The 144,179-nt window shown below is 46.5% G+C and overlaps 1 protein-coding gene across 6 annotated transcripts; it reads left to right on the top strand.

Moving 5' to 3' along the window:
- Positions 1 to 54,178: 54,178 nt before the first annotated feature.
- TCOF1 (treacle ribosome biogenesis factor 1) lies at positions 54,179 to 141,256 on the top strand. 6 transcript variants are annotated; one of them, XM_069763570.1, is made up of 28 exons: positions 54,179 to 54,350; positions 56,275 to 56,327; positions 57,103 to 57,200; positions 60,118 to 60,176; positions 62,130 to 62,316; positions 71,941 to 72,011; positions 73,442 to 73,582; positions 73,856 to 74,032; positions 84,682 to 84,879; positions 86,637 to 86,786; positions 87,752 to 87,898; positions 88,888 to 89,034; positions 94,798 to 94,935; positions 95,040 to 95,189; positions 95,311 to 95,457; positions 97,464 to 97,619; positions 109,237 to 109,374; positions 109,685 to 109,834; positions 109,917 to 110,180; positions 110,607 to 110,759; positions 115,324 to 115,518; positions 118,176 to 118,245; positions 124,900 to 124,955; positions 125,896 to 126,058; positions 126,798 to 127,199; positions 131,708 to 131,820; positions 132,074 to 132,116; positions 140,096 to 141,256. In XM_069763570.1, exons 1-27 carry the CDS (start codon positions 54,249 to 54,251, stop codon positions 132,095 to 132,097), a joined length of 3,849 nt encoding a protein of 1,282 aa, XP_069619671.1. In that variant the 5' UTR covers positions 54,179 to 54,248; the 3' UTR covers positions 132,098 to 132,116; positions 140,096 to 141,256. The 6 variants fall into 6 exon arrangements, with proteins under 6 accessions (XP_069619671.1, XP_069619674.1, XP_069619673.1 ...); XM_069763573.1 differs by having other exon boundaries at positions 54,185 to 54,350; positions 60,115 to 60,176; positions 95,311 to 95,448; positions 97,467 to 97,619; XM_069763572.1 differs by having other exon boundaries at positions 54,185 to 54,350; positions 60,115 to 60,176; positions 95,311 to 95,448.
- The last annotated feature ends 2,923 nt before the right edge of the window (positions 141,257 to 144,179 follow it).

Here is a 144,179-nt window from a genome sequence, read left to right as displayed (position 1 = left end):
TACTCCAAAGATGTTTATGGTCGTTGTCCTACTGTAGAGTAGATATGTCCCTGGTGGTATTGCATGATGGATAAATATCTGGCAGCATTTCTTAGCATTGAGGACTCCATTAATCCTGACCAACCCCGTTTGCTGATATACAGCCCCCAAACTTGCAAGAACCCTCAATCCAGAATTGATGCTATTTTGTCAGCAAAGGGCGATCGCGCCAAATATTGATTTCCCTTTTATTCCTACACTTTGCTTTTTTTTTTCATTCATAAAAATAAACTTTTAAAGCTTCTACTTTTTAAAGCATTGTTACTGTGCAGCATTTTTTTCCCATCCCAGCCTAAAACTTAAGCACAGTGTTGCATACACACATATAATATATGGCGTCTACGCACTGATAACAGGCTCTATAAAGGCGCCCAGGGACAAAAAGAGATTAAAGGACTTTATGTACTTCTTGGAACTGGACTGATGATTTTCCAGAAGACAATAAATCAATTCTTCTGTTGAATTTTTCCATCGAGGTTTTGGCACATGGTAGACAGGCTTTATTAATGCCCGCATCCCTGCAGGAATCTGACTACATTGAAAATTCTTGGAGAGCATCATCTTGACAATCACTTCCTCCTACGACTTGAGAAGTTCACGGAACGTCGTCTTTATTTTTAGACAAAGCCACAAGGAATAATATGTCTTATTGTATGATGTAGAGTATAACGCAGTAATCTCCACTCCAGCTCCTGAGAAACTACCGCTCCCAGCATGCTCTGAAAATCCCAGAATTGAAGTTGTAGTCTGTACAAAAGCAGGAGACCCAAAAATTGGAAACGATTTTGAAATGTCTATGTGGTTACAGTAGTGGTAATGGTTCCTTTAAGGCAAAACCAAAATTGTAAGTAAGATTTAAAGAGGTTGTCCATCTATAGGGTTTTTTTTTAATTATTTGGGGAGAATAATCTGTAATCGGATGTTATTAAAAATTGTGCATCGTTTGCCTTTATGGTCTTTGTGTTTCACTGTAGCTGCAGAATGAGTTAACAGAGGAACCGTCAGTGAGATTGCACATTTTTTCGTCTGTCCTTTGATGAGCTTAGCTGATTTATAAGCACACACATCAAAGTTGAACTTGCAGGAAAATAAAAAGCTTGTAAGAGTCAATAAGTGTAAAATATTTCATGAAATCCAATAACAAAAATGATTTTTTTTAGTTCCATATACATAAAAGTGAAAAAAAAGTCTTCAAAAATTGACAACCTGATTTTAAAAAAATGTTTGTAGTTGAAATAAAAAAAAAAAAGATTTTCATTATACAATACATAAAATTCATTACTTATGAAAAAAATAGAACTTCCCTATACTTACCATTTAAAAGGAATCTGTCACGGGGTTTTTCTCGCTTAATCTGAGAGCAGTATAATGTTGAGACAAAGGACCTGATTACAGTGATATGTCACTTACTGGGCTGCTTAATGCAGTTTTGATAAACCACAGTTTTAGCATCAGGAGATTATTACTATAGGACTAGAAAATGTGCTGCCATGTAGTCCTCCATATTCATAAGATTTGTATAACCCCGCCCACATCACTGATTGGCAGCTTTCTGCCTATGCACAGTGTAAAAATCTGAAATCTGCCAATCAATGGTGTGGGCGGGGCTGTGCAGAGCTGAGCATTCAGAGAACTGGTAGATCTGCAATAGATAAAACTGGGATTTTATCAAAGCTGCAGAAAACAACCCAGTAAGTGACACATCTCTGGAATCAAGGTCTCTGCCCTTACATCCTGTTGCTCTCATATTGGGTAGCAAAAATGGGGACAGATTCCCTTTAAGGACACTGAAGGAGACTCCATTTTCACGATGGAATTGCAAATTCTATCAGACTTGTCGAGAAGTTGCAAACATCGCTATTCTGCTGACAATGAAGAGCACCGTGGCGGAAGCAGTCGGCCACATAAACCCAAGTCAATAGGGTCCATCAGACGATCATGGATTTTTGGCGCTGTGTCATGGCTTCGATTTTAAATGAAGCTCACGTGACAAATGTGAACATAACTTTATCATCTATTTTTTTAAATGTACAAACTATAAGAAAAATGTACATTTTAACAATCTATTACATATAATATCATAACATTAATTTTCTGTAGAATAAGTTTATGCATCTTCTTGCTATACCAAATTTTACAGGAGGACAGAAATAAACAGTAATGGCACCAGTAGGCAATACCATTCCAAATTCTGACCCTGCTTAAAGGAGCTGCCCGGCCTAAGGCTAGAAATCAGAGGTCAGTCTATGTGACTGCAGACTTGTGAGTCCTCACATCGTGCACACTGTGCGCTGTGAGCATTCTCCAGTGTTGGCAATGGAAGCGGATGGCCATCTGACCACAATTATGCGATTTGATGATTACTTCCGGCCACATTCCGACTAGACTTGCATTGAGAGAGTCTGGACACAGACTAGTCGGCACATGACCGCATGTATACAAATCATATACTTGTGACAAGAGGTCACTGTTGCTTCTTGGATAGACTCTATTGTAGACCTGATTGTGTTTTTTAATACTAGGTGCGAGCTGTCAGAAGGAGGACGGATGTGAGGGAGATCCGCTGCCATCCTTATAGCTCAGAGTTCGTGGTATTCCAGAAATTGTCCAAAGTACTTGAAAAGCGTGTACCTGTTCCCGTAATGTCTGTTAGAAAGACAAAATTCCTTGGGGGGACAACTGCGGTTGGATGCAGAGCTGGATTCCCCCCAACCATCTATCTTAATGTTGAGAGCCTCTTGGTAATCTACCGGGATAATCCAAGCGTCGTGTGACCATCCTCTCCTCGGCCTCCCAGCTAACAGCCGAACGGACGATCAGCCAGCCTCCTCAGTGACTAGGTTACGGTCGATCCTGAGCTCAGGCCCTACCGCAATGATCTTAGTGGGAGTGTGCACGTAGACTTAGAAATGGAGTTTTGCGCCAAACATAAATTCTCAGGCAGAGATATTGTTTGCTACCAGAAGTGTAATGAAGTCTAATGAAGTGTTGCTCACAGCATTAGAGACAGTTACTGTATATACATTTACTCTTAAGAAAACTCTCCCCTTGGAGATGCAGCGGTGGGTGGGAGGAAAGAGTGGCTTACAGAATTGTTAAGTTTGTGAACTGTTGTGCTGCACAGACTGTATTTGATAGAACTGTTTGTGAACTGTTGTGCTGCACAGACTGTATTTGATAGAACAGTTTGTGAACTGTTGTGCAGCACAGGGGTTCTAGTCAACACTGATTAGGTGCATGTGAAACTTTACTGTGTTTTCCTTTGTGTTTCCAGAGAAACTCAGATTCTGTTATCAGTAAAACAATAGTTCCTCGACGAATTGTCCAGTCCTGCTCTTTGTCCACAGCCTGCTGTATCCTGGGGAGACCACCCCCTGCAGAAGCAATTAATTTAGCAGAATAATTGACTCAATTTGCTCACTTGTTGTAATGATATCCTGGGTTCAATAGATTAAAAAAAATAAGTAAATTAAGAAATATATTTACATTTATTATGGATTTCCACTACAGATGAGTCACAGACATCATTTTGGGTTGTCTGCTGATATATTGGTATTAAAAAGCTTAAAGAAAATCTGTCAGCAAGATCAACTTCCCTAAACTGCATATGTGGGCATGCAGGTCTATTAATGTAAATCTATCTATCTTTACATCTTTTATCTGTTCCTGCATTCTTGAGTAATTTGCTTTTTATTCCACAAAAAAATGAGGTATTATGTGATCTTTGCTAAATCTTTATGAAAGTCTTTGGCAGTCAAGCAGGCATTCTGATTTGGCTCTGTAGCAAAGCTACGAGCAGCTCTCACTGAAATTTTGCTTGGTCTTCCAGACCTTATCTTGACCTCCACTGTTTCTGGTAACTGTCATTTCTTCATTGCATTTCAAACTGAGGAAAGGGCAACTTGAAAAATGCTTTGCTATCTTCTTATAGCATTCTCCAGCTTTGTGGGCCTCAACCATTTTCATTTTCAGAGTGATAGGCAGCTGCTTACAAGAACCAATGGCTGCTGTTTTTGGCACAAGGTTAGAGAAGGCTTTTTTTTTAAAGCTGGGAAATTTGCATCACCTGGCCTTTCCTAATGATGGTGAACAAGCCATAACCCTAACAGGTTGATTAAGGTCTGAAACCTTTGTCAAATGTTTTTTGTAATTTTTGAAATGAAAAAAGAAAAAATTATATATATATATATATATATATATATATATATATATATATATACATATAGATTGCCTAAAATACAACAGAACTGTGCAATATTTAACTTTAGGCCTTTTAGAGATCATTTCATTTTCAACTTGCTTAACTGTTCCCCAAGGGTGCCCAGACGTTTACATGCCACTGTATATCAGCAGGCAGGCCAAAATGATGTCTGTGCCTGATCATCTGTTGTAGAAGTCCATACTAAATTGGTGGAGAAAGAACCTAGAGAGGCAGAGACTCAGGAAGTGCTCTGTCATGCCCAGAGCACTTAATACATCTCACGGCTCTGTTGTTGAGTGTCTCGGGACCAGGGTATCTTTCCCCGTCTCGAACACTAGGGGCACCTAGCTCGCCCTGCTCCCCGGATTACTTCTGATGGAGAAGATGCCAGGGCCATGCACTTTGCCTTAGCTCCAGAATCCGCCCTCAGTCTGTACTCTTCCCCCACCCAGGGAAGAGGGGAGTATTAGTGTACTGTAATACACCAATCAGGCTAACAAGGTAATACGAACAGGAGTAATGAAAAATACCAATTCTACACATATAACATAGGAATGCACCAAGGGAGTGGAGGATGGGGTTAAACCAAACTAGGAGAAGAAAGGGAATTATCACATACTCAAAACCTAGCAACCATCACAGATAAATCCACCAAATACTTTCTCCTACAATAACTAACAACAACCTCCAGCCATGCAGCATAAGCTACCTCTGACAATGAGTGCTAGCCAGGACCCAAATTATATAGGAGATGGGAGTGGCTAACAGTGAACAGCTGAGAGCCATAATGCAGGAAAGCTTCCAGGAGCTCTCAACTGAGCAGATTAAGCCCCGCAATGCAAAAAGAAACCTGCACCATTAAATATGAAGGTGAAGTGCTTCTAATCAGTGCAGCAGTAGGAGAAATCAGATGCTGCGGTCTTCTGGCTCCTCTATGTCTTGGCAAACCAGTGACAAGACCTCATTTTCATATATATCAAAACACTAATGCCTTGAGAATGCAGCAACAGATAGAAGAAATAAAGGTATCAGTGGATTTAGCTTTGAATGATCTGCATGCTCACATATACTGTTTTGGGAAAGGGGTTGATCTCACTGACAGATTTCCATGTATCACAAAACACCGCTTCTGGAAAAAAAACAAAGCCCCAACTAATTTTTGGCCAAGGTCCTACACCAAATTTGTTCTGGCCCTGCCTGAATATTTCACTTGAACTAATAATTTTCATTTTTAAAACTTACCTTATTTTTGAGTGACTCTTGCCACTCAAATTTATAACGAGCCAAGGCTTTAATTACAGGGATGCATGTTCTGATGTTGCTGCAGGTTTGCAGAACTTCATAAATCTGAATATGCAGAAACCAATATAAACTCCAACAAGCTGTTCCTTAGTATTGCTGTTGGCCTGATTCACCGAATAGCACATCCAAGTATTTTAATAAGGAAATGCTTACATAGCTAGCTCAGAGCAAGGGCTTCTTGGCAAAGTCTCCATCTTTTTCCCTTTGGAGTCTAATTAATATTTTACCTGATACGTTCAGCTGTCAAAATGTGCAATGCAGATGAAAAAGAGTTTGTAAAAGAAAATAAACAAACCAAATTAGCGTTGATAGTCGTTCCTCCTGGGAGCCTTATAAAAGGATCGGTCACAAACATCTGTAGAACTTCACCATGAGCTTCCAATGCCGGGTTCATGAAAGTACACATCCTGCTATCTCAAGGAGGTATTCTCGACTACAAAAATATTGAAAATCCAATGCTCTGTTTGGGTAAGGTCACAAAAATATAGTCTTAAAAGATTTCCAATTATACGACCACCCATTACAAAAACATTGAATGCGAAAATACCCATGTTGGATAGTTCCCAACGGCTTTGAAGACGCTTTCACAAGTAAATAAGGAAAAGGGTTTTTGAGAAATGTTGAGTCGGGTCAGAGTCGGTCTCGGAGTAAATATTAGGAGCGTTTCTAATAAAAGGTGAATTGTGCATTAGATAAACTCTGGGTACATTGGGGGAGAATTAGTAATTGTGGCCAATATTTAGGCAGAGTAAACCTTGGCTAGACAGCCTGGAATTGTGTCCAATTGATCAGTCATTCATTCCGGATGATACACTTGGTGTATCTCCATACACTTTTGCCTTTACACCACCTCTAGGTTGGCTTACATTTGGAGTCTAAATTGACTCATTTTAGGTCCACACTTTTTAATAGCTAAGCCATACTCCTCGGACAAAGCCTTACCCGTACTGGGACATCATATACTGGCATTATTTACTGCCTCCGTGACTTTAATGCAGGCTCAGTAGCTGAGTCTGCATATCTGCCTTCAGATGATGGCTGTCATGATCCCAATGGCAGGGGATCACTAAAGGACAAGCACAGATACAAACAAGCTCTAGGGCGATGGAACCTGAGCTGACCGCGACCCTGAACCTAACACACAAATAAAAGTAGCCGGGGAACGTGCCTACGATGATCCTAGACGTCTCGCTCCAGCCGAAGATCTAACTTCCCCTATTAGAAGAAACACAGACCTCTCTTGCCTCCAGAGAAATCCCCCACAGAAATAGCAGCCCCCCACATATAATGACGGTGAAATGAGAGGAAAGCACATACGCAGTATGAAAACAGTTTCAGCAAAATGAGGCCCGCTAAAGCTAGATAGCAGAGGATACAAAAGTGAACTGCGCGGTCAGCGAAAAACCCTTCAAAAAACCATCCTGAAATTACTTGAACTCATGTGCCAACTCATGGTACATGAGGAGCAATTTCAGCCCACTAGAGCAACCAGCAGCAAGAATCACATATCTGCAGGCTGGACTAAAAACCAAATAAAGCAAAACACCAAAACAGGAAAATCCAAACTTAGCTTGACCAGAAGGTTCTAGGAGCAGGGAGCAGAGGTAACAAGACACACTGGATACATTGATAACCGGCGAGGAAATGCCAGCAAAGCCAGGTTAAATAGGAAACTCCCATATGCTGATGGAACAGGTGGAACCCAGAAACCCAGGAAAGACAAGTCACCCAGTACCATCAGCAACCACCAGAGGGAGCCCAAAAACAGAACTCACAACAGTACCCCCCCCTTGAGGAGGGGTCACCGAACCCTCACGAGAACCACCAGGGCGACCAGGATGAGCCCTATGAAAAGCGCGAACCAAATCATCAGCATGAACATCCGAGGCAACCACCCAAGAATTATCCTCCTGACCATAACCCTTCCACTTGACCAAATACTGGAGTTTCCGTCTGGAAACACGAGAATCCAAGATCTTCTCCACAACATACTCCAATTCTCCCTCCACCAGCACTGGAGCAGGAGGCTCAAGCGAAGGAACAACAGGTACCTCATACTTCCGCAACAACGACCGATGAAACACATTATGAATAGCAAACGATGCCGGGAGATCCAAACGAAACGACACAGGGTTAAGAATTTCCAAGATCCTATAGGGACCGATGAACCGAGGCTTGAACTTAGGAGAAGAGACCTTCATAGGAACAAAACGAGAAGACAACCACACCAAGTCACCAACAAGAAGTCGAGGACCCACGCGGCGACGGCGATTAGCAAACTGCTGAGCCTTCTCCTGGGACAACTTCAAATTGTCCACCACATGACTCCAAATCCGATGCAACCTATCCACCACCATGTCCACTCCAGGACAATCAGAAGGTTCCACCTGACCAGAGGAAAAACGAGGATGAAACCCCGAATTACAAAAGAAAGGAGAAACCAAGGTAGCAGAACTAGCCCGATTATTAAGGGCAAACTCGGCCAGCGGCAAAAAGGTAACCCAGTCATCCTGATCAGCAGAAACAAAACACCTTAAATAAGTTTCCAAGGTCTGATTAGTTCGTTCAGTCTGGCCATTCGTCTGAGGATGGAATGCAGACGAAAAGGACAAATCAATGCCCATCTTAGCACAGAACGTCCGCCAAAATCTAGACACAAACTGGGATCCCCTGTCAGAAACGATGTTCTCAGGAATCCCATGCAAACGAACCACATTCTGAAAAAATAGAGGGACCAACTCAGAGGAGGAAGGCAACTTAGGCAAGGGTACCAGATGAACCATTTTAGAAAAGCGATCACACACAACCCAGATGACGGACATTTTTTGAGAGACAGGGAGATCTGAAATAAAGTCCATGGAAATGTGCGTCCAAGGCCTCTTCGGGATAGGCAAAGGTGACAACAATCCACTGGCCCGAGAACAGCAAGGCTTAGCCCGAGCACAAACCTCACAAGACTGCACAAAAGAACGCACATCCCTCGACAAGGAAGGCCACCAAAAAGACCTGGCCACCAAGTCTCTAGTACCAAATATTCCAGGATGACCTGCCAACGCAGAAGAATGGACCTCGGAGATGACTCTACTCGTCCAATTATCCGGAACAAACAGTCTCTCAGGCGGACAACGATCAGGTTTACCCGCCTGAAACTCCTGCAAAGCACGTCGCAAGTCTGGGGAGACAGTAGAAAAAATCACCCCATCCCTAAGGATACCAGAGGGCTCAGAATTTCCAAGGGAGTCAGGCACAAAACTCCTAGAAAGAGCATCCGCCTTCACATTCTTTGAACCTGGCAGGTATGAAACCACAAAATTGAAACGAGAGAAAAACAGTGACCAACGAGCCTGTCTAGGATTCAGACGCCTGGCAGACTCAAGGTAAATCAAATTTTTGTGATCAGTCAAGACCACCACACGATGTCTAGCACCCTCTAGCCAATGACGCCACTCCTCAAATGCCCACTTCATGGCCAAAAGTTCCCGATTACCAACATCATAATTCCGCTCAGCCGGCGAAAACTTTCTAGAAAAAAACGCGCATGGCTTCATCACTGAGCCATCGGAGCTTCTCTGTGACAAAACCGCCCCCGCTCCAATCTCGGAAGCATCAACCTCAACCTGAAAAGGGAGCGAAACATCAGGCTGACGCAACACAGGAGCAGAAGAAAACCGGCGCTTAAGTTCCTGAAAGGCCTCCACAGCCGCAGGAGACCAATTAGCAACATCAGCACCCTTCTTAGTCAAATCCGTCAAAGGCTTAACAACACTAGAAAAATTAGTTATAAAACGACGATAGAAATTAGCAAAGCCCAAGAACTTCTGTAGACTCTTAAGAGATGTAGGCTGCGTCCAGTCACAAATAGCCTGAACCTTGACGGGATCCATCTCAATAGTAGAAGGGGAAAAAATATACCCCAAGAAAGAAATCTTCTGGACTCCAAAGAGACACTTTGAGCCTTTTACAAACAAGGAATTGGCCCGCAGGACCTGAAACACCTTCCTGACCTGCTGAACATGAGACTCCCAGTCATCAGAAAAAACCAAAATATCATCCAAATACACAATCATAAATTTATCCAGATATTCACGGAAAATATCGTGCATAAAGGACTGGAAGACTGAAGGAGCATTAGAAAGTCCAAAAGGCATTACCAAATACTCAAAATGGCCCTCAGGCGTATTAAATGCGGTTTTCCACTCATCACCTTGCTTTATTCGTATAAGATTATACGCACCCCGAAGATCAATCTTAGTGAACCATTTAGCCCCCTTAATGCGAGCAAACAAATCAGTCAACAATGGCAAAGGATACTGATATTTTACGGTAATCTTATTCAAAAGACGATAATCTATACAAGGCCTCAAGGAACCATCTTTTTTGGCCATGAAAAAAAAACCTGCTCCCAAAGGGGACAAAGATGGACGGATATGTCCCTTTTCCAAGGACTCCTTAACATAATCCCGCATAGCAGTATGCTCTGGCACTGACAGATTGAACAAACGACCTTTAGGAAATTTACTGCCTGGAATTAAATTTATAGCACAATCGCAATCCCTGTGAGGAGGAAGCGAACTGAGCTTAGGCTCCTCAAAAACATCCCGATAGTCAGACAAAAACACAGGAATCTCAGAAGGAGTAGATGAAGCGATAGAAATTGGAGGTGCATCATCATGAACCCCCTGACAACCCCAGCTTAACACAGACATTGATTTCCAGTCAAGGACTGGATTATGAGTTTGTAACCATGGCAGACCAAGTACTAGGACATCATGCAAATTATACAGTACCAGGAAGCGAATCACCTCCTGATGAACGGGAGTCATACGCATGGTCACTTGTGTCCAGTACTGAGGTTTATTCATAGCCAAAGGTGTAGAGTCAATTCCCTTCAAAGGAATAGGGACTTCCAGAGGCTCCAGACTAAACCCACAGCGATTGGCAAATGACCAATCCATAAGACTCAGGGCAGCGCCTGAATCCACATAGGCATCGACGGAAATAGATGATAATGAACAAATCAGAGTCACAGACAGAATGAACTTAGACTGTAGAGTACTAATGGCAACAGACTTATCAACCTTTTTTGTGCGTTTAGAGCATGCTGATATAACATGAGCTGAATCACCACAATAAAAGCACAACCCTTTTTTCCGCCTATACTTTTGCCGTTCACTTCTGGACTGAATTCTATCACATTGCATTATCTCAGGTGACGGTTCAGACGACACCGCCAAATGATGCACAGGTTTGCGCTCCCGTAAACGCCGATCAATCTGAACAGCCATAGTCATAGACTCATTCAGACCAGCAGGCGCAGGGAACCCCACCATAACATCTTTAATGGCCTCAGAAAGGCCATCTCTAAACTTTGCAGCCAGAGTGCACTCATTCCACTGAGTAAGTACCGACCACTTCCGAAATTTTTGACAATAAATTTCTGCTTCATCTTGCCCCTGAGAGAGGGCCAACAAAGCTTTTTCAGCCTGAATCTCTTGGTTAGGTTCCTCATAGAGCAAACCCAATGCCAGAAAAAACGCATCCGCATTAAGCAACGCAGGGTCCCCTGGTGCCAATGCAAATGCCCAATCCTGAGGGTCACCCCGCAGGAAAGATATAATTATCTTGACTTGCTGAGCAGGGTCTCCAGAGGAGCGAGATTTCAAAGAAAGAAACAACTTGCAATTGTTCCTAAAATTCAGAAAACGAGATCTATCTCCAGAAAAAAACTCTGGGACAGGAATTCTAGGTTCAGACATAGGAGCATGTACAACAAAATCCTGTATATTTTGAACCTTAGTGGCAAGATTATTCAGGCTGGAAGCCAAACTCTGGACGTCCATGATAAACAGCTGGGATCAAAGCCATTCAAAGATTAAGAGGAGGAGGAAGTAGCCAAGCTGCAATAAGGCTAGGCAGCAAACTCTGAGGGAAAGAGAAAGAAAAAAAAAAAAAAACTTCCTCAGACTACTTATCCTCCTACTTCAGCCAATACAATTAACACTTTGTGGGCCGGTTATACTGTCATGATCCCAATGGCAGGGGATCACTAAAGGACAAGCACAGATACAAACAAGCTCTAGGGCGATGGAACCTGAGCTGACCGCGACCCTGAACCTAACACACAAATAAAAGTAGCCGGGGAACGTGCCTACGATGATCCTAGACGTCTCGCTCCAGCCGAAGATCTAACTTCCCCTATTAGAAGAAACACAGACCTCTCTTGCCTCCAGAGAAATCCCCCACAGAAATAGCAGCCCCCCACATATAATGACGGTGAAATGAGAGGAAAGCACATACGCAGTATGAAAACAGTTTCAGCAAAATGAGGCCCGCTAAAGCTAGATAGCAGAGGATACAAAAGTGAACTGCGCGGTCAGCGAAAAACCCTTCAAAAAACCATCCTGAAATTACTTGAACTCATGTGCCAACTCATGGTACATGAGGAGCAATTTCAGCCCACTAGAGCAACCAGCAGCAAGAATCACATATCTGCAGGCTGGACTAAAAACCAAATAAAGCAAAACACCAAAACAGGAAAATCCAAACTTAGCTTGACCAGAAGGTTCTAGGAGCAGGGAGCAGAGGTAACAAGACACACTGGATACATTGATAACCGGCGAGGAAATGCCAGCAAAGCCAGGTTAAATAGGAAACTCCCATATGCTGATGGAACAGGTGGAACCCAGAAACCCAGGAAAGACAAGTCACCCAGTACCATCAGCAACCACCAGAGGGAGCCCAAAAACAGAACTCACAACAGATGGCTGACTTATTCAATACCGCTGTCAATCTGTGTCCGTGGCATATACAGTGTTCTGGCAGGGGGCACACCATTCTAATCACCCATTAGGGCGCCTGTGACCCGATCACGGGACGCAGATGGGCTGCCATGATGGCTGGGGGCAGGTACGGACTGGGGCTGAAATTCAGCCCTGGCATTTGAAATCACACAGGCCCATGTTGTCTCCGTCCCCATAAACCAGATGGGATGTATTACTAATATTACCCTGGATGGAGGAAAGGGAGATTTTCTACAAGACCAATATTTCTAGTGATACCCGTGGCCTACTGGGGTAAGTGACGGAGTCAGCAACTTTCTGCTCCATCACAACTCTTAACAGTATGAGTGTCTTGAGAACACCTATTCTGTTAACAACATAGCAGACAAGGCAGCCCACAACCAGACAGGCCCTTCTGGCATTTGCCAGATGGCCAGTCCGGCCCTGGCTGGGGGTCTGCTTAATGCATCCATGTCTGTCAAAGTCAGCCTGTAGCTGGTGATCATAGGAGACCATGATATTTGCAATGCTGTGGTAGAAGCGATTAGACAACTGAAGTTTAAAGTCCCCTAAGGGGACTTACAAATACAATAAAAAATAGAAAAAAAAATCATTTCAAAAATATACAGTAAAAGTTCAAATCACCCACCCTGTTCTCCCATTAAAAATTCTGAAATAAAAAAAAATTAAAAACCACACATTTTTGGTATCAATGTGTTTGAAACAGTCAAATCTATCATAATATAGCACAAATCAATTTGACTGGTAAATGGCGTAACGAGAACAAAAATCAAAACGTCAGAATTGCGATTTTGCAGAGATATGATAAGAGTCGAATAAAACATCATATAAACATTGTATCTATCCCAAAATATTATTAATGAAAACATCAGCTCAGGGCGCAGAAAACAAGCCCTCAGGGTATGTGCACACGTCAGGATTATTTCCTGACAAAATCCTGAGAATTCTGCCAGAAATCCGCATCTTTTTTCGCGCGGATTTCTCGCGGAATTTGCGCAGATTTTGCGCGGAATTTTTGCGTTTTTTTTTTTTTTTCCTGAATGACCTTTTTGATAGCAAATCCGCAAAAAATCCGGAAAAAGAATGAGCATGTCCGGATTTTTTGCGGGATGCGTTTTTTTTTTGCGGAAAAAAACGCTAACATCTGCACAAAAAATGCGGAATGCATTCTAAATGATAGGATGCATAATGTTAGCATTTTTTTACCGGATTTATAGCGTTTTTATGGCGAAAATCCGCAAAAAAAAACGCTAAAAATCCTGACGTGTGCACATACCCTCAAACAGCCTTATATCCAGAAAAATTAAAAATAGTACAGCTCTCAGGATATAGCAAAAATTTGTATTTATTTTTTTATTTTTACAAAATTTTTTCACCGCTTAAGTAAAACAAAAACTATGAGTGTTTGGTATCACCGATCTCACAATAAACTGGAGAATAATTTTTCCAGGTTTTTTTACCATTAAATGAATGGTATTAGTAAAAAAAAAAAAAAAACAGAATTGCGCTTTTTTCCCTATTTTGTTGCAGTTTTTCTTTTTTCCCAATTTCCAGTACAAAAGTCCAACTCATTCCACAAAAAGACAAGCCCAGACACGGCTATTTTGGCAGAAAAATTTAAAAAGTTATGGCTCTTGGAATAAGGGGAGGAAAAAACAAAAGCGCAAAAACTGAAAATTGCCCGGTCGGGAAGGGGTTAAAGAGTAACCATCATTTACAGGTAAAATTTGTAAAATATGTATTCAGTGGAGCCAGACTTTCACATTGCTGAGATAGGAGAAGATAGTTGGTGCGTATAAGATTCTATGGAGAGGAGAGCAGGGAAGGAAGGGCTAGGGGTAGACATTGTGCAGAAAGCTCTTCTGAATCCATAGTTATACTTTAACTTTTTTTTTACTATAGATTTACAGTGAAACTGTCACTTCTGGAAAACGTGCTTCATAGAATGTCTGCGTCTGCTTCTAGCTCCTCCCTGCTCCGTAGAATCTTATAAGCACCAACTGTCATCTCCTATCTCAGTAATGTGAGAATCTGTCTTCACTGAATACAGAGTTTACAGCTTTTACACTTGAATTGAGATTGAAAAATCATTCCTGGAGGAAAAAAGGCACATTTCTTTGATAAGATATATTGCAAAGTTGCCTATTTTCATATGAAATATTGATTTAAAATATGAATATTAAAATGACACTTACGTTATAAATCCAGCTCTATAATGTTCCAAACTTTGGTGCATTTTTCCCAAAAGCCCAGGTGTACTGAGAATACTAAGTTTGTATATTATTATTTTCTGATATACAGTATGTAACCATTAGAGATGATCAAAAATTGTGCGCTACCCTTGTCCGGCCTCTACTCTATTACACCGTGCCAGCCACACTAGGGCAGTGTGAATTTCCTATACCAGCACTCCTATGCCGGTGTCCTGTGTGACCACTAGGCCCTGAAGATGTCATGACAGCACGGCACAATGCACATCGCGACATCACTTGAGGTCTAGTGTGTGTCTTGACCGCTCGTGACATTATGACATCAGCAATCGCTCGAGGAGTCCATGATGCAGTCAGAGATGGCTGAGGAAGTCTGCATTGCCTTGGTCTTGCTGTCGCAGTGTACCGAAGTAAAGGCCAAACTAGGGTAGTGTGAATCTCTTTGCTCATTTCTTGGAGCCATTATAGGAAAATAATTTGTCTCTTTCTCTGGTGTGTCTACTCTAGTAAATACTTGTATGAAAGAAAACAATTGTCCTACATCTTCTCTTAGAATTTTGTGTTGTATGGTTACTTTTTATTCCTCCTGGAAATGTATAAATATATTCTCACTGTCAGTTGGGTTTGTTGTTTTGTCAATTCTCACGGTCAATTGGGCACGTCGGGGGCACACCGTATTGATAAGAGGAATAGTAATGCCCAGTTCGATGTTCTCAACACAAGGATGGCAAGAAGAACAAATAAATCAATTTGGGTGCAAATCAAGTCAGACATGTACTCGAAGCAAGGCTCAACAAGCTACGACTTGCCTACTTTGGACACATCATATCAAGAGAGCAATCACTGGAGAAGGACATCATGGTCGGAAGAATAGAAAGAACAAGATGAAGAGGAAGGCCAGCATCCCGATGGCGAAGAGGAAGACCAGCAACCCGACGGCGAAAAGACCAGCAACCCGATGGCGAAGAGGAAGACCAGCAACCCAATGATGAAGAGGAAGACCAGAAACCCGATGGCGAAGAGGAAGACCAGCCACCCAATGACGAAGAGGTAGACCAGAAACCCGATGGCGAAGAGGAAGACCAGCAACCCGATGGTGAAGAGGAAGACCAGCAACCCGATGGCGAAGAGGAAAACCAGCAACCCGATTGCGAAGAGGAAGACCAGCAACCCAATGGCAAAGAGGAAGACCAGCAATCCGATGGCGAAGAGGAAGACCAGCAACCCGATGGTGAAGACGAAGACCAGCAATTCGATGGCGAAGAAGAAGACCAGCAATCCGATGGCAAAGAGGAAGACCGGCAAACCGGCAAACCGATGGCGAAGAGGAAGACCAGCAAGCCAATGGCGAAGAGGAAGACCAGCAATCCGATGGCGAAGAGGAAGACCAGCAATCCGATGGCGAAGAGGAAGACCAGCAACCCGATGGCTTGATACAATCAAGATAACGGTGGAGAAGACCCTTGTGAACCTATCTAGGTTTCTACAAGATAGAGCTTCCTAGCGCGTTCATCCGTCAAGTCACCATGGCTTGTGATCAAGCCGAAGGACATAAAAAAAGGGGTCCAATTGTCATCACATTGTTTTTATAGCGTTTTATAGCGTAAAGAAGAAATAGAGGAAATGTGCAATGCAGAAATAAAATTTATACTGTAGATTAAGAGGGTGAACATTAGCACCTCCTAATGGATGCATTTCTTTAATGTAAATATGTATTTATTTTATTTATTTTACTCACTTACAAAGCGCCATTATATTATTATGCTTTGTGCTTTGGACCTGGATGAGGACATTTGTATTTTATATATTGTACGTACTGTATTTGATGTCTATACCACTTTAACAACTATGATTGGGCATTGTGCATACACTCCAGAAAGAATGGAGTAAGCTATATTCTATATGCAATAGCTTCTAGAGAATGGGAAGGGAAAAAAATAGTTCCCTGGGTTTACTTAAGCTGGGTTCACACATGACACCATACTAAGACAGCCTGGCAACTAAGAGAGCAGTAATTCCATGTTGGAAAAATCGAAAGAAAGAAATTCAACTTACCGCAACAAGTTAACGTAGGCTCACAATGAGAACAGAAAATTCAGCTTCACAGTCTGGTCTCAAGCTAAGGGCTCGTTCAGACAAATGTATTTTACATCCATGTGTTGTCCGCATGCAAAACGGGTAGCGTATGGACCAATGCAAGTTGGTGGAGTAGTTCACATGACAATTTTTACTCACCAACTGATCGACCACATGTAAAGAAAAAAAATCACCATGCACTACTTAGTTTCCATTTTTTTAATCAGAGTTGCCTCTTAGGCTACTTTCACACATCAGGTTTTCAGTGTCAGGCTAAATCCGGCGAATGTTGGAAAAACTGGATCCGGCACAGATTGTGAAAAACTGATGTGACGGATCTGTTTTTTTTACGGATCCGGCTAGCATATCTAGATTATTAGATTAAAAAAAAATTTGGAGCAAGCTCAGTTTAAAAAACCAGATCAGGCCACCGGATCCACCTTTTTCCGGATCCGGCACCTTCCGGCTCCCATAGGCTTCCATTCCAGCAAACAGCCGGAAGCGCCTGGACGTTTTTTCAAGAAACTGGAAGCGCATATTTGCCGGATCCGGCGAAAATTGGACAAAATGCAATGTCATCCGGTGCAATCCGGCACTAATACAAGTCTATGGGAAAAAAAAACCTGATCCGGCGGCAACATTTGCCTGATCCAGTTTTTTTGAAAATTAGCCAGATTTAGCCTGACACTGAAAACCTGATGTGTGAAAGGTGCCTTAATGGGTGTGTTAGACAGAAGCCATACAGACACCATCCATGTGCCATACAGACACCATCCATGTGCCATACAGACACCACCCATGTGCCATACAGACACCATCCATGTGCCATACAGACACCATCCATGTGTCATACAGACACCATCCATGTGCCATACAGACACCATCCATGTGCCATACAGACACCATCCATGTGCCATACAGACACCATCCATGTGCCATACAGACACCATCCATGTGCCATACAGACACCATCCATGTGCCATACAGACACCATCCATGTGCCATACAGACACCATCCATGTGCCATACAGACACCATCCATGTGCCATACAGACACCACCCATGTGCCATACAGACACCATCCATGTGCCATACAGACACCACCCATGTGCCATACAGACACCATCCATGTGCCATACAGACACCATCCATGTGCCATACAGACACCATCCATGTGCCATACAGACACCATCCATGTGCCATACAGACACCATCCATGTGCCATACAGACACCATCCATGTGCCATACAGACACCATCCATGTGCCATACAGACACCATCCATGTGCCATACAGACACCATCCATGTGCCATACAGACACCACCCATGTGCCATACAGACACCATCCATGTGCCATACAGACACCATCCATGTGCCATACAGACACCATCCATGTGCCATACAGACACCATCCATGTGCCATACAGACACCATCCATGTGCCATACAGACACCACCCATGTGCCATACAGACACCATCCATGTGCCATACAGACACCATCCATGTGCCATACAGACACCATCCATGTGTCATACAGACACCATCCATGTGCCATACAGACACCATCCATGTGCCATACAGACACCATCCATGTGCCATACAGACACCATCCATGTGCCATACAGACACCATCCATGTGCCATACAGACACCACCCATGTGCCATACAGACACCATCCATGTGCCATACAGACACCATCCATGTGCCATACAGACACCATCCATGTGCCATACAGACACCACCCATGTGCCATACAGACACCATCCATGTGCCATACAGACACCATCCATGTGTCATACAGACACCATCCATGTGCCATACAGACACCATCCACGTGCCATACAGACACCACCCATGTGCCATACAGACACCATCCATGTGCCATACAGACACCATCCATGTGTCATACAGACACCATCCATGTGCCATACAGACACCATCCATGTGCCATACAGACACCATCCATGTGCCATACAGATACCATCCATGTGCCATACAGACACCAACCATGTGCCATAGAGGTACATCTGTGATGTTTTTCCTGATGAAGGGGTTTGTGAACTCCGAAACGCGTTGAATAAATCCACATCCTATATGACATACGTCCGGACTTTCACTTATTCAGCAGCGCAGAGTGAATCCAAGTCTACCCATTTTTTTCTCCTTTGGTTGGTCCACATTGGAACCTGTGGATCTGCTCCAGCGAATACTATCATAAGCCATAAACTGGCTCTATCTGGTGAGTACAATCCTATTGTGTCTAACCATCTGAGTCTCGGATAAGAGCCTATTTTGCGCTATTTCTCCAACAATATTTATTGGATGTTTGATATAATGTAATGTGTTGGTAGTGTACAACATGTGATACTGTAGTGTAGGAGAAGCGTAGGGTAAGACATAGTATAGGGCTTAGCATGTAAGCTAGATAGTATAGGATAGGATAGCGGCTCGGTCATGATTGCCCCCTGTGGTCACTTTACGTTTGGCATAGTCGGCAGGTTCCATCCAAGCATCAAGAAAACTTGACAGATGCGGGAAAGGATCTGGTGAAAATCAAGATGGCGACTGCAGGTAGACCCAAGATGGCTGACGGTGGAGTGCAAAACAATGGAAGCTTTGCCCGTTGTGGACATTGGCATAGCAAAAGAGCGCAAAAGTTCCTCCGACCTGGAAAGTGGCTTGTCTGGAGAGGCTGGCCTATGGTGACCAGTGCCTGACCCTAATGGACGCAGTGGAGGAAAAAGAACCTTGCCCTTTTTTTTTAGCAAACCATGGGAGAGCTGGCTGAGATTCCCAAGAAATTGGTAGGTGAGCTGCAAGTAACCCCACCCCTGAACAGGCGGAACAATAAAAAGGCACACCCTCGGTTGAGCGGGCCCGTGTCATTGTTGGTGCGCTAGGCAAAGAGCAAAGAAGTCACAATGGAGTGATACTGGTTTCCTATTGAACGTAACAGCCAGTTCTATGGTTTGGAACTCCGTGGAGGCCCCAGACTTATGGAATGGAAGCAGAGAGTGGCGCGGATGGAGAAAGAACGCCAGCCGGGTGGACTGAGAGCAGCGGCGATCCCTGAGGTGGAGGCTCCAACCAAGGTCTCGTCAAAGGCTAAGGAACCCGACCCGAAAGTGGAGGCAGCGAATCAATAAGGCCAATGCCCTGTGTCAGGGCGGAGCGAGTCAGAGCGTCAGTGGCAGCCTTTCTGTTGAGTACACCTCAGCTCCTTAAAGAGGTACCAGCTCAGGAAATAGCCCCTACCACCCTTCCACCGATATATGTGGAGGAGATTGTAGCCCCATACCCTAAGGAGGGCCGATGGGTAGCCAAAGTAATCGAGCGGAAGAAAAGAAGGGAAAAATGGGCCCAGTTGGAGTGCCCCAGAGGTGGTGAGGTCAGTGAACAGATGACCTGCATTCACATCCAATACTTCAGCCCCCAGCGGACATGCGGGTTTATTCAAGAGGTCAGGACCGACTATTGTGTTTACGCCAATGCCGGATCCCTGTGACTCACCAAGTGTGGGACCACGGGCACTTCATCAAAGAGGACGGACCGCGGGGGTGGTTTGCTGTAGCAGTGACCCAGATTCCAGAAGAAGATCCTCAGGCAGTGTGGCCAGAAAAGTTGACCCCCAGGCACCTGCTGAACCGCAGCACGAGCTACCTCGCCTCGTTTTTCTTATCTTTCAGGATACATCGGGGGCTTATCTACAGCATTACAGAATGCATTACAGAATGCTGTAGATAAGCCCCTGATGCCGGTGGCCGCAGCTCATACTCTAATTTTGGGGTGACGGATTCCCTTTAATAATCTGCTGTATCCCAATCCCTTGTTGACTCTTTGATATTGCACTATAGTTACCCAACCTTTTCTGTGGTAAGTAAATAAATAGTTTTGGTTCAAGTTAACACGGCGTCGTGATCTTCGGCACCATTGCATCCGCGCGCCTGTTTACAACTATTCTAACCAATCATTGATATCAGCGGTCACATATTCAGAGCTGCTGGTCCGGTGGTCCACACTGGTCCTATAGCGATGACAATGTGTCTATTTTCACTTCAACTATTGGGACCTAATGAGTCACATATTCAGAGACGCTGTTTTCATCGTCCCCACTGATCCTATCGCAATGATTTTACCATTTTTCACTTGACCACTGTAGCCAATCATCGGCCTCAGCGGTCACATATTGCCAGTGGCTGCTTCTCCTGTGAATAGCTGCAGATCGTAAAGGGTTAGAGAAGCCTGACACAAATATTATTTTTCATACATTGAAACAGCTGGAAAATGATTCCGTAAAATAAAACTTTATGATTCTAATAAGACCTGACCAATCCCTCAGGTGTCCCAACGTCTATGTGCAATGTTTTATGGTTGATTAAAATATCAGAGATTTCAAGTTTTATAGAAAAACGTGAATCTCAAAGACCTAAATATGAGGTGCCACCTAGTGGCCAAACATGGATATTCATGCAAAAACATTCGGAGTAAGGCCCTAAATTACAAAGGCTTCGGAAAGTAAAGTATTGACTGAGAGAGTGGGGGACAGACATTTTTGTGGAATTTTTTTATTGTAGAAATATCACAAGGCTTTTGGGCTCAGACTTAACTAGCTGAAACCACACCATGTAACGGCAGCCAATGGTGTTTAGACTTTGGGTTATATGTATAGTACCTTAGATTTGGGATATTCCCATTTTTGGTATTTCCTCTCTCTGACTGTTGTGAATTCTGTGGTCAAGCTCCCTCCTGTGGTCATGAGTGGTACTTCGGCTGGTTCTGTCTATGAGCTTCCTCTGGTGGATGTGAGTGGGGCTGCGGCTTCTGAGTTTCCTTCCTCAGGTGACGAGGTTAAGTCGTTAGGTGCTGCTCTATTTAACTCCACCTAGTTCTTTGTTCCTGGCCTCCAGTCAATGTTCCAGTATTGGTCTTGCTCTCTCCTGGATCGTTCTTGTGGCCTGTCTGCCCTGCATAAGCTAAGTTTTGCTTGTGTTACTTTTTGTTTGCTATATTTTCTGTCCAGCTTGCTATATTGGTTTTTCTTGCTTGCTGGAAGCTCTGAGACGCAGAGGGAGCACCTCCGTACCGTTAGTCAGTGCGGAGGGTCTTTTTGCCCCCTCTGCGTGGTTGTTTATAGGTTTTTGTGCTGACCGCAAAGCTATCTTTCCTATCCTCGGTCTATTCAGTAAGTCGGGCCTCACTTTGCTAAAATCTATTTCATCTCTGTGTTTGTATTTTCATCTTACTCACAGTCATTATATGTGGGGGGCTGCCTTTTCCTTTGGGGAATTTCTCTGAGGCAAGGTAGGCTTATTTTTCTATCTTCAGGGCTAGCTAGTTTCTCAGGCTGTGCCGAGGCGCCTAGGTTTTGGTCAGGAGCGCTCCACGGCTACCTTTAGTGTGGTATGATAGGATTAGGGATTGCGGTCAGCAGAGTTCCCACGTCTCAGAGCTCGTCCTATGTTAGTAACTATCAGGTCACTTTGTGTGCTCTTAACCACTAGGTCCATTGTGGTTCTTAATCACCTGTTCACAACACTGACCTCATTAATGCTCTTAGCTGAATGGGTGCAGCCAACTCATTGGCCCCATTCCCCATTTAAATGTCCGATTTTCTTGCACAAGTGCTCCCTGGTTTTCTCGGTTAGCACTCGTACCTGTGATAATCTATGGGACCATGCACATATCCGTGATTTTTCGAGGACCAAGTCCTGGCTGCGGCTGATCCCAAACGTCCTCTCCATGTTTGATTAGTCCAAAGGCGGGGACGGTGACGCTAGCGCTGATTGAGCGGCAGGCACCACATGTCACACCACCGCACAAGAGCCCCGCGGAGAACGACTGTCGACACCGCGGGAATGGCGCCAGCACCGGAGGTGAGTATAGGCTTTATTATTTTATGGGGGCCAAACATTTTGATCATGAGGTGTTGTCCCAGTAGTGGACATCAGGCATCAGGAAACCCTTCAGATTTTGTGACAAATTTGTACTGAAAAAACACAGTAAAAACGCAACGTAAAAACAACATACTCAAAAGGATCATGTATCATTATCACTTTATATATTTCTGCATAGGATCATTATAAGTGATCATTAACTTTTGTACAGGCTTAAAGAATCTTACAATTCCCATTCCAGTGCCAGTAAAATTCTCTTTGTGTGCTTAGAAACTGAAACATGCACCAAAATATTCATCTAGTGTAAAACATAAAATAAAAAAACAAAAACGAGGGGGAGGAGGGAGATGGAGCTTCAGCTTCTTCTGCGATACACCATGAGGAGGAGGAGGTGTGCAGTAGAAAGAGCAATTTCTTTGGCTCGGTGCACACAGCATGGCTTTTATTTCACATCTGGAGTAAAACAAAAGTACCGTATATACTCTTTATAAGCTGACCGGAGTATAAGCAGAAGCACCTAATTTTGCCACAAAAAACTGGGAAAACTTATTGACTCGAGTATAACCCTAGGGTGCGAAATGCAGCAGCTACTGGTAAATTTCAAAAATAAAAATAGATACCAATAAAAGAAAAATTAATTGAGATATCAGTAGGTTAAGTCTTTTTGAATATCCATATTGAATCAGGAGCCTCATATAATGCTCCATACAGTTCATGATGGGCCTCATAAGATGCTCAATATTAAAATATGCCTCATATAATGCTGTACAAATGTTCAGTATGACCCCATAAGATACTCCATATTAAAATATGCCCCTTAAAATGCTGCATAAAAGGTTAATGATGGCTTCATAAGATCCTCCATAAAATAACATGCCCCATATAATGCTGCATAAAAGTTTAATGATGGCCCCATAAGATGCTCCATAGAATAATATGCCCCATATAATGCTCCATAAAAGTGGATGGCCCCATAAGGTACTCAATAGAATAATATGCTCCATATCCTGCTCCATAAAGGTTGATGGCCCCATAAGATGCTCCATAGAATAATATAACCCCATATGCTGCTCCATAAAGGTTGATGATGGCCCCATGAGATGCTCCATAGAATAATATAACCCCATATGCTGCTGCTGCGATAAAAAAAAATACAAACTCACCTCTCGTCGCTGGGAGCCAGGTACCGGTGTCGCCGCTGGCTCAGGTCCCCGGCACATGCAATATTCACCTGTCCCTGTTCCACCACCGCACACCGATGTGTGTTCCGGGTCTCTGCAGTGACTGTTTAGGCAAAGGGTGCGCACTAACCACGTCATCGCGCCCTCTGACCTGAACGTCACAGCCAGAGGACGCGGTAGATGGAGCCTGGCGGTGGAACAGGGACAGGTGAATATCTCATGGCTCACCCTCCCCCGTCATACTCACCCTCCCGGCACGGTCTCTGCCAGTCCCAGTTTCTCCGATGGTCTCCAGCGTGCGCCAGCAGCTTGTTCCTGTGTTCAAAGGTCACATGGTGCCGCTCATTAATGTAATGAATATGTGCTCCAAGCCTATGGGAGTAGAGTCGCGTCCATATTCATTACTTTAATGGCGCCGAGACCACCTGAGAAGCAGGAACGTGCAGAGACCGTGCCGGGAGGGTATGATGTGACAGCCGCCACTCCCCCTCCCCCACCGACCCCCTGGGACAATGATTCGAGTATAAGCCAAGAGGGGCACTTTCAGACTAAGAACATGGGCTGAAAATCTCGGCTTATACTCGAGTATATACAGTATATATTCAGAAACCAGCAAAGAAGATAAACTTACCTGTAGCTTCAGGTGACAGAAATAACACCGTTTCTGGCCATTACATGACTTGGATGCAGCATTATTCACCAGTCTTCCCTTCCGCAGCCTCTATCTGTATTCATCTGTAATTGGGCAGGGAATAGCTTCCATGATGTTTCTCACATAGGGCCAGTTCGGTACGGTATAACAATACTATTTATTCTTTTATAGTAAAAGTTAAAGTAATCTCCTCGCAGGGAGTTAATAGACAGTAGCAAAGTGCTATTGGAACAACGAGGATTAAATGAAATAAGCAAAAACGAGTGCGACAGTCTAAGTTTCAAACAACACTTATCGCAGCTCCTGGTGGGGTCCTTATCCACAGTCCGATGGGGGTAGCAGTATCGGCAACGGCCAGTGTAGGGTCCTCAGATGGGGTCCAAAGTTAATAATCCATCTTCTGGCGGCAGCCGCCAGTCTCCAGTTTTACCCACTGAGCCCCTAGTCCATAAGCCCGCACAATAAAAGCAGGAAAAGCTGCAGAAGTCTCTGAACCCACTGTGGGGTGATGCGTACAGGCCAGCAAAAGAAACCGCACTTCAATGTCCTATAACCGGCCCACGATTCTGTGCACGCGCCCGATCTTATGTTTAGCCGGGCGTATAGCGCTTCCCAGAATCCCTGTCCCGCTGGCGTTACCCTGAGGTGTCGGCTGCCATACGTCGCAGCGCCAGGGCTCGGGTGCAAAGCGCGCTTCTCACTCTGCTGTGCTCTCCCTGACGGCGGGAAACTGACCTCTTGCTTCGTGTGAAATTGGAGCGCCCCCAGTAGGGCAATGGGGTACTCGGAGCTGGGTCCTTCGGTTCTCAAGGGGGATGTCACGGTGGCTGACCCGGTCCGTGGTCCTAGGGACGTCCGTTAATAAAGGGGGGGGAGGTCTTTAAAGGGATAATGTTCATGACGCCACCTGTGGTATTCGGTCAGGGTGACCGACGCTGCTTAGGGGTCCTCTGGGGTGATGTTATGGCAGCTAGAAGGTGTACCTTCCCACAGGTGAAGTATGTCCCCCGGGCTTCCCAGTGTGTGGATGGTGGATGGTGTGAGGCGCAGTGAAGAACGAGGACACAAGGTTGCAGTCTCTTAATCTTTACTGAGGGCTTCAGTGTCCACAGTCCAGAGCACCGGATCACAGGGCACGCAGAGTCCGGCCAGTCTGAAGGCAAATCCAGAGTCCCCTTATCCAGGTGGAATTCAGTAGCCTTTCTCTAGCGCCTGAGTGTTGTAGTACCTCCCTGCTGTGCGTCTCGGTAAGGTCCTCACAACTGTTGTGGATGTTATGTCTTTCTCTCTCTCTGTCCCCCTGATGGTAAGTGTTGTGAGTTCTGTTTTTGGGCTCCCTCTGGTGGTTACTGATGGTACTGGGTGACTTGTGTTCTCTGCGGTCTCTGGTGTCCACCTGTTCCATCAGGTTATGGGTGTTTCCTATTTAACCTGGCTTTTTTGTCATTTCCTCGCCGGCTATCAATGTAATCAGCGTGTCTTTTTACCTCTGCTCCCTGCGTCTGTTATCTTCAGGACAAGCTAAGTTTTGATTTTCCTGTTCCACGTTTTGCTTACTTTTTGTCTTAGTCCAGCTTGCAGTTATGTGATTCCTTGTTGCTGGTTGCTCTAGTGGGCTGAAATTACTCCTCATGTTCCATGAGTTGGCACATGAGTTCAAGTAATTTCACGATGGTTTTTTGAAGGGTTTTTCGCTGACCGCGCAGTTCACTTTTGTATCCTCTGCTATCTAGCTTTAGCGGGCCTCATTTTTGCTGATTCTATTTTCATAACTTCGTATGTGCTTTCCTCTCATTTCACCGTTATTACATGTGGGGGGCTGCTATTTCTGTGGGGTGTTTCTCTGGAGGCAAGTGAGGTCTGTGTTTCTTCTTATAGGGGAAGTTAATCCTTCGGCTGGCGCGAGACGTCTAGGAATCATCGTAGGCACGTTCCCCGGCTACTGCTAGTTGTGTGTTTAGGTTCAGGATCGCGGTCAGCTCAGGTTTCATCACCCTAGAGCTTGTTTTGTTTTTGTGCTTGTCCTTTTGTGATCCCCTGCCATTGGGATCATGACAGTATAGCCGGCCCGAAAAAATTGGTCATCGTTTTGGCTGAAGTAGGAGGAAAAGTAGTCTGAGGAAGTTTTTTTTTTTTTTTCCCCTCCTCAGTGTTTGCTGCCTAGCCTTAATTGCAGCTTGACTGCTTCTTTCCTCCTCTTAATCCTTGAATGGCTCTGACCTCAGCTGTTTATCATGGACGTCCAGAGTTGGGCTTCCAGCCTGAATAATCTTGCTGCTAAGGTTCAAAATATACAAGATTTTGTTGTACATACGCCTATGTCTGAACCTAGAATTCCTGTCCCAGAGTTTTTTTCTGGAGATAGATCTAGTTTTCTGAATTTTAGGAACAATTGCAAGTTGTTTCTTTCCTTGAAATCTCGCTCCTCTGGAGACCCTGCTCAGCAGGTCAAGATTGTTATATCTTTCCTGCGGGGTGACCCTCAGAATTGGGCATTTGCATTGGCACCAGGGGATCCTGCGTTGCTCAATGTGGATGCGTTTTTTCTGGCATTGGGTTTGCTCTATGAGGAACCTAACCTAGAGATTCAGGCTGAAAAAGCTTTATTGGCTCTCTCTCAGGGGCAAGATGAAGCAGAAATATATTGTCAGAAATTTCGGAAATGGTCGGTGCTTACTCAGTGGAATGAGTGCGCTCTGGCTGCAAAATTCAGAGATGGCCTTTCTGAGGCCATTAAAGATGTTATGGTGGGGTTCCCGGCGCCTACAGGTCTGAATGAGTCCATGACTATGGCTATTCAGATTGATCGGCGTTTACGGGAGCGCAAACCTGTGCACCATTTGGCGGTGTCTTCTGAACAGGCACCTGAGATAATGCAATGTGATAGAATTCAGTCCAGAAGTGAACGGCAAAATTATAGGCGGAAAAATGGATTGTGTTTTTATTGTGGTGATTCAGCTCATGTTATATCAGCATGCTCTAAACGCACAAAAAAGGTTGATAAGTCTATTGCCATTGGTACTTTACAGTCTAAGTTCATTCTGTCTGTGACGCTGATTTGTTCATTATCATCCATTTCCGTCGATGCCTATGTGGATTCAGGCGCTGCCCTGAGTCTTATGGATTGGTCATTTGCCAATCGCTGTGGGTTTAGTCTGGAACCTCTGGAAGTTCCTATTCCTTTGGAAGGAATTGACTCTACACCTTTGGCTATGAATAAACCTCAGTACTGGACACAAGTGACCATGCGTATGACTCCCGTTCATCAGGAGGTGATTCGCTTCCTGGTACTGTATAATTTACATGATGTCTTAGTGCTTGGTCTGCCATAGTTACAAACTCATAACCCAGTCCTGGACTGGAAAACAATGTCTGTGTTAAGCTGGGGATGTCAGGGGGTTCATGATGATGCACCTCCGATTTCTATCGCTTCATCTACTCCTTCTGAGGTTCCGGTATTTTTGTCTGATTATCGGGAGGTTTTTGAGGAGCCTAAGCTCAGTTCGCTTCCTCCTCACAGGGATTGCGATTGTGCTATAGATTTGATTCCTGGCAGTAAATTCCCTAAAGGTCGTTTGTTCAATCTGTCAGTGCCAGAGCATACTGCTATGCGGGATTATGTTAAGGAGTCCTTGGAAAAGGGACATATCCGTCCATCTTCGTCCCCTTTGGGAGCAGGTTTTTTTTTTGTGGCCAAAAAAGATGGTTCCTTGAGGCCTTGCATAGATTATCGTCTTTTGAATAAGATTACAGTCAAATATCAGTATCCTTTGCCATTGTTGACTGATTTGTTCGCTCGCATTAAGGGGGCTAAATGGTTCACTAAGATTGATCTTCGGGGTGCGTATAATCTTGTGCGGATAAGGCAGGGTGATGAGTGGAAAACCGCATTTAATACGCCTGAGGGCCATTTCGAGTATTTGGTGATGCCTTTTGGACTTTCTAATGCTCCTTCTGTCTTCCAGTCTTTTATGCACGATATTTTCCGTGAATATCTGGATAAATTTATTATCGTGTATTTGGATGATGTTTTGGTTTTTTCTGATGACTGGGAGACTCATGTTCAGCAGGTCAGGAAGGTGTTTCAGGTCCTGCGGGCCAATTCTTTGTTTGTAAAGGGTTCTAAATGTCTCTTTGGAGTCCAGAAGATTTCTTTTTTGGGGTATATTTTTTCCCCTTCTACTATTGAGATGGATCCCGTCAAGGTTCAGGCTATTTGTGACTGGACGCAGCCTACATCTCTTAAGAGTCTACAGAAGTTCTTGGGCTTTGCTAATTTTTATCGTCGCTTCATAACTAATTTTTCTAGTGTTGTTAAGCCTTTGACGGATTTGACTAAAAAGGGTGCTGATGTTACTGATTGGTCTCCTGCGGCTGTGGAGGCCTTTCAGGAACTTAAGCGCCGGTTTTCTTCTGCTCCTGTGTTGCGTCAGCCAGATACGTCGCTTCCTTTTCAGGTTGAGGTTGATGCTTCCGAGATCGGAGCGGGGGCGGTTTTGTCACAGAGAAGCTCCGATGGCTCAGTGATGAAGCCATGTGCGTTCTTTTCTAGAAAATTTTCGCCCGCTGAACGGAATTATGATGTTGGTAATCGGGAGCTTTTGGCCATGAAGTGGGCATTTGAGGAGTGGCGTCATTGGCTTGAGGGTGCTAGACATCGTGTGGTGGTCTTGACTGATCACAAAAATCTGATGTACCTTGAGTCTGCCAAGCGTCTGAATCCTAGACAGGCTCGTTGGTCACTGTTTTTCTCCCGTTTCAATTTTGTGGTTTCATACCTGCCAGGTTCAAAGAATGTGAAGGCGGATGCTCTTTCTAGGAGTTTTGTGCCTGACTCCCCTGGAAATTCTGAGCCCACTGGTATCCTTAGGGATGGAGTGATTTTGTCGGCTGTCTCCCCAGACTTGCGACGTGCTTTGCAGGAGTTTCAGGCGGATAAACCTGATCGTTGTCCGCCGGAAAGAATGTTTGTTCCGGATAATTGGACCAGTAGAGTCATCTCCGAGGTCCATTCTTCTGTGTTGGCAGGTCATCCTGGAATATTTGGTACTAGAGACTTGGTGGCCAGGTCTTTTTGGTGGCCTTCCTTGTCGAGGGATGTGCGTTCTTTCGTGCAGTCTTGTGGAGTTCGGGCTAAGCCTTGCTGTTCTCGGGCCAGTGGATTGTTGTTACCTTTGCCTATCCCGAAGAGGCCTTGGACGCACATTTCCATGGACTTTATTTCGGATCTCCCTGTCTCTCAAAAAATGTCCGTCATATGGGTTGTGTGTGACCGCTTTTCTAAGATGGTTCATCTGGTACCCTTGCCTAAGTTACCTTCCTCCTCTGAGTTGGTCCCTCTGTTTTTTCAAAACGTGGTCCGTTTGCATGGCATTCCGGAGAACATCGTTTCTGACAGGGGATCCCAGTTTGTGTCTAGATTTTGGCGGACGTTCTGTGCTAAGATGGGCATTGATTTGTCCTTTTCGTCTGCATTCCATCCCCAGACGAATGGCCAGACGGAACAAACTAATCAGACTTTAGAAACTTATTTAAGGTGTTTTGTTTCTGCTGATCAAGATAACTGGGTTTCCTTTTTGCCGCTTGCCGAGTTTGCCCTTAATAATCGGGCTAGTTCTGCTACCTTGGTTTCTCCTTTCTTTTGTAATTCGGGGTTTCATCCTCGTTTTTCCTCTGGTCAGGTGGAGCCTTCTGATTGTCCTGGAGTGGACATGGTGGTGGATAGGTTGCATCGGATTTGGAGTCATGTGGTGGACAATTTGAAGTTGTCCCAGGAGAGGGCTCAGCAGTTTGCTAATCGCCGTCGCCGCGTGGGTCCTCGATTTCTTGTTGGGGACTTGGTGTGGTTGTCTTCTCGTTTTGTTCCTATGAAGGTCTCTTCTCCTAAGTTCAAGCCTCGGTTCATCGGTCCCTATAGGATCTTGGAAATTCTTAACCCTGTGTCGTTTCGTTTGGATCTCCCGGCATCGTTTGCTATTCATAATGTGTTCCATCGGTCGTTGTTGCGGAAGTATGAGGTACCTGTCGTTCCTTCGCTTGAGCCTCCTGCTCCGGTGCTGGTGGAGGGTGAATTGGAGTATGTTGTGGAGAAGATCTTGGATTCTCGTGTTTCCAGACGGAAACTCCAGTATTTGGTCAAGTGGAAGGGTTATGGTCAGGAGGATAATTCTTGGGTGATTGCCTCTGATGTTCATGCTGCCGATTTGGTCCGTGCTTTTCATAGGGCTCATCCTGGTCGCCCTGGTGGTTCTCGTGAGGGTTCGGTGACCCCTCCTCAAGGGGGGGGTACTGTTGTGAGTTCTGTTTTTGGGCTCCCTCTGGTGGTTACTGATGGTACTGGGTGACTTGTGTTCTCTGCGGTCTCTGGTGTCCACCTGTTCCATCAGGTTATGGGTGTTTCCTATTTAACCTGGCTTTTTTGTCATTTCCTCGCCGGCTATCAATGTAATCAGCGTGTCTTTTTACCTTTGCTCCCTGCGTCTGTTATCTTCAGGACAAGCTAAGTTTTGATTTTCCTGTTCCACGTTTTGCTTACTTTTTGTCTTAGTCCAGCTTGCAGTTATGTGATTCCTTGCTGCTGGTTGCTCTAGTGGGCTGAAATTACTCCTCATGTTCCATGAGTTGGCACATGAGTTCAAGTAATTTCAGGATGGTTTTTTGAAGGGTTTTTCGCTGACCGCGCAGTTCACTTTTGTATCCTCTGCTATCTAGCTTTAGCGGGCCTCATTTTTGCTGATTCTATTTTCATAACTTCGTATGTGCTTTCCTCTCATTTCACCGTTATTACATGTGGGGGGCTGCTATTTCTGTGGGGTGTTTCTCTGGAGGCAAGTGAGGTCTGTGTTTCTTCTTATAGGGGAAGTTAATCCTTCGGCTGGCGCGAGACGTCTAGGAATCATCGTAGGCACGTTCCCCGGCTACTGCTAGTTGTGTGTTTAGGTTCAGGATCGCGGTCAGGTCAGGTTCCATCACCCTAGAGCTTGTTTTGTTTTTGTGCTTGTCCTTTTGTGATCCCCTGCCATTGGGATCATGACAGGTAAGGATAGGACAAACCCGTATGACTGGTGGCCTGAGGCTTTTTACAGGGACTCTAGCACGCCCCAGCCCCCACAAGTTGCCACCATGCCTCCTCGGTATAGGTCGGGCAGGTAACGTGGAATTTTCTGTCCTGCCAGTCTCTGAAGCAAGGCTTGGAGATGATTGCTCCCTTGGTATTCTGGCTACCGGATTCTGTGCCTCAGAAGGAAGCAGCCTGCTCCTGGTTAGTCTCCCTCTGATATTCCTCTCCTGTGCTCTGCTTTCCTGCACACTCTCTGCAATATGTTCTCTTCCCAGGAGCTGTAGCACTTCATGCCACAGAGCTCCTCTTCCTCTGTCTTCCTGACAGGAACTGAACTCTGAACCTCTTTTCCCTCCAGATCAGCATGTTTTATAGGGGAGTTCACCTAAAACAGGCTTAGAGCTCCCCCTTCTGGTCTGGGGTGTGAACGTGTTGCATGCATTGTGTTTACCTGGTAAAGAGATCTCCTTTATTGCCTTCAGACATAACATCACTCCCCCTGGTGGAAGAATGACATTACTGCAACGACCAGGACTCTGGGGCGCTGCACTTTTTCTCTGTATCCGGCTTAAACACACACCCTTTTCCCGGGTCATGTGACCTGTTCGGTCCCCTATTCCTTCCCCCGGGCAACATGGGAAGCAGCCTCGACAGTTCCGGACCCAGCTCAGCACAGGTACCCACAGCCCGGTCTTCCTCCTCACACGCAGCAACCCCCACCAGGGGGCAATAGCATGGAGAAGGGACAGTACTCATTCACAGGTGGACCAGCGGAACAGCCACACGTTCGCCACAGGAGGGCAGGAGAAGAGTCGGACAAGCCGGGTCTGTATCGGGCGGTCAACGCAGTAACAAAGGGAAGAGACGGTACACAGCGTCAGGAGCAAGCCAGAGAAGTCATAGCCGGTCAGAAGCCGGAGCAACAAAACATGAGACAACAAGACGGGTCAGAATCCAAGCCAAGTCAAGCACCAGGGAGACAACGCATGGAGGGTAAGTACTAAGTCGGGGTGGGATTCCAGGTGAGGACGGACACAGGGATACAGCACAGGGTAGAGGATGAATCAGAGTTGAAAGGGGTCAGCAGCTCTAGCCGAAGGCAGAAACTATAACTGACAAAGCCCAGCGGCGGGGAAAAATAGCCGAACAGATACCAAAGAGAGGCAGAGAAAGTTAACCCACGTATGACCAGGCTGGGAAGAGATAACAGATAGCAAAACCTTACCTGGATCATGACAGTACCCTCCTCCAAATGGGGGGGCCACTGGACCCCCAAGTTTCCCTGGATAACGGGCGTGAAAAGCCCGAACCAAGCGATCTGCATGGACCAAACGCGCCGGAACCAATGACCGGTCCTTTGGACCGTAACCCTTCCAATTAATCAAGTATTGGAATGAACACGGAGCATACGAGAATCCACAACCCTTTCAACTTCATATTCAGTCTGACCATCTACCAAAACAGGCAGCGGCTGAGACTGAGGTTCAACGGAGGAAGACACCAATGGTTTCAACAGAGCCTTATGGAACAAAATGGGGATCCGCAACGTCGGAGGCAGGCGCACGGAAAGGCCACCGGTTTGACCACCTCTAAAATCTCATAAGGGCCAATAAACTTAGGACCCAACTTAGCCGAAGGGACCTTCAACCTTATATTCTTGGTAGATAACCATACCTTATCTCCTACCCGGAATGCCGGCCCCAACGACCGACGTTTATCCACAAAAAACTTATATTTGCCTTGAGCCTCCCCAATGTTCCTCTGGACCTCCCTCCAAACCTCCCCCAACCGCTGAATGGCCAAATCAGCCCCTGGACACCATGAATCCAGCCGGGAAAGCTCATCAAAATGAGGGTGTAAACCATAATTCCAAAAGGATGGAGAGGTGCCAGTGGACTGATTGATACGATTATTAAATGCAAATTCTGTCATGGGCAACGAAGAGCACCAATCATCCTGCCGAGACGTGGCAAGACACCGCAAAATTGGTCTGATTGGTCCTCTCCGTCTGACCACTGGTCTTAGAATGGTAGGCAGAGGAGAAGGTCAGACTAATCCCCAGCCTTTTACAAAAAGCTCTCCAGAACCTGAACACAAATTGCACCAACCTATCAGACACCACTCTCATAGGCACACCATGCAATCGCACCACATGCTCAACAAACAGCCTGGATAAAGTCTCAGCATTATGCAAACCCGCCAAAGGTACAAAATGCGCCTGTTTGCTAAATCTGTCCACCACCACCCAAACCACAGTTTCCCATTAGAAGGGGGAAGATCGGTGATAAAATCCATGGACAGATGATTCCAAGGTCTATCCGGAATTGGCAGTGGAACCAATTCCCCGGCCGGTTATGAGAGTTTTTAGCAGGAGCATACGTACTACAGGAAGAAACAAACACTGCCACATCAGAATCCAACGAGGACCACCAAAACAGTCTAGCAATGGCTCTACAAGTGTTCGAGGCTCCCTGTCAGAGGTAGCTAGAGAAGGAAGAGTAGAGAGAAAGGAGCTTCAGAAGCAAGAAGGGGTCCTAGGGGCACGGGTAGTGAGCAATCCATCCGTGGGGCCCGCATCCACATTGACCATCGCCAGGTGAAGGGACCAGGTCGCAGTGGGGAACCGGCCCCCAAGACTAGTGGAGAACTACAAGGCTCAGCAAGCCATCTGAAGGCTGTGGTATCTGTATGTGCCACAGCCACACACATTCGCTGAAAAGGCAGCCAAATAGGACCCAGGAAACTAGAGTGACACCGCCAGACAAGATCTGGGGCTGCTGGTTTGGGACACTGTGTGTGAAGGCGTAGGGCAGGAGAGGTGAGAACCAGTGCAGGGAGACGGAAGAAAGGAACATAAGAGAGGAGTCATGGAGAAGTGTACCCCAAATCATCTGTGTGTTAGCTGGACTACAGACCAGAAGACCACAGTACACGGCTGGAGACAGTAATCTGCAGGACTTTGAGTAAAGCGTTGAAAACTGCACTCAGCTGTGTCCTCTGAATTATTCCTGTGCCACTTGCCCTGCACTACATCTACCACAACCACCATCATAATTAACACCTATATCTGCCCTGGGGACTAGCTCTACCTATGGAGAGCTGTACCAACTCTGCTGCATCACCATCTGCCCCAGAGGACCTGAACTGCAGCGTCGGCCACCATCTCATTGCCGAATACCACGGGTGGCGTCACAAACAATTCCCTTCTCCCATAAACTTTATTCCGCTTTTATCATCATTTTCATTGGACGCCCAGGGCCACGGAGCGGGTCTCCGCTGCTGTGACACATCCCTTTAAGAACTGGCCCGGTACCGAGTATCCCCACGGCCCTGGCGGGCGCTCCACTCCCAACCGATATTGGATCGGTACAAAAAGCTTATTATCCGGCACAGATGGAGGAGCCAGAGATTGGGCTTCTCAAATATCCCACTCCAATACCGAGGAAACCCCAGCCACAACCACGCCGTGCCGAAGAATGGAGGAAGGAGGTTCAGGGGGTGATATGGGGTCCAAGCTCTGAGATAAGGCATCCGCCTTGACATTCTTGGAGCCAGACCTAAAAGTGATGGAAAACTGAAACTGTGAAAAAAAAAAGCAACGAACTCGCTTGTCACGGTGTCAAACATTTGGCAGATTTCAAGATGGGGGACATTATTATAGGAAGGGAACCAGGATGTGAGACATTATTACATAATGGTGGACATTATATTAGGAAGGGGACCAGGAAAGGGCACATTGTTAATAGTATTACTAGAAGGGGCCCATTTCAGAGGACATGTTACCAAGAAGGAGCCCAGGTTGAGGAACATTATGCCTGGAAGGGGCCCAGGATGAGGAACATCATACCAGTTAGGGTCACAGGATGAATTACATAATACCAGTAAGGGGTCTAGATGGTGGACATCATTATATGAAAAGGCTCAGGATGAGGGACATTATAAAAAAAGAGCCCAGGATGGGAAGGATTATTACAAGAGGCCCAGGATGTGGAGCATTATTACATGAAGGGGCCCAAGATGGGGGATATAATTATAGGAATGGACCTGGGATGGGAGACATTAATAAATAATGGGGGACATTATACTAGGAAGGGGCCCAGGATGGGGGACATTATTACAGTATTGGTGGCAGGACAGAGGACATTATTACAGGAAGGGTCCAACGATGGGGAACATGATTACAGGATGGGGCCAGGACAGAGGACATTATTACAGGAAGATAGATGGAAGCACAATGGATGCAGGTAGGTCTGTTGTGACCATTTTAATCTGTTAGACACTGGATTTGTTGCAGTCATATAAATAGGAGCCATGCCTACTCTGAGCATAGCCTTCATTGCACTCAGTAAAACCACTATTCCCTGTGTGCCCAATATTTAGTGTGTGCCCAATATTTAGCAGTATCATTACAGTAATGCAGCTACAAGTTGACTGTAATCTCTTCATAACCCTAGAAATACACACTGCTCATATTGTGAATAATTCCATTTTTATAACGTACCTCGCCAAACTGAACAAAAAAAATGCTGGCCAACAAAAAAATGTACTGCCCAAGATAGCAGAGAATGTGTGACTGCTTTCTATGGCTCCTACTACAATCTGCACAGTCATGGCAGCTTATAAATAGAGGATCTCTGAAGGACAGTGAGCGAGTGTGGCCGGAATATAAACTCTATATAAATGCCGGATTGCACAAATAAATAAAATGAAGTTTAAAATAAAATGACTGAGTGCAAGCAATAAGAATGTTTATTATAGGGCAGTAATTCTCAGGGGTGTATTATTGCAATACTTGGCAGCGCGGGCGGTGTATCAAAACGTAGCGGTCATTAGAGGTAGAGCACAGCGGAATCAGCCAAATATGGAAGATGTTTTGGGAAAACACTATCTATTAATTACCTCTAAATAAGTGAAATTATAAAGTTACCCTTGGACATAAAGTGAACCTTTCAGAAGACATTTGCTCAGTAAACTACAGACAGTGTCAGGTCGGCGCCGTTATACTGATTACAATGATACCTGTTGATGAAATCCGTCTTGTGGTTGTTGTTTAATCTGTATTTGCAGCTTTCAGTTGTGGGCGGGGCTGTAGGTGGGGCTTTATGTGATGCTCTGCTTACATATTCATCCTTATAGGCTAATGACAGGTCACTAATCGTTCAGTGACCTGCCCCTATTTTACATAAGGCTTCTTTTACACTTACTATGGTTTTGTGTCCCGTTTTTGCAGCCCTAATAGATTTCGCAATAATTCCATGGAGCGCCGTACGTCGTACGTGCGCGAAAAAATATCGAGCTCGCTCGATACTTTTCACGGCTTACAGACACGGCCCCCATTAAAAATCAATGGGGCCGCAAAAACAACGGAAGTTTATTTTTGCGGTGCACCCTGACTTTCGGTTTTGCGGAATGCCGTTGTTTTTTTGCAATACTTTTGCTTTTTAGTATTGGAAACCCGAAAAACGGCGACCAATAACAGGCTGCAAAAAAACACGGTAAGTGTAAAAGAAGCCTTATGCATATCATATTGTGGGGTTACAAAAAAAATATAACTTCAGCAAAATGGCAGCAACAGATGCAGCTGCTCAAGCACCACCGTCGGTGTCTCCTGCAAAATGGCACTGGCGGCGGCACATGTGCTGTAGCGTCTATCACTTGCCAATAGTTGCTACTGTGCAAGTGCCGCTGTCATTTTGCTGCAGCACATTTTTTTTTCCTTCAACAAAATGGCGCCGCCGGCAGCGCTTGCGCAGTAGCGTCTATCACCAAGTGATAGAGGCTACTGCACATGCTCCGCCGGCACCATTTTGCTGAAGTTACATTTTTTTAAGCAACAACCACAGGATGGATTTCTTCATCCCAGGAATCATTTTAATCAGTATAACGGCGCCAACCTGAGACAGTGTTGTAGTTTACTGAGCACAATCCTGCTGACAGGTTTGCTTTAATACTTTTTACAATCATTGCTTCTTTTTCTCACTTATTTTTTTATTTTATTCTATTCTTTACAACACTGTAATGTATTTTTGAAGTTAGTGACATCTTTTTTTTTAAATTCATATGCCAAAACACATTTTCAAATCCACGTTCCCATCAGCACGGTACGTATGGTATATAATTATTTTTGTAAGATAAAAGCTTGCAAATCATTGTGGATCTGAGAAGCTAAAAGGGTTGTCAAATCATCTTTCCTCAGGAGCGCACTACTCCCCTGCCTCTTGGCTTCCTGCTTGCCAGTAAACGGTGCGCCGCTGAAGATTGACAGTTTTGACTAGCGGCATAGTCACTATGGTGGTCCAAACTGAGCTTTGTCCCATGCTGGTGGCAGAACCATTTTTGCCTCTGCGGCATTGGAGAAGTACAGGGGGACTCAGGCTGGTAAGATCCAGAATAAAGCATGCAACATGCTCTCCGTGCCTAAAAACTGTCACTTCTGAGACTTTGTCGAACTTAAAGGGAACCTGTGACCTGAATTTGGCGAGACCGGTTTTCGGTCATATGGGCGGAGTTTTCAGGTGTTTGATTCACCCTTTCCTTACCCGCTGGCTGCATGCTGGCCGCAATATTGGATTGAAGTTCATTCTCTGTCCTCCGCAGTACACGCCTGCGCAAGCAACTTGCCTTGCGCAGGCGTGTACTACGGAGGACTGAGAATGAACTTCAATCCAATATTGCGGCCAGCATGCAGCCAGCGGGTAAGGAAAGGGTGAATCAAACACCTGAAGACTCCGCCCATATGACCGTAAACCGGTCCCGCCAAATTCAGGTGACAGGTTCCCTTTAAAGGGAACCTGTCGAGTGAAAAAAAACCCCAACATATTAACCTGCAGATATGGGGTTAATCTACAGGTTAACAGAGTTCTGAACCTGCCCAGCGCTTGCACTGAGAGCCCTGCTGCCGGAAGGAAATGAACTTTATTCCCCCTGGCAGCAGGGCTGGCGTCAGCACCCGGCCCACCCGGGCAGTGCCGGGGCCCTAAGCAGGCAGGGGGCCCACTCGCCGTCGGGGACACTGGCATGCTATAGTGCCAGCCCCCACGAGTGGACCCCCCACCTGCTCCGGGCCCCGGCACTTGCGATACTCACCTCTCCCTGTTATAACGCTGCAGCGTCTTCCGCCCTCTGACAGTGACGTACAGGTCAGAGGGCGCGATGACGTCACCAGTATGTGCCCTCTGCCTGAGCAGTCGCAGCACAGAGAGCAGGAAGACGCTGAGGAGTCCAGAGCAGCGACAAGCAACGAGAGGTGAGTATTTCATTTTTTTTTTATATTTGGAGCAATATATGGGGACCATCAGAAGGGGCTCATATATGGAGCATTATATGGGGCTAATTCTATATGGAGTATCTTATGGGGTCAATAATATAGGGAGCATCTTAAGAAGCCAATTCTATAGGGAGCATTATATGGGGCCAATTTAATATGGAGCATCTTATGGGGCCAATTCAATATAGAGCAGTACATGGGGCTAATTACATATGGAGCAGTACATGGGACCAATAATATATGAAGCATCTTATGGGACTAATTATATATGGAGCATTTTATATGGTCAATTATATATGGAGCATTATATGGGGTCCATTATACATGGAGCATCTTATGGGGCCAATTATTTTTGGAGCATTATAAGGGACCCATTCTGTAAGGAGTATTATATGGGGCCCATTCTGTATGGAGCATTATGTGGGGCCCATTCTGTATGGAGCATCATATGGGGCCGATTCTGTATGGAGCAATATATGGGACTCAGTATACTGTATGGGGCCGATCATATACTGTATGGAGCATTATATGAGGCCCATTATATATGGAGCAATAGATGGGGCCCATCATATACTGTATGGAGAATTATATGTGGTCAATTCAGTATGGAACAATATATGCGGCTCATTCTGTATGGAGCACTCTGTGGTGCCCATTATACTGTATGGAGCATTATATGAGGCTCATAATTCTGTATGGAGCATAATATTGGGCTCATTATTCTGTTTGGAGCAATATATGGGGCTCATTATTCTGTATAGAGGACTATGTGGTACCAATTATACTGTATGGAGCACTATATGGGGCCATTTTATTGAACAGGGCAATATATGAGGCTCATTATTCTGTATAGAGCACTATACTATCCGGTTTCTAAGCTAATGTAGAATTCACAATAGATATCACTCATGTAATGTAAGAATTAAGTGAAATCTTGGGCATTGTACTATTCCTATATTTCTCTGCCGTATCCGTATATTATGAATTGTGGTATGTGTTAAAGGGGCCCACCGGGGCTCTTTCGCCAAGGGCCTATGAAAACCTGGAGCCGGCCCTGCCTGGCAGCATTCTGTATTGAGTCATAGGGGCAGCGCATTTTCAGTCTTCTCTCTGTATAGTGAACGGCATCTGTAATTGCGCCCCCAGCACTGACTGACAACAGGATCATCATTAGGGCCAGCTGTCAGTCAGTGCCGGGTTCATGGTTACAGCTGCCGCTCAAGATGTATCGAGTGGTGGCTGAAACCACACAGGCACTGCCCCTATGACTGAATGCAGAATGCTGCCGGGGGAAATAAAGTTAATTTCCTCCCGGCAGTGAGGTTCTACGATCAGGTGTCGGACAGGTTTGTAACGCTATTAACCTGCATATTGACCCCATATCTGCAGGTTAATAATAATTTTTCATATGACAGGTTCCCTTTATGGAACCGTATAAAAAATTGTTCTTACTATCAGAGAACCACTTTGCAGATGCAGTAAATGGATGGCCCATTAAAGAAATTGTCATGGACTCAACATATTGATGAGCAATCCACGGTATAAGTCATGACTTTCAGATAATATAAGATCACTGAGGTCCGAAGCCCGACACCCCCCACCAATTAGCTGATATCTGGTCTGGAAGTGGTCAGCAATCTCTGGCGCTCCCATTAAGAATGTATGGCTTCGTAGCGCACATGATCAATCTTCTCTCCATTCAGGCAGGGCTCTTCAGAACCTTGGTTCTCAAGATCGGTGGGGGCCATGGCAGTCGGATTCTCAGTGATCGTAATGTTATCCATTCAGCCAGGGCTCTTCATAACCTTGATTCTCGAGATCGTTGGGGGCCATGGCAGTCAGACCCTCAATGATCGGAATGTTATCCATTCAGCCAGGGCTCTCGAGAGCCCTGATTCTTGAGATCGGTGGGCGCCATGGCAGTCGGATTCTCAGTGATCGTAATGTTATCCATTCAGCGAGGACTCTTCACAGCCTTGATTCTCGAGATTGTTGGGGGCCATGGCAGTCAGACCCTCAATGATCGGAATGTTATCCATTCAGCCAGGGCTCTCCAGAGCCCTGATTCTTGAGATCGGTGAGCGCCATGGCAGTTGGACCCTCAGCGATCCCCTATCCCAAAGATAGGAGATAACTTTAAAACTTGAGAACACCTCTTTAAATAAAAAACAGCCCCGAAGTGGTTATAGATGCTTTTTAAGTGCCTTCCACACCCTTCCTTGGGTCTGTCTTACACAGGGTCTCTCCACCAAGAAGCGAAGAGGATGTAGACCCCATTAAGGGTGGTTGTCCTCTCCTCTGTAGCCCCATTGGATGCCTCGTTGTTATGTACACCCCATGTATAAACTTTGGTGCTGTCCATTTCGGACCCGCTGTACTCAGCCTCGTGCTTATCACCAAGTGCCATTTGTTCTTGTACTTAAAATAAAAAATCAATATCAGTCTGTGCAATTTTTTTCAGATAATTGGATGTGGGTGGGAGGAAAAAAACATTGAAAGCGTTAAAAATCAAACCTCACACCGTGCACATTGAGCGGCCCATTAACAATCAACACATTGCTCTTTGTGTACGGGAAATTCGTTGCGAGACTTTTCTCATTTTGTCACCAAAATCAATGCCGGCTGCCTGAGCGACGTCTCGCTCTGAAAATCCTCTACACTGGGTGTTCTAATCCCAATAATCCATACTCAGACGGGAGCTTTTTTTTGGGCTTTACAAAAACTAATTCCTGTAATTTGCTCATGAGTCAGGATTAATGACAAGAAAACCGACAGGTGAAAGGTTAATAGAACGAGCGTAATGGGGGCACGATTTTATTTTTTTTCTAAAATAATTACCAAAAAAGACTTTGGTCTGCAGGTGAACCGACACGTCATCTTTTGATGGCTCGGCGCTGGCAAGACGTCTGTACCTGCATTGATTGCTCCCGGGCACTCGGCAGCCCAGGTAGGTAGTTTTTGTGTTTTTTTTGCGCCATGGATATTTTTAACTTGCTTGAATAAAGTTCGGCTTAATAGGAAACTAAAGTAGCATTTAAGCTTTTGTGTAAGGTGCCTTCATTCCCAATCAACGGCAAGTCGTCCCGCCCATTCCATGTCAGGAAAAAAAAGGTTTGAATTTTAGGATAAAGTGCTGGTTTCCGTGGCAACAAACAAAATATGTGCTTTTAGAATAGTTCGCTAGAAAAGAACTTCCGATAATGCTGCTGAAGTCAATTTTTTTTTTCTATTTTAAATGTCTCCACTGGAGATAATATATAGAGGACGGATGTGCATATGTGTCTTTTCATATAGTGTATGTAAACTTCTGGTTTCAACTGTATGTATATGAATTTATCACTACTGATACATATTTATGTGTACAGATTATTCAATGCAGAATGCTTGCATATACTTATGTAGTTTCTTCACTACTGATATATATTTGAGTGTACAGTTTATTCATTGCTGGATGCTGGTACATACTCACAGTATATACTTATGTATATGGTGTAATAATAATAGTATCAAATACCTCCAATTAGAAATGTAGTATAATTCTTCTTGATTCATTATGCCCCTTGCCTCATGTGCAGGGCATTGTTGTAGCTTAGGTATCCATGGCTACGACCACTAACAGCTAACTAACTGTCACTATAGGAGTGGTCGTAAACATGGATATCAAAGCAACGATACGTAGCGTTTGGCTCTTTAAATTGCACATAGGAATCATTTAATTTGCTTTGCCAAGTTCTAAAATATATTTGTAACACTGTGAAATCTGAAGAGTCTGAAATGCTATTAATAAATTAATTAGAACGCCAAATTAAGTAACGGAATTGGATACGGTCGTCATTCAAAATACAGGAAATATCAAGGCTTTGAAATGTTAATGGGACAATTTGAAGACGCTACAGACTTGTTCCTCTGGTAGAAAGTCATTATTTGTCAATTAGTCACACATCCTTATTAGAAAAATTGTACTGATTAAAGTATGTTGGGCATCATTTTCCTCCGTGCTTGCACCCTTACAGGGACAGGGGACCAACGAGATTATAGCTTCACATTCATTAGTCTTATAGTGAGATTCGGGATTCTCACGCAACAGAAATCCATCATATGTTCTGACAATCCAAAATCCACAATAAAAAAAATGGTTTTGTGCCCAAATCATTTTTCAAACATTCATTTACTGCAAAACCTAATAGCAAAAATGACTTTCAAACGTATTCATACCCCGTGTACTTTTCCACATTTTTTCACATTACACCCACAAACTTAAATGTATTTTATTGGGATTTTATGTGATATTCCAACACAATGTAGCAAGTATTTGTAAAGAGTAAAGGAAATTATACGTGGTTTTAGAAATATTTTAAAAATATAAATCTGAAAATTGTGACGTGCATTTGTATTCAGCTCCCATGAGTCAATATTCTGTAGGACCAACTTTCACTGAAATGACTGCTGGGAGTCTTTGGGGGTATGTCTACACCAGCGCTGCACATTTAGAGGCTGACATTTTTGCCCATTCTTCTTTGCACACTCACTCTCGCTCAGTGAGATTGGATGGAGGCGTCTATGATCAGCAACTTTCAAGCCTTGCCCCTAGTGATGAGCGAATATACTCGTTACTCTAGATTTCCCGAGCACGCTCGGGTGTCCTCCGAGTATTTTTTAGCACTCGGAGATTTAGTTTTCTTCTCCGCAGCTAAATGATTTACATCTACTAGCCAGCTTGATTACATGTGGGGATTCCCTAGCAACCAGGCAACCCCCACATGTACTTATGCTGGCTAACAGATGTAAACCATTAAGCTGCGGCGAAGAAAACGAAATCTCCGAGCACTAAAAAATACTCGGAGGACACCCGAGCGTGCTCGGGAAATCTAGAGTAACGAGTATATTCGCTCATCACTACTTGTGACATATTCTCAATGAGATTTAGGTCTGGACTGTGACTGGGCCATTCACGCACATGAATATGCTTTGATCTAAACAATCCATTGTTGCTCTGGCAGGATGTTTAGGGTCGTTGTCCTGGTGGAAGGTGAACCTATTCCCCAGTCTCAAGTCTTTTGCAGCCTCTAACAGGTTTTCCTCCAGGATTGCCCTGTATTTAGCTACATCCATCTTCCTATCCGCCCTGACCAGTTTGCTGAAGAAAAGCATCCCCACAGGATGATGCTGCCACCACCATGTTTGACGCTGGGGATTGTGCTGTCAAGTTATAGTGCAGTATTAGTTTTCTGCTACACATAGCATTTTACATTTACCTAAAAAGTTCTACTTTGGTCTCATCTGACCATAGCACCTTTTTCCCCATTTTAGCTGTGTCCCCTACATGGCTTTTTGCAAACTGCACATGGGAGTTCTTATGGCTTGCATTCAAAATTGACTTTCTTCTTGCCACTCTTACATAAAGGTCAAATTTGTGGAATATAAGACTATTAATGGTCCTGTGGACAGATTCTCCCACCTGAGCTGTGGATCTGTGCAGCTGCTCCAGAGTGACCATGGGCCTCGTGGCTGCTTCTCTCTTCTTCTCTGCATCTGCCTACCAACCGCATACTCTGTTTCTGGACAGTCCTGCTGCTCTGTCCCTTTGGGGGTCAGCTGCAATGGCTCCAGGGTCCGTCCTGGAATAGAACCTTGCTTCCATCTTGCATCCAAAAATAGAAGGAGTATGGCACAACTGCAAACCTACCAAGACATAGCCGTCCACCTAAACTGACATTCCAAGCTTCTGAGCCTTTCTCAAGCCAGAGAAAGGCTCAGATGGAGCTGAAACGTCGCCCGGCTATGTGGGTTGATTAAAACCTTCCACATTTTTTCACTTGAATAATGGAGTGCTGCCTCTTTTTTTGAATCTCTAGATAGATAGATAGATAGATAGATAGATAGATAGATAGATAGATAGATAGATAGATAGATAGATCGATCAGCGGTAGCCCTAAAACTGAAGAATGGCGCCAGCCTATAGGTTGCGGCCCAATAGCTTGAATTAGTCCGTGTGTGCCATGGCTACGTTTTGGCTCCACAGAGCCTTAGTCAATCAGATCATATAATGTAGCAGTATAAATAGATATAAACATTAGCATAATGGCATAAATCAATCAATTAAGTGCGTAAAAGTCATGGCGCATTCAGACATCAGTAAAAATGGGACAGAGCTCAGGCCACAATGCACGGACTGGCCGTGCATTGGAAATATATGAAGCTGTCATGTCACACTCAGAACTGTGGCTCACAAACCTAAGGGAATCTAATAAATATAATATACATTAATGCAACACCCACGCTGCAAATCTGAGGGACGCAAATATTAATTAAGAAAAAAGTAGATCCAGTGCGGGAAGATCACCAGAGGTCAAGGGCTCCAAATCCCTATGGTGCACGCATGTACCGAGATCCCAGTAGGGTCATTATGACAGGGAATAAGTAAACTAATGGTCAGGCTCATCAGCCTATAGAGGAGCAGTAACGCCATATTTGAAAAGGGTATAACATAAGCTGACAAAACTAGAGCGAGTAGAGATAGAACAGCGCCCTCTGTGGCAATATAGAGTAGTGTTAGTGGGTTCAAAGCACAATTGGGCTTGTAGATTTAGAGTGTTCTGGTTGGAAAAAGGTACATATACCAGTAACAAAAAACACAGCCTTATTGGGAATATATAGCCATAAATTGTCACAGATAAGGTGGATAAAGATCCGAGTCCATGGGATTACCCTGGGGTCATTCTGACAGACCGGGAAGCAGAGTTTCCCAAGGCTAAAAATAGGGAAGAGGGCGTATCCCTAAATAATGGGCACAGACGTTTCCCATAACCTCTAAGGACTTATCGGTTATGATCCCACCATGTAGACATAAATAGTACAGCAATTCCCCAAGGCATAAGTGTATAATATGTACAATAATCCATCCACATCAATAGAATATAAACAAAGTAAAATATTGAACTGTGGCACTAAATAAAAGGGTTAGAGTGATTTTGGAAGATTTAGGCTCATCAGTATTAGACCCAAAACACAAATTTAAAAAAATAGAAGAGAAATATGGAAAAAAAACATCATTTTTATTTAATTAATGAAAGTAAAAGGATAATAATAAAAACATGATACATAAATAATAAACAAAAAAATGATTTCCAAATTGAAATAATGGTGTGGGGCATTCCACCTTGAATTTTCAAAAAACTAAGAAAAGGAGATAACTCATCCATAGTATCATCCCAAATGAGGAAGATATCGTCAGTGTACTGCCACAATCTAAGAACATGTTGGAAGTGGTGGCAGACATACACAAGACACTCATATAGAACCCCCATAACAATGTTTGCATATGCGGGCACTATATTCGTGCCCATTGCGGTCCCCTTTATGGTTTGTAGCAGCCATCACCAAAAGAAAGTAGTTATGTTGCAACACAAACTCAAGCAATTGAATAATAAATGTGATACTTTCAATGGGAAATGCAATACCTTGCAATATTTAACAGCCTGCAAGCCACTCTCATGATCAATAACTGTGTACAAAGAGATAGCATCAAATGAACTAAAACTACGTTGGCCATTTAATCTCCGTGATGTATGATGATGTATCCATTACGACAGCACCACCTTTGTCAGCTGGTTTGATGGACATTGCTGTTACTGGACTAGTCACACAAAGCAGACATCTCCACGGTGGTCATGTTTGCATGATGAAAAGAATATTCAATATTCAATTTTAAAGATATTATATCAGACTGCAGTGCATTAAAGGGAACATGTCATCAAAAAGAAAATTTTCAACAATTGAAAAATGTAAAGCGTTAATTTTTTCTTTAAAAAAATAGTAACTTTTTTTAATGGTATAAAATCTGAAAAATGTTAAAAGTTTTGATAGTCTCTCCACTTTTAAACACTAGGGGGAGCAGCTACTTAAATGTGCAATGAAAACCTAGTGTGCTGCATTATGACTGCAGTAAATGTGGGCGGAGTCTTGTCACACGTGTCTGATGTCTCCTCCCCTTCTGGGCATTTACAGAAGGATAAGGAAGGATGAAGTTTAGGATCACAGTGCGGAGATATTACTGGTGACTGCAAAGTGATACTGAGATGTGGATATTGTCACCGAGGACTGCTGTTAATCGGTGCTGCTCTCTGTATCCTGGGATTAGATCTGCGGATTGTATCACATGCTGGGATTAGATACAGAGCTAAGCATGGGATTAGATACAGGGCTCAGCATACTGTATCACATGATGGGATTATATACAGGGCTCAGTGTAGTATATCACATGATGGGATACAGAGATAAGCATGGGATTAGATACAGGGCTCAGCGCAGTGTATCACATAATAATAATCTTTATTTTTATATAGCGCTAACATATTCCGCAGCGCTTTACAGTTTTGCACACATTATCATCACTGTCCCCGATTGGGCTCACAATCTAGAATTCCTATCAGTATGTCTTTGGAATGTGGGAGGAAACCGGAGTGCCCAGAGGAAACCCACGCAAACACGGAGAGAACATACAAACTCTTTGCAGATGTTGTCCTGGGTGGGATTAGAACCCAGGACCCCAGCGCTGCAAGGCTGCTGTGCTAACCACTGCGCCACCGTGCTGCCCACATGATGGGATTAGATACAGGGCTCAGCATAGTATATAACATGATGGGATTAGATACAGGGCTCAGCATAGTATATAACATGATGGGATTAGATACAGGGCTCAGCATAGTGTATCACATGATGGAATTAGATACAGGGCTCAGCGTAGTATATCACATGATGGGATTAGATACAGGGCTCAGCATAGTGTATCACATGATGGGATTAGATATGCAGCGCCCCAGGGTCCTGGTCGTTTCAGTAATGACATTTCCCTCTAGGGGGGAGTGATGTTATGTTTGAAGGCAATAAAGGAGATCTCTTTACCAGGTAACACATACATACAACTCATTTCATACTCCAGTCCACCAGGGGGAGCTATGCTCCTATTTATTAGGGCACTCTTCACAATTCAGTAAAACTGGTGGTCTGGATAGGAAGTTAGTCAGTTCCTGTCAGGCAGACAGAGAGGAAGGAGGAACATCGAGTAGTTGCTGACAGGGTTGGTCCCTGACAGGGGTGGGAGTCTGTCAGAGGCCTAGACAGAAGGCCAAGGAACTGCGCCTGCCCCACATGCGGCAGCATCCTAAGAAAGGACATGAACAGCGAATTGTATTGTAGAGAGGGTGAAGAAGTCATAGCAAAAGGAGAGAAAACCAGAAGGAGTTCTGCCGTACACAGGCTGCCGCCTTCTGAGGCGCAGGATCCGGTAGCCGGAACACCGAGAGAGCAACAGTCTTTATGTCTTGATCCAGAGACCGGCAGAACAGCTAATTTCAAGTTACTGATCCGCACCTATACCCAGGAGGCACGGTGGCAACTTGTGGGAGCCGGGCGTGCTAGAGTCCCTGTAAAAAGCCTCAGGCCACCAGTCATACGGGTTTGTTCCTATCCATCTGGGGGACAGAGAAAGAGACATAACATCTAGAACATCTACAACAGTTGTGAGGACCTTACCGAGTTGCTCAGCAGGGAGGTACTACAACACCCAGGCGCTAGAGGAAGGCTACTGATTTCCACCTGGATAAGGGGACTCTGGAATTGCCTTCGGACCGGCCGGACTCTGCCTGCCCTGTGATCCAGTGCTCTGGACTGTGGATGCTGAAGCCTTCAGTAAAGGTAAAGAGACCGCAACCTTGTTTCCTCGTTCTTCACTGCGCCTCTCACCATCCACCATCTACACCTCTGGGAAGCCCTGGGGACATACTTCACCTGTGGGAAGGTATACCATCTAGCTGCCATCACATCACCCCCAGCGGACCCCTAAGCAGCGTCGGTCATCCTGACCGAATACCACAGGTGGCGTCACGAACATTATCCCTTTAAAGACCTTTCCCTTTTACAACGGACCTCCCGAGAGCCACGGACTGGGTCAGCCACTGTGACATCCCCTTGAGAACTGAAGGACCCGGTACCAAGTACCCCACTGCCCTACGGGGGCGATCCAGATACAGAGCTAAGCATGGGATTAGATACAGGGCTCAGCGCAGTGTATCACATGATGGGATTAGATACAGAGCTAAGCGTAGTATATCCCATAATAGGATTAGATACAGAGCTAAGCGTAGTATATCACATGATGGGATTAGATACCGGGCTCTTTGGAGTGTATCACACAGGATGGGACTAGATGCATGGCTCAGTTCCATCATGTGTGGCACAGTCCACTGGGACATGCATCTCATCCCATCATTTGTGCTGTGAGGATTCACATGAATCACAAGTATATGATTTGCATACATGCCAACTAGATGGGTGCAGCCTCACTCAATGCATTTGCATGTAGCGACACTGGACACAGACTAGTCGGAATGTGGCCAGGAAGGTGCAAATCGACGCCAGAGTCCTCACAGCAAGCACTTCACATGTGATGTGAGGATTCACAAGTCTGCAGTGACATTGACTCACAGAGTCACTGTAGACTTTTACCTAAAGATCGGACAACCCCTTCCCGATGTTGGGCGTAATAATACGCCCATGTTGGACTCCCTCCCTTTGATATGGGCTCCGGCGCTGATCCGACATCTTTCCCGGTACATATCAGCTGTTTTGAACTCTAACAGCCGTGGGTGGAATTGTGATCCAACTGCGGCTGTTAACCCGTTAAATGCTGCTGTCAATCTCTGGAAGCGCAACGGAACTCCCACCCATCGGTGACCTTGTCACATGATTGCGGGTCGCCAATGGGTTGGCATGACAACCAGAGGTCTCCAGCAGACCTCTATGGATGTCATAGCCAGATTGCCAGTGGTCGGCGCTCACAGCAATTGAGCATTTCTGATACACACAGGTGATCTGTGATGACAGGTGATCCTTGACGCTGATCTCTCCTTTAAACCACATATCCAAGCCCTTTCCACTTCCTGCCGACTTCAACTCAAAAATATTTCACGAATCCGTACATTCCTCAACCAAGAATCTGCAAAACCCTAGTCCATGCCCTCATCATCTCTCGCCTTGACTACTGTAACCTTCTGCTCTGGGACCTCCCCTCTAACACTCTCGCACCCCTCCAATCTATTCTAAACTCTGCTGCCCGACTAATCTACCTGTCCCCCTCGCTATTCCCCGGCCTCTCCCCTCTGTCAATCCCTGCACTGGCTCCCCATTGCCCAGAAACTCCACTACAAAACCCTAACCATGACGTACAAAGCCATCCACAACCTGTCTCCTCCATAGATCTGTGACCTCGTCTCCCGGTACTTACCTGCACGCAACCTCCGATCCTCACAAGATCTCCTTCTCTACTCCCCTCTTATCTCCTCTTCTCACAATCGTATACAAGATTTCTCTCGCGTATCACCCCTACTCTGGAACTCTCTACCACAACACATCAGACTCTCGCCTACCACCGAAACCTTCAAAAAGAACCTGAAGACCCACCTCTTCCGACAAGCCTTCAACCTGTAGTAACCACCGATCGACCAAACCACTGCACAACCAGCTCTACCCTCACCTACTGTATCCTCACCCATCCCTTGTAGATCGGGCAGCACGGTGGCGCAGTGGTTAGCACAGCAGCCTTGCAGCGCTGGAGTCCTGGGTTCTAATCCCACCCAGAACAACATCTGCAAAGAGTTTGTATGTTCTCTCCGTGTTTGCATGGGTTTCCTCCGGGCACTCCGGTTTCCTCCCACATTCCAAAGACTAGGGAATTTAGATTGTGAGCCCCATCTGGGACAGTGATAATGTGTGCTAAATGTAAAGCGCTGCGGAATATGTTAGCGCTATATAAAAATAAAGATTATTATTATTATTATTATTGTGAGCCCTCGCGGGCAGGGTCCTCTCTCCTCCTGTACCAGTTATGACTTGTATTGTTTAAGATTATTGTACTTGTTTTTATTATGAATACCCCTCCTCACATGTAAAGCGCCATGGAATAAATGGCATTATAACAATAAATAATAATAATAATCTGATCATTGCCTGCATGTAGCAGAGCCGATCGGGTTATGACAGCTTCTAGTCTCCCATGGACACTATTGAGGCATGCAAAAAAAATGTTTAAAAAAAAATAAAAGTTCAAATCATCCCCCTTTTTGCCCCATTCAAAAAAAAATCAAAAAAAATCAAACATACACATATTTGGTATCGCCGCGTTCAGAATTGCCCGATCTGTCAATAAAAAAAGGATTAACCTGATAGGTAAACGGCGTAATGAAAAAAAAAATTCAAAATGCCTGTTTTCCAGTACACGATATGTTAAAACTAATGGCGTCGTTCAAAAGTACAACTCGTCCTGCAAAAAACAAGCCCTAACATGGCCACATTGACCGAAAAATAAAGAAGTTATGGCTCTGAGAAGAATGGGAGCGAAAAACAAAAACGCAAAAATGGAAAATGGCCCGGGGGTTAAAGTTCCCTGCCCACAGTATTGGATGAATGGCACCACTCCAGCGCTGCAATGAACACTGGAGTATGGCGCATGTCGGGTCCCCTGCTTTGATGTGGGCTCCGGCGGTGAGCCCTCATCAAAATCGCAACATGTCAGCTGTTTTGAACAGCTGACATGTGCGGCTATAGCGGCAGGTGAAATCGCGATCCAGATGCCGCGGCTATTAACCTGTTAAATGCCGCTGTCAAACGCTGACAGCGGCATTTAACCGGCGCTTCCGGCTTCGCGGCCGGATTTGAGCTCATCGCCGACCCCTGTCACATGATCGGGGGTCGGCGATGCATCAGGATGGTAACCATAGAGGTCCTTGAGACCTCTATGGTTACTGATGCTGGCCTGCTGTGAGCGCCCCCCTTTGGTCGGCGCTCATAGCAAGCCTGCAATTCCGCTACATAACAGTGATCTGATGATTGCTGCTATGTAGCAGAGCCGATCCAGTGGTGCCAGCTTCTAGCCCCCCCATGGAGGCTATTGAAGCATGGCAAAAGTTTAAAAAAAAAATGTTTTTAAAGGGAACCTGTCACCCCGTTTTTTGAGATTGAGATATAAATACTGTTAAATAGGGCCTGTGCTGTGCGTTACTATGGTGTATGTAGTGTACCCTGATTCCCCATGTATGCCGAGAAATACATTACCAAAGTCGGCGTTTTCGCCTGTCAATCAGGCTGGTCTGGTCAGGTGGGCGTGTTCACAGCGTTCTTTTCTTCCCCAGGTTTCCGTTGGTGGCGTAGTGGTGTGCGCATGTCCAAGGTCCGGATTCCCTGTGCCCACGGGAAGACACAGCGCGCGATCTGCGCTGTCATTCCTTTCATCGGTGCGGGCGGCCATCTTCCTGGGGCCGCGCGTGCGCAGATGTAGTGCTCTGCTGCACGGGGCTTCAGGAAAATGGCCGCGGGATGCCGCGCGTGCGCAGAAGAGATAGCGGCGGCCATTTTCCCAAAGCCGAGTTTGCATCTCGGCTTTGGGAAAATGGCCGCCGCGATCTCTTCTGCGCACGCGCGGCATCCCGCGGCCATTTTCCTGAAGCCCCGTGCAGCAGAGCACTACATCTGCGCACGCGCAGCCCCAGGAAGATGGCCGCCCGCACCGATGAAAGGAATGACAGCGCAGATCGCGCGCTGTGTCTTCACGTGGGCACAGGGAATCCGGACCTTGGACATGCGCACACCACTACGCCACCAACGGAAACCTGGGGAAGAAAAGAACGCTGTGAACACGCCCACCTGACCAGACCAGCCTGATTGACAGGCGAAAACGCCGACTTTGGTAATGTATTTCTCGGCATACATGGGGAATCAGAGTACACTACATACACTATAGTAACGCACAGCACAGGCCCTATTTAACAGTATTTATATCTCAATCTCAAAAAACGGGGTGACAGGTTCCCTTTAAAAATATGAAAAAAAGAAAAAAAATATAAAGGTTTAAATCACCCCCCTTTCGCCCCATCCAAAATAAAACAATAAAAAAAAATCAAACCTACATATATTTGGTATCGCCGCGTTCAGAATCGCCCGATCTATCAATAATAGAAAGGATTAACCTAATCGCTAAATGGCGCAGCGAGAAAAAAATTAGAAACGCCAGAATTACCTTTTTTTGGTCGCCGCGACATTGCATTAAAATGCAATAACGGGAGATCAAAAGAACGTATCTGCACAAAAGTGGTATCATTAAAAACTTCAGCTCAGCACGCAAAAAATAAGCCCTCAGCTGACCCAAGAACACGAAAAATGGAGATTCTGTGGGTATCGGAAAATGGCGCTTTTTTTTTTTTTTTTTTTTTTAGCAAAGTTTGGAATTTTTTTTCAACACTTAGATAAAACGTAACCTAGACATGTTAGGCTTGGTTCCCATTGCGTTAATGGGACCGCGCTAACGGACAGCGTTGCACGGTGAAATTAACGCCGTGCAACGCGTCCATTAGCGCGCCCATTAACAGCAATGGGGACGCGCATCACTAGCGCGTGCCATTTTCGGCACGCGCTAGCGATGTGCCGGTGTTTTGTGGCGCGCCGCGGACGCTGCTTGCAGCGTCCGAGGCGCGCCCGCGGTCCGTTCCCCGCTCTCGCAGATCGGAGATCTGCGAGAGCGGTGACGTTTAACGCGACCCCTTTACAACACATTGCGTTAGCGCAATCCGCTAGCGCTAGGCGCTAAACGGATTGCACCAACGCAATCTGAACCTAGCCTTAGGTGTCTATGAACTCGTAATGACCTGGAGAATCCAAATATCAGGTCAGTTTTAGTATTAAGTGAACCTAACAAAAAAGCCAATCAAAAAACAAGTGTGGGATTGCACTTTTTTTGCAATTTCACCGCACTTGGAATTTTTTCCCCGTTTTCTAGTACAAGACATGCTAAAACCAATGATGTCGTTCAAAAGTGCAACTCGTCCCGCAAAAAATAAGCCCTCACATGGCCAAATTGACGGAAAAATAAAAAAGTTATGGTTCTGGGAAGGAAGGGAGCGAAAAACGAGAACGCAAAAACGGAAAAGGGCCGCGGCGGGAAGGGGTTAAAGGGGTTGTCCGGTCTTAAAGGGAACCTGTCATGTTAAAAAAAAACCACACAGGAAAGACAGAGGTGATTACCGGAGTCTCCTTTTGCACACATTGTTATTCAGTATCGGTGCACCCCCATATTTTTTGGCGTTGCCCATAAATTTGGTGCAAAAAATGAGAGTTTTGGAAAAACAGCAGTTTTATGTGAGGTAAACGGTGAGAGAGCTGGAGAACAGGTCACAGACTAGGGAAGGCCGTGGCAGGCCTGTGTCATGGCTCAGGTGTGCGGCTCTTCTGGGACAGAAGTGACAGGAGCCCTCAGTGACCACCAGGAGAGCCGCAGGTCAGCGCTGGGAACTAGGGACTCGAAACAATGTCAGTTGTGTGTTGGTTGTTTGTGTGCATAAAGTTTCTTTAAAAAAAAAAAAAAAAAAAAAACATGGCCGCGCACCCGTCCCACAATGCACCTGGAGAGCTGTACCCGGAAGTAGCGTTTTTCTGCACCTGGAGAGCTGTACCCGGAAGTAGCGTTACCGGAAGCACGTGGTGGCTGAGGAGGAGGCAGAGCAGGCTCTGGGAGCATCATGGCGAAGCGCAACACGGCGCTGCTGGCGCTCATACACAATCACCTCCTGCAGCAAGGATTGTTAGAGACGGCCAGGAAGCTGCAGGAGGAGAGCGGAGAGGTGAGGGAGCCATGTGCTGCCTGCGGCGGCTGCACTCGTCTGCATTTGCCCCACTACACTGGACATGTCATATTATGCACAGCCCTGTGTGGAGCCAGGCTGGGGGGTGTAGACTTTGGTTACAGAGACCAGACCTGGTGCCTTAAACCTTTTTAACTGTATGAATTATATATATAATTATTTTATTTGACCCATCCCCCCAGTATCAGACTACTATATGGCCGCCAGGTTGTATGATGACGTCTGTTATATTGCAGGGGTTAAGGAAGGGCCAGTTCAGGTAATGAATATTCCTACAACTGTGAATAGTTTGTCTTTTTATTGGGCAACAAACAGCAAATAGGACGAAATAACTAAAAACTGCAGTGTGCAAAACTATTCACCCCCTAGAGTCGGTACTGTGTACAGCCTCCTTTTGCGGCAAATACAGCTGCAAGTCGCTTTTGATAAGTCTCTATGAGCTTTCCACTGGGATTTCTGCCCATTCCTCAAGGTAAAACTGCTCCAGCTCCTTCACGTTAATCGTTTCCTCTGGTGAACAGCAATCTTCACGTTTGATCACAGATTCTCAGGTCTGGGCTTTTACTAGCCAACTCCAGAACGTTTACACGTTTCCTCTTACACCACTCGAGTGTTGCTTTAGCGGTCTGATTTGGGTCATTGTCTTGTTGGAAGGTGAACCTCCATTCCAGCCTGAAATCACTGACAAACTGAAACAGGTTTTGCTCCATCCGTCTTCCCCTCGATTTGGGCCATTTTCCCTGTCCCTGCTGCTGCATAACATCCCCACAGTATGATGCTGTCACCGCCATGTTTCACTGTGGGAATGGTGTTCTTGGGGTGATGAGCTGTGTTGGTTTGGCGCCAGACATAACGTGGCCAAAAAGTTACATTTTGGTCCCATCTGACCACAGCACCTTCCTCCATATACTTGGAGAGTCTCCCACATGTCTTTTGGTAAACTCAGAACAAGCTTTACAGTTTTTGTGTTGTAATAAAGGCTTTTTTCTGTCCACTCATCCATAAAGACCACCTCTATGGAGTGTACGGCTTATTGTGGTCATATGGACAGATACTCCAGTCTCTGCTTGGGAACTCTGCAGCTCCTTCAGGGCTACCTTTGGTCTCTGTGCTGCCTCTCTGATTAATGCCTTCCTTGCCCGGACTGACTGTTTTGGTTGTTGGCCCTCTCTTGGCAGGTTTTTTGTGGTACCATGTTCTTTCCATTTGATGGTTCTCCAGGGGATCATCAGAGATTGAGATTTTTTTTTTATAACCCAACCCTGACTTGTACTTTTCAACAACTTTGCTCCTGACTTGTTTCGAGATCTCCTTGGTCTTCATGGTGTTTGGTTAGTGGTGCCTCTTCTTAATGGTGTTGCAGCATCTGTGGCTTTTTGTCTCTTTTTCTCACTTCACTAACTTAGTGCTGATGAACCACACAAATCGGATTCCAAAAATATTTAAACACAGTTTGTAATGTAACAGAATAGGTAATAAGCCGAGGGGGTGAATACTTTCAGAAGCCACTGTATGTTCACACGCAATTGACATGGAAAAAATCCATTGCTGGAAATTCAGCAGTGAATGAATTTCAAATATTACATGTTGGGTGAATTGCTGCTGATTCCCGCACTTCATTACTAAGGGTGAAAATTTGCATTGATGGCATGCACCAGATTTAGGGGACGATCCCTCGTACATCACACCACAGTGTTGTTACATTGCGACCTGATCTTTGTCCGATTGCAGCGCACAAGTTCTAAGAATTCCTGCAGATTCCACATTTTACTGTTGGGTTACAACACATCCACATTCACTTATCTCCATGCAATGTAGCGTCCGGCCATAAGACGAGGTGATAAGCGTGGATCCTTTGAGAAATACCTTACATACATTTTTTTTTTTATCTTTCTCTCTACAGCATTTTAATTCTCACAAGAAGACACTTGAAAAGATGTTAAAGCAGTGGAATAAGTAAGTCATCATCTTACTCTGTAAATATGAGGGGTCCAAAGACCACGGCCTAAGGCTGGGTTCACATTGCGTTAGTGGCAGTCCGCTAACGGAATCCGTTACACAGCGCCACTAACGCAATGTAACAGGTCTGTTAGCGCTGCCATTGACGGCAATGTAACTAACGCATCGCTAACGTGTGCCATTTTTGGCATGCGCTAGCGATGTCCCGTTAGTTTAGGACGGACCTCGAACGCTGCTTGCAGCGTTTTTGGGGCCGTTCTCGCTAGTGCAGATTGGGCATCTGCGCTAGCGGGATCGCTAAACGCAATCCCTTTTGGAACATTGCGTTAGCGCAGTCCGTTAGCGAATGCGCTAAACGGATTGCACTAACGCAATGTGAACCTAGCCTAACATAGTGCCGGCACTGTACACTTGCAAGGATGTGAGTACCATGGAGGTCAGACCAGAATGGCTCAATCCCTTACTGGATGGGTGATCCCCTCTTATTCATCATGCTGACAATCTACTCTAAACTTGTGTGGGGGAGGGCAGCAGTCAGACCCCCCCACCGATCAGCAAGTTATCACCTATTCTTCAGGCAACTGATGGCTTCTAAAGATGGGATGGGTCTGTGCCACGTGCATTTCTCCATAGCGGAAATGAAGCTGCCATTATAGTAATGAGTGGGAGACGGACTCTTGTTTGGTTAGGGGGGTGTAACGACATGTGACAGTTTATTATGAGGCTGTCAACCACAATACAATATTAATGTGATTTGTTTTCTTATTCCCAGAAAAGACAAAAAGAAAAGAGAAAAGAATGATGCATCGAGAAAGAAAACCAGCCAGCAGGAACCCATCAGTGCCGAAGCCTCTGGCGACAAGGGTGATGGTAAGAAGGGGACAAATATTATGTGGGAATTATTTGTTGAATGTGATAGATTATCGTCAACTTATTGACCTTAAAGCATCACTCTGGAGTTTATTTTTTTTTATTTCTCCCCTGGAGTGGTATCACTAATGCCGATTTCCTGCCCGTAGTAAAATACTGTGCCGCTCGTATCCTGCACCACCCTGATCCTGTGCCGCTATCTTGCGACCACAGCTCCTGACTGATCAGAAGTCAGAGGGAACTGTCACAAGCTCTCAGTGTAAGTCTGTGAGAGCCGCGTTCTGGCCTCATTCTGCCTCTCATAGACTTACATTGAGGAGTGACTTCCGATCTGCCCGGATCGATTTGGCAGGTCACAAACCGCACAACAGGACTAGAGCGGTGCCGAGAACAGGAGAAGACTGCGGCTGGTAAGGATTCTGCTATAGACAGGAAACAGACATTAGTGATACCACTGTGGGCCTGAAACGAAAAAAATGCCCGACTGTTGCCTTAATGGCTTCTTGCGTGTTTTTTTTTTTTTTTTACTATTGCAGTGGGAGGAAAAAGTACCAGGTACACATAAAATTGGCCATTTTTATGCGCTAAAAGCTCTCATTTTTCATATTTCTAGTGCAGTAATGCAGTTCAAATTTCGTGTTTTCAAGTTTGCATGTTCTAGCGCTGCAGTGTGCTGCCTTATTTACTTAACTATATGCGAGTTGGCGACTCTAGGTTCAGCACCTGTTCACACTGTGTCTATGTTTGGATGTGCAGGTCAGGTTTTTGAAAAGGGAAAAAGTATTTAGTCAGTGTCAAATTGTGCAAGTTCTCCCACTTAAAGGGACTCTGTCACCTGAATTTGGCGGGACTGGTTTTGGGTCATATGGGCGGAGTTTTCGGGTGTTTGATTCACCCTTTCCTTACCCGCTGGCTGCACTATTGGATTGAAGTTCATTCTCTGTCCTCCATAGTACACGCCTGCACAAGGTGCAATCTTGCCTTATGCAGGCATGTACTATGGAGGACAGATAATGAACTTCAATCCAATATTGCAGCCAGCATGCAGCCAGCGGGTAAGGAAAGGGTGAATCAAACACCCGAAAACTCCGCCCATATGACCCAAAACCAGTCCCGCCAAATTCAGGTGACAGGTTCCCTTTAAAAAGATGAGAGGCCTGTAATTGACATCATAGGTACACCACAGCTATGAGAGTCAAAATGAGAAAACAAATCCAAAAAATCACCTCGTCTGATTTGGCAAAATTTATTTAGCAAATTATGATGGAAAATAAGTATTTGGTCATTAACAAAAGTTCACCTCAGTATTTTGTTATATATCCTTTGTTGGCAATGACAAAAGTCAAACATTTTCAGTAAGTCTTCACAAGGTTGCCACACACTGTTGTTGGTATGTTGGCCCATTCCTCCATGCAGATCTCCTCTAGAGCAGTGATGTTTTGGGCTTTTCGCTTGGCAACACGGACTTTCAACTCCCTCCAAAGGTTTTCTATGGGGTTGAGATCTGGAGACTGGCTAGGCCACTCCAGGACCTTCATATGCTTCTTACGAAGCCACTCCTTCGTTGCCCTGGCGGTGTGCTTTGGATCATTGTCATGTTGAAAGACCCAGCCACGTTTCATCTTCAATGCCCTTGCTGGTGGAAGGAGGTTTGCACTCAAAATCTCTCGATACATGGCCCCATTCATTCTTTCATGTACACAGATCAGTCATCCTGGTCCCTTTGCAGAGAAACAGCCCCAAAAGCATGATGTTTCCACCACCATGCTTCACAGTAGGTGTTCTTTGGATGCAACCCGGCATTCTGTCTCCTCCAAACATGACTAATTTTGTTTCTACCAAACAGTTCTACTTTGGTTTAATCACACCATAGGACATTCTCCCAATACTCTTTTGGATAATCCAAATGCTCTCTAGCATACTTCAGACGGGCCTGGACATGTACTGGCTTAAGCACGGGGACACGTCTGACACTTCAGGATCTGAGTCCATGGTGGCGTAGTGTGTTACTTATGGTAGGCCTTTGTTATGGTGGTCTCAGCTCTATGCAGGTCATTCAGGTCCCCCGTGTGTTTCTGGGATTTTTGCTCACCGTTCTTGTGATCATTCTGACCCCACGGGGTGGGATTTTGCGTGGAGCCCCAGATCGAGGGAGATTATCAGTGGTCTTGTATGTCTTCCATTTTCTTATTATTGCTCCCACAGTTGATTTCATCACACCAAGCTGCTCGCCTATTGCAGATTCAGTCTTCCCAGCCTGGTGCAGGGCTACAATTTTGTTTCTGGTGTCCTTCGATAGCTCTTTGGTCTTCACCATAGTGGAGTTTGGAGTCAGACTGTTTGAGGGTGTGCACAGGTGTCTTTTATACTGATAACAAGTTCAAACAGGTGCCATTACTACAGGTAATGAGTGGAGGAAAGAGGAGCCTCTTAAAGAAGTAGTTACAGGTCTGTGACAGCCAGAAATATTGCATGTTTTTAGGTAACATAGTAACATAGTTATTAAGGTTGAAACAAGACTTTAAGTCCATCTAGTTCAACCCATAGCCTAACCTAACATGCCCTAACGTGTTGATCCAGAGGAAGGCAAAAAAACTGACCAAATACTTATTTTCCACCATAATTTGCAAAATAAATCTTGCCAAATCGGACAAGGTGATTTTCTGGATTTGTTTTCTCATTTTGACTCATAGTTGTTGTCTACCTATGATGTCAATTACAGGCCTCTCTCATCTTTTAAGTGGGAGAACTTGCACAATTGGTGGCTGACTAAATACTTTTCCCCCCACTGTTTTTAGGTGTTAATTTGTGTTTCAAAGATTACAATAATTTGTTTTTTATTTGGTAGTGTTTTATTTTTATTTTTATTTTTTTTTGTTAATCAGAATTTTGTTGTCTTTCACGCATGCAAAAGAAGCAAAAAAAGCAGTCCTGGTGACCCAAGACAAAAAGGTTCCTGTAAAGAGAACTGTCAAGGTGAGATTTTCTCTTTATCTTTCAGCCTTCCCTTACACCCTCATATCTTCCCACAACATAATCTGCTAACCCCGGACACTCATGGGAGACACGTTTTCTTTGCTTGTTTGCTAAAACTGTCATCCAGAAACTCCCTCCTCACTTTCCACAAACTAAAAATGTAAATGGGGCTATAAAAATCCTTTTCATCTGCTGTGGATGTGGAATTGAGTGTTCAGGTGCATTTTCTATCAGACAAATCCTCTTCCTCTCACTTCCTAAAGCTTAATGTGGACAAAAACGAACTTGTTTTTCCTCCATCCTACTTACCTCCCCTACCTGATCTATCTATCACCATAAATGAGATCACGCTTTCCCCTTTACCGGAGGTCCGCTGCCTCAGAGTAACCCTTGACTCTGCCCTGTCCTTCAGACTGCACATCCAAGCTCTTGCCATCTTCTGTCTCTTTCAACTGTAAAAAAAAATATCCCCAGAATCCGTCCATTCCTCAACCCTGAATCTTCTAAAATGTTAGTGCATGCACTAATTTTTTTTTTTTTTCCCGCCTCGACTACTGCAATATCCTCTGTGGCCTCCCTGGTAACGCACTCATACATCTCCAGTCTGTTTTTTGCTGCACGAGTAATCAACCTTTGTCCTCACTACTCCTCCGCTTCTACCTATCCTTCATTGGTTCCCAGTTCCCCAACTTATTCAGTTCAAACTACTAACACTGACCTATAAAGCCGTCCATAATCAGTCTCCACCATATATCTCCAAACTAACCTCCTAACCTCTTCCAACACGCAACCTCCGGTCCTCCCAAGACCTCCTTCTCTCCTCCACACTCAACTCAAACGCCTCCAAAACTTCTCGCAAGTATCCCCCATGCTCTGTAATTCTGTGCCCCAACACGTCCGAGCATGCTGATATAACACCTTATCCCAGCATGTTCACTCCTCACTAGTTATCACCTATCCAAAGGCTCGATAGTAATTATATAGATTGATGGAGTCTGATTCCTGGGACCTGCACCAATCAGCAGAAGGGGGCACTTATACATCTGTTAGAATGGAGCAGCAGTGCGCATGCTCGACCGCCGCTTCTTTTGTTCCCTATGGGGCTTGCTGAGCGTTGCGCTCACGTTTTCCGACTGCCCCATAGGGAGTGAATGAATGGAGTGGCAGTCGGGCATCTGACCTGCTGCTCCAATTTGTTATGGGGGTAGAAAAAGATAAAATCTGGTGCAGTCTGACACCCATGTGATCTTTTGGATTGGTCATGACTTGTTTTCACTCACCAGCCCCTTTCAGGGCAGTCGGACCCCTTTTGCGTACATTCGGTATCAGTCTAAATCAGACTTTTCTGCATCACATTTTTTTTTCACAACGCTTCCTCCGTTCAGTATAAGGTTTACATCACCTTCTGTCGGCCCAGGCTTTCCTCATGGCTGAACTGCTTTATTAAAATGCAGACACTTGGAAGAGAATGTGTCTGGTTTCATTCTGTTGCTCTGGGCCATCCAGAGGAGAGGACTTGATGTTCCTCTGACTGCCCAGAGGGTCACTGTAGCTACAGACCGGACACTGGGATTTTGGGCTCCCCTTCTGGTAGCGGGGCCACACACATGTTCTGTGTAGCAGTCCGGCAGTGATACTACTTCATTAGAGGGTAAGGAAACGTTTCTCACCCTTGTGAATGGAGGCACACCCCGATTATTGCTCACTGAGCGCACCACATCATGAGCAAGTGCTATGCATTGGAGAATAAACTCCCCGCCAGATGTTTACCCCAAAGGGATCTCTGTGGAAGGGTTAATCTTCTGCTCGACGGCCTTCTATCACACGGTCGGATTGTCGGCATTTGCAGAACTCTCCTTTTTCAAAAAGTCATCTACAGCTTCCGGGATAAATGCTGCCACGTTCCAGAATCTCCTGCATATCTTCATAGCTTTTTTTTTTTTTTTTGACCAGCGGAAAATTGTCGATCCCGAGGCAATGGATGCTACTAAAAAGCCAGCATCAAAAGCAAAAGCTGCCCCTAGGAGCAGAAAGCTGGCCACACAAAGCAAGCCATCGGCTACCGAGATTCCTGCAGTGTCGGCTCAAGGCATCGATGACACTGATGGGGGGGTGGAGAAGATGGCTTCACCAGTAACAGGTAAGGGCTCTGTCTTCAGTAATTTTGGGCTTTGGAACAAAATTAATCACTTCCTGATTAGGTCAATTTTGTTTATATTTTCATGTCCTTTGAGACATAACTTTTTTTTTTTTTTTTTTTTCTTGCCACGATGACTTTTTTTTTTAAATATTTTTTGCAGGCTGATCTGTAGTTTTGAACGAGATAATACAATTCACCATACAATGTACTGAAATACATAGTGGGTGATACAATTTCATTGAGAATTTTTTATTTTTTTTCTCATGTGGAGCAATGATGGAGTAAGTGCAGCTGTCCTAGATCTAATCACGGTCAACCAGCTGCAGCGATCACCACTATGCCTCATTCAGATGTCCATCTTCCACATGCTTCTTGCATCTCTGCTCTCCATATATAGTATGTGTACCCTATATACACACGTGGTCAAAATTGTTGGCACCCCTCGTTTAATGACAGAAAAATCAACAATGGTCACAGAAATAACTTGAATCTGACACATGTAATACAAAATCTATGAAAATGAACAAATGAGTTGCATTGCTTTTCGACCATGCTTCCACAGAATTTTAAAAAAAAAAACTCATGAAATATGTCTGGACAGAAATGATGTACCCTTAACTTTAATATTTTGTTGCACAATCTTTTGAGGCAATCGCTGCAATCAAACGATTCCTGTAACTGTCAATGAGACTTCTGCACCTCGACAGGTATTTTGTCCCACTCCTCAAGATCAAACTGCTCCAGCTGTCTTGAAGGTTGCCTTTTCCAGACGCCATGTTTCAGCTCTTTCCAAAGATGCTCAATAGGATTTTAGCTCAGAGCTCATAGAAGGCCACTTCAAAATAGTCCAATGTTTTCCTCTTAGCCATTCTTAGGTGTTTTTAGCTGTATGTTTTGGGTCATTATCCTGCTGCAAGACCCATGACCTGCGACTGAGACCAAGCTTTCTGACACTGGGCAGCAGCATTTCTCTCTAGAATCCCTTGATAGTCTTGAGATTTCATTGTACTCTGCACAGATTCTAGACACCCAGTGCCAGATGCAGAAAAGCAGCCCCAGAACATAACACGGCCTCCTCCATGTTTCACAATAGGGACAGTGTTCTTTTCTTGATATGCTTCATTTTTTCATCTGTGAACATAGAGCTGATGTGACTTGCCAAAAAATTCAATTTTTATCTCATCTGTCCATAGGACATTGTCCCAGAAGCTTTGCGACTTGTCAACATGTAGTTTGGCAAATTCCAGTCTGGCTTTTTTATGATTTTTTTTTTCAATAATGGTGTCCTCCTTGGTCGTCTCCCATAAACTCCAATTTGGCTCATACAAGGACGGATGGTGCGATCTGACTCTGATGTTCCTTGAGCTTGAAGTTCACCTATTAATCTGTTTAGAAGTTTTTCTTGGCTCTTTTGTTACCTTTTTTATTATTTGTCTCTTTGATTTGTCATCAATTTCTCCTACGCCTCATTGGGGGACACAAGACCATGGGTGATGTGCTGCTGCCACTAGGATGACATGAAGTAAACACAAAGCATTAGCTCCTCCTCTGCAGTATACACCCCTTGACTGGCCAGTAACGACACAGTTCTTGCTTAGTGTCTGTAGGAGGCACTTGGGTCTGTTTTCAGACCCCAACGTTTTTATTTTATTTTTATTTTTTCTGTAAATTTTCATTTTTTAATTGACGGAGTGAAGAGGGCGACTGATTCCTTTTCAGGGTCTGCTCTCCCCCGAACCATCAACAGGCAAGCATGGCGAGTATACCTCCCCGTACCCTCTCCTGCGACAACTGGGGCACGCCTAATCTATGCTAGGGCGACGGTTCCTATGCGGTCCCGATCTCCCCCCTGTAAGATGGCGAGCACATAGCGTATGCCTTTTATGTGCATCTCCAGGGCTCCTCCGCAATTAAGCCCTCACTTGACGGCGTCATGTAGTCCCCATAGTAGCCGTAAGTCCCCTGTGGCAGGGACAGCCGTAAGTTCCTGTCGGCAGGCACACATCAGGACGCTCTCCATCCCCCGGCATAGGGAGGATCGATTGAGCTGGAAGGTGCAGTCCGGCTCCCTGGGGAGAGATACCGCTGGCTAGGTGCTAGCGGCGATCATTAGGCGCGGTGTCGCGGCCACTGGCGCGCTCCACCAGCCGGCTCCACAAATTTAGTCCCCAGCTTCTTCAGCCGGACTAGGCCGCATTTCAAAAATCCCATGCACCGCCAGAGCCCCGCCCACTACTCAGGCGCTTCTCGCTCTGAACGAGAAGAGCCCTGCAGATCTCGGGCGCCATCTTGGGACTCCACTTCTGCGGGGAATTTCAGCCGAAAATGCTACTTCCCTCTCTTCCTCCCTGGGGACGCCAGCACAAGACCGTGGGTAAGCTGCTCCACTCCATAGGGAAAAGCTTAACCCCTTCTCTGCACCCATAGACCTGCTATCGCTGTTTATTGGAGAGTAGACATACACTATGTCTCAATCTAAGGCTAAAAGGGGCAATAAAAAGCACAGTGTTCTTTACTTCATGTGCCACTTGCAATTCTGCGTTACCACGTGCCCACAATACCCCTTTGTGCCAGAACTGTGACCAGGCCTGTGCGCAGCCACCTTCTGCCTCCACCTCCAATGTCTCCACCGACCCCGTCGAGACTAGCCCTCCTGAGTGGGCTGCGTCCTTGTCACGTTCAATGGACTCCTTGGTCAAGGCATTGAACTCTTTCCGGGGTTCCTCAAGCCAGAACTCACCTCCGTCGACTCTGATGGAATCTGGCGCAGGTGCGGGGCCGTCCAACCACAGGGGGCGTACTGTACTACGGGAATCTCAGGGTGCCATAAAAAGGACCCTTCCCTCGTCTCCCATACACGCTCGAGCTTCAGCATCTGCGAGCTCATCTTCTTGCTCCCCCGAGGGTCGCAGCGTACATGACTCGGAATATGAGTCGGAGGAATCTTTAACCCAAGATTCCTCTCTCGGTCAGGAGACACTTGACTCACTTATTGAGGCAGTCAACAAAACACTAATGGTGGATGAGGAATCTGTATCCACTCAGGAACACGTCGTGTGCTTTTAAAAAGACTAAACGCGTTCAAAAGATATTTGCTAATCACCCTGAGTTTGAGGCCCCAGGAGCAGCTCTCCTTCCATCTTTTGCCGCTCCCTGAGTGGCTAACGCAATGGTTGCCTGGGCAGAGGTGTTAACCTCTACCGTCCACGACAGTAATCTCCCCCCAGAGGCGACTAGACTAGCTAACCAGATAGCTCAGGCCAGAGACTTCGTAGTTAACGCTTCCATAGATGCTGCTAATTACGCAGCGCAAGCGGCTGCAAACGCAATCTCCATCAGGAGGGCCTTGTGGCTCCGTGATTGGCGAGCAGATAGTGCTTCTGAAAAGTAGCTGACTTCTTTACCTTACCAAGCTGGCCGTTTATTTGGGGAGAAACTAGACCAAATCATTTCTGATGCTACAGGAGGGAAGAATAAATTTCTTCCCCAGCAAAAACCTGCCCGGCCTTTTCTGAATCAACAACAGTTTTGATTCTGGTCCTTTCATACCACTCCCAGTTAATCCTCCACTTCCCCTGGTTCGGGATGGCGGGAAAACAGAAATCTCCAGGTCTCATACAGACCTAACCGTTCCTGGAAACCCAGACCGAGACCTTCTGGCCCTAAGCCATCCGCATCCCTTAAACCTTCTACACAATGACTCATCGACGTGTCCAGCGGACACCGACAAAGTAGGCGGAAGTCTTCTTTTGTTCCGTCAAAATTGGCTCTAGGTCGTTCACGACGAGTGGGTCAGAGAGCTCGTGTCTTCCGGATACAAAATCGAGTTTTCTTCCATCCCCCCTCCGCACTTCTTCCAGTCTTCTCCCCCCAAATCAAGGGCGTCACATCTTCAGGCCATACAGGCGCTTCAAAGGGACGGTGTCATCGTTCCGGTCCCTCGAGACCAAAGGTTCAAGGGGTTTTTCTCCAACCTATTCGTAGTCCCAAAGAAGGAAGTTTCTCTACGGCCCATACTGGACCTCAAACTGCTAGACAAGTTCGTACGGGTCTGACACTTCAGGATGGACTCGCTCTGTTCCGTTGTCGCGTCCCTGGAAAAAGAGTTCCTTGCATCCATAGACATCAAGGATGCTTATCTACACATCCCAATTTTTCCCTCTCATCAGCAGTTCCTGCACTTCGCAGTCCAGGACGTACACTTCCAGTTTGTGGCCTTGCCCTTCGGACTCGCCACTGCCCCCACAGTCGTCACGAAGGTCATGGCAGCTGTTATGGCCATTCTTCACGCTCGGGGAGTGGTAGTTCTTCTCTATCTGGACGACCTATTAATCAAGGGTCCTTCCTATTCTGCCTGCGAGAAGTCTGTAAATATCACCGTTGATTCTCTTTCTTGCCTGGGTTGGAAAATCATCTTCGAGAAATCATCTCCAGTGCTGGCTCAGCAAATCTGCTTCCTGGGCATGATTTTGGATTCTTCCCGCAGGTTAGTCATTCTCCTTCCAGAGAAGGTCTTGTCCTTACAACAGGGAGCGCGCAAGCTCTCCCGCCCAGTCCCTCTCTCCATTCGCTTCACGATGCGCATCCTCTGGAAAATGGTTACGGCGATCGAAGCCGTTCCATTTGCGCAGTTCCATCTCCATCCCCTGCAACAGGCGCTGCTGTTAGCCTAGTACAGGAGTCCGTTCTCCCTCGACCGTCGTTTTCGCCTGTCCCCACAGGTCAGGCAGACCCTCAGGTGGTGGACGCTGCAGTCCTCCCTGGACCAAGGGAAGTCCTTTCTCCCAGTGTGCTGGTTAGTGGTGTCCACCGATGCCAGCCTTTTGGGCTGGGGTGCGGTTTTCAATCACCACACGGCACAGAGTCGTTGGTCCACAAGAGTCGCGTCTTCCAATCAATATCTTGGAGATTTGAGCGATCATACTTGCCTTACGCAACTTTCACCACCTTCTCGCAGGCCATCCCATCAGAATCCAATCTGACAATGCCACAGCCATGGCGTATATCAACCGGCAAGGGGGAAACCACAGCAGGACAACCATGCTCGAAGTTTCCCACATCCTACGCTGGGCCGAGACCAATCATTCGCTCATCTCGGCGATCCACATATCGGGTGTCGAGAATTGGGAAGTGGACTTCCTCAGTCGCCAAGGTCTTGCCTCGGGCGAGTGGTCCCTCCATCCGGAAGTCTTCCAGCAGATTTGTCTTAGCTGGGGGACGCCGGATGTGGATCTCATGGCCTCGAGGCTAAACAACCAGGTTCCCCAGTTCATTGCTCGATCCCGCGATCCTTGCGCCATCGGAGCAGATGCTCTGGTCGTGGCATCGGTTCCAGCTGCCATACATATTTCTGCCTCTTCCTCTGCTCCCGAGAGTCATCAAGAAGATCAGGGCAGAGGGGAGACCGGTGATCCTCGTTGCGCCGGACTGGCCGCGCCGAGCATGGTACGCGGAACTCGCCCTAATGGTCGCCAACGTTCCCTGGCGGCTTCCTGATTGCATGGATCTTCTCTCACAGGGCCCGATTTGCCACCAGAACTCCGGGGCCCTGTCTTTGACGGCGTGGCCGTTGAATCCTGGATTTTAGCCCAAGCCGGATTCTCTCCAGGGGTTTCTTCTACCATGATTCGTGCTAGAATACCCGTATCCGTGCGCATTTATCATCGTATCTGGCGCATCTTCTTTTCATGGTGCAATGCCCATGGACGTTCTCCTCTGGTGTTTTCCATTCTGGAGTTTCTTCAATCAGGTTTAGAGTCAGGCCTTGCCCTAGGCTCGCTCAAGGGACAAGTGTCCGCATTGTCTGTTCTATTCCAACGAAATATCGCTTCCAGACTGCCAGTTAAGACGTTCATCCAAGGAGTGTCCCGGGTGGTCCCTCCCTATAGAATAGAATGCCATTGGCTTCATGGGATCTTAACTTGGTTCTCTGAGTTCTTAGTTCTTCAGGAGGCCCCTTTCGAACCATTGCAGGACATGTCTAAAGTCGTCTCCTCCTTTCATCTAAATGAGGACATTGTCTTGCCGTCATTCTGTCCGGCACCAACCCATCGTATTGAGAAAGCTCTCCATACTCTGGATGTGGTTAGAGCTCTTCAGCGGTACATATCTCGCACGGCTCCTTTCCGTAAGTCTGATGTCCTGTTCGTGCTTCCGGAGGGACATAGGAAAGGTCTACCCGCCTCAAAGGCCACTCTGGCCAAGTGGATTCGCTCCACTATTCAGGAATCCTACCGTGTCAGGAACACCCCTGTCCCAGCAGGGATTAAGGCGCATTCGATTCGGTCGGTCGGTGCTTCTTGAACCATTCGGCACCAGGCTTCAGCACAACAGCTTTGAAAAGCTGCGACTTGGTCCAGTCTGCGTACCTTCACGAAGCACTATCATGTTCATACCCAGGCTTCGGCAGACGCTGCCCTTGGCAGGCGCATTCTACAGATGGCGGTACCTCAGTAAGTCAGTGGTACATGGGGGTTTTAGCAGTGCAATTGCTCCCCACCCAGGGACTGCTTTAGGACATCCCATGGTTCTGTGTCCCCAATGAGGTGTAGGAGAATAGGAGATTTTTGTGTACTCACCGTGAAATCTTTTTCTCCGAGCCAATCATTGGGGGACACAGCACCCACTCTGTCAGCCTATTGGCTGGTTGTTGTGGTTTGTTCTTCAGTTTTTGACATAGTTTACTTGTCTTGGTTTTTCTTGTACTCCTACTGCTTTCCTACCGAACTGGGTCGTTACTGGCCAGTCAAGGGGTGTATACTGCAGAGGAGGAGTTAATTCTTTGAATTTACTTGGTGTCCCCTCCTAGTGGCAAGCAGCATAATACCCATGGTCCTGTGTCCCCCAATGATTGGCTCGGAGAAAAAGATTTTACGGTGAGTACACAAAAATCTCCTTTTTCCTCCTGCGGCCACGTTCAGGGAGGTTGGCTACAGTCCCATGGATCTTGCATTTCTGAATAATATGTGCAACTGTATTCACAGGAGCATCAAGCTGCTTGGAGATGGTCTTATAACTTTTACCTTTTAACATGTTTTTCTATAATTTTCTTTCTTATCTCCTGAGACTACTCTTTCCTTCGCTTCCTCTGGTTCATGTTGAGTGTGATACACACCATGTCACCAAACAGCACAGTGAGTATCTGTAGCCCTATATACAGGCCCACTCACTGGTTCCAAGATTGTAGACACCTGTGATGCTAATTAGTGGACACACCGTGATTTAACATGTCCCTTTTATCACATTATTTTCAGAGGTACCATCATTTCTGTCCAGGCCTATTTCATGAGTTTTATTTTTTTTTTTATTTTGTGGAAGCATGGTTGAAAAGCAATGTCTGAACTTCATTTGTTCAATTTCATAGATCTTTTATTTATTACTTTTGTCAGATTCAAGTTATTTCTGTGACCATTGTGGGTTTTTCTGTTATTAAACGAGGGGCACCACGTATGTAGTATTTGGGGTTCATAGTCCCAATTTTCCCTTTTCCTCCCCTTGGGGGGGAAAAAAAATCCTGTCCATTTTTACCCAAATCACTGACATATGGTTCTGTGAAAAACTTGTGAAGCTCACTGATGGCGTCTTAGTTGAAACCGACTGCTGTCCATTCGTCGCTGACTGTTAGCTAGGACAAGCTTGGAAAGCTGCCCCAAAAAGTCATCTGAACAAGACCACCCTATGCTGTCAGGAAGGGGGTCACTAATAAGGTATAAAGTTCCTTTCACTTGGCTGCAGGCACAGACTTTTGGGTCAAGTCTATTTGAAGTCCTCTTTAGAGGTACAGTTGTGGCCAAAAGTATTGACACCTCTGCAATTCTGTCAGATAACACTCAGTTTCTTCCTGAAAATGATTGCAAACATTTGTCTTAAATGAATAAACACAAAAAGAATTGTCCTAAAGCCAAATTGGATATAATTCCACACCAAAAATAAAAAAAGGGGTGGACAAAAGTATTGGCACTGTTCGAAAAATCATGTGATGCTTCTCTAATTTTTGTAATTAACAGCACCTGTAACTTAACTGTGGCACCTAACAGGTGTTGGCAATAACTAAATCGCACTTGCAGCCAGTTGACACGGATTAAAGTTGACTCGACCTCTGTCCTGTGTCCTTGTGTGTACCACATTGAGCATGGAGAAAAGAAAGACCAAAAAACTGTTTGAGGACTTGAGAAACCAAATGGTGAGGAAGCATGAGCAATCTCAAGGCTACGAGTCCATTTCCAAAGACCTGAATGTTCCTGCGTCTACCGTGCGCAGTGTCATCAAGAGGTCTAAACTGTGACTAACCTCCCTAGATGTGGACGGAAAAGAAAAATTGACAAGAGATTTCAACGCAAGATTGTGCGGATGTTGGATAAAGATCCTCGACTAACATCCAAACAAGTTCAAGCTGCCCTGCAGTCCGAGGGTACAACAGTGTCAACCCGTACTATCCGTCGGCGTCTGAATGAAAAGGCACTGTATGGTAGGAGACCCAGGAAGACCCCACTTCTTACACCGAGACATAAAAAAGCCAGGCTGGAGTTTTCCAAAACTTACCTGAAAAAGCCTAAAACGTTTTGGAAGAATGTTCTCTGGTCAGATGAGACAAAAGTAGAGCTTTTTTGGCAAAGGCATCAACGTAGAGTTTACAGGAGAAAAAGAGGCATTCAAAGAAAAGAACACGGTCCCTACAGTCAAGCATGGCGGAGGTTCCCTGATGTTTTGGGGTTGCTTTGCTGCCTCTGGCACTGGACTGCTTGACCGTGTGCATGGCATTATGAAGTCTGAAGACTACCAACACATTTTGCAGCATAATGTAGGGCCCAGTGTGAGAAAGCTGGGTCTCCCTTAGAGGTCATGGGTCTTCCAGCAGGACAATGACCCAAAACACACTTCAAAAAGCACTAGAAATGGTTTGAGAGAAAGTACTGGAGACTTCTAAGGTGGCCAGCAATGAGTCCAGACCTGAATCCCATAGATCACCTGTGGAGAGATCTAAAAATGGCAGTTTGGAGAAGGCGCCCTTCAAATATCAGGGACCTGGAGCAGTTTGCCAAAGAAGAATGGTCTAAAATTCCAGCAGAGCATTGTAAGAAACTCATTGATGGTTACCAGAAGTGGTTGGTCGCAGTTATTTTGGCTAAAGGTTGTGCAACCAAGTATTAGGCTGAGGGTGCCAATACTTTTGTCTGGCCCATTTTTGGAGTTTTGTGTGAAATGATCAATGTTTTGCTTTTTGCTTCATTCTCTTTTGTGTTTTTTTTCATTTAAGACAAATTAAATGAAGAGAATACCAAAGAATTTGTGTTTGCAATCATTTTCAGGAAGAAACTGAGTATTATCTGACAGAATTGCAGGGGTGTCAATACTTTTGGCCAAAACTGTAGAACATTAATTGCTAGATAATTATACACGTCCACACTTTGCAGTCACCGTTCACTTTTTGCTGATTTTTCTTTTTTTCACATTTTTGCAGCAAAAAAACCCCCTTTGGGTATATACTTAGTGAGATATCATCCAGACTGCAAAGCTTCATCCAATGTGAACCCTAGCCGCTTTCACCCTATGCTTTATCTTAGGTTTTGTCCGTGTCAATTTTACAGTTTTATCAATTGCCCAATATTTCTTCTCATCCCGCAGAGCCCCCATTAAAGCCTACCCGAGCAGCAACCATAAAAAGCAAGACCACCAACTCCAGGGCAGCAAAGCAAGTAAGTGTCCCAAGTAGATGGTCAGTCTCTGCACTGTGGACCGCCCATACTTGTTAGAAGGGTCTTGTAAAGGGGTTGTCCAGTCATGTCAGTGGTGACCTATGATAGGTCTTCAACATCAGATTGGTGGAGGTCCAGCACCGGTCACCCTCACAGATCAGCGGTTATTGGCTCTGGCGGCAACTCAATGCAAGCACTGAATGGAGCTGTGATACCAAGGTGTAGTTTATTAAAAAAAAAAAAAAAAAAAAAAAATCAGTCTCCGCTGCTGCTCTGAAACCCAGAGACTCTGCCTTTGTAGACAAACGCTCCACTGCGAGCCGATGAGCTTTTTAATTGATGGCTGCAATGTCAACGTAACGTATGTGGTGCACACAGTAAGGGACACGGAGCAGCGGCAGAGACTCGGCGCTGAACCAGGGGAGGTTGAGTTGAAAAAATAAAAACCGCACCTGGGGACCTGGATTTTCTTAAAAAGGACAACGTTTAATTTCCCTTGTTGGTTACTGGGAAATGGATTTTCTACTGGGCTTCAGGCTGTCACTCAATGGCCCCCATATATCCATTACCCCCAGTTCTGTAAAGCCTGTTAATTATATTTCTGATTCTGGCGCACAAGCAACTGAAAATTACTCCAAATTCATTGGACGTGCACCTTTTTAAGGAATTTGACATTTTACACCAAGAGACCCTGTTTATCGCCAGTCTTGATTTTCTCATCCCCCCCCCCACCCCCAAGTGTTACTTTATTGATAGTTGCCCTTCTGCAGACCCTTCTACAGGCGATTTTTCACTCTGAAGACTAATAATAATAATTTTATTTCTATAGCGCCAACCTATTCCGCAGCGCTTTGCAATTATAGAGGGGACTTGTACGGACAATAGACAGCATAACAAAAAAACACAGTTCAAAATAGATACCAAGAGGAATGAGGGCCCTGGTCACAAGCTTACAATCTAACTTTTTATATGTTAGAGGTGTTCCTTTAAAAAAACAAATACACACCAAAAAAAGCTTTCGGTTTCTTCATTTTTGAGCAGTTAGAAAAAAAAAAAATCCTTAAACCGCTAGTTAAAATGAAGCTCCAAAAATATATTTAAAAAATACTCAAACCCTGACGATGGTCAAAGACATCAAAAAAGTGTTCAGGGAACGACCAAAAAAAGCTAAAAAAATAAATAAATGCAGGTTTCTAAAAATCCAGACAAAATGAGCAATTCTTAAAGCCTGTTCCTCTAGAAAAACTGACTGAAAACGACGGAGTTTACTTGCCCTAAGGCTACTTTCGTACCATGAGGTTTTGATGTCGCAGAATTAGGTTGCTTGAATGTTTTTTTAAATACGCAGCGTAAAAAAAACTCATTGTGGGAACATAGACCAACAATTTTTGCCTTTTAATTTATTTATTTTTTAATTATTTTTTTTTTAGCCCAAGAGAGCATCTGCTAAAATAACTCCTGCAGCTGCTGCTGCTATCAAATCCCTTGAAGCCGCCAATATCACAGCCGTGGCTAAGAATGACGGCAATGATGGTTCTGAGAGCAGCGATGAGACTGACATTGAGAAACAGGTGAGTCAAATGTAACGAGTGAAGGACCCTTCGAAGATGTCTGTAGGGTCTTGTGAAAAGAATCCGATCGGTTTTCTCTGAGTTGGAACCATCAATGATCAGCTGTGAGCCTCGGGGTAACCTGACGGCAAGTGTTTGCTCCCCCTGCACCGCAGGAAATGGAGCGTTACCCCGAGCTCGTTGACATCAATGTCAGATTCACTTTTGTGTAGTCTTGAACACTAATTTAAGATGTAAACTTTTTAACGGTCTCCCTCTTGTGTAATTAAACAGAAGGCATCGGCCCCAGCAGCTTCTAAGGTGAGAACGCCAAGAGCTGCAAAGACCACAGCAACGCAGGCGAAAGCTAAAAGGGGGCGCCCCAAAGCTACAGGTGTGACCCCAACATCCAAAGCCAGCAAAAGGTCTTCCACCAAGGAGAACGTCGAGGACTTAAACACTGACGGCAAGGTAAGGCATAATCTGAAGTGATGAGCGAGTGTGCTGGGATAAGGTGTTATCTGAGCATGCTCTTGTGCTAACTGACTTTGGGGTGTTCGAAAAATATGCTCGAGTCCCCATGGGCTGTTTGTCAGCTGCAACACTTGCTGGCGCGGTGACTGTAACAAATTTTCTGAGCACGCCAAAGACACTCGGTTAGCACACATGCATGCTCGAATAACACCTGATCAGATCACGTTCGCTCATCACTAATAGCAAACAACCCATAATTTTTTTTTTTTTTTTTTGCATATTACAATCTGTATTAAAAAAAAAAAAAATTAGAACTCTTGCAGTTTTCACACCGGCCACTGCGGATTTTGTAGACTCCGTACTTCCTATTTTTTCAGGTAGTATCACATGCACATTAGCTGCAATACTGACTCAGACCCTACATCGCCATTGCACTGAAGCACCTAATGAGCATGTGCAAAGGTCACTGTGAAGTGAGGGAGGGATCTGTTACATAGCCCATTGTGATTGGTGGATCCCGTGTTACCAGCTGTGTATAGAGGTGTTACCTGTTACTGCAATCCTGCCTTTGATGGTAATGAGACCGCTGAAAACTAATCAAAAGCCAGGAAATAAGTATAAAAAGACCCTGATGGCCAGGGTGGAAAATTGAAAGATTACTAATAATGTTTTAATATAGATCGTCATATAAACAATAAAGAAAAGGAAATTGCTGAGTTTATAGACAATATATTCAACGCAAGAAACTGATTTAAATAATACATGACATATTCCTGACAGTGTTTTTTTTTTCCTATTTTTCTATCCACATAACCTTATGAGGACTTGTTTTATGCCGGGTAAGTTATACATTTGAATGACACCATTCACTTTACCACTTTACTCAATAACGAGAAGAAATCTACATGCGGTGACATAATGAAAACAAAACAATTCCGCCTTAGATTTTTTTTTTTTAATGACTTTTATGGTAATAATGACCTGGAAATTTGATTCTCCAATGGAAAATATATACATTTTATATTTCTCTATCGCCTTTCTTTGGGGGACACAGGAAACATGGGTGTATGCTGCTGCCACTAGGAGGCTGACACTATGCAAATAAAAAGTTAGCTCCTCCTCTGCAGTATACACCCTACCGACAGGAAGTAGGATATTCAGTTTAGCTTAGTGTCAGTAGGAGGTGGACACGGGTCTTTCATTAGACCCTTATCTACCTCAATGTGCGTCGTTTCCTTTCACAGGCTTCTCTTCGAATCTTTCTGTACTGACAGAGGACAGCAAGGTTCGTCCCAGTCCGGATTTCCATTTGCTGTACAGGAAGTTTCGTCGGAGACACTTCAGGATGATATTCCCTCGTTCAGTAATCACTTTCATGGAGGCTCAGGAATTTCGGTTTCAGGCTCCCGAAAGTCTATCCATCTTTTCCGACATTCTAACCGTTGCGGGTGGCTCATCAACAGGAAGAAGTTCCGTCTTGTTCAGCGTCTCGTATCTCTGGGCATGTTCTTCGACACTTGTCGGACCAGAGTCTTCCTTCCCGAGGACAGGATATCCCTCCTTTGTCAGGAAGTTCGCTTGCTCCAGGGTTCTCGGCCCTAAGGAGGTTTGGTTGCAACATCGGAAGCAGTTTGCCCTTCGCCCGTTTCTTTCAAGACTTCTTCAGCAGGCTATTTTATCGCAGGGTACAGGTCTGTCTTCTCCCTGCATCGTCCGATCCGGCTTTCTCCCAGGTCAAATGGTTCCTCGACTGGTGGCCGAGGTCACTTCTCTTATCCCAGAGTAGATCCTTCACAGCATATCCTTCCTTCCAGTTCCCTGGCAGGTGGTGACGACGGACGCCCGTCCGCTCGCGGAGGCGCGGGGCTTTGTCTCCTGTTCTTTCAGGGTTGTTGGTCGGTGCAGGAGCCTCCTTTGCCGATCAATGTCCTCGAGTCCCGGATCATCTTTTCTGTCTTTCCTTCACTGGGTAAGGATTCTCAGCAGCCTGCCAATTCGAATCCAGACAGACAATGACACAGCAGTGCATATGTCTACCACCAGGGGTGGACTCGGCGTTCGCTGGCCTCGGCCGAGATTCCAGGACCCTCCTTTGGACAGAGGCAACGGTCCTGGTGAGCTCCGCAGTGCATGTCCCCGGCGTGGACATTTAGGCCGCCGACTTCCTCGGCCGCGAGGGCCTCGCGGCAGGGGAATGGTACTTCAGGAGGCTTCCTATCGGATTGCTCTTCGATGGGGGACTCCAGAGGTGGACCTCATGGCGTCCCCATTGAACAGGAGGTCCCTCGGGTCGGCCCAGGGTCCCGTGATCCTCTCAGTGGTGTTGTCTCTCTGGCCATTCCTCGGTCGCAGTTCGGGCTCCCCTATCGGTTCCCACGCCTTCCCTTGCTTTCCAAGCTGTCGAAAAAGATCAAGGCTGGATGGGTGCCGGTCATTCTGATCGTCCCGGATTGGCCAAGGAGGTCTTAGTTTGCAGACATCGCCAATCTTCCGCGGACACCCCTGGTGTCTTCCGGGCGGACCCGGTCTGCTGTCTCAGGGTCCGATCTGCCACCCGAATTATCGGTCGCTCAGTTTAACGGCGTGGCTGTAGACTCCACAGTTCTAAGAGCGTCCGGCCTTTCGGCCCAGATGAGTCACTCTATAATCCAGGCTGGGAAGCCTTTGTCTTCTTCCAGGATCTACTATCGTACCTGGAAGGCTTACTTTCGTTGATGCGAGTCCAACCACTTTTCACCTATGTCCTTTTTCCCTGCCTTCCATTTGGTTTTCCTTCAGGCAGGGCTGGATTCGGGCTTCGCTCTTAGTTCCCTAAAGGACCAGGTTCCTGCGCTCTTCTTCCCATTCAGAAGACGTTATCTTCTCAGCCACAGGTTAAGACCTCCCTTCAAGGAGTAGCCCACGCTGTCCCTCCGTACAGGGCCTCTGTGGATTCATGGGATTTATAGGTTGGATTGGTTGTGCTTAGGGGTTCCCCCCTTTGAGCCTCTCAGGGAGTTTTCCCTGTCAGTTCTATCTCGGAAGGTGACTTTTCTCAGGTCCATCTTTTTGATCCGCCGCGTTTTTGAGTTGGCGGCCGCTTCTTGCCGACCTCCTTTTTTGATTTTAAACCAGGACAAGGTGGTCCCAGGCCTCTGCCTTCCTTCCTTTCTCGAGGTGGTTTTTCATCTTTCCACCTCAACGAGGACATCGTTATACCTTTCCTTTTGTCCAGCTCCGATTCATCCTCTGGAGTGATCGTTGAACAGGCTGGGCCTCGTCAGGGCAGTGAGGATCTCCCTGGCTAGCACAGCCGTTTTCCGAAAGATGGATTCTCTTTTCGCCATCCCTGATGGCGTGCGTAGAGGCCTGCCGACTTCCAAGGCGACTATTGCTCGCTCTATCAGATCGGCAATTGCGACTATTGCTCGCTCTATCAGATCGGCAATTTTGGAAGCTTTACCGGGTCAAGAACAAGAGTGCCCCCTCCTGAGATAAAGGCTCACTCTACCCGGGCAGTCGGCGCTTCCAGTGCGGTACGTCACAGGGTTATCGCTGACGGCTTTGCAAGCGGCACCTGGTCTTCCATCCACACGTTTCGCCGAACTACGGCGGACTCCAGCCTGGGCAGAAGGATCCTGCAGGCGGCAGTGGTGAGTCCTCGGACCTGATGGAAGTCGGTTTTTCCCACCCCAGGGACTGCTTTGGGACGTCCCATGGTTCCTGTGTCCCCCAATGAAAGGCGATAGAGAAAACAGGATTTTTGGTTGCTTACCGTAAAATCTGTTTCTCGGAGCCTTCATTGGGGGACACAGCACCCTCCCAAGTTGAACAGCTCTGTTTACTGTATACGTTTGAGTTCTTTGAACACTCTTCGAGTGTTTGAAACTGTTAATCTATGGAGCGCCGTAGAATTTGTTGGCGCTATGTGAATAAAGTTTATTATTATTATTCCTCTTTTACACGTTGCTTCTCCTACTGCTTTCTCACTAACTGAATATCCTACTTCCTGTCGGTGGGGTGTACACTGCAGAGGAGGAGCTAACTTTTTATTTGCATAGTGTCAGCCTCCTAGTGGCAGCAGCATACACCCATGGTTCCTGTGTCCCCCAATGAAGGCTCCGAGAAACAGATTTTACGGTAAGCAACCAAAAATCCTGTTTTTATTGGTTAGATTGTCGATCAAAAAAAAAAATGGTTTGTTTTCTATTTCTCATTTGTCTTATTGGGGAGCAAACACCCGAATGCTCTGTCCCGGAGAAGGAGAGAGGAAAATCACAAAAAAAAAAAAAAAAAAAAAGCTGAACTGGAGAGATCTCTCCCCAAAGGAGGGCTGGACCCTTAGAGGTCAACCAGATGGCAGTGAATAATCTGGTGGCCGGGAGTTTTCCCTTCCCGGGGTGGGCGGGCAGTCCTGACCCCTGACCTATAAGGTAAATTCCGCTGGACAAGGAACCTGGTGCTAGCAGGCGTGATATAGTCAGCCAGTGAGGAGCCAATTTTCAATTAGTTGCATTAATAGTGTCGACCTCCATGTGGCGGCAGTGAGTAAAAAAATCCTCATGTTTTTTAATTTTCCTTCGATGGAGATAGATGAGAGATATTTTTTTTTTTTTTTGCGCACTCGCCAGCAAGCAAGCCCTTAGTGACATCTGCCATACATGTAGATCGATAGTGGGTGTATGGAGGAGGCTCACATGGTCAGCTTGTCCTATACCTGGCAGGTAATGGCAGCGATCGCTAACTGGTGACAGTGCACAGGCATGCTACCGCATCATTCTATGCGCCCATCGGCGTACCCGTGAAATGATCGCAGGGCGTCAATGAGTTACTATGAGAGCCGTGGGTCTGTTGAAGACCTCCTTGCTTGTCATTATGAACAAAAAAGGCGTCAGCGCAAGATACAATACGCACATATATGGCAACTCAAAAATCCAATTATCAAAATAAGGAGAAACACGAGTCAAAACTGGCCGCAATATATAACGACAAGTAGTTTTTATTAAATAATCAAACTTACAACTGTATAGTATTCAAAAAAAATTCTATAAAGTGCATAGCAACTTAATCTAAGGGTACATCCAGGTCACCCATTTGTCCAGGACAGGGCCCACACGAGTATAGAACAATAATATATACGATAATAAATATCAACATTAGAGTACTGCTCACATAAGGGCTATATGGCCAAAAGCATGTGGTGATCCTAATGAAAAAGAGTATATTCACAGTGGCCACATTACATGGAACACCACATGTTTCAAGCGTACAGATAGTCACACAAAAGAATCAAATGGTTAAGTTACCCATGTGTGCTTAAGGGGTCCTGCCTGGGTCCTGGGTGACGTTCCCCAACGCGCGTTTCGCGTCCTATGGTTACCGCTTCTTCAGGGGGCGTGGTCTAATACGGATCTACATCCGGTTTAAATAGTGTGCATTACCGATCACATGATCGGGTAATTAAGAAGTGCGCAAGCGTGAGACATCGGACTTGCACCGCACTGCGCTCCAAACCTCATTCCCGGCCTGCACGCCCAGGCTTGGGAATCATGATCTTGTATCCATCTATTTGGGGATATTGTGGCCCATCTGGTTAGTTTTTATGCATGAGTTATTAGTTATTTAGTTTGCATTTATTTTATTATTTAATAAATGCACACCAGTGAGGTAACATTGGTTATCTTGTTATGGTATGTTCACTTATAATCACTCCAAGCCCCTTTCAATCACCTTTAGCCCCTTAGATTTTTTCTGCAGTGGTGTTAAAACATCCACTGATGTATTAATGGGGACAGAACACTCATAGGAATATATACAGCCTATTTCCTACATTAGGTAAATGGGCACATTAATCTGTCACCAGCACTATAAGTTCACTTAAGCACTTTATAGGCACTGTCACTTTATTTATATATATATATATATGTATGCAGGTATTTGGATCTAGCTGCGTTCTGGCTTCTCCCTGACGGCTGTCCCGGGTCGCGTGTTGTGGGCGTGATGTCGGCTCGCTCACGTGACCTGGGCGTGCAGGCCGGGAATGAGGTTTGGAGCGCAGTGCGGTGCAAGTCCGATGTCTCACGCTTGCGCACTTCTTAATTACCCGATCATGTGATTGGTAATGCACACTATTTAAACCGGATGTAGATCTGTATTAGACCACGCCCCCTGAAGAAGCGGTAACCATAGGACGCGAAACGCGCGTTGGGGAACGTCACCCAGGACCCAGGCAGGACCCCTTAAGCACACATGGGTAACTTAACCATTTGATTCTTTTGTGTGACTATCTGTACGCTTGAAACATGTGGTGTTCCATGTAATGTGGCCACTGTGAATATACTCTTTTTCATTAGGATCACCACATGCTTTTGGCCATATAGCCCTTATGTGAGCAGTACTCTAATGTTGATATTTATTATCGTATATATTATTGTTCTATACTCGTGTGGGCCCTGTCCTGGACAAATGGGTGACCTGGATGTACCCTTAGATTAAGTTGCTATGCACTTTATAGAATTTTTTTTGAATACTATACAGTTGTAAGTTTGATTATTTAATAAAAACTACTTGTTATATATTGTGGCCAGTTTTGACTCGTGTTTCTCCTTATTTTGATGATTGCTTGTCATTATGTAGCTCCCTTGAAGCTCAGCCTGTGGCCAGGCATCAAATTAAGCTGTGATTTTTACTATATGCAGCACTATAGTGGTACTGTGTATAGTACAAGTGATTGCAGGCTCAAGTCCCCTAAAGGGACTAAAGGGAAAAAAAAAAAAAGCAGAAACAAGAGTTAAAATGACTTTCACCCCATTAAAAATTAAGGTAATAGAAAATAAAAATACACATGGTATAGCCACGTTCAGGAAAGTTTAATCGATCAAAATATAAAAATAATTAGCCCGATCTGTAAAAAATGTCATAAAAGGATAAAAATGTAACTCCAAATTAAACTTTTGGTCACTGCAACACCATAAAAAAATGCTGTAAAACAAGCCATCAAATTGTAATATCCATTCCAAAATGACGTCCAAAGTAGAATTTTGGTACACAAGGTAAAATCTTTTTTAGAGCCTTCATTGGGGGAAGCGGTAACCATGGGTGTATGCTGCTGTCGCTAGGAGGCTGACGCCAAGCAAAAAAATATAGTTAGCTCCTTCTTGGTAAGGTATACCCACCGACTGGCACAAAGCTCATCAGTTAGTGGTAGAAAAGCAGTAGGAGAAGCAACAACAAAGAACTATACTCCGGCACAACATAAGCTCAAACTTAGTGTGCGGTGTCCCCGAATGGTCTATCCTTGACTCGATAAGCTTCCAGTATAATAGAGGGGATCCTGCGAGCGATTAGTAAACTTGGAGGCAGGGAGTTCCTTTTGATGACCCACAGGAAAGACAAGGCATCCAAACGTCAAAAGGAAACAGTCCTTGGTAGGTAGAGAAGTAAGGCTCCTGACTAAGTCCAGGGGACGGACAGAATGAAGGAAAATATCCTCGTTGATATGGAATGAGGAGACTTCCTTGGGAAGGAACTGGTCATAGGACCACCTTTGTCCTGGTGGAGATCAGCAAGGAAAGATCAGCAAGAGAGCTGCCAATTCTGAGACCTGTCTGATGGAAGTGATTGCAACCAAAAAGGCAACCTTCCATGAGAGAGAGGAGGACACAAAGTCCTGAATGGATTCAAAGGGAGGTCCCTAAAGAGCGCTCAAAACTAGCGTAAGGTCCTACTGGTCCACGGGGGAAGCTAGGCGAGTAGCTCCCTGAAGGAAGGTCTTGACTAGAGATGAGGCAATATTTCAATATTCAGTTCAGATTACGACTGCCGTATTTGCAGTATTCACCGAACGCCATTGGAAGTAATGGTTTTACAGATGAGCAAACGTTCAGAAGTTATCGTCAAACATAAATTCGGCATGAATATGGCAAATTCGGATTTGGTGATCATTTTTCGAACGTATTCGCTCATCTCTAATCTTGACCTGGGGATGAGAGGCAAAATTCTGTTGAAACAGAATTGAGAGCGCAGAGACCTGACCCTTAAGGGTACTAAGAGATAACCCGGACTCTTGCCCTGATTGTAAGAACGTCAAGATGGATGGAAGGGAATAAGACATGGGAGCTGTATGGCTGTCATAACACCAGCGAAAGAGGGCCTTCCAGATCTCATGATAAATCCATGAGGACCAGGGTTTCCTCTCCGTGTTCATGGTCTATGACCTGGGACGAGAAGCCAGCCTCCCTCAAGACTTTAGCTTCGACGGCCTTGCCATTAAATTGAGACACCGAGCATTCTGGTTGAAGAGGGGACCTTGAAAGAGTAGGTATGGGAGTTTCCAGGATACATCTGCAACTTGACTGACTTCATGCCTGGCTTTTCTTTGCCAGTCTGGAGCCACTGGGATGACTGGAACTCCTTTCTTCTTGATCTTGATGAGTTTGGGGATCAGAAGAAGAGGCGGAAAAAAGTACCGAAGTCAAAACTGAGATCATGGAATGACCCGGGCATCGTAACTGACCACCAGTGGGTCGTGAGACCTGGCCACGAAACAAGGGACCTTGTGATACAAGGAAAGACGATTGCCAAGATGGAAGCAGTCCCTTTTGCAGAGTTCCGTACCCATCCCTTCCAACTGGCTCCCTGTCGTCTTGGGAGAAAAGGATTTCTTCCCTGGATCGCCCCAACTTCAGCCTCTCCGACTAAGACAGTAATTGGCATGGTGGAGTTTCTCCCCCTCCATTCAGCACAGGAGATCATTCCTCTCTCTCCACTGGCAGGTTGTCATGACGGACACAAGTCTCCTCAGAAGGTTTTTTTTTTTTTGGTGGGGGGGTTCTTCGACAGTACAGGGTTGCTGTAACTCTCGGGAAACCTCTCCTCCCATTTCTTGGAGCTCGGAGCCTTCTACCTCTCCGGTCTCCACTGGAAGGACCTTCAAGTGGGTAGACCAGTTCACATTCGGACTTCCATCTTGGCACTCGTCTTTCCTTGTACTCATGTAGAGTCGAAGATAGCGGGGGGATGGGTGTCTTGGGGAACGAATCCCCATCTTGAGTTTTGAGATCTTCTCTGGGAGAAGGATTCCGATGTGGGCGATATTGAACAGCATGCCTAGGAAAACTAGGTGCTGTGCTGGGATCAGAGACTAGTTCGCCGTGTTGACTACCCAGCCTAGAAAGGTAAGTATGTATAGAGTGATCTGAAGACTTTCACAATAGTCTCGGAAGGACAAGCCATGACCTTCGTGAACACACTGGGAGCAGAGGCCAGTCCGAAGGGGAGAGCTGTTAACTAGTAGTGGGCCCCTGGAACGGCAAATGGAGAAACCGCTGATGTGCGACACAAATCGGAATGTGAGAATCTATTAGATCGGTATCCCGACAGCTTAGCAGAGCGACGCTTTGGACAGCATGGGGAGTTTGAAGGATGGCTTTTTTTCTCTATTGATGAGAAGGATTCTGTTCTCGCCGAGAGGAGGTCCTGCGGAGGAAAACTGTTGAAAGGAGCAAAATTGAAGAGGGTCGTGATCCCTGGAAGTGGAGAAGGTTTGGTTATGAGATTTTTTAGATGCCTTGGTCTAGAGCCAGAGTATTCTGCGCATGGCTATAATATTGCTAGTGATGCGGGCGGAACCAGACTAGTAGCTGAAATGAGCCCGCTTCTTGGACCTTATCCTTGAGCTGCCATGCTGAGGGTGGTGGGTGGAAGCTGCGATTCGTCATGAGAAACGATCGGAGCACTGGTGACTCCCTCTTCGCAATCCAGAGGACTGCATCCGTAGCCCCCTGATGAGGAGGGGTTCACTGGAAAGGCATCCTTCTCCTCGCACTGTCGTGGTCCCAGACAGTACAGGAAACTGTCCACCCCAGGGTTGGGGGAAGGAGAGGGGGAGTCACTGAGGGGTGACCACAGGCTTCCTCCTGGCACTGCTTTGAGAAGAGGGCTGGTGTGGGGAAAAAAGTAAGGACCATCAGTCTTGAGACAGGCTTAAAGTCAGGAGATAAGTTCCTGCCTCGCAGACCAGAGAGGATATGATGTAGATGGCACCTCACTGTTCTTTTACTGTCACTTAGTTGGGAAATCGGGGTGAGAAGTTACAGGCTGTAGAGAATAATCAGAAAAATAAAGGGAAACGGTTGACACGCAACATGGTGACCTAAAGAAGAAAATGGAGCTGGGATCAAATTCCAGGTCTGCCTTCTACCGACACTAAGCTAAAATTTACGAGCTTTGTGCCAGTCGGTGGGTGTCAACTGCTGAGCAGGAGCTAACTTTTTAGTTTAATTTTTTTTTTTTGGGGAGGGGGGGTTTGCAATGTTGGCCTCCTAGGGACAGCAGCACATACCCATGGTTACCTATGTCCCCCAATAAAGCGAAAAAGAAAAACACTGGTCTTACCCTGCAAAAAAAGTCATCAAACAGCTCAATGAACTGAAAAATTAAAAAGCAAAAATAATGGGCCCCATCAGGAAGGGGTTAAATGCCACTGAGCATGGCATTTAAACGGTTAAACACCAGGTGTACTTAGAGATGACTTTGTGTAACACAGCCGGCATCCGCCGCGTGTGCTGTGGGCTCAGCTCCTGAGGCCGCTCCATAAATACCTAAATTCACTGCCAAATGCTCCAGCCAGTTAATAAATTTAACGATCCCCATCTTTTCTGATTAAGCAAAAGTCGCCAACCCCAACAGCTTCTAAGGCAAAAGCTGCTGCGCCAAGAGCAGCCAAAACGACAGCAGCGAAGGCTAAGAAGGGGAGTCCGAAAACTGCAGCTGTGACCCCAGCATCCAAGAGCCGCACCACAGCAAGGAAATCTTCCACAATGGTCACTATGGAGAAGAGCGAGGAATTAGACCATGACAGCGAGGTAAGGCTGGTTGTTGAAGACATTTCCTGACTTAATCACTTTTTAGGGGTTGTTTTTTGGCATAAGTATGCTGAGGGCTCAGGAGCACGTATCAGATTGGCCTTAGGCTGGTTTCACATTTGCGTTTTTTGCCGCAGCGTTTGTACCGCATATAAACGCATGCGTCATGTTTTCCTATATTTAACATTAAAGTCGCTTGCGGCTTGGCGCGGACATGCAACATGTAGTAATTTCTAGAGGCGTCTATGTGCCGCCAGGAAATGCATGCTTTCGATTGCGCAAGGTTTGCGTAAAAAAAATGCATTGCTGTCCATGTAAACGCATGCGTTTTTAAGCACATGCGTTTGGTTGCGTTTTTGAACGCATGCGTTTCAATAGAGAAAAACAAGTCTAGTCACTGATAAGCCACCCCCACCATCAAGGTGATAAAGGTATCCAAACCTTAGCCCTAGCCCTAACCCTAATGGGAAAATGGAAATAAATACATTTTTTTAATTTTTTTATTTTTCCCTAACTAAGGAGTTGATGAAGGGGGTTTGATTTCTATTAATATGCAGTTTTCTAGTGGATTTTTATGATTGGCAGCTGTCACACACTAAAAGACGCTTTTTATTCCAAAAAATATTTTTTTGCGTTACCACATTTTGAGAGCTATAATTTTTCCATATTTTGGTCCACAGTCATGAGAGGTCTTGTTTTTTGCGGGACGAGTTGACATTTTTATTGGTAACATTTTCGGGCACGTGACATTTTTTGATCGCTTTTTATTCTGATTTTTGTGAAGCAGAATGAACAAAAACCAGCTATTCATGAATTTCTTTTGGGGGGCCATTTATACCGTTCCGCGTTTCGTCATAATACACGCCCTCTGTAGTCCCATTGGCGGTGTCTGGTTATCTTGATTTTTCTCTTGTGAAATTTCTCATCATGCGTACCAAAAACGCAAACGCAGGAAAAAAGCATATAAACGCGGCGTTTTTTTTAACCGCATGCGACACCGCGTGCGTCTGAAAAACGCTGCGTTTGTTCGTGTTTATATGCGTTTTTTCCACCACTTGCGGATGCGTTTTAAACGCTGCGGATTTAAACGCAAATGTGAAACTAGCAATAGATGATTGTAGTACTTATGGAGTTTAACGTGAGCATCCTCTGTAAGCTAATCCGTGTCGCCATAATATCCTGGGGGTGATGTGTTACCCTAATATCCAGGTCTTAGTAATCACCCCCAAGCCTGCCATATGCCAGATGGGGTTTTTGTATGTTTGTACAGTGGTTTTACACTTTCAAAAAACTCCTGTTTCTGCCTGCTGCAGTTTGTTTTTGTTCTTTTTACCTTCCTTCCTGGGTCTATTGTCGAGTCTCCGCGGCGGCTTCTGGTGTCTGTGATTATCTGCAGCGCTCATCTCACATCAACAGCGCTGCATACAATCGGTGAGCTCTTCACATGTAGGCGAAGCGCCCTGCTCAGATCCACTGAGGCCATTGATTGCCGCTGATGACTTTAAAGTAACACAGCACTACTGGGAACATCGGTTGTAACTCAGCGCTGGACCCGGTGAGGTGAAGTTTTGCTTGTTTTGATTTTTTTTTATAAACAAACTGCAACAAGGAGACAAGAGTTTTGCAAAACTTGAATGCAAGTCTGCACTAAGGATCTGTGGCGATTTTCGCTGGCCAGACCCCTACTTCTGAGAGGATTACGATATTACTCAAGTATTTGAGCAGATTGTGTATAATTTATCTTCATCTATTTGCAGTTTGTTCCTTCAACGCCGGAAGCCACGGCACCAAGTAACGTGCTGACATCAAACCAAAAATCTCCGGTCCGACCCACAGCCCAGCAGTCCATGGCGGATGATAGCTCAGAAAGCAGCGAGACGGAAAGCGAGGAAGAACCTGTGGTACAGGTATATAGAATATTACTAATGTAAGAGGAGTAATGCACACATGTAGCTGCCAGCTGGGGGTCACACCACGTGATACGTGGCGGCATTGATTGCTCATGTATGATCTGTTAGGTCAGAATATGCACAGGACTACAGGCCACATTACAACAGTCAGGACCATCTGCTTTCTGGGCAGCTATTATAATTGACTACTGAAGGTGAAGATCGAGACTATTGTCAGCTACATTGTCAAATTTGTGCCGGTAATGCCGCTTTTTGTATTTTTGCTCATTTTGAAGGGTAATATGTCGGATTTGTCCAAGTGAAATTACACAGCAGAAAGATTTATTAAAAATTGCACAAAAGTTAAAAAATAAAAAATGGAGCAGCTGCCCAAACACACCGGTGACATTTCATCTTATTCAGAGGCACCCTCGGAAATTTGAGAAGTGATCGGCTCGTTGTGGGCTGCTCCTTCACTTCGCATCTTCGTGTTTTCCCAACACCTTTTCTAATGCTCAATTTTTACATTGTTTTGTTGGAGCAAAAGATGTCGGAGGTCTCAGCTTCACAAGATAAAGTAGAGCCAACATGGATCGAAGCTGTGACTGACTGTCCATACCAAGAGCGATTGATGGTACTGAGGCAAGTGCCGACATGGCCATTATGTCCGCAAACGGGGCTTCACCAGGGAAACCCAGAGCCCTGCTGAGACCAGTGGTTGCTCAGACAGTGTGCGGTTCTTTAATCGACAGCAGAAACGCAGCGGCCGGAGGGATGGAGGCTATTTCCTATAATATAAATGTGTGGCCAAGTACTATCTAACATAGTTGGACCTGTAGCCACTAGTCGTTTTCTCTCCCACATTTTGCAATTTTGGGGATCGCACCTGCTTCTACATACTGGGTGCAAGAGTATTAGTCACCAGATTAATTTGTTTCTCCAAAGGATCATTTTTTTTTTTGTTTTTTTTTTTTGTATTCCAGAAGAAAACCACATCACCAAAGAAAAGGACAATCCATGCTAGTCCTGCAAAAGTTGCTAGTGCCCAGGCTCCAAAGCCTGAAGCAGCCGCACAGGACTCCGAGAGCAGTGACGAGTCTGACAGTGAACCGGAGATGAAGGCGGCCCAGGTAATATTGTGCAGTCATATCTCCTGCTTGTACAGCGACAACTTATTCCACACTGCTTAATAGCCATTATCATCGCCGTCCCAAGTGGGGCTCACAATCTGTTTCCTATCACTACATTTCCATGTTGTCCTTGGTGCAGCAAGCCAATGGTAGTAACCACTGAGCCCTGCAGCTTTGGCCTTCTGGGATTAGCTGAGGATCTGTGGGCAATGCAGACATTCTGACTTGGTTGTATTTTTGGTTACAAGTAACACATTAATATAAGTGTCTGGCAGCCACCTAGAGCTTTCTATAAAATTCACTCTCCGATCATAATTGACCCGATTCATCCAAGAGGCACCAAAATATTGCATCTTTTAGAGTTCTCAAACTATTTTCACCCAGGTCCAACAATGTGGCCGGAGTTGTGGCAGGACAGGGTCATGGCAAATCCCCTCCAATCAAATTCATAACGAGTTTCAGCATTCCTTATACCACAGACCTTATTCCCAAGATTTGTGGTGAGGCTTTTAAGGAATCGGGGGCGTCTGACTCCAGCATGCCAGTGTTGACAAATCAAGCCCATTGTCATTACCCCCCTAACAGTGTCACACATATACATCATTATCTGGGGGGGGTGTATCACACAGGATGCTGCACACCCATGCCATGGTGACAGTGGAGGCACCGGAGCGTTGTCCACCTGGGGAGTGTTTAGGACTGACAGCCGGTCTCCTGCTCCGACGACCTCGATCATAGATCACCAAGATCACAGGCCTTTTACTCCATCGATGCCGTGGTCAATAGCGACTACAGTACGTACGCCCTCTGTCACCCCGCGATACCTGCATGATTAGCGGTTTGCAAGGTGCCCCACATGGGCTTCTATTTTAGAGGGGATCCCAATCCGGAAGGGCAGAATGAAGAATTTGTAATTCTATATTCCTTTTTCCTTGATCACAGTTTTACACTTTTGACATCAATATTATATTTGCTGACTTTTCTTTAAGGTGCCAACGCCAATCGTAGTAGCCACAAAGTCCAGGGCTAAACCTACAGCTGTGACGCCGGCGTCCCAAAGCAGCGCTGCAGCAGTGAGAAGTCCTGCCAAGATGGTGGCAGATGAGAGCAGCGAGGAATCTGACAGTGATGATGCGGTATTTCTTTTTTGTTTGTTTTTTTTGTTTTTTTTAATCTAGTATGACTTTTTCAGTGATGTGAAAAAGTGGAGATCAAACTACTGTATTGGTCGCCCTGACAGACTGGCAGCAGTGATGGGAAAGAACTTCATCATTTCTCCTTCGCCTCATTGGGGGACACAGGACCATGGGTTATGCTGCTGTCACTAGGAGGCTGACACTAAGCTGAGACAAAAAAAGGTTAGCTCCTCCCCTGCAGTATACACCCTCATGCTGGCTTCCAGAGACCCAGTTCAAGCTTAGTGTCCGTAGGAGGCACACTGTTTTTTAATTCTACCCGGACGAAGGGGGCGACGGATTCTTTCATGGTCCGATCTTCCCCGAACCAACAACAGGCGAGCACGGGAGTTTTACCTCTCCGTATCCTCTCCTGCGACGTGGGAGCCACTGCCTGAGCTGACTTTTTTCTTTTTGGGCGACGGTTTTTTCCCTAAAAGGGCGCCGATCTCCCCACTTTGTTCAGACGAGCACTGGTGTTTTACCTCCAGTACCCTCTTCTGCAGCCAGGCCTTTTTATTGCCGGACATCTGCCCTGTCCACCAGGTTTCACCCTCGGCTGTACAGAGGCACTAGTACCCGTGGTGTCCGTGCAGCACACCCTGCATCACCACTGCATGCGGCTGATTCAGGTGGTGGACGGTTCCTCTCCACCCCCCTTTCTGGGGCTGGTGGATGGAGGCTTCCCAACCCCTGCACCGTCCCTGTCTTTCACCCCAGACACTCCTACCTCAGCCCCTGGTGCGCTGCTCCATCAGTGTAAGTGTCTCGTGGGAAGGGGGGGTGGTCGCCGGTTCTGCGGTTCGGAGGGCTCCCCCTTACTAGTGGCACACTTTATTCCTGGGCCCCTTTGTTGTCCCGGCCATCAGCGGCCGCGCGCCGGGCCGAAGCCGCAAATTTAGTCCCCGGCTTCGGCCTAGCCGGCCGGGGATCTGGCGCTTCCCGATAGGCTCCGCCCCCTTTTTCACGTCATCGTGCGGCGGCGCCCCCCGGTCCTGGCGCTTCTCGCTGTGTGCGAGATCTCTCCCCCAGGTCTCGGCAGCCATCTTGGATCCTCTCTGCACACCCCAGCTCCAGGTCTCCCAGCCGCAGCGTCCTCCACGTGCAGCGCTGTGCACTCCGGCTGTCGCCTAGTCCTCCTGCCGCCTCCCTCTTCCTCTGTGGGACACAGGACCAGGGTAAGGAGACCGTCAGCTCTCTCCTGCAGTGCCGCCCTTGCTTCCTTAGGCTAGACCCTGGGTATCTGGCATTAGTGTACACCATGTCTCAGTCTAAGACTAAAAAATCCTCAAAGGTGCATTTTTCTGCATGTACCACCTGCCAGGCTCCACTTCCCCGCCCTCAAAGCTCTCCCCTCTGCTCTGCCTGCTATGTCCCATGTGCCCAGGAGCCCGCCACCGACTCCGGCGTGCGTAGCCCCCTATAGTAGATCCTCCGGTCTCGCGCCTGGCTTCTAAAACGCTTCTTTCAGTCCCGGACGGCGCTTCAATTAAGAGTCCCACCGAACGCCAGCTAGACTCTCTAGCTCGCTCTGTGTACGAAGCCTCAGGCTCTTCCCTATCCCCCTCCTTCGCCGCGGCTTGGGTGGCCAAGGCAATGGTTTCCTGGGCGGATGCTCTAGCGAAATCCATTCATGAACAGGACCTCCCGTCTGAGATGGCGGACCTGGCTAAACAGATAGCCATGGCTAGTGATTACGTGATTTACGCCTCCCTCGATGCAGCGAATTGCGCAGCATCGGCGGCTTCTAACGCCATCTCTATCAGAAGGGCTCTTTGGCTCAGAGAGTGGCGCGCAGATTCCTCCTCTAAAAAATCTCTGATCTCTCTCCCTTTTCAAAGTGGGCGCCTTTTCGGTGAAAAGCTAGACCAGCTGATTTCCGACGCCACAGGGGGAAAGAGCAAGTTCCTTCCCCAACAGAGGCCCAAGGCGGCCTTCCAGCGCCAGCCTTACTTTCGTTTTCGGCCCTTTCGTACCAGCCCAGCCTGGTCCAATCCTACCGGTCTTTCCAGATCAGACTGATCCGCTCGCACAGACAGAGACACTCGTCCCTTCTTCAGGCCGAATCCTTCCTGGCGCGGAAAGCCGAGGCAGTCCAGAACCAGAGGTTCGAGACCCCCCAGATTCCCGTCTCAATGACTCGGGAACGGCGCCAGTCGATACCACCAGAGTAGGAGGACGTCTACTCCTTTTTCAGCAAGCCTGGCTCTCCGTCATTCACGACGAATGGGTCAGGGATCTGGTATCGTCTGGCTACAAAATAGAGTTCTCCGCGCCTCCTCCAACTCGGTTTTTCCCCTCTCGTCTCCCCAGCTCGGGAGCTCTGTCTCGCGCCCTCCTTTGCGCCATTCACTCCCTCCGCCAAAGCGGGGTCATTGTTCCGGTCCCGGAGCACGAGAGGTTCAGAGGTTTCTACTCAAACCTCTTCGTCGTGCCAAAGAAGGACTGAAAAGTGTGCCCCATTTTGGATCTGAAGCTCCTGAACAAGTGGGTAAGAGTACGGCACTTCAGGATGGAATCGCTCAGATCGGTCATCTCGTCGATGGAAAGAGGGGAATTCTTGGCATCGATAGACATCAAGGATGCCTATCTTCACATTCCGATATTCCCGCCTCATCAGAGGTTCCTCCACTTTGCCGTTCTGGAGGACCACTTCCAGTTCACGGCCTTACCCTTCGGTCTTGCCACGGCGCCCAGGGTATTCACAAAGGTCATGGCGGCTGTCATGGCCATCCTTCATTCTCGAGGAGTCGTCGTGTTACCTTAGTTAGACGATCTCCTCATAAAGGGCCCGTCTTTTCAGGCCTGCGAGTCAAGCGTCCACATTACCCTGGATTCTCTTTCGCGCCTGGGCTGGTTGATCAACTTAGACAAGTCCTCTCCCGTTCCTGCCCGTCGGATCTCCTTTCTGGGAATGATCCTGGACACTTCAAGGGGGCTGGTCTTGCTTCCTCGGTCCAAGGCCCAAGCGCTTCAGCAGGGAGCCCGAACGCTCTGCCATCCTCGCCCGCGAACCATTCGGTTCGCCATGAAGATCCTGGGAAAGATGGTTGCAGCAATCGAAGCGGTTCCTTTCGCTCAACTCCATCTCCGCCCCTTGCAACAGGCTTTGCTGGGCAACTGGGACAGGAGTCTCCCATCTCTCGACCGCCCTTGCCCCCTGTCCCCGCGGGTCAGACAATCTCTCGTATGGTGGACCCTGGGTCAATCTCTTCTCCAGGGGGAAGTCCTTCCTCCCGATCCGCTGGTTAGTGGTAACTACCGACGCCAGTCTTCTCGGCTGGGGGGCGGTGTTTCTTCACCACTCCGCCCAGGGCCGTTGGACAGTTCGGGAATCCAGGCTCCCCATCAACATCCTGGAGATTCGTGCTATCAGACTTGCCCCGAGTCGCTTTCACACCCTGCTCGCGGGTCACCCAATACGAGTCCAATCGGACAACGTCACGGCAGTGGCTTACATCAACCACCAGGGGGGTACCCGCAGCAGGGCAGCGATGCAGGAAGTCTCTCACATCCTTCGTTGGGCCGAAACCAACCATTCCATCATCTCTGCGGTGCACATTCCGGGAGTCGAAAACTGGGCGGCGGACTTTCTGAGCCGCCAGGGCCTTGCCTCGGGGGAGTGGGAACTCCACCCAGAGGTCTTTCGACAGATCTGTCTTCGCTGGGGACCCCGGACGTGGATCTGATGGCGTCCAGATTGAACGCCAAGGTCCACAACTTCATTGCTTGCTCTCGGGATCCCCAGGCCATAGGAGTAGACGCGCTGATTTCTTCGTGGCATCCGTTTCAACTCCCTTACGTGTTCCCTCCTCTCCCCTTACTGCCGAAGGTGACCTGGAAAATCAAGACGGAGGGAGTTCCGGTCATTCTGGTCGCCCCAGACTGGCCACGCCGCGCTTGGTACGCGGAACTCGTTCAGCTCGTAGCCGACGTTCCCTGGCGGTTACCAGACCGCCCAGACCTACTCCGCCAAGGTCCGATCTGCCACCAGAGCTCAGGGGCCCTACGTTTAACGGCGTGGCTGTTGAAACCTGGATTCTAACTCGTGCCGGTTTCTCTCAGCAGGTCATTCCCACCATGTTAAGTGCTCGAAAGGCGTCTTCCGCCTCCATTTACCACCGCGTCTGGAAAACCTTCTTCTCATGGTGCAGGCTTCGAGGGCACCCTCCGCTCGTTTTCTCCATCCCTTGCATCTTGAATTTCCTTCAGTCCGGTCTGGACTCCGGATTGGCACGGAGTTCCCTCAAAGGCCAGATCTCAGCGTTATCCGTGCTGTTCCAGCGCAGGATCGCCACCAACCTTCATGTCAAGACCTTCATTCAGGGAGTCTCCCATGTGGTTCCTCCTTACAGGATGCTGTTAGAAACCTGGGATCTCAACTTGGTCCTGGGGGTCCTTCAGGAGCCTCCGTTCGACCCCCTTCAAGACGTTCCGCTCTCTGTCCTCTCATGGAAGGTTGCCTTCCTGGTAGCGGTGACGTCCATCAGAAGGGTTTCAGAGCTCGCCGCTTTGTCCTGCCGGGCACCGTTCCTGGCCTTTCATCAGGACAAAGTGGTCCTACGCCCTTCCCCGGCGTTTCTTCCGAAGGTGGTCTCCTCTTTTCATCTTAACGAGGACATCATCCTTCCCTCTTTTTGCCCGCAGCCCAAGCATAGGGTCGAGAAGTCTCTCCATACTCTGGACGTGGTACGGGCCCTCAGGAGGTACATTTCCAGAACGGCTCATTTCAGAAAATCGGACGCCCTTTTCGTGCTCCCGGAGGGTCACAGAAAGGGTTTGGCTGCGTCTAAATCCACGATAGCCAGATGGATCCGATCTGCTATCCAGGAATCCTATCTGGTCAGGGGCAGTCCTATCCCGGCGGGGATTAGAGCTCACTCCACTCAGTCGATGGGTGCTTCCTGGGCCATCCGGCACTAGGCAACAGCGGAGCAGGTTTGCAAGGCCGCAACGTGGTCCAGCCTGCATACCTTCACAAATCATTACAATGTCCACATCCATTCCTCTGCGGATGCGGCCCTTGGCAGGCGTATCCTGCAAGCGGCCGTTGCGCATTTGTAGTCAGATGGTACACGGAGTTATTTGGTTGTTTTGTTTCCCTCCCAGGGACTGCTTTGGGACGTCCCATGGTCCTGTGTCCCCCAATAAGGCGAAGGAGAAATAGGGATTTTTGTGTGTACTCACCGTAAAATCCTTTTCTCCGAGCCACTCATTGGGGGACACAGCACCCACCCTGGTAGCCTTACGGCTAGTTACCTTTTTTGGTCTTTGACTGTTTGTTTGACATGTTATATGCTAATGTTACTTGATATATTGTTGTTATTATCCTACTGCTTTTGCACTGAACTGGGTCTCTGGAAGCCAGCATGAGGGTGTATACTGCAGGGGAGGAGCTAACCTTTTTTTGTCTCAGCTTAGTGTCAGCCTCCTAGTGACAGCAGCATAACCCATGGTCCTGTGTCCCCCAATGAGTGGCTCGGAGAAAAGGATTTTACGGTGAGTACACACAAAAATCCCTATTTTGCTCTTCTTTTTTGGGAGACCACGCGTTTGACCTCTGCTCCTTTTCGCTTGCAGCCCCTGAGGCTCCTACCTACTGCCAGTCTAGCAACTAGTGGTGGTCCAAGCTGCCTTTCCACAGGGCATTGAGGACATATCTCTTATATTTTGTGTTTTAGTATTTGGGCAATTGCAACTAAACCTTTTTTACTACTTTTCCAGCCTAGTTCTGCGGTAAAACCCCCAGGTCTGACTATAGGCAACCCATCACCTAAACCGTCTGTACCGATCCCGGCACTTGTTCCAGATTCAGATGCCGAATCTGAAAGCAGCCACTCCTCCGACTCGGAACTGCAACCGGTATATCAATAACTTTCCTATGATTTTATATTTATTACTAACTTTTTTTTTTTATGTTTCAATGCACTATAATTCTAATTTTCCATTATGTATGGGTTTTGTAGGGACAGAAAGTCATTGCAAGCCAGAATAAAACTGCTGTAAAGCCTCCAACTTCAGCAAGCAAGACTATTGTGACCGGGAAGATGGTCGCACAATCAAAGCCATCCCAAGACAGTTCAGATACCAGCGAGTCGTCGGAGGAGGAACCTCCGGTAATGTGTCTTTTGATCTAGTGTCATAATTCACGACCTATATGTCTTCAATATAACATCAGATATTTTAAGCTGTTATCTATACCTTTAAAATACATCCCCCCCCTACCCCCTTTTATAGGCTGCTGTGGCCACCCCACAACAGAGAAGCCTGGCACTTGGAGCCAAAGGAATAAGAGAAGTTGTTTCAGCTGCACAACCTGATGAAAAAAGCAGTTCAGAAGAAAGTGAAGATGACTCCGATGAGCTTGTGAAACCCGTAAGTCAGGTAAGGAAGGGATAATATAACTGACTTTTTCTAGACAATAGTTGCCTGGGCACAAGTGTCTACACCCGAGCATCCAGAAGTAAACGAGGACCAGACATGTTGGAAAGATGGCTAAACAAGGTCTCTGGTTTTTTTGTGTTCTGCCTCTTTCCAGGAGACCCTTTTCTTACCCAGTATCGTTTTTATTTTTGGCTATATGTCAGTTTACAGCATAAATCAAAATTCATCCTCCATTGGAAATTCGGTTTATTTACAAAGCTTTGTTATTTTGCAATAACAGAATGAAACGAGAACAATGTAAATGGCTCAACATAACATGACAAGCGTCTTTAGTACTTAGCAGAGGCCTTCCGGCTGTTATAACCTGCTGCACATGGGATGCATAACCAGACATCTGCTTCTGGCAGAGTTTCTGATAAATTTTGCCTCATTTCTCATGGTCAGTAACCTCCAGGTCACAAATATTCTTGATTTTCGTGCTGCAAATGCTTCCTTCTTCAAATATCATCAAACGTTTCCTATCTGGTTCAAGTCGGGTGACTTTGACGGCGTCTCCATAATCTTCCAGGACTTCCTTTGACAATTGAATGTTCCTAGAGATACATTTGGAAGCAGAGTTTGCAAGTTCAATGTTAAAGACAAACCATTGTTATAACAAAAATTTCATAAATCTACTTAGACTTAAGATTTTTAGCAGTTTTTAATTTTTATCAGAGAATCTTTTCTCCTCCTGGACTGGTCTCTGATTTTTCACTCTGAATTCATGGGTAAATTCTGTCTTGTTCACATTACGAAGATAGGAGATGACAGTTGCTGCTCATAAAATAGTATGGAGTGAGGAGGAGAGGCAGCCACAGACATTCTTTTAAAGATTTCCTGAAACAACAGTTTCACGTAAAGATCACTGACTACCTGGATGTGGCGTGGCTTCTGGATAAGCTGTTGTCTGGATGAGGAAGAATGAAGCATACACTGCCTACAGTGAAACACGACTGTGATCCAATGTTGCCTGTTGTGAAGCATGGTGGTGGCTCAGTGATGCCTGCAGTGAGGCATGGCGATGGCCTGGCGATGCCTGCAGTGAGGCAAGGTGGTGGTCCCGGGGATGATTGCGGTAAAGCATCAAAACAAGGTGTATCCTATGCCCCAATCCACATCCCATGCAGACTTGGTATGGCCCCTCAACTAGGTTAAAAAAATTGCATGTACTCTTAAGAATCCAAAGCCCCGAGTATCATCCTTCCACAAAAATATTTTTGACACCAGTGTATACACAGGAAAGTTAGCAACGTTTCGGCCATCCGAGGCCTTTGTCAAGCTTCCAGTGAAGCATGGCGGTGGCCCGGGGAGGCTTCCAGTGAAGCATTGCGGTGGCCCGGGGAGGCTTCCAGTGAAGCATGGCTGTGGCCCGGGGAGGCTTCCAGTGAAGCATGGCGGTGGCCCGGGGAGGCTTCCAGTGAAGCATGGCGGTGGCCCCCGGGAGGCTTCCAGTGAAACATGGCGGTGGCTCGGGGAGGCTTCCAGTGGAGCATGGCGGTGGCCCGGGGACGCTCCGCGTATGCTTTGCTTTTTCAGGCACTGGAAATCTGTAGATTGCGGAGGGCAAGATGGATTTAATCAAGTATCAGGAAATTCGAGGAGAGAGTGTCATGTCTTCTGTGAGGAGGCTGAAGCTTGGATGTAATTGGAGCTTCCAACAGCATGGTGATTCCAAGCATACAACAGAGTCAAGCAAGGTTTGGCTTCAGAAGTCCTGGAAGACTCTTGAGTGGCTGTCAGTGGAGCAGTTTTCCATAGAAAATTATTTTTTCCTATTCTGAGTAGAACAATAAAATGGGCAGAAAAGGTATACGGTAAATAATGCTGCAGCTCATGATCCATTCTGCTAAACCTCCTTCACCAGCTCCTGAAGACGGGGAGTCCTTTATTCACTTATCCAGGATTGCATTGTTACACTTGTGACTTTTTTTTTTTCAATCTTAATCACAGTTTTCTGTTTTTACCAGAAGGTACCAACTCCAGCAGTCACAGCCAGCAAGCTGAAGTCCACAATCGTACCTACAGCGGTGACGCCATTGTCCCAGGGCAGCTTTGCAGCTGTGAAAATTCCTGCTGAGATGGCGGCTGATGAGACAAGTGAAGAATCGGACAGTGACGATGAGGTACCTCTGCTTGTTAGGGATATGATTTTTTTTTTTCTAGCATGAATGACCTGCAAGAACTTACATATGTCGCTTATTACTTCAATTTTCCTCTCGACCAGTAGAAGTCCCAGCGCTCGGGTCTTTACCATTGAGGAATGATGGCATTTCTCCTTCGCCTCATTGGGGGACACAGCACCATGGGTTATGCTGCTGTCACTAGGAGGCTGACACTAAGCTGAGACAAAAAAGGGTTAGCTCCTCCCCTGCAGTATACACCCTCATGCTGGCATCCAGAGACCCAGTTTAAGCTTAGTGTCCGTAGGAGGCACACTGATTTTTAACCCTTTTGGGTTTTTTTTCTCTTTTTCTTTTTCCTTTTTCCGGACGAAGGGGGCGACGGATTCTTCTAAGGTCCGATCTCCCCCGAACCAACAACAGGCGAGCACGGGAGTTTCACCTCTCCGTATCCTCTCCTGCGTCGTGGGAGCCACTGCCTGAGCTGTCCTATTTTGGGCGACGGTTTCTCCCCTAATGGGGCCCCGATCTCCCCTTTTTGTTATACAGACGAGCACTGGTGTTCCTACCTCCAGTATCCTCCTCTGCAGCCAGGCCTTTTTATTGCCGGACATCTGCCCTGTCCACCAGGTCCTACCCTCGGCTGTACAGTGGCTTTATCCCAGTGGCGTCCGTGCAGACCACACTGCATCACCAATGTGACTTGTGACTCAGGTGGTGGACGGTTCCTCTCCACCCCCCATGTGGGGTCGGTGGATAGAAGGCTTCCCAACCCCTGCACCGTTCCTATGCATGGCACCTCCATATGGCACCCTCTCACCTCCATTTCAGGGTAAGTGCCCGGTGGGGGGGTCGCCAGCGGTCAGGAGGGCTCCTCATCCCTGGGCTCCATCTGCAGGCTTTTTGGGCGGTGTCCCTTTCTTTTTCCGGCGCTCACGACCGCGCGCCGGGCCGAGGCCGCAAATTTAGCCCCCGGCTTCGGCCTAGCCGCTGGTCGCCGCCGTTAAGCCCCGCCCACTCCAGTCAGTGTCAGCGGCGCCGCCCCCCGCTCCTGGCGCTTCTCACAGCCGCCGAGATTTCTCTTCCTGATCTCGGCGGCCATCTTGGCCCCTCTCCTCAGCGCCGCAGCTCCTGCCTGTCGCATCTCTGGTGCGTCAGTGGCCCATGTGCAGCCGGCTTCCTCTTCTCAGACTGAATATCTCAGCAGTTCGTCTCTCCTGGATAGCGGGACACAGGACCGGGGTAAGGAGACATCGTTAGCTCCCCTCTGCAGCGCCCTCTCAGACACTGGTTACCCTATATAGACCCCCGTAATTTTTTCTGCATTAGCATCATGTCGCAGTCAAGGTCTAAAAAATCCTCTAAGGTACATACAACCTTTTTTTCTGCGTGTACCACCTGCCAGGCCCCACTTCCCAGGCCTCAAAGCTCTCCCCTCTGCTCTGCCTGCGATGCCCCATGTGCCCAGGAGCCCTCCACCGCCGCCGACCCTGGCGTACCTAGCCCCCCCCCGTGGGTCGCCTCTCTTTCTCAGTCCGTGGATTTTTTAGCTAACGCCATCAAATCCATTCAAAATCCTCCCGGGGAACGAGGCAATCCGCTACAGGTGCTAAGAGATCCCTCCATAGCAGGGGAATCGTCGGCCAGCAGGGGCCGCTCTCCTCTTAAAGAGGCACGGTCGTCCAGAAAACGGACCCGTACTACCTCTCCGGAGCGTTCTCCTCGCCACTCAGACTCTGGCAGCTCCACCTCTCGCTCACCCTCTTTGGGGGCTCGCAGCGTTCAGGACTCTGAACATGAGTCTGAAATTTCTTTGGATCCGGAGGCTCAGGAGTTCAGAGCCACGGTTGACTCCCTCAGGGATTCAAGCTTTAGGAGGCTAATTTGCATATTCCAGGTGCCTTCTGGGAGAAGCGAAGTCTCCCTAAGCTAGAAGATCGTTGGGTACAGCCGGGACCAGCTGCTTCGAAAGCATCACCAAACCAGGGATTCAAGCTTTAGGAGGCTAATTTGCATATTCCAGGTGCCTTCTGGGAGAAGCGAAGTCTCCCTAAGCTAGAAGATCGTTGGGTACAGCCGGGACCAGCTGCTTCGAAAGCATCACCAAACCAGGGATTCAAGCTTTAGGAGGCTAATTTGCATATTCCAGGTGCCTTCTGGGAGAAGCGAAGTCTCCCTAAGCTAGAAGATCGTTGGGTACAGCCGGGACCAGCTGCTTCGAAAGCATCACCAAACCAGGGATTCAAGCTTTAGGAGGCTAATTTGCATATTCCAGGTGCCTTCTGGGAGAAGCGAAGTCTCCCTAAGCTAGAAGATCGTTGGGTACAGCCGGGACCAGCTGCTTCGAAAGCATCACCAAACCAGGGATTCAAGCTTTAGGAGGCTAATTTGCATATTCCAGGTGCCTTCTGGGAGAAGCGAAGTCTCTCTAAGCTAGAAGATCGTTGGGTACAGCCGGGACCAGCTGCTTCGAAAGCATCACCAAACCAGGGATTCAAGCTTTAGGAGGCTAATTTGCATATTCCAGGTGCCTTCTGGGAGAAGCGAAGTCTCCCTAAGCTAGAAGATCGTTGGGTACAGCCGGGACCAGCTGCTTCGAAAGCATCACCAAACCAGGGATTCAAGCTTTAGGAGGCTAATTTGCATATTCCAGGTGCCTTCTGGGAGAAGCGAAGTCTCTCTAAGCTAGAAGATCGTTGGGTACAGCCGGGACCAGCTGCTTCGAAAGCATCACCAAACCAGGGATTCAAGCTTTAGGAGGCTAATTTGCATATTCCAGGTGCCTTCTGGGAGAAGCGAAGTCTCCCTAAGCTAGAAGATCGTTGGGTACAGCCGGGACCAGCTGCTTCGAAAGCATCACCAAACCAGGGATTCAAGCTTTAGGAGGCTAATTTGCATATTCCAGGTGCCTTCTGGGAGAAGCGAAGTCTCTCTAAGCTAGAAGATCGTTGGGTACAGCCGGGACCAGCTGCTTCGAAAGCATCACCAAACCAGGGATTCAAGCTTTAGGAGGCTAATTTGCATATTCCAGGTGCCTTCTGGGAGAAGCGAAGTCTCCCTAAGCTAGAAGATCGTTGGGTACAGCCGGGACCAGCTGCTTCGAAAGCATCACCAAACCGCGCGCCGTAAGGTTTTTGCCTGTAGGACATTATTGCAAGAGAGCTTGGCTGAGTAGATTACACAAGAAGGAAAACACACAGCAAGTCAGCAGGATCTAGGAGCAACATGGCAGATGTGACAACCTACATGGTGAGCTGCAGCATGTGCTACATGTTCACAGATCGACCAGAAGAAGAATCCAATTTCACCTGTCAGAAGTGTAGACTAGTGGCCCTTTTAGAAGAAAAGGTGCGGGGTCTGGAAGAAAGAATAGCAACTTTGAAACTCATCAAAGAGAATGAAGACTTTCTAGACAGAACAGAAGCATCTCTACTGGTCACAGAAGGTGAAAAAAGTGTCAGAGAACCTCCAAAAGCAGATGAGTGGAAGCATGTGACCAAAAGAAGCAAGAAGACCATGGAGAAATCACCAACCACACAACTGAAGAACCGATATCAAATCTTTGTAGAGGATGAAGATGGCACACCTAAGAATGAAGCAATACCAGCAAGCAAAAAAGAAAAGGGCGCACAGCAACAAGTGACAGCAAAAAGTACAGCCAAGAAGCAACGAAGAGTGGTGGTGGTGGGAGACTCACTACTGAGAGGCACAGAAGCAGCCATCTGCAGACCGGACATAACTGCAAGAGAAGTATGCTGCCTTCCAGGTGCGATGATCAAGGATGTGACCGATAGGATACCAAAGCTCTTCAGCTCCAAGGACGTCCACCCATTTCTTCTGATACATGTTGGCACCAATGACACGGCAAGGAAGGACCTACCGACAATCTGCAAGGACTTTGAAGAGTTGGGGAAGAAAGTAAAGGAACTGGATGCACAGGTAGTTTTTTCTTCTATCCTTCCAGTAGACGGGCATGGCACCAGGAGATGGAACAGGATCCTTGATGCAAACAACTGGCTAAGACGATGGTGCAGACAACAAGGATTTGGATTCCTGGACCACGGTGTGAATTACTGGTATGATGGACTCCTCGCCAGAGACGGACTACACCTCAACAAACCTGGGAAACACACATTCGCCCGAAGACTCGCTACACTCATCAGGAGGGCGTTAAACTAGAAGAAGAGGGGACGGGAAGAAAAACATTAGACTCGAACAAAGACGACCCAGGAAAACATACTCAGAAGGGAGGTAAGAACATTTCTAAAACAATCCACAGTGAGGAGATTGGAACAAAACAAAATCCTCTAAACTGCATGCTCGCAAACGCCAGAAGCCTGACAAACAAGATGGAAGAACTAGAAGCAGAAATATCTACAGGTAACTTTGACATAGTGGGAATAACCGAGACATGGTTAGATGAAAGCTATGACTGGGCAGTTAACTTACAGGGTTACAGTCTGTTTAGAAAGGATCGTAAAAATCGGAGAGGAGGAGGGGTTTGTCTCTATGTAAAGTCTTGTCTAAAGTCCACTTTAAGGGAGGATATTAGCGAAGGGAATGAGGATGTCGAGTCCATATGGGTTGAAATTCATGGAGGGAAAAATGGTAACAAAATTCTCATTGGGGTCTGTTACAAACCCCCAAATATAACAGAAACCATGGAAAGTCTACTTCTAAAGCAGATAGATGAAGCTGCAACCCATAATGAGGTCCTGGTTATGGGGGACTTTAACTACCCGGATATTAACTGGGAAACAGAAACCTGTGAAACCCATAAAGGCAACAGGTTTCTGCTAATAACCAAGAAAAATTATCTTTCACAATTGGTGCAGAATCCAACCAGAGGAGCAGCACTTTTAGACCTAATACTATCTAATAGACCAGACAGAATAACAAATCTGCAGGTGGTTGGGCATTTAGGAAATAGCGACCACAATATTGTGCAGTTTCACCTGTCTTTCACTAGGGGGACTTGTCAGGGAGTCACAAAAACATTGAACTTTAGGAAGGCAAAGTTTGACCAGCTTAGAGATGCCCTTAATCTGGTAGACTGGGACAATATCCTCAGAAATAAGAATACAGATAATAAATGGGAAATGTTTAAGAACATCCTAAATAGGCAGTGTAAGCGGTTTATACCTTGTGGGAATAAAGGGACTAGAAATAGGAAAAACCCAATGTGGCTAAACAAAGAAGTAAGACAGGCAATTAACAGTAAAAAGAAAGCATTTGCACTACTAAAGAAGGATGGCACCATTGAAGCTCTAAAAAACTATAGGGAGAAAAATACTTTATCTAAAAAACTAATTAAAGCTGCCAAAAAGGAAACAGAGAAGCACATTGCTAAGGAGAGTAAAACTAATCCCAAACTCTTCTTCAACTATATCAATAGTAAAAGAATAAAAACTGAAAATGTAGGCCCCTTAAAAAATAGTGAGGAAAGAATGGTTGTAGATGACGAGGAAAAAGCTAACATATTAAACACCTTCTTCTCCACGGTATTCACGGTGGAAAATGAAATGCTAGGTGAAATCCCAAGAAACAATGAAAACCCTATATTAAGGGTCACCAATCTAACCCAAGAAGAGGTGCGAAACCGGCTAAATAAGATTAAAATAGATAAATCTCCGGGTCCGGATGGCATACACCCACGAGTACTAAGAGAACTAAGTAATGTAATAGATAAACCATTATTTCTTATTTTTAGTGACTCTATAGCGACAGGGTCTGTTCCGCAGGACTGGCGCATAGCAAATGTGGTGCCAATATTCAAAAAGGGCTCTAAAAGTGAACCTGGAAATTATAGGCCAGTAAGTCTAACCTCTATTGTTGGTAAAATATTTGAAGGGTTTCTGAGGGATGTTATTCTGGATTATCTCAATGAGAATAACTGTTTAACTCCATATCAGCATGGGTTTATGAGAAATCGCTCCTGTCAAACCAATCTAATCAGTTTTTATGAAGAGGTAAGCTATAGGCTGGACCACGGTGAGTCATTGGACGTGGTATATCTCGATTTTTCCAAAGCGTTTGATACCGTGCCGCACAAGAGGTTGGTACACAAAATGAGAATGCTTGGTCTGGGGGAAAATGTGTGTAAATGGGTTAGTAACTGGCTTAGTGATAGAAAGCAGAGGGTGGTTATAAATGGTATAGTCTCTAACTGGGTCGCTGTGACCAGTGGGGTACCGCAGGGGTCGGTATTGGGACCTGTTCTCTTCAACATATTCATTAATGATCTGGTAGAAGGTTTACACAGTAAAATATCGATATTTGCAGATGATACAAAACTATGTAAAGCAGTTAATACAAGAGAAGATAGTATTCTGCTACAGATGGATCTGGATAAGTTGGAAACTTGGGCTGAAAGGTGGCAGATGAGGTTTAACAATGATAAATGTAAGGTTATACACATGGGAAGAGGGAATCAATATCACCATTACACACTGAACGGGAAACCACTGGGTAAATCTGACAGGGAGAAGGACTTGGGGATCCTAGTTAATGATAAACTTACCTGGAGCAGCCAGTGCCAGGCAGCAGCTGCCAAGGCAAACAGGATCATGGGGTGCATTAAAAGAGGTCTGGATACACATGATGAGAGCATTATACTGCCTCTGTACAAATCCCTAGTTAGACCGCACATGGAGTACTGTGTCCAGTTTTGGGCACCGGTGCTCAGGAAGGATATAATGGAACTAGAGAGAGTACAAAGGAGGGCAACAAAATTAATAAAGGGGATGGGAGAACTACAATACCCAGATAGATTAGCGAAATTAGGATTATTTAGTCTAGAAAAAAGACGACTGAGGGGCGATCTAATAACCATGTATAAGTATATAAGGGGACAATACAAATATCTCGCTGAGGATCTGTTTATACCAAGGAAGGTGACGGGCACAAGGGGGCATTCTTTGCGTCTGGAGGAGAGAAGGTTTTTCCACCAACATAGAAGAGGATTCTTTACTGTTAGGGCAGTGAGAATCTGGAATTGCTTGCCTGAGGAGGTGGTGATGGCGAACTCAGTCGAGGGGTTCAAGAGAGGCCTGGATGTCTTCCTGGAGCAGAACAATATTGTATCATACAATTATTAGGTTCTGTAGAAGGACGTAGATCTGGGTATTTATTATGATGGAATATAGGCTGAACTGGATGGACAAATGTCTTTTTTCGGCCTTACTAACTATGTTACTATGTTACTATCGTAGCAGTCAATCACGCACTAAAGGTGGATGACGATTCTAATTCCGCTCCGGAACACGCGGTCTCCTTTTCCAGAACCAAGCGTTCTCACAAATCTTTTGCCTCTCATCCAGCCTTCCTGGATATTGTCAGGCGTCACAGGGAGCGCCCAGACAAGCGCTTCACGGGAAAGAAGGACTTGGTTTCCAAGTATCCCTTCTCAGCTGATCTCGTGAAAGACTGGACGGATCCCCCTACGGTAGATCCGCCGGTCTCGCGCCTGGCTTCTAAGACTCTTCTCTCAGTCCCGGAGGGCGCTTCAATTAAGAGCCCCACCGAACGCCAGATAGACTCTCTAGCTCGCTCTGTGTACGAAGCCTCTGGCTCGTCCCTGTCTCCCTCCTTCGCCGCGGCTTGGGTGTCCAAGGCTATGGTTTCCTGGGCGGATGCCCTAGCGAAATCCATTAATGAGCAGGATCTCCCCTCTGAGATGGCGGACCTGGCTAAGCAGCTAGCCATGGCCAGTGATTATGTTATGTTCGCATCTCTCGACGCGGCAAATTGCGCTGCTTCGGCGGCTTCCAACGCCATCGCTATTAGACGGGCCCTTTGGCTCAGAGATTGGCGTGCAGATTCTTCCTCTAAAAAATCCCTGATTTCTCTCCCTTTTCAAAGCGGGCGTCTTTTCGGCGAAAAGCTTGACCAGCTTATTTCCGACGCCACAGGGGGAAAGAGCAAGTTTCTTCCCCAACAGAGGCCCAAGGCGGCTTTCCAGCGCCAGCCTTATTTTCGTTTTCGGCCTTTTCGTACCAACTCTGCCTGGTCCAATCCCTCTGGCCTTCCCAGATCGGACCGCTCCGCCCGCGCAGACAGAGACGCTCGTCCATCCTTCAGACCTAATCCCTCCTGGCGCGGAAAACCGAGGCAGCCCCGAACCAGAGGTTCGAGACCCCCCAGATTCCCTTCTCAATGACTCGGGAACGGCGCCAGTCGATACCAGAAGAGTAGGCGGTCGTCTACTCCTTTTTCAGCAAGCCTGGCTCTCCGTCGTTCACGACGAATGGGTCAGAGATCTGGTATCATCTGGCTACAAGATAGAGTTCTCCTCTCCCCCTCCAACTCGGTTCTTCCCCTCTCGTCTTCCCAGTTCGGGAGCTCAGTCTCGCGCCCTTCTTTGCGCCATCCACTCCCTCCGCCAGAGCGGGCTCATCGTGCCGGTCCCGGAACACGAGAGGTTCAGAGGCTTCTACTCAAACCTCTTCGTCGTGCCAAAGAAGGATGGGACAGTTCGTCCCATTTTGGATCTGAAGCTCCTGAACAGGTGCGTGAGAGTCTGGCACTTCAGGATGGAATCGCTCAGATCGGTCATCTCCTCCATGGAAAGAGGGGAATTTTTAGCCTCGATAGACATCAAGGATGCCTATCTTCACATCCCGATTTTCCCGCCTCATCAGAGGTTCCTCCGCTTTGCCATTCGAGAAGACCATTTCCAGTTCACGGCCTTACCCTTCGGTCTCGCCACGGTGCCCAGGGTGTTCACCAAGGTCATGGCGGCTGTCATGGCCATTCTTCACTCTCGAGGAGTCGTCGTATTACCTTACTTTAGACAATCTCCTCATAAAAGGCCCGTCTTTTCAGGCCTGCGAGTCAAGCGTCCACATTACCCTGGATTCGCTTTCGCGCCTGGGCTGGCTGATCAACTTAGACAAGTCATCTCCCGTTCCTTCCCGTCGGATTTCCTTTCTGGGAATGATCCTGGACACTTCAAGGGGGCTGGTTTTGCTTCCTCGGTCCAAGGTCCAAGCGCTCCAACAGGGAGTCCGTACACTCTGCCATTCTCGCCCGCGAACCATTCGGTTCGCCATGAAGATCCTGGGAAAGATGGTTGCGGCAATCGAAGCTGTTCCCTTCGCTCAACTCCATCTCCGCCCTTTGCAACAGGCTCTGCTGGACAACTGGGACAGGAGTCTCTTTTCTCTCGACCTCCCTTGTCCTCTGTCCCCACAGGTCAGACATTCTCTCATTTGGTGGACCCTGGGACCGTCTCTTCGCCAGGGGAAGTCCTTCCTCCCGATCCGCTGGTTAGTGGTAACCACCGACGCCAGTCTTCTGGGCTGGGGGGCGGTGTTTCTTCACCACTCGGCCCAGGGCCGTTGGACTGTTCGGGAATCCAGTCTCCCCATCAACATTCTGGAGATTCGTGCTATCAGACTTGCTCTGATTCACTTCCACGCTCTGCTCGCGGGTCACCCAGTACGAGTCCAATCGGACAACGTCACGGCGGTGGCTTACATCAACCACCAGGGGGGTACCCGCAGCAGGGCGGCAATGAGGGAAGTCTCCCTCATCCTTCGTTGGGCCGAGACCAACCACTCCATTATCTCGGCGGTGCACATTCCGGGAGTCGAGAACTGGGCGGCGGACTTCCTGAGCCGCCAGGGCCTTGCCTCGGGGGAGTGGGAACTTCACCCAGAGGCTTTTCACCAGATCTGTCTTCGCTGGGGGACCCCGGACGTGGATCTGATGGCGTCCAGATGGAACGCCAAAGTCCACAACTTCATTGCTCGATCTCGGGAACCCCAGGCCATAGGAGTGGACGCGCTGATTTCTCCGTGGCATCATTTTCAGCTCCCATATGTGTTTCCTCCTCTTCCCTTACTGCCGAAGGTCATCCGAAAGATCAGGACGGAGGGAGTTCCGGTCATTCTGGTCGCCCCAGACTGGCCTCGTCGCGCGTGGTACGCGGAACTCGTCCAGCTCGTAGCCGACGTCCCCTTGCGGTTGCCAGACCGCCCAGACCTACTTCGCCAAGGACCGATCTACCATCAGAGCTCAGGGGCCCTACGTTTAACGGCGTGGCTGTTGAAACCTGGATTCTAGCTCGTGCTGGTTTCTCTCAGCAGGTCATCCCCACCATGCTAAGTGCTCGCAAGGCGTCTTCTGCCTCTATCTACCACCGCGTCTGGAAGACCTTCTTCTCCTGGTGCAGGCTCCGAGGGCACCCTCCGCTCAGGTTCTCCATCCCTTGTATCCTGAATTTCCTTCAGTCCGGTCTGGATTCCGGTTTGGCCCTGAGCTCTCTTAAAGGTCAGATCTCAGCCTTATCCGTGCTGTTCCAGCGTAGGATCGCCACCAACCTTCAGGTCAAGACTTTCATTCAGGGAGTCTCCCATGTTGTTCCTCCCTACAGGATGCCGTTGGAGACCTGGGATCTCAACTTGGTCTTGGGGGTTCTCCAGGAACCGCCGTTCGAACGCCTTCAAGACGTTCCGCTCTCTGTTCTCTCTTGGAAGGTTGCCTTCCTGGTAGCGGTGACGTCCATCAGAAGGGTTTCAGAGCTCGCCGCTCTATCCTGCCGGGCACCTTTCCTTGCCTTTCATCAGGACAAGGTAGTCCTACGTCCTTCTCCCGCGTTTCTTCCGAAGGTGGTCTCAGCTTTCCACCTTAACGAGGACATCATTCTTCCCTCCTTTTGTCCGCAGCCCAAACATAGGGTCGAGAAAGCTCTCCATACTCTGGACGTGGTACGGGCCCTCAGGAGGTACATCTCCAGAACGGCGCACTTCAGAAAATTGGACGCCCTTTTCGTGCTCCCGGAGGGTCACAGAAAGGGTTTGGCTGCGTCTAAATCCACGATAGCCAGATGGATCCGATCTGCTATCCAGGAATCCTATCGGGTCAGGGGCAGTCCTATCCCGGCGGGGATTAGAGCTCACTCCACTCGGTCGTTGGGTGCTTCCTGGGCCATCCGGCACCAGGCATCAGCGGAGCAGGTTTGCAAGGCCGCGACGTGGTCCAGCCTACATACGTTCACGAAGCATTACAATGTTCACATCCAATCCTCTGCGGACGCGGCCCTTGGCAGGCGTATCCTGCAAGCGGCCGTTGCGCACCTGTAGTCAGACGGTACATGGAGTTATTATGGTTGTATTGTTTCCCTCCCAGGGACTGCTTTGGGACGTCCCATGGTCCTGTGTCCCCCAATGAGGCGAAGGAGAAATAGGGATTTTTGTGTGTACTCACCGTAAAATCCTTTTCTCCGAGCCACTCATTGGGGGACACAGCACCCACCCTGGTAGCCTTACGGCTAGTTATCTTTTTTAGTCTTTGACTGTTGTTTGACATGTTATGTTCCAATGTTTTTTTGATATATTGTTCTCATTATCCTACTGCTTTTGCACTTAACTGGGTCTCTGGATGCCAGCATGAGGGTGTATACTGCAGGGGAGGAGCTAACCCTTTTTTGTCTCAGCTTAGTGTCAGCCTCCTAGTGACAGCAGCATAACCCATGGTGCTGTGTCCCCCAATGAGTGGCTCGGAGAAAAGGATTTTACGGTGAGTACACACAAAAATCCCTATTTTTCATTGCGTTTTAGTATGGGGAGATTACAACTAAACCATTTTCATTTTTATTTTTTTTTTACGGTTTTCCTAGCCTTGTCCTGTTGTAAAAACCCCAGGTCTAACCAGAGGCACCCCATCACCTAAGACGTCTGCACCGATCCCGGCACGTGTTGCGGATTCAGATGCCGACTCTGAAAGCAGCGATTCCTCCGACTCGGAAGAAAATGTGGTACTTTAAGTCACTAGTTTTTTCATTTTTTCAATCTAATGCATCTCTTTTGTGTCCACAGCTCCCATGCAGAGCTATGCGTTTACATACTCCAAACAAGCAGGATCAGAATACTGTAGTTGAGGGGGGGGGGGGGTTGTCCATTGATTTGGAAACGTCCTGGTCTGTATAGAAGCTGCAGACAGAATTGAAGATTATTCATTTGCGATTTTTTTTTCGCTAACTTTTTTTAAAATTGTAAACTAACAGTTTTAAGTTATTCAAGTGCCTCCACTTTTGCCGTTAAGATTTCACTTTTTTGTATGTTTAGGGACTGAAAGACCAGGCAAGCCAGACAAAAATCACTGCAAACCGTTCATCTTCAGTAGTGAAGACTGAAGTGGATGAGAAGACGGTCGCACAATCTAAGCCATCCCAAGACAGCTCCGAGACCAGCGAGTCAGAGGACGAGAAGCCTCAGGTATGTCGTATTTGCTGTAGTTCTCCTTATGTAACAGAGTCCATAACTTAATAGCTTTGATTCGACGTCCCCCTCCTTACAGCTTTCTGTAGCTACGCCGCAACAAAGAAAGACAGCACTTGGAGCTACGCCGCAACAAAGAAAGACAGCACTTGGAGCTACGCCGCAACAAATAAAGCCAACACTTGCAGCTACACCGCAACAAATAAAGCCAACACTTGCAGCTACACCGCAACAAATAAAGCCAACACTTGCAGCTAAGGGGATGCAAGGAATTCCTGCAGTTGCAAGATCTGATGAAAGCAGCTCAGAAGAAACTGAAGATAGCGATGAGCCTGGAAAATCCGTAAGTCCGAAGGATGGCATAAAGCTCGCCATAACCTTTCATCCAGTTTGCTCATCTTCCTTGGGCAGAGGTTAATCTATTCCACTCTCGGGCGTCCCCCTTGTAGGTATCTGGTTACCCTATGCCAAGTGCTGATTTTAGAGCAGATCTCGACACTTGACTGCTCGCAGCGTTAGAAAGGCAGATAAGAAGCAAAATGAACCAGACCTTTCCATAAAAATAAAACAAACCATTTGAGGAACAGTTTACATCGGAAGGTCTCAAAATTTGTTGTGCTTTGGTGGAACAGGAATAAAATATATGCCGGCAAATGTTGCAGGCCAGGAAAGATCTATGATCAGTCCTAGTAAACCTACCTGAAAGATGATTACAGTATTACGCTTGTAAGTTTTGTTTTTATTTATTTTTTTGTTTCGTTAATTGAAGGTACCCACTCCAGCATTATCAGCCAGAAATCTAAAGTCCATATCTAAATCTACAGCTTTGACCCCAGCATCTCAAATCAGCGTTGCTGCAGTGAGAAGTCCTGCCAAGATGGCGGCTGATGAGAGCAGCGAGGACTCTGACAGTGACGATGAGGTAACTCTGCAGCTAGTTAATTTTCTCAAACAATATGGCAGACATTGCAGTGAGTTGCTGGTTTTATTACAGCTAAGCGAAAAGCAACTGCATTTATATCTGTGAAGGAGCTGGAGAGTGATTTGTTTTTAAGTGTAATTTGTCTTAAAAGGTTGTCCGGGACATTTAACATTGATGCCGTATCCTAAAGATAAGTCATCAATGTCTGATCGTGGGGGTGCGACATCCGCGCCCTCCACTGCCAATTGGCTGTTTCCTTTGTTGGCCGGAATTGCTCAGTTTTGAAGCTGCACAGCACAACTTTGTGAACTGTGTAGTTCACGGCCGCAGGGCTATAACGTCAACTGAGTTGTACAGCTCCATAGCTGAGCAGCTCTGGTCGATACTGGCAACAACTGATCGGCAGTCTCCCAACTGATCAGACGTTGATGACCTATTCTATTGATTGGCCATCGATGTTAATGTCCGGCCAACACCTTTAAGTGTAACTTGCGATTCAGTGAAGAGGTATTTGGGAATCCTGCATCAAATACCTGTGAACATTTCTACCTAACTCATTAATTTAATTGCATGTTCTTATTTTACTTGTTTTTTTCCTACAGGTCACAAGTCTCTTCTCTTACTTTAGCTATATTTGTGTTAACGGTTAGCTACATTGTGTTTAAGGATACATTCTGAGGTATAGGTATACTCACAAAGGGTTACTAAAAGGAACAGTTGAATAGCTGATTACAGGTAGGAAGAGGCTTATAAGGAGGAGACGTTTGAGGGGTTCTACTCAAACCTATTTATGGTCCTGAAGAAGGATGGAACAGTGACGCCCATCCTGGACCTAAAACTCCTAAACAAATTTGTCAAGGTTCGGCACTTCAGGATGCAGTCCCTCTGCTCTGTCATCTCCTCAATGGAGAAGGGGGAGTTCCTAGCATACATCGACATCTGGGATGCTTACCTTCACATCCCGATCTTTCCCCCTCACCAGAAGTTCCTGCGCTTCACTGTCCGAGAGGAACATTTCCAGTTCACAACCTTGTCCTTCAGCCTCGCCACCACCCCCAGAGTGTTCACGAAGGTCATGGCGGCCGTCTTGTCCATTTTGCACTCTTGAGGCATGGTCATGTTGCCATACCTAGATGACCATCTAATCAAGGGACTGTCCTTCCAGGCCTGCGTGGAGTGCGTGTGTATCACTATGGGTACTTTCTCGCCTGGGCTGGATGATAAACTTAAGCAAGTCTTCCCCCGTTCTATCTCAGCAAATATTCTTTTTAAGTATGACCGTGGACACTTCTCGAGGGTTGGTGATTCTCCCTCAAGACAAGATCTTAGCCCTTCAAGCAGGGAGCCTGGGCACTTTGTCGTCCTTATCCTCACTCCATCCGCTTCGGCATGGGGGTCCTGGGCAAGATGGTGGAGGCAATGGAAGCTGTTTCCTTCACCCAGCTACACCTCCGCCCTCTGCAGCATGAGCTTCTGGCAGCCTGGAGCAGGAATCCGTTTTCCCTCGACAGACGGTGCCGTTTGTCCCCACGGGTTAAGCAGGTGCTCAGGTGGTGTACGTTGCAGTCTTCCCTCATCAGGGGAAATCCTTTTATCCCAGTTCATTTGCTGGTGGTCACTACCGACGCCAGCCTCCTCGGCTGGGGAGCTGTCTTCCATCACTGCCCAGGAGCGTTGGTCACCTCAGGAATCGCACCATCCGATCAACGTCCTGGAGATTCGGGTGATTCGGTTGTCCCTGCGCCGTTTCCATCTACTGGCGGGTCGCCCCATCCTAGTTCAATCGGACTCCTGATGTAGATCTGATGGCATCAAGACTAAACGCCAAGGTGCCAGAGTTCAAATCTTGGTCCCGGCTTCCAGAAGCCATCGGGACAGACGCACTGGTTCTTCTGTGGTGTCCGTTTCATCTTTCATATGTGCTTCCCCCACTTCCGTTACTCCGGAGGGTCATCAGGAAGATCAAGGCGGAGGGGGGGTACCAGTTATCCTGGTTGCTCCAGGCTGGCCACTCCGGGCGTGGTATGCAGAGTTTGTGCAACTTGTCGTCGACGTCCCCTGTCGACTCCCAGATCGTCTAGACTTACTCTCCCAGGGCCCGATTTGCCACCAGAACTCAGGCCCTGTGTTTAACGGCATGGCCATTGAATCCTGGGTCCTTAAACCAAGCTGGGTCCTTAAACCAAGCTGGGTTCTCCAAAGAAGTAGTTTCCACCATGATTAGAGCTCGGAAGCCTGTATCGGTGCGCATCTATCACCGCACCTGGAAAACTTTTTTCGCATGGTGTAGAGACTGCGGTCATCCTCTTGTCTTCTCCATCCCCACCATATTGGAGTTTCTTCTTCAGTCCAGTCTGGGCTCAGGTCTAGATCTTGGGTCCCTCAAAGGTCAAGTTTCCGCTTTATCTGTTTTGTTCCAGGGCAGGATCACTTCCAAGCCGCAGGTGAAGACTTTCATTCAGGGGGTCTCCCACGTGGTACGTCCCTACAGAATGCCCTTGGATGCCTAGGATCTTAACTTTGTCCTGGGTGTTCTACAGGAAACTCCTTTTGAACTACTGCGGGACGTGTTGCTAACCCACCTTTCATGGAAGGTCGCTTTTCTTGTCGCTGTGATGTCATTCAGGCGGGTTTCAGAGCTGGCCACTCTGTCCTGTCGAGCTCCTTTTATAATTTTCCACCAGAACAAGGTTGTTCTCAGGCCGTCCCCGTCCTTGCCCAAAGTGGTCTCCTCCTTTCACCTTAATGAGGACATTGTCCTGCCCTCGTTTTGCCCAGCTCCTGTACACAAGGTTGAAGGGGCTCTTCACATTCTGGGTCTGCTGAGAGCTCTGAGGAGTTACGTCTCATGGATGGCGCCTTTCCGTCAGACACACATCGTTCGTGCTTCCTGAAGGTCACAGGAAGGGACTAGCCACTTCAAACTATACAATAGCCAGGTGGATACGCTCGGTTGTTCACCATGCTTACCGTGTCAAGGGCAAGCCTTTCCCAGTAGGGATTAAGGCACACTCCTCTCAGTCGGTGGGTACTTCTTGGGCCATTCGGCACCAGGCGTCGGTGGAACAGGTTTGTAAAGCTGCGACTTGGTCCAGTCTGCACACATTTTTGAAGCATTGCAATATTCACACTCAGGCTTCAGCAGATGTGGGCCTGGGCAGACGGATCCTGCAGGTGGCGGTAGCGCATCTCTAGACAGTTGGTACTTGTGTCTATACCTATCGTTCCCGGCCGCACCAACACCATTTGAGTAAACAGACCTGGCAGCGGTAAAGGAGAAGGTCTCTGATTCATGCCTCCAGTGTTTCTGGCAGCATGAACCTCTTGATGGGTTCCCTTTAACCCCTTCATGACCCAGCCCATTTTGACCTTAATGACCTGGCCATTTTTTGCAATTCTGACCAGTGTCCCTTTAAGAGGGAATAACTCAGGAACGCTTCAACGGATCCTAGCGATTCTGAGATTGTTTTTTCGTGACATATTGGGCTTCATGTTAGTAGTAAATTTAGGTCAATAATTTTTGCGTTTTTGTGAAAAAATCAGAAATTTGGCAAAATTTTCAAATTTTGAATTTTTATTCTGTTAAACCAGAGAGTTATGTGACACAAAATAGTTAATAAATAACACTACCCACATGTCTACATCAGCACAATTTTGGAAACACATTTTTTTTTTTTTTTATAGGAAGTTATAAGGGTTAAAATTTGACCAGCAATTACTCATTTTTACAACAAAATTTACAAAACTGCAGGGGGAGTGGACAGAAAGACGGAGGGGAGCGGAGGATAGCAGAAGACAGGACGGGGGCGGTGGATCGGTGGCAGGGGCAGATCGCGGTCTCCAGCCATGGCCGATGATATTGCAGCATCAGCCATGGCTGGATTGTAATATTTCACAAATTTTCATTGGTGAATTATTACCATTGCTCTGATTGAAAGTGAAACGTCACTTTCAACAGCCAATCAGAGCGATCGTAGCCACGGGGGGGGGGGGGGGGCACGAAGCCACCCCCTGGGCTGAAGTACCACTCCCCCTGTCCCTGCAGGTCGGGTGAAATTAGTTAACCCTTTCACCCGATCTGCAGGGGCACGATCATTCTGTGACACAGCATATGCGTCACAGGTCGGATTGACACCGACTTTCATGACGCATACACTGTCACAGGTCGGGAAGGGGTTAATGGGCCAAATCTTTATCATACACGTGATGAAGCATTGATATATTTCGGTTTCTTATTTTCTAAAGCAGTTTCCCAAGAAGTGATAATATTTATTATAAAATATATTGTATCCTTATTATGATATATTTCCTTTTATTTCTATATATTGTCTTTTTTGCACTGTTTTTCTGATTCCGCGGTCCCTTCAGTATCTCTGTAGAATCACTGCCAGCTCCTCAGGCTACCCTGCCTTAGTGCGTGTTATTTTAGCCTGGATGCTTTGTTTCTGAGCAATGAATCCGAGAGGGAAACTAAGCGGGTATTATCTGTGTATGAAGTAGAATTGAACCTGGGATTGCTAGTTTTGCAGTTGCCTATTCTTAACCAATGGTGTAACTATCGTAGGTTGAAGTTTTGGCACAGATTCCTGTTAACCCAACGGTCAAAAAAGGAAAAAGCGCTTTGGCCCAAACACCAACACCATCCAAATTGGGGATTTTGAAGTCTGCAGGTAAAACTCCTGTTGCAATGGCACAAGCGACTGCAAAGGTGTCGAGCAAATCCCCTGAAAAGGACTCCTACAAAAAGGTAGCTGCTAAGGTACTTGCTTTTTGCTCTGATCAGGTTGATAGTGGTTTGTGGTCTTATAACTTTTTCTACCGTATTTGCCCTTATAGGTTTGTGTACAGCTTTGCATCATTTTTACTAATTTGCTTATTTAATGTAAAGTTGAGCAGCCTTCTAAATAGTCTTTCTTAAAACTACCATTTTGCTTCTAATGAATGTCTAGAAGTCCTTTTATCTAGCTTTGTGATATGCAAAAATTGTTAGACTGATACTTAGTGGTTACTTTTAGTTAAAATAAGAAAATTTTTGGACTCGCCATAAAATTCCTTTATTGGGGAACACCGGAAACCAAGGGTGATTGCTGCTGCCAATAGGTGGCTGAAAATAAGAATTACACTTGGTCTTCTATCCTGCAGATTACATCCCCTTGCAGACACCGTACTAAACTAGTTAGTGAGGAAGCAGTAGAAGCTGTACAACTACTAAGAACGGTACAGTAGAACAGAGTAAAGTCCTAGACCACAATGGAAATAACACATCCCAAAGGGACATTGGAGCTCTGCCACCCCATCAAAGGTTACGAGAAATGGATTTTATGGCAAGTATAAAAATCCTCTTCTCTCGGTCGCTTCATTGAGAGGGACACAGGAAACCATGAGATGTCCCAAGGTTGGGGATCAGATGAACACCAAGGTGTAAAGAAAGAGCCTGAGGGATCGGATTTACTGTAAACCAGGTGATTACCGTTTGCTCTTCCACCCAGACTTGCGTCAGTCAACTCTAAAGATATGAGCTCTAACAATTTGAGAACTTGTGGATGGAGGACCAGGTCACGGCCTACAGAACTGCAGAACAAAAGCTTAATGAGGAATGGTTCAGGAAGTTCCCACCACCTGGGTGGAGTGAGTCTTAATTCCTGGGGGAGGCATTCTATCCTTAGCCAGATACACTTTCAGAATGCTAGAACGACATATCCAGTGAGCAATGGAAACCTTAAAGATCTTGTAGAGATCTTCCTGGAAGGACAAACTGGAGTCTGAACATCTGAATGAAGCAATCACCGACAGACGCACTGCTCTGACCATGTCCAACGTGCTTAAAAATTATTCAGTCAGATGAGAAAAGAGAGACGAACAGAAGGAAGGTAGAACGCTTTCCTGATTAGGGTTGAAAATTTACCTTACGGATAAAAGAATGTATTCTAGAAAGACAAGGAACGGAGAGCTTACAGGAGAGAGCCACCAGCTGGAAAATGGTCTAATGGAAGTATTGGCTACCAGGAGAGCAACCTAACAGGAGCGCAAGAGTGAGGAGATGTGAGCCATATCCTGAAGGAAAGAGCTGATTTAGGGACCTGGAAGCCAGATGCTTCTAAAAAGGAGTCGTCTGGCCAGAAAACTTTTCATATAGTGAGCTGAGACACGGGCTCAAAACCCATCTGCAAGAAAGCGAGAAGGGCATAGCGGTAACATGGAGAGATACACGCCAACTAATAAAGGCCTTCCAACTACGAAGATGGGAAATTGACAAGAAGGGGCCTCAGTGCTCTAATCAGAATGATCGGAAAAAACTGTAGACTTTAGAAATCCAGCTTCAACAACCATGCCGTTAAAGTGAGCGACCATGAATATCTGTGTAGGAAGGCACCCTGGGAAGTGATCCGGATGATCCAGTAGTTTCCATGGACCAACTGAGAGGAGATTGATTACTTAAGCGTACCAGGATCTTCTGGGGCCATGCAGATGACTGGAATTCCTTCCGACTTGATTTTATTGAGCAATTTCGTTGAGTCTGAATGGCATGAGGTCAACGTCTGAAATCGCAACCACCAGAAACAAATCTGGCTGATGACATTTCTGTGAAGAGAACACCTCCCACCAAAAGCCCTTTTTTGGCTTAGGAAATCTATGGCCTAGTAACTGTTCACTGTGGATATATGGACCACTGAGATTGCGGAAATTCTTAATTCTGCTGATTCTGGTTGGTGTTATGCCATGGCGGTGGCATCGTCAAACATTATGTTGAATGTGGCCTGAGCAGAACAGTTGTCAGCTGTAAACGGGACAAAGCAGAAATACGGACTGCATCGGGAAATGATCCTGCCATCCAGACGCGAGGATTCGGCCTGACCCTTGGCAGACTATACTCGCCATCTTTTGTATCAGGACCACAGAGAGGCCCGTTTCCCTATCTAGAGGAAAAAAGAGAAAGATTAGAAAAATTATACCAGCGGCTTCTTGGTGTGCGCCTCCTGGTGGCAGCAACACACCCCTATGGTTTCCTGTGTACCCCAATGACACCCATTGAGAGAGTTATTTGTTATTAACCCTTAAACAACTGTATCCCAATGGATAGGAAATCTGGAAGAGTATGCATAAGATATACCTCATATTGTGGGTGAAAAAAAGATGGGTATGATTTCTACCTGATGTTTTCTTTAGCAAATACTTAAATCCCCCTGTTATTCCTCCTGGAACTGTCAAGACAAAGACCCCATCCAGTTAGTGCTGACACCATCAGATTCATCCAATGTTGTTTGCCGAAAAATGGGAGTATGTGCTCCCGATGTTGAGTCTGGTTTAGATCTGCTGTATTATCAGAGTATGACTACCGGCTACGTGGGTGTAACCTGGTGTGTACTTGTCCTAATGGCCTTTAAAAGTTATTTCTATATTTTACTTATTCCACAGGGAAGAATGGAGAGTGTCCTATCAAGTCAGAAGACGGTGAAGAAAACTGCTGCCAAAGTCTCAGAAGATGGTAAGTAATAGTCACCATGTGTGCAACTTCTAGAAAACGATTGCGTTTTTAAGTCCCCTATTAGGATTTTAAAAAAATAAATAAGTAGAAAAACACCCCAGCATATATGGTACAACGGCCGAAATGGTGAATACCCTTTTTTTTTAAAAAAAATATATATAATTTTTTTATACTTTAGAAAACCATTTTAAGTTTTTTGTTTCTTCATTACTGTTCTGTCCCACCAAATACCTACAAGCCATTTTAACCACATTGATAGCCGGAGATGCTCAAAACAAAAATCCCAGAATTTTTTTTTTTTCTTCAAAAAACTTTTAAATATACTAGAATTTCCCATTAAACAATATAACTTGTCCTGTGTTAAAAAAAAATAAAAAATAAAAAAAAAATACCCTCTTATGGGTATGGTATTTAAAGTTGTGGCTTTGGAAGGCAAGTAGGAAAAAACTGGAAAAAAAAAAGCTGCAGCTAAGGACACTGAGCACATAAAGAATTAATATCTCAAAGCAAAATTTCTCCTTCGCCTCATTGGGGGACACAGGACCATGGGTTATGCTGCTGTCACTAGGAGGCTGACACTAAGCTGAGACAAAAAAGGGTTAGCTCCTCCCCTGCAGTATACACCCTCATGCTGGCTTCCAGAGACCCAGTTTAAGCTTAGTGTCCGTAGGAGGCACGCTGATTTTTAACCCCTATGGGTTTTTTTCTTTTTCTTTTTTCTTTTATCTATTCCGGACGAAGGGGGCGACGGATTCTTCTAAGGTCCGATCTCCCCCGAATCAACAACAGGCGAGCACGGGAGTTTCACCTCACCGTATCCTCTCCTGCGACGTGGGAGCCACTGCCTGAGCTGTCCTTTTTTGGGCGACGGTTTCTCCCCTAATGGGCCCCGATCTCCCCTTTTGTTATACAGACGAGCACTGGTGTTCTTACCTCCAGTATCCTCCTCTGCAGCCAGGCCTTTTTATTGCCGGACATCTGCCCTGTCCACCAGGTCCTACCCTCGGCTGTACAGTGGCTTTATCCCCGTGGCGTCCGTGCAGACCACACTGCATCACCAATGTGACTTGTGACTCAGGTGGTGGACGGTTCCTCTCCACCCCCCATCTGGGGCCGGTGGATAGAGGCTTCCCAACCCCTGCACCGTTCCTATTGCATGGCACACCCCTCCATATCAGGGTAAGTGCCAGGTGGGGGGATTGTGGGGGGGGTCGCCAGCGGTCAGGAGGGCTCCTCATCCCTGGGACACCATCTGCAGGCTGTTTCCGTCATTGGGCGGTGTCCCCGTCTTTTTCCGGCGCTTGCGACCGCGCGCCGGGCCGAGGCCGCAAATTTAGCCCCCGGCTTCGGCCTAGCCGCTGGTCGCCGCCGTTAAGCTCCGCCCACTCCGACGCGTCACAGCGGCGCCGCCTCCCCGCTCCTGGCGCTTCTCGCAGCCGCCGAGATCTCTCCCCTGATCTCGGCGGCCATCTTGGTCACTCTCCTCAGCGCTGCAGCTCCTGCCTGTCGCATCTCCGGTGTGTCAGTGGCCACGTGCAGCCGGCTTCCTCTTCTCAGAGAGGAATTCTCAGCAGTTCGTCTCTCCTGGATAGCGGGACACAGGACCGGGGTAAGGAGACTTCCTTAGCTCCCCTCTGCAGCGCCGCCCTCTCTTCCCAGTTCGGGAGGACTTGGTTACACTATATAGACCCTGTAATTTTTTCTGCATTAGAATCATGTCGCAGTCAAGGTCTAAAAAATCCTCTAAGGTGCATACAACCTTTTTTTCTGCGTGTACCACCTGCCAGGCCCCACTACCCAGGCCCCAAAGCTCTCCCCTCTGCCCTGCCTGCGATGCCCCATGTGCCCAGGAGCCCTCCACCGCCACCGACCCTGGTGTACCTAGCCCCCCCCCGTGGGTCGCCTCGCTTTCACAGTCCGTGGATTTTTTAGCTAACGCCATCAAATCCATTCAAAATCCTCCCGGGGAACGAGGCAATCCGTTACAGGTTTTAAGAGATCCCTCCATAGCAGGGGAATCGTCGGCCAGCAGGGGCCGCTCTCCTCTTAAGGAGGCACGGTCGTCCAGAAAACGGACCCGTACTACCTCTCCTGAGCGTTCACCCCGCCATTCAGACTCTGGCAGCTCCACCTCTCGTTCTCCCTCTTTGGGGGCTCGCAGCGTTCAAGACTCTGAACATGAGTCCGAGATATCTTTGGACCCGGAGGCTCCGGAGTTCAGAGCCACGGTTGACTCCCTCATTGTAGCAGTCAATCACGCACTGAAGGTGGATGACGATTCTAATTCCGCACCGGAACACGCGGTCTCCTTTTCCAGAACCAAGCGTTCTCACAAATCTTTTGCCTCTCATCCAGCCTTCCTGGATATAGTCAGGCGTCACAGGGAGCGCCCAGACAAGCGCTTCACGGGAAAGAAGGACTTGGTTTCCAAGTATCCCTTCTCAGCTGATCTCGTGAAAGACTGGACGGATCCCCCTACTGTAGATCCGCCGGTCTCGCGCCTGGCCTCTAAGACTCTTCTCTCAGTTCCGGAGGGCGCTTCAATTAAGAGCCCCACCGAACGCCAGATAGACTCTCTAGCTCGCTCTGTGTACGAAGCCTCTGGCTCGTCCCTGTCTCCCTCCTTCGCCGCGGCTTGGGTGTCCAAGGCTATGGTTTCCTGGGCGGATGCCCTAGCGAAATCCATTAATGAGCAGGATCTCCCCTCTGAAATGGCGGACCTGGCTAAGCAGCTAGCCATGGCCAGTGATTATGTTATGTTCGCATCTCTCGACGCGGCGAATTGCGCAGCTTCGGCGGCTTCCAACGCCATCGCTATTCGAGGGGCCCTTTGGCTCAGAGATTGGCGCGCAGATTCTTCCTCTAAGAAATCCCTGATTTCTCTCCCTTTTCAAAGCGGGCGTTTTTTTGGCGAAAAGCTTGACCAGCTTATTTCCGACGCCACAGGGGGAAAGAGCAAGTTTCTTCCCCAACAGAGGCCCAAGGCAGCTTTCCAGCGCCAGCCTTATTTTCGTTTTCGGCCCTTTCGTACCAGCTCTGCCTGGTCCAATCCCTCCGGCCTTCCCAGATCGGACCGTTCCGCCCGCGCAGACAGAGACGCTCGTCCATCCTTCAGACCTAATCCTTCCTGGCGCGGAAAACCGAGGCAGCCCAGAACCAGAGGTTCGAGACCCCCCAGATTCCCTTCACAATGACTCGGGAACGGCGCCAGCCGATACCAGCAGAGTAGGCGGTCGTCTACTCCTTTTTCAGCAAGCCTGGCTCTCCGTCGTAAACGACGAGTGGGTCAGGGATCTGGTATCATCTGGCTACAAGATAGAGTTCTCCTCTCCCCCTCCAACTCGGTTCTTCCCCTCTCGTCTTCCCAGTTCGGGAGCTCAGTCTCGCGCCCTCCTTTGCGCCATCCACTCCCTCCGCCAGAGCGGGGTCATCGTGCCGGTCCCGGAACACGAGAGGTTCAGAGGCTTCTACTCAAACCTCTTCGTCGTGCCAAAGAAGGACGGGACAGTGCGTCCCATTTTGGATCTGAAGCTCCTGAACAAGTGCGTGAGAGTCCGGCACTTCAGGATGGAATCGCTCAGATCAGTCATCTCTTCCATGGAAAGAGGGGAATTCTTGGCCTCGATAGACATCAAGGATGCCTATCTTCACATCCCGATTTTCCCGCCTCATCAGAGGTTCCTCCGCTTTGCCATTCGGGAGGACCACTTCCAGTTCACGGCCTTACCCTTCGGTCTCGCCACGGCGCCCAGGGTGTTCACCAAGGTCATGGCGGCTGTCATGGCCATTCTTCACTCTCGAGGAGTCGTCGTGCTACCTTACTTAGACGATCTCCTCATAAAGGGCCCGTCTTTTCAGGCCTGCGAGTCAAGCGTCCACATTACCCTGGATTCTCTTTCGCGCCTGGGCTGGCTGATCAACTTGGACAAGTCATCTTCCGTTCCTTCCCGTCAGATCTCCTTTCTGGGTATGATCCTGGACACCTCAAGGGGGCTGGTTTTGCTTCCTCGGTCCAAGGTCCAAGCGCTCCAACAGGGAGTCCGTTCACTCTGCCATTCTCGCCCGCGAACCATTCGGTTCGCCATGAAGATCCTGGGGAAGATTGTTGCGGCAATCGAAGCCGTTCCCTTTGCTCAACTCCATCTCCGCCCCTTGCAACAGGCTCTGCTGGACAACTGGGACAGGAGTCTCTTTTCTCTCGACCTCCCTTGTCCTCTGTCCCCAAGGGTCAGACATTCTCTCATTTGGTGGACCCTGGGACCATCTCTTCTCCAGGGGAAGTCCTTCCTTCCGATCCGCTGGTTAATGGTGACCACCGACGCCAGTCGTCTTGGCTGGGGGGCGGTGTTTCTTCACCACTCGGCCCAGGGCCGTTGGACTGTTCGGGAATCCAGTCTCCCCATCAACATTCTGGAGATTCGTGCTATCAGACTTGCTCTGAGTCACTTCCACGCTCTGCTCGCGGGTCACCCTATAAGAGTCCAATCGGACAACGTCACGGCGGTGGCTTACATCAACCACCAGGGGGGTACCCGCAGCAGGGCGGCGATGAGGGAAGTCTCCCTCATCCTTCGTTGGGCCGAGACCAACCACTCCATCATCTCGGCGGTGCACATTCCGGGAGTCGAGAACTGGGCGGCGGACTTCCTGAGCCGCCAGGGCCTTGCCTCGGGGGAGTGGGAACTTCACCCAGAGGCTTTTCACCAGATCTGTCTTCGCTGGGGGACCCCGGACGTGGATCTGATGGCGTCCAGATGGAACGCCAAAGTCCACAACTTCATTGCTCGATCTCGGGATCCCCAGGCCATAGGAGTGGACGCGCTGATCTCTCCGTGGCACCATTTTCGGCTCCCATACGTGTTCCCTCCCCTTCCCTTACTGCCGAAGGTCATCCGAAAGATCAGGATGGAGGGAGTTCCGGTCATTCTGGTCGCCCCAGACTGGCCTCGTCGCGCGTGGTACGCGGAACTCGTCCAGCTCGTAGCCGACGTCCCCTTGCGGTTGCCAGACCGCCCAGACCTACTTCGCCAAGGACCGATCTACCATCAGAGCTCAGGGGCCCTACGTTTAACGGCGTGGCTGTTGAAACCTGGATTCTAGCTCGCGCTGGTTTCTCTCAGCAGGTCATTCCCACCATGCTAAGTGCTCGCAAGGCGTCTTCTGCCTCTATCTACCACCGTGTCTGGAAAACCTTCTTCTCTTGGTGCAGGCTCCGAGGGCACCCTCCGCTCAGGTTCTCCATCCCTTGTATCCTGAATTTCCTTCAGTCTGGTCTGGATTCTGGTTTGGCCCTGAGCTCTCTTAAAGGCCAGATCTCAGCCTTATCCGTGCTGTTCCAGCGTAGGATCGCCACCAACCTTCAGGTCAAGACTTTCATTCAGGGAGTCTCCCATGTTGTTCCTCCCTACAGGATGCCGTTGGAGACCTGGGATCTCAACTTGGTCCTGGGGGTTCTCCAGGAACCTCCGTTCGAACCCCTTCAAGAGGTTCCGCTCTCTGTCCTCTCTTGGAAGGTCGCCTTCCTGGTAGCGGTGACGTCCATCAGAAGGGTTTCAGAGCTCGCCGCTCTATCCTGCCGGGCACCTTTCCTTTGCCTTTCATCAGGACAAGGTAGTCCTACGTCCTTCTCCGGCGTTTCTTCCCAAGGTGGTCTCTTCTTTCCACCTTAACGAGGACATCATTCTTCCCTCCTTTTGTCCGCAGCCCAAACATAGGGTCGAGAAGGCTCTCCATACTCTGGACGTGGTAAGGGCCCTCAGGAGGTACATTTCCAGAACGGCTCACTTCAGAAAATCGGACGCCCTTTTCGTGCTCCCGGAGGGTCACAGAAAGGGTTTGGCTGCGTCAAAATCCACTATAGCCAGATGGATCCGATCTGCTATCCAGGAATCCTATCGGGTCAGGGGCAGTCCTATCCCGGCGGGGATTAGAGCTCACTCCACTCGGTCGATGGGTGCTTCCTGGGCCATCCGGCACCAGGCATCAGCGGAGCAGGTTTGCAAGGCCGCAACGTGGTCCAGCCTGCATACCTTCACAAAGCATTACAACGTTCACACCCAATCCTCTGCGGACGCGGCCCTTGGCAGGTGTATCCTGCAGGCGGCCGTTGCGCATTTGTAGTCTGATGGTACACAGAGTTACTTGGTTGTATTGTTTCCCTCCCAGGGACTGCTTTGGGACGTCCCATGGTCCTGTGTCCCCCAATGAGGCGAAGGAGAAATAGGGATTTTTGTGTGTACTCACCGTAAAATCCTTTTCTCCGAGCCACTCATTGGGGGACACAGCACCCACCCTGATAGCCTTACGGCTTGTTATCTTTTTTAGTCTTTGACTGTTGTTTGACATGTTATGTTCCAATGTTTTTTTGATATATTGTTCTCATTATCCTACTGCTTTTGCACTTAACTGGGTCTCTGGAAGCCAGCATGAGGGTGTATACTGCAGGGGAGGAGCTAACCCTTTTTTGTCTCAGCTTAGTGTCAGCCTCCTAGTGACAGCAGCATAACCCATGGTCCTGTGTCCCCCAATGAGTGGCTCGGAGAAAAGGATTTTACGGTGAGTACACACAAAAATCCCTATTTTCAAGTGATGGCAAAATTAAAAAAGATGAATATGGACTGTAAGCTCACGGGTTAAGTGCTTGTCTTTTCCCAGTACCTGGAACAGCTGGTGTCTTTGCGGATGATGCAAGTGAGCCAGAAAACTCTGAGGTATGTGTCGCTAAGTGCTCTTCTCTATATTGGTGCTAATTAGTGATGAGGAAATGTGCTGCATGCTCGAAAAATACGTTCGAGTCCCCGCGGCTCCATGTCTCGCGGCTGTTCGATGGCCACAATACATGCAGGGATTTCCTAACAAATAGGCAAGACATGGAGCCGCGGGGACTCGGATTATATTTTTCAAGCACGCTGAAGACGCTCGGTTAGCACCCGAGCATGGTGGACAACACCTTATCCCAGCACATTCGCTCATCACAATTTCTAATCATTGCACATTGTCCTAAAGGTACCGTCACACATAACGATATCGTTAACGATATCGTTGCTTTTTGTGACGTAGCAACGATATCTTCAAGGAAATCGTTGTGTGACAGCGACCAACAATCAGGCCCCTGCTGGGAGATCGTTGGTCGCTGAGGAAAGTCCAGAACTTTATTTCGTCACTGGACTTCCCGCTGACATCGCTGGATCGTCGTGTGTGACACCGATCCAGCGATGTCTTCACTGGTAACCAGGGTAAACATCGGGTTACTAAGCGCAGGGCCGGCGCTTTCCTTACCTTCAGCAGTCTGTTCCCGGCGCTGTGCTTCTCTGCACTCCTCCTGCATCCTGTGTCAGTGCTGCTCTGCTTTCCGGCTGACCGTGCAGAGGAAAGCAGAGCGCCGGAGGACAGACAGCTGAAGTATTTTTTAACGTTTACGCTGGTAACCAGGGTAAACATCGGGTTACTAAGCGCGGCCCTGCACTTAGTAACCCGATGTTTACCCTGGTTACCGGGGACCTCGGGATCGTTGGTCGCTGGAGAGCTGTCTGTGTGACAGCTCTCCAGCGACCAAACAGCGACGCTGCAGCGATCGACATCGTTGTCGGTATCGCTGCAGCGTCGATTAGTGTGATGGTACCCTAAGCACTTCCTGATTTATTTTTTTAGAGTCTTCTACAAGCCACACCTAAAAAACGAAAGCTGTTCTTAGAGAAAAAAGACAAGACCACTCCAGCTAATGAGAGTACCGAAATGACAAGTGGGAAGAAGTCCAAAGTTAAAACACAGCTGGAAGCAAAGCCGACTCCACCTGCTCCGATCACCCCAGCAGGTTAGTGTAATTGTGATTGCGGAATCCAACGCTTAATTGTAAATGCCGTTGAAAGGATTTTCTGAGGTTTTTGTAAAATTTGAGTAAAGAGTATATAGCCAGATCTGTCACTTGTTAAATACCTGGTAAAAATCCCTGAGCTCTCCCGATACTGCCACTCTCTTCCGTTTTTTGTGCTGTATCACTCCATTGCAGAGATAGACACATTTGTTGTTTTTGGAGCCTTCATCCTTCCCTCCCTGATGCCACCAATCACAGTTCAGTAGCTGCTGAGCTTTGATTGATAGTGTCTGGGAGGGAGGAGTGAAAGTCTCTTAAGAAACCTCTCGTTGCAGCACAAGTAGAGATTTCAAATATTGAGCTTCAGAAGAAACAAGTGTGGCTATCTCCGCAGTGGAGCAATACACAGCACAAAACGGAAGAATGGCAGAATCAGGGGAGCTCATGAATTTAGCTACAAAATATTTAATTACTTTGTTTTAGCGCAAACAGGTCCTATTTAAGTGGTCCAATTTGGAAATGGTGGGCATCTATTGTTACGTTTGTACTGTTCACTTGCAAAACTCATCTATCACCACTATCTTTGTGATCTTTTGTATCTCGGGAGGATTTCAATTTAACATAAAGACAAGCTGTGGAAAAGTTTCCATGACGTCTAAACCAATTTTACCCCCAAAAATTGTTTTGTTTTTTTTTGTTTCGTTTAACCTCTGTTTTACTTCTTTTCTTTCTCTAAAAGGTCTGTTGGACTCTGAAGAAGAGACGGTTTTGGCCCTTTTGGAAGGAAGAAGCCCCAAAAAGGCAAGATTGAAGAAAAATTCAAAGAGCGGGGATGTAGCAGCTGCGCCAGTGACCGTCCAGGATAGTAGTGTCCTTGAGAGAAGTCTCCCCCGACATGTCACCTCCTTCCCTTCGGAAGATGAAGATTTTATTATAAAATCCCCTGCTGTCCCAGAACTCGGTCAGTTGTCTGCAAAGAAAAGTAGCAAAAAGCGGACGAGCGCCTCTCAGGACAGTTTGTGCGAAGAAAAAGATAAAAAGGCTAAGAAAGCAAAGAAGGAGGAGAAGCTGATGGCAGCTGATGTTGCAGAAGAGACCACCAGCCCTATTCCCTCCAAAAAGGAGAAATCCGAAAAGAAAAGTGAGTGACTGCTAAGTTGGTCTGAGCATACATGTGCCGATCATTGGGTTACACATGGGCGAGCTGCACTCGGAAGGCTTTTGAAAAGGGGGGTTTTCTCAAATCTGCTATGCAGGAGCGCACCCGCTCCCCTTAGCGATGGGCTGTGCGCTACTGATGGACAGTTTGGACCAATGGAATGGTCAAATACTGCTTGCCTAAATTGTGGGTTCCCCATTCTGCTGGGCTGCCATATCGATGAACAGCCTTTGCCAAATAAAAGATAGAAAAGAAAAACGGAAAGGGGTAACTGTTTGCAAGTATGTCTAAGTAAGCAGTAAGTTGAACCTTGAAGAACTGGTGCACTCCTCGCAAGGGTACCAATTCTTTAGTACAGGGAATAAATGCTTAACCCCTTAGTGACGGAGCCAAATTTTTGAAATCTGACCAGTGTCATTTTATGTGGTATTAACTCTGGAACGCTTAACAAATCCAAGTGATTTTGAGTTTTTTTCGTGACACATTATACTTTATGATAATGATAAATTTAGGTCGGTATGTTTTGTGTTTATTTTTAATAAATATCAGAAATTTGAGAAAAATGTTAAAAAATTATCAATTTTCAAACTTTGAATGATTATCCCTTTAATTCAGAGAGTCATACCGCAGCAAGACTTTAATAAATAACATTTCCCTCATGCCTGATTTACATCAGCACCATTTATAAAATGTTATTTTATTTTGTTAGCATTTTAGGAGGTTTAAAAATGTAGCAGTAGTTTTTCATTTTTTCAAGGAAATTTACTAAATGTATTTTTTTAGGGACCTATCCATGTTTGAAGTGACTTTAGGGGTCCCATATATTGGGAAACCCCCAAAAGTTATACCATTTTAAAAACCGCACCCCCTGGCATATTGGAAACTGCTGTCAGGTAGTTTATTAACCCTTCATGTGCTTTTCAGGAATTAATGCAAAGTAGCATGACAGAAATGAAAATTTGTATTTTTATCACATAAATGCCTCTATCTTCTGAACAGATTACTACAGCCGTCAGACTCTAAAGCCGCTATTTGGTCGTGCATTGCCATCGCAAACATCAGGACCACACACAATCATGATTTGAGGGCACCAATTGGGATAAAGAGGAAGCCCCCACACTCTGTTAACCATTTATAATGATGTAGTCACTATTGACAGCAGCATCTAAGGGGTTAAACAGATTTGGAAGGTGCCAACACTGATCATGGCTGATACAGCAAGTTGTCAGCTATAGTGTACAGCCGACAGCTGCTGGATTGTCACCTGTATTGGGAGGCTATTCTCTTATATCTCAGGTCAGTTAAAAGGCGTATTGGCGGTCATTAAGGGGTTAAACCATGCACTAATGCTCTAATAGAAATAATTCTATCCCACCGCTCGCCACCAATTGTCACGGATCCCTACTCCGTGGCGTCACTTATTCGTCACGTGCCTACTCTCACATGTGACTTGGAGTTGTGCCTGCAAGGGTTAATCTATCTCCCCACTCTGTCCAGCATTCACCCTCTGTCCTATGCTGCAGTGGGAGCATAGATCACACACCGACCCAGGCCACACACCCGCTCAATACACGCTGCCACCACTCATGGAATACACGGGCGATGAGTCCCGGAACTAACAATAATACTAATAAAATTGTACACTGCAGAGGAGGAGCTAACTTTTCTTTGTGCATAGTGTCAGCCTCCTAGTGGTAGCAGCGTACACCCCATGGTTCCTGTGTCTCCCAATGAGAGGCGATAGAGAAAATATGTCTATCACTCATAAGCCTCACACACCTTTAGGCTATGGATTCTTTTAGAACATTCAAGGTTCAACTTGTTAAAGCTTTATACTTTAATAATAAAAGGTTCAATGCTTACAATAAGAAAAAGGTATAAAAAATATGATAAAAAGACATACAACTTATGCAAAACAGTATCAAATTAAACAGGAGAAAACTTACAGAAATCATCTAACTGGTAGTTGTTTTCTGCTCCCTGAGGGGCGGGTGAATAGAGTTGGTGGAACACATCAGCATCAGCTTCTCAGGCTGCCCTCACATGTGAACACAATTCTCTGTCTGCAGCCTAAATTTATAACTTTGGTCTGAGGTCAGGTTTCTAGACCGGCCTCCCAGGTTAATATGGTAATTGCGGTCTGTTTGATTGGGCACGGCCACTCTACTAATGAATATATATTATTTTCCTCTGGAGACACTTGTGAGGTGGTTCCCAGGGATAGCTGACCCTCAGGCCGTAATTAGCGTCTCCCCTCCAAGACCTGGAAGGTGCCAAATGTTGCTTTTCTTCTCGGCCCTAGCTAGACCCCCTGGTGAGATATGGAGACAGAATTTCTACTAGTCCCAAGGAAGTACCTATTAACACCTAGGTGCGACTTGCCTTCAGGACAGATGTAACATTCACTAGTCACACATATAACCCTAGACATATGTATATGTATGTATGTGTATATATATATATATATATATATATATATATACATACATACATACATACATACATACATACATACAATTTTTTTTATTTTTTTTTTTTACCACAGTCAGTAATCTAGGCAATAAGCAGTAAACTACAGTAGTAATCCCTTTATATTGGTAAACAAAGTGGATTTGTACTAAGGTAAATTGTGCAGTTAGGCTACTTTCACCCTGGCGATTTTTTAATACGTCGCAATGCGTTGTTTAGGGGAAAAAACGCATCCTGCAAAGTTGTTTGCAAGATGCGTTTTTGCCCCATAGAGTTACATTACCGACGCATTGCGAAGTATTGACACACGTCGCAACCGTCTTGCGACGGTTGCGCCGTGTTGTGGCGGACCGCTGGGAGCAAAAAACGTTAAATGTAACGTTTTTTGCAGCCGACGGACCGCTTTTTCCGACCGCGCATGCGCGGCCGGAACTCCGCCCCCACCTCCCCGCACCTCACAATGGGGCAGTGGATGCGCCGGAGAAATGCATCCGCTGCCTCCATTGTGCGGCACAACAAACGCTAGCGTCGGAATCTCGGCCCGACGCAATGCGACGAGCCGAATCCGACGCTAGTGTGAAAGTAGCCTTACTTGTTTTGGGTTTTTTTTTTACAAATACTTTGCCATTTTACCTGTTTAACAAGATGAAACAATCCCTTTAACCCCTTCCCGACCTCCGCTGTACTATTACTGCGGAGGTCGGTACAATGCTTTGTTGTGGGCTCCGGCGGTGAGCCCGCATCACAGCCAGAACATGTCAGCTGTTTTGTACAGCTGACATGTGCCCACAATAGCGGCGGGTGAAATCGCAATTCACCCGACGCTATTAACTAGTTAAATACCGCTGTCAAACTCTGACGGCAGCATTTAACCAGTGCTTCCGGCCATCGGGCCGGAAATGAGCGCATCGCTGACCCTGTCACATGATCATGGGTCAGCGATGCGTCGGCATAGTAACCAGAGGTCTCCTTGAGACCTCTATGGTTGCTGATGCCGGCTAGCTGTGAGCGCCACCCTGTGGTCGGCACTCATAGCAAGCCTGTTATTCAGCTACATAGGAGTGATCTGATGATCGCTGCTATGTAGCAGAGCCGATCGAGTTATGCCAGCTTCTAGCCTCCCATGGAGGCTATTGAATCATGGCAAAAGTAAAAACAAAAAAAATTTGAAAAAAACTAAAAAAAAAAATAAAAGTTTAAATCGCCCCCCTTTCGCCCCATTCAAAATAAGGGTAAAAAAAAAATAAAAAATCAAACCTACACATATTTGGTATAGCCGCCTTCAGAATTGCCCAATCAATAAAAAAAAAAAGCATTAACCTGATCGCCAAACAGCGTAGCGAGAAAAAAAATTTGCATTAAAATCAATAACGAGCGATCAAAAGAATGTATCTGCACCATAATGGTATCATTAAAAACGTCAGCTCGGCACGCAAAAAATAAGCCCTCACCCGACCCCAGATCATGAAAAATGGAGACGCTACGGGTATCGGAAAATGGCGCAACTTTTTTTTAGCAAAGTTTGGAGTTTTTTTTGACCACTTAGATAAAACATAACCTAGACATATTAGGTGTCTGTGAACTCGTAATGACCTGGAGAATCATAATGGCAGGTCAGTTTTAGCATTTAGTGAACCTAGCAAAAAAGCCAAACAAAAAACAAGTGTGGGATTGCACTTTTTTTGCAATTTCACCGCACTTGGAATTTTTTTCCCGTTTTCTAGTACACGACATGCTAAAACCAATGATGTCATTCAAAAGTGCAACTTGTTCCGCAAAAAACAAGTCCTCACATGGCCATATTTACGGAAAAATAAAAAAGTTATGGCTCTGGGAAGGAGGGGAGCGAAAAACCAGAACACAAAAACGGAAAAGGGCAAGGTCTTGAAGGGGTTAATATTACTCTTTGCACCGCTGAGGAAATTAAATATACACCGTTCCCATTGAGATCAGTTGGCTGACGGATTTATCTGGGAAGTTCTCTGCCTGCGGCTCTAATACAGAGATATTGTTCCCTGTAGAAGACGGCGATAAAACGAGAAAAGAAAGCAAGAAGCTGATGGAAAGTTTAATGGCTTCATTTGGAGAGTCCACAGATTCTGGAGTCGGGCTGCAGTCAAAACCCAAGAAAAAGGCAAGTATCGGCTATATAGGTGAATATCGTCTCTAATAAGGGGCAGCCCCCAGCTCGTTATTTCAGGGGTCCCTTGTAGATTAACACTAGTGGCTCCTCAGATTCCAGGACTTTTAGAGGACGGATCCACATGTCCAAGTCACCTCTTCTGCAGTCCTGCTCAGTGCCCACCACCGCCTACGGTACCCTGATCTCTCTTGTTACTCCTGAAAATATCTATTAAATGTTTGTTTTTTTGTTTATTTATTTACAGAAGGGAAAGAGTGACAAAGAATAACTTGCTCATAGAAGCGAAGGTAAGTGTGATTTTTGTCTATTGCTGACAGTTTATAGATAAACAGCAATATTCTGCTATTTGGCTTTTAGGTGAAAACAACCATTATGGAAGAATCGGTGTCAAAAATAATGGTGGCACATCTATTGTCCTTGTAAGGTGCAATAATCCCGTATGTAGAGGGGTGGCGGACCCCACTTATAGGATAACTTGGGCCCACAAATTGCTTTTGACATGTTTCCAAGCTTTGAATTAATTGCAACAAAAATGGAGCCCCTTCACGACTTTTGACGTATATTTGTCATATGACGTGCCCCTGCCTGTGATGTCAGCTCGCACGCTGAGCCCATCATATCCTTTTTTTTTTTTTTTCCTCTGCATATGATGACTTAGTTAAAGGGAACCTGTCACCCTGAAAATCGCGGGTGAGGTAAGCCCACCGGCATCAGGGGCTTATCTACAGCATTCTGTAATGCTGTAGATAAGCCCCCGATGTTACCTGAAAAAGGAGAAAAAGACGTTATATTATACTCACCCAGGGGCGGTCCCGCTGCTGGTCAGGTCGGATGGGTGTCTCCGGTCCGCTGCGGCGCCTCCCATCTTCTTTCCATGACGTCCTCTTCTGATCTTCAGCCACGGCTCCGGCGCAGGCGTACTTTGCTCTGCCCTCTTGAGGGCAGAGGATAGTACTGCAGTGCGCAGGCGCCGGAAAGGTCAGAGGCCCGGCGCCTGCGCACTGCAGTACTTTGTCTGACCCTCAACAGGGCAGAGCAAAGTACCCCTGCGCCGGAGCCGTGGCTGAAGATCAGAAGAGGACGTCATGGAAAGAAGATGGGAGGCGCCGCAGCGGACCGGAGACACCCATCCGACCTGACCAGCAGCGGGACCGCCCCTGGGTGAGTATAATATAACGTCTTTTTCTCCTTTTTCAGGTAACATCAGGGGCTTATCTACAGCATTACAGAATACTGTAGATAAGCCCCTGATGCCGGTGGGCTTACCTCACCCGCGATTTTCGGGGTGACAGGTTCCCTTTAAGTGTGTTGTCCACTATTAGGACAACCCCTTCTTAAAGTAAATGTTCGGCCCCGAAAAAATAATAAAACCTACACTCCCATCCCGGGACACTGATGCAGTGGCATCGTGTCACAACAACCACATGGGAGAGCGAGTGCTGACATTTTTTTGGGTACTGCGCCGGCACAGGAGGGGAGTGTAGGCTTCATTATTTTATCAGGGCCAAACGTTTAGTTTAAGAAGGGGTTGTCCTGGAAGTGGACAAATCCTTTAATCTGCCCATAATGTGCCTTTAACAGCCGTGCGTGGATCGAAATTCCGTCCACGGCTGTTAACCAGGTAAATGCCAATGTCCATTTCTTAACAGCTGGATTTAAAACACGCCTGTGTGTAGGTCATAGGAAGCTGAATAAAATCATACCTTGCTAGCTGCGATTCAATGTCTTATTCCAGAGAAATCCATGTTTTTCTTAATATGTAAATGAGCTGTTAGGATCTATGGGCCGGACATAGATCTCCCCGAGAAATTGCTTCTAGATCTTGTTATAAAAGACAGGGAAAGTTACCAGTGTGAGACATGTAATAACTGACAGTCTGATCTACGTGCCTCACACTGGTAATGTCCCCTTTCATTTACAATAAGCAGTGGAGGGCTGTCCGGCCCATAGATCTTAACAGCATATTAACCCCTTCCATTTTTTTCACTTCTGCTTTTTCTTCCCCTTTCCAGAGCCATAAACTCATATTCTTCTGTCCCCATAACCGTATGAGGGCTTGTTTTTTTGCGGAAAGAGTTGTAGTTTTGAATGACACCATTCATTTTACCACATAGTGTACTGGAAAACTGGAGAAAAAAATTCAAGTGCGGTGAATTTACAACAACAACAAAAAAAAAATCCTTCAATTTTGACACTTGTTTTTTTGAGAATTGTTTTTATGACGTACCTTGTGTGGCACAAATGACCTAGCAATATAATTCTCATTCGTGTGATTACTTCAATGCCAAACTTTTCCAGGTTTTTTATTGTTTTAGTGGTGGAATTTTTTTTTTTTTAAATTTTGCCAAAAGGGTTTGAGGGATTGTCGCCATTTTCCGTGACCTACAACTTTTACATTTTTCAGCTGATGGAGCGGTTTAAAGGCGTATATTTTGCAGGGCAAGACATTTTTTTTTTTTTTTTTCATTGATGCCATTTGGGGATGGATGTGACATTTTGATAACTTCTTACAGCATTTTTTGTGGTAATACGGCAACAACAACAAAAACGCAGTTGTTCTATTTACGGTAGTTACCAATTGAGTTAATTATTTTTATATTTTGATTGGACTTTTCTGGACACAAATGCCAAATGTGTATTTATTTTTAAACGGTGAAAAGGGGTTGATTTAAACTGTTTAATTTTTTCATATTTGTATTTATTTTTTTAATACTTTTCATTACTTATTGGTCCCCTTAAGGAACTTGAACCTGCGATCGTCTGACCGCTTGTATTATACACAGCGATAACACAGTACCGCTGCATAAAATAAAAATGGCAGCCATCTTTGACTTTTCGACACAAGCTGGGTTTCGAAAGTGCTCCATAATTACAGGCATGGAGGTCTTCTACAGACCCGTCATAGCAGCTCATCAGCACCCCACATTCCCATCATAAGAGTGCCAATGAGCGCATAGAATTACGCACCCCCATGGCGGTTCGCTGTTGGTCTTGGCAGTGGTCGCTAACAGTCGTGGGTGGATCTTGGGTCCGCCCGCGTGTGTTAGAGGAAGTATGGGACGAGTTCACCTTGTGAGCCCACTACGTACACCGCTACTGACTTGCGCCGTCCATGCACGGTAAGGGGATAAGAAAAACGTGGATTTCTCTGGAACACATCAGATTTCAGATATCAAAGTATGACTTAATTCGGCTTCCTATGACCTGCACCCATATAGACGGATTAGGGGGGGCTGATCCTGCTGACCAGTCCCTTACAGAACAGGTAAGTTTAGGTGAGTGAGGTTTAACTAAATGCATGCAGTAGGTTTAAAAAAAAAAAAAAAAATCTGGTTTTGAAATGTGTAGCATGGTCTGTTGGCAACTTTTCCTGCTGGTCCTCGGAGAATTTCCAGTGTTTGGCGTATGACCATGTGCAGTAGTTGAGGGGGAAACGATCCCACCTTTAAAAGTTGTCAACCATCCATAGACATAATGGTGGGGTCTTACCCTTTGAGCCACCACCGATCTCCAGAATGCCCCATCTGGATGGAGCAGTGAATGGCTTTGCGCTCTAGCACTCCATTGTTTCTCCATCAGACTGCTGGAGTAGGCAGAGAATGAATGGAGCATTGCTGTGCATGTCCGGCCACCGACACGTTCAGACTGCGTACTTTAGAGCCCTGTAGTCAAGCTTGGTGAGGGTGCAGGTGGTCCATTTCCCATCACCCCAGCCAGCCCCCTATGTACACAGCACTGGTCATGTGTAACAGAGGTTACCGTTTTTGTTTTTTTTTTTTTTAGCAGAAAACCTCTTAAAGAGGCCATAAATAAAAATTGTGTGTGCATGCTGCGGTTCTCCTGAATCCGGCGTTGCTTTTCTTTTGTTCCTGCTCCTCTCTATTCCTGAGATATGGCCTCCTCTTCCTTGTAAGTAAGTCTAGTGTTAGTCAAATGGGTGGGGTCCTCACCAAGCCATGCCCAGCTGGCTTTTAATAAATATATATAATTACATTTATATACAGAGAAGAGGCGGCTATATTTCAGGAACGGAGAGGAGCAGGAACAAAAGAAAAACGGCAGATTCAGGAGAACAGCGACGTTTACACCAGTGAAAAAATAATTACCGTATATACTTATGCTTATACTCGAGTCATTCCCAGGGGTCGGGAATGGGAGCGGGGGCTGTCTAGTAATATTCACCTGCTCCTGGCGCCGTCTCTTCACGTCCCTGTCCCTGGTTGTCCAGGCGGGCGCTGACCGCTTCTTCCTGTAGTGAGCGGTCACATGGTACCGCTCATTACAGTAACGAATATGGACCAGACTCCACTCCCATAGGGGTGGAGCCGCATATTCATTACTGTAATGAGCGGTAGCATGTGACCGCTCACTACAGGAAGAAGCTGTCAGTGCCCGGAGAACCAGGGACTGCACCGCGCCAGGAGCAGGTGAGTATAACGCAGTGAGCGATATTCACCTGTTCCCCTGACGGCCGCCGCTGTGTCTTCCCCGTCCTCTGCAGTGACACTGAGGTCAAAGGTGATGCGATTAGTGTGCACTACCCTCTGCCTGAGCGTCACTGCAGAGGACGGGGAAGACACAGCGGCGGCCATCATTAAAATGCGGACCAGTGAATATAGCAAGTGCCGGGGGCCTGAGAGGTGAGTGTCATTTTTTTATTTTTTTTTTTAATCGCAGCAACAGCATATGGGGCAAATATCTGTATGGAGCATCTTATGGGGCCATGTGCAGCATTATATGGGGCAAATATCTGTATGGGGCCATGTGCAGCATTATATGGGGCCATGTGGAGCATTATATGGGGCAAATATCTGTATGGAGCATCTTATGGGGCCATGTGCAGCATTATATGGGGCAATTATCTGTATGGGGCCATGTGCAGCATTATATGGGGCCATGTGCAGCATTATATGGGGCAAATATCTGTATGGAGCATCTTATGGGGCCATGTGCAGCATTATATGGGGCAATTATCTGTATGGGGCCATGTGCAGCATTATATGGGGCAAATATCTATGGGGCCATGTGCAGCGTTATATGGGGCAAATATTATTATTATTATTATTATTATTTATTTATATAGCACCATTGATTCCATGGTGCTGCACATGAGAAGGGGTTACATACAAGTTACAAATATCACATACAGTAAACAAACTAACAATGACGGACTGATACAGAGGGGCGAGGACCCTGCCCTTGCGGGCTTACATTCTAAGCATTATGGGGAAGGAGACAGTAGGTTGAGGGTTGCAGGAGCTCCGGTGTTGGTGAGGCGGTAGCTCCGGTGTTGGTGAGGCGGTAGCTCTGGTGTTGGTGAGGCGGTAGCTCCGGTGTTGGTGAGGCGGTAGCTCCGGTGTTGGTGAGGCGGTAGCTCCGGTGTTGGTGAGGCGGTAGCTCCGGTGTTGGTGAGGCGGTAGCTTCGGTAGTGATGAGGCAGCAGCGGTGTCAGTGCAGGCTGTAGGCTTTCCTGAAGAGATGAGTTTTCAGGTTCCGTCTGAAGGATCCGACTGTGGTTGATAGTCAGATGTGTTGGGGCAGAGAGTTCCAGAGGATGGGGGATATTCGGGAGAAGTCTTGGAGGCGATTGGATGAGGAGCGAATAAGTGTGGAGGAGAGAAGGTCTTGGGAGGACCGGAGATCACATGAGGGAAGATATCGAGAGATTAGTTCAGAGATATAGGGAGGAGACAGGTTGTGGATGGCTTTGTAGGTCAGTATTAGTAATTTGAACTGGATACGCTGAGGGAATGGGAGCCAGTGAAGAGATTTGCAGAGGGGGGAAGCGGAGGAGTAGCGAGGAGAGAGATGGATTAGTCGGGCAGCAGAGTTAAGGATGGACTGGAGAGGTGCAAGGGTGTTAGCAGGGAGGCCACAGAAAAGGATGTTGCAGTAGTCAAGGCGGGAAATGATGAGGGCGTGCACAAGCATTTTAGTAGATTGGGGGTTGAGGAAAGGACGGATCCTGGAGATATTTTTGAGCTGGAGGCGACAGGAGGTGGAAAGAGCTTGGATGTGTGGTTTGAAGGACAGGGCAGAGTCGAAGGTTACTCCGAGGCAGCGGACTTCGGGTACAGGGGAAAGCATGATGTCATTGACTGCGATAGATAGGTCAGGTAAGGAAGATTTGTGGGATGGAGGAAAGATGATGAGTTCAGATTTGTCCACATTGAGTTTGAGGAAGCGAGAGGAGAAGAAGGAGGATATGGCTGATAGGCACTCTGGGATTCTGGACAGCAGAGCGGTGACGTCTGGGCCAGAGAGGTAGATCTGAGTGTCATCAGCATAGAGGTGGTACTGGAATCCATGGGACTTTGAGTTGTCCCAAGCCAAGTGTATAGATTGAGAAGAGTAGGGGTCCTAGAACAGAGCCTTTGGGGACTCCAAGAGAGAGAGGGTGGGATGAGGAGGTAGTATGGGAGTGGGAGACGCTGAATGTGCGGTTGGAAAGGTACGAGGCGATCCAGGATAGGGCGAGGTCTTTGATGCCAAAGGAGGAGAGCATCTGCAGTAGGAGGCAGTGGTCAACTGTGTCGAAAGCAGAGGACAGGTCTAGAAGGAGGAGTACAGAGTATTGTCCTGTAGCTTTGGCGGTAAGTAGGTCGTTAGTGATTTTGGTCAGGGCAGTCTCAGTTGAGTGATGGGGGCGGAAACCAGATTGTAGATTGTCGTACAACAAGTTAGATGAGAGGTGGGAGGAGAGTTCAGCATGGACGTGCTGCTCCAGGAGTTTGGAAGCAAATGGGAGCAGCGATATTGGGCGATAGCTGGACATAGCAGTTGGATCGAGGGTTGGCTTTTTAAGGATAGGCGTGATTGTGGCATGTTTGAACGCAGAGGGGAAGGTGCCAGAAGTTAGTGATAGGTTGAAGAGGTGGGTTAGGGATGGGATAAGTGTGGTGGTGAGGTTGGGGAGGAGGTGGGATGGGATGGGGTCGAGCGCACAGGTGGTGAGGTGGGATTTGGAGAGGAGACAATTAAGTCCCCCTTCAGTGATGTTGGATAGGGAGGTTATGGGGTTTGGGCACTGGTCTGGTATACAAAGGGGTTGTGGTGGTTGAACAATAAAGTCTTGCCTTGTCTGGTCGATCTTATTTTTAAAGTGTGTGGCAAAGTCCTCAGCAGAGATGAGGGGGCAGTGGGGGGCGGAGGAGGGAGTTAAATGTTTTGAATAACTGTTTGGGGTTGTGGGATAGGGAAGATACGAGGGTTGTGAAGTAGGCCTGTTTAGCAGAGGTGAGTGCAGATTTAAAAGCGAGTGTTGCTTGTTTGAATACAGTGAAGTCGTCTTGCGAGTGTGTTTTCTTCCCACGCCGCTCCGCAACCCTGGACACTTGCCTTAGCTTTTTGGTGGTGTTATTATGCCAAGGTTGTCTATTGATACGTCGCGCTCTGCCATGGACGAGAGGGGCAACCGTGTCAATAGCGGATGCGAGAGTGGCATTGTAGAAAGCAGCGGCACTGTCTGTGTCGTGGAGTGAGGATATGGATGCCAGTGGTAGGATAGAGTCAGAGAGTGTGTGGGTGTCTAGGTGTGCAAGGTTTCTGCGTGGGTGCGCATGTTGCTGGATATGGATGATTGGTGAGGAGGACAGGGATGAGAAGGTGAGCAGATGGTGGTCGGATAGAGGGAGAGGGGAGGTGGTGAAGTTAGATAGAGAGCAGAGACGGGTGAATACCAGGTCTAGTGTATGCCCAAATATCTATATGGAGCGTCTTATGGGGCCATGTGCAGCATTATATGGGGCAAATGTGTCTATGGAGCATCTTATGGGGCCATAATCAGCATTTGTGGAGCATTATATGGGGCAAATGTCTGTATGGAACATCTTATGGGGCCATAATCAACATTTGTGCAGGATTATATGGGGCATATTTTAATATGGAGCATCTTATGGGGCCATCATAAACTGTATGGAGCATTATATGGGGTTCCTGATTCAATATGGATATTCAAAAACACTTAACCTACTGATATCTCAATTAATTTTACTTTTATTGGTATCTAATTTTATTTTTGACATTTACCAGTAGCTGCTGCATTTCCCACCCTAGGCTTATACTCGAGTCATTAAGTTTTCCCAGTTTTTTTGTGGCAAAATTAGGGGGGGTCGGCTTATACTCGAGTATATACAGTAAATCTTTCTGGCAAGTGATGGGTCTTACGTAAAGAGCTTGAGGATCCCCCATCACTATTATCAGCCCTGTTTTCATCCATCTTGATGTCTTACAAGTAATACCTTGATTCTATTTTCCTTTCTTTCAGAACGTCGTTGGATGGAAGACTTTAGACATCGTTTTGTTTTATATGTATATTTTGTCTACACCGTTATCAGGCTAACCAGAAGAAGATAATATTTTATTACTTTTTTTTAGACCTTTTATTTAAGGTTTTGTGAGCTACTCTGTTTCTACAGACGTCGCTGAATAAAGCCTGTACAGATCAGGTCCGGATATGGAATTTCTTATATTGTGCTTTTTGACCTCTCTTTCTTGATGCTTGTATATTTATAAAAACTGATCAGTTCAAACAGAAGCAGGTGACATCCCGGCTTCATTGTGAACAATATATATATAATTTTTTTTGTCTCTGTAAGATATTTTTACACTTTTTAAGAAGCTTTATTTTAGTGAAGTGAATGATTTCGTTTGCTTTCTTTAGACTTACGAGGTTAACCGTGACATTGTGGTTACTCTGTAACGTTCCACTGAAAATAAAATAGCAATGCTGTGATAATGCCGAAGGTGCGGGTAACCTCATCTACCTGGAATGGTACATGATATATTTCTGGCTGCCTTTAGTCACCACTAGGGGGAGCATACTGATGAACCAGGTAAGTATACAGCGCCCTCTAGTGGAGGCTGAACGCAGACTGAATTTTGTAATTTAAAGGGAACTTTGTAAAGGACAGAACTCCGTATATCTGCAGATAATAGGGTTATTCTGCGGGTAAATGGCATTGTCATGTTTGGCTGTCTTATTGGAGCAAGGGCTAAAGGAAAAACATTATATCCTCCCTGTGGCCACTGGTTTCCAGTCACTGAGGTGGTGCAGAGAACGTTTAGTAGCTCTCCGATGACTGGAAGCGAGCGGCTGCAGGGAGGATATAAGTTAATTTTCTCCCTGCAGCTGCTGCTCCAGTAAACTAGCCCAACATGGTTAACCCTATATCTTCAGGGAAATGGTGCTTCTGGAAGTGATGGCTTCCGTTTAAGACTTTGTTCACACTGCATCCATCAAAGAATTTATTTAGAGGTACACTCGCACCATGTGTTCCTCCATGAGAGGTTGCAATGTATGCAAATGTACAACAGTAATGTCGGATAATAACCGATGTAAAAAAAATAATGGTTTCCTTTTTTTATTATTCGGAGTTGTACATTAAAGAAAATAGTTATGACACAATAAAGACTTTGTAGAGTTGTTCCCGGGAAGCCTTCATCACCTTTGTAGATCAATGCGGATCCCGTAGACCACAACCAATCTAACTCTCCTATTCAACACAGAGTCTGAAATCTTTGTCCTCAAGGTGCAAGACTTGCACAGAGAGTTTAAGGCCACGTTCAGACGTTTTTTGTTTTTTTTCCCCCACATACGCAGAATAATGGAACGTGAGTCATCGGTGCTTGCTCCGTGCTTTTCACGTGTGGCTTAATTCCGAATCTTCATATGCTTTGCACTGTTAATCATTTGCATTGGTATTTTTCATTCGAAAAAACCCGTACCCATGATAGTCTATGGGGCTGTTCACATGTCCGTGTTGTATCCGTGAAAAGCGCAGAACACCTACGTCTGAGTGAGGCCCACATAAAACCAGCCCATGTCTGCAACTTTAATTTAACCCTCTCAACCTACTTGATACTCTTGTTTTATTTCTTCGAGTCCTCAGCAGTGACCACTCCTGACCTTTTCCCTTCCCACGATGAGTTGTAATAAATAATATACACACTTGTATAAATGAGACAAGCAGCTGACTTCTGGGTTACATTGTCTTGTTCGAGAGTGTGCACAGCTATAAAATGGATTTCTACTGCAAAAATAAGAAGTACGGTAGATGCAAGGGGAGGATTGCACAGCTGGTTTGCTATAAGATACAGAGGTAAGTTGATTAAAGGGGAGGAGAGCAGAATTGCACAGCTAACTTACTATGAAAAACAAGCCTGCAACTGAACACTTGGTTATGATGAAAGTTCAGCAACTTTCTGCCTGTATGTAGCGGCACCTTCTGTGTAAGAGATGGGATGAGCACCAGCCCTGTAAAGTGACATCTCTGCTCTCTGTAATCTCCTGCTTGTCTGTAACTGTAGACTGATCAGTCTTAACAACAGGCAGTGGACGACAAACTGCTCAGAAGTGAGAATCCCAGTAACTAGAGAGCAATTTCTCATTAAAAAAAGCTTTTGGTAACGGAAAAAATGTTCTACTATTGATGGTATCTATATTGGAAATCTAAGATGCAAAAGTTTGTTGAAAGTACACTAAGCATTTTTTTTAATCAGATTATTTTTATCAAGAAAATTACACATTTTTACAAAAAGATCAGTAGAACAAAGATTTTTAGTATTACATGGCATCAATATATATTATTGTTATACATAAGATACAATAAAGTTGCCATCTTCCAAGGATTTGAATTTTTTTTTTTCAATCAGACAAATTAATAAAACCGCCTTCCCCCCCAATAACATTTTATACTTTTTTTATTATGTATGTATCTGTTAGGATATCTGCCCTAATATTTAGTTGTGTTTGTGTAATGACCATAGCTATATCATTTGACCTGGAATGATCATACCAGAAGTGTTCATGAAGCCAGAAATTGCCATACGTCATATCTCAGGAATACTCCAGATGGCAGGCCTGGAACATTCAACCAGCGTCCCCAAATGTTGTCTTTTCTAGATTGCTTTTTCTTCCTATATACCGCATTTTCCAACCAAATAATATTGTTTAACTTATTTGTCGGTGGTTGAGCATCTAGCCAGTGTTCGATAAGTTTGCTTGCTTGATACAATGTTCGCGAAAGACCTATAGCCATCGGAGATTCAAAATCGACAGATTCTCCCATATACCCCAATATACATATTTTGGGGTCTGCTTGGATTCGCTAGGAGCTCAATTTTCTGCACTACCACACCATGTAACAAATGTGAATCTCCTGTTCCACATCTTGGACAATCTGTATTTGGATGTCCCCCGATTCTGAAAAGAAAGCTGTGTTCTATATACTCTGAATAACGTACATCTGCGAGAGCCATGAGATTCACATGAGGACAGTCTAGGAGTGCTTTCCAACACCTCTTTCCACCTCTTATATATTTATTTCTAATTTTTTTTTTTTTAAATATTTTTTTATTTTTTTACTTTTGATTTCTTCAATAGTCTCCATGGGAGACTAGAAGCTGCCATAGCCCGATCACCTCTGCTACATGCAGACTGATCAGATCACCTGTATGTAGCAGAATGCCTCACTTGCTATGAGCCCCAACCCATCGGAGACCCGCGATCACGTGATGGGGGTCACTGATGGTGGATTTCGGCGTGATGGCCGGAAGCGCGCATTAAATGCCGCTGTCAGCATTTGACAGCGGTATTTAACGGGTTAATAGCTGCAAGTGGATAATTCAAAACAAATGACATATCCCGGGAAATATGTGGACTCACCGCTAAAGCCCACATCAAAGGGGGAGACACGACATGTGCAGTACTAGTACAGCGCATGTTGGGAAAGGGTTAAAGCTTTTAAGTCTTCCATTTTCTTTTAACTGATCTAAAGTCAATTCCCCTCGATTCCCAACCTCCAGAACCAAGTTGCCAAACTCCACCAGTTGCTGACCTGCATACAGACTCCCCTTTTCTATTATGTTTATACACTTAAAACCAATTAAGTCCTTCAAATCTGTTTACTTGCTTAATTGCTAATGCATATAGAAGAGGTGAAAGCAGACACCCTTGTTGTATACCCCTGTCAAACTCAGATGGCCTTGACAATCGACTATTTATGCTTGCAGATGGTGAATAGACTATTTTGACCTGACGAATGACTAAAGGTACCGTCACACTAAGCGACGCTGCAGCGATACCGACAACGATGTCGATCGCTGCAGCGTCGCTGGAGCGCTGTCATACAGACCGCTCTCCAGCGACCAACGATCCCGAAGTCCCCTGGTAACCAGGGTAAACATCGGGTTACTAAGCGCAGGGCCGCGCTTAGTAACCCGATGTTTACCCTGGTTACCAGCGTAAACGTTAAAAAAAAAAAAACACTACATACTGACATTCCGGTGTCTGTCCCCCGGTGCTGTGCTTTCCTCTGCACTGTCAGCGCCGGTCAGCCGTAAAGCAGAGT

This window comes from Ranitomeya imitator, chromosome 4 (genome assembly GCF_032444005.1).
Source record: "Ranitomeya imitator isolate aRanImi1 chromosome 4, aRanImi1.pri, whole genome shotgun sequence".
NCBI lineage: Eukaryota > Metazoa > Chordata > Amphibia > Anura > Dendrobatidae > Ranitomeya > Ranitomeya imitator.
This window is presented reverse-complemented; position numbering and strand designations above follow the sequence as displayed.

What these genes read in the sequence shown, in the direction of transcription:
- TCOF1 (XM_069763569.1), top strand. Translation starts at nt 54,249, where the DNA reads ATGGCGAAGCGCAACACGGCGCTGCTGGCGCTCATACACAATCACCTC. An exon ending in ATGTTAAAGCAGTGGAATAA is followed by an intron (nt 56,328 to 57,102) that starts GTAAGTCATCAT and finishes TCTTATTCCCAG; the next exon opens with AAAAGACAAAAAGAAAAGAG. An exon ending in GCGATGAGCCTGGAAAATCC is followed by an intron (nt 110,181 to 110,606) that starts GTAAGTCCGAAG and finishes CGTTAATTGAAG; the next exon opens with GTACCCACTCCAGCATTATC.